Below are 144179 nucleotides of genomic sequence, written 5' to 3'. Positions count from 1 at the left end.
AAGGGCAGAAGGAGAGAGGGAAGCAGGCTCCCCGCTGAGCAGGGGGCCTGAAGGGGAGTAACATCCCAGCACCCTGAGATCATAACCTGAGCCGAAGGCAGATGCTTCACCAACTGAGCCACCAGGGCGCCCCTATTATACACATTTTAAAAGAAATAAAGAGTTCAAGTTAAAAGTTCACGAGTAAGGTTGAGGAGTTTTTCCAGAGAATAGAAAAATACATATATATTCAGGTATGTATGCAGATGGAAAAGATAAAGAAGATGTAAAGGTTAGGAGCTAATTCCAGGCAGTGACGCACCTGAACGATAGGCATTCCCAGAGAGAAACAGAGGACACCAGAAGGAACTCAGCCAAGAACTTAAAAACTGTTCAGAGTTTCCAGATTAAAAGGGCCTCGTGAGGACTAGCACAGGGGTCCAACCCCCCAGGAACGTTAGACATAAACTTATGCCCGAGCACTGGGGGAAAAGAAATATTCTCAGGATTTTCCAGACACAGAAGAAGCCTCCATGGAATGAATCAAGAATCAAATCGGATCCAGAGGCCAACTATGCACCGGAACCTGGAGCACTAGAAAGAAAGGGCTTCGAGATTCTCCAGGACTGTTACCTCCAAAAACGTGTTTTACTCAGTTAGCAATATTATCTGAGTCAAGACCCAATGGGCATTTTTCAGAGAAGCCATCCAAGACTGTAGTCTGTGTTTAATGTCTTTTCTCCATACAAATACGGGGGGGGGGGGGGGAGAGACAGAGGACAGGGAGAGAGAAGAGAGGGAGAGACCTCCCCCTGCCTCCCTCTGCAATTCACACCTTATTGTAAAAATACAGAAACTGTTCCATCCACGTTGAAGCAAATGGTGGGTATTTGTCATTTCTAATAGCTGAGTAATATTCCATTGTATACATAGACCACATCTTCTTTATCCATTCAACTTTCGTTGGACACCGACAAATACCCACCATTTGCTTCAACGTGGATGGAACTGGAGGGTATTATGCTGAGTGAAGTAAGTCAGTCGGAGAAGGACAAACATTATATGTTCTCATTCACTTGGGGAATATAAATAATAGTGAAAGGGAATATAAGGGAAGGGAGAAGAAGTGGGTGGGAAATATCAGAAAGGGAGACAGAACGTAAAGACTGCTAACTCTGGGAAACGAACTAGGGGTGGTGGAAGGGGAGGAGGGCGGGGGGTGGGAGTGAATGGGTGACGGGCACTGGGGGTTATTCTGTATGTTAGTAAATTGAACACCAATAAAAAATAAATTAAAAAAAATAAAAATAAAATAAAAATTGAAAATAAAAAAATTTGAAAATTAAAAAAAAAGAAAAAAAAAAAGAAACTGTTCTTTGTCAAGTGTGGGAAGTTCGCTGGTAATTCTGATGCAGACCGCGGATCCTTGACTTCTCATTCAATAGTCCCGAGGGATGCCGCGGATTCTTATAGACTGGCTCCCTCAGCCTCCTGCGCGGAGCGCGGCCCCAAGGTCATAGGGGTCAGGGGTACGTGTGCGCGGGAGTTGAGGCGCAGTGGGGAGGCAGCACAGCCCTAAACGCGGTACATTGGCTATGACCAAACGGGGGTGCGGGGGGCATCTGCGATTCACCAGCCAGGGTTTGGGAGGCTTCACTGGAGAGCACTTGCAGCTTTGGAGGAAGGAGCAGCAATCTGCCAGGACTTCCCGCCTGGAGGAGGCATCATGTGTAAAGGCCTGGAACGACTAGTTTCTTCAGTGGAATGCAAGGATTTCATGCAGTTCTTGAATGTGGTTTGAATAAGATTTGTGTTTTGAGTGGGGGTACACAGATGCGGTTGGAAGGGGGTGTGGGGATGTCTGTGTCACCCTGCAGCCTTGAAGATCCCATAATGGAGAATCCTTCAACCCAGCCTGCGACTCTTCAGTGTCGTTAGACTTTATCCCGACCGCCCTCCGTTAGTCCTGACTTACTCACATGTCACTCATGTTCCTGTGGAGGATCCTTAACTCCTGGTCCCCATCCCTCTCATTTTTAAACATGTTGTTAGTTAATGTAAAGCGCAGTGTTGGTTTCTGAGGTAGAATTCAGTGATTCACCACTGACATACAACACCTGGTGCTCATTGCAGCAGGTGCCTCCTTCATGCCCATTCCCCGCGCTCGTCCCCACCCACCTACCTCCATCCGCCCTCGGTTTGTTCTCAGTTAAGTCTTATGGGTCGCATCCCTCTCTCCATTTCCTTTTTCCCTTCCTTCACATATGTTCATCTGTTTTGTTTCTTAAATTCCACATATGAATGACGTTGCGGTATTTGTATTTCTCTGACTTATTTCACTTAGCATAATACACTCTAAGTCCATCCATGTTGTGGCAAATAGCAAGATTTCATTCTTTCTGATTGCTGAGTGATACTCTATTGTATGTGTACCACGTCCTTATCCATTCATCAGTCGATGGCCATGTGGGCTCTTTCCACAGTTTGGCTACTGTGGACATTGCTGCTACAGACATTGGGGTGCAGGTGCCCGTTTGAATCAGTATGTTTGTATCCTTTGGGCAAATACCTAGTAGTACAATTGCTGAGTCATAGGGTAGTTCTGTTTTTAACTTTCTGAGGAACCTCCATGCTGTTCTCCATAGTGGCAGCACCAGTTTGCATTCCCACTAACAGCATAGAAGGGTTCTCCTTTTTCTGAATCCTTGCCAACATCTGTCATTTCCTGACTTGTTAATTTTAGCCTTTCTGATATGTGAGGTGGTATCTCATCGTGGTTTTGATTTGCATTTCCCTGATGCCAAGTGAACATCTGTTCTCATTTTAACTCTGCTGTTTTTCAAAAGTTTTGTTTTGCACATCACTCTTGAATTCCAGAAGGTTCCTGGAATCCTGGATCTCTAGATCTCCCGGACAGGGTTTCTAGGGGGCTGCTTGATCATTGATGTTTATAGTAGGTGATGCAACAGTATTTTTTTTTTTTTTTTTGCAGTTGGCACTGATCTATATGGGAACTACACAGAAATCACAAATATTTAAAATTGCTACTGCGTTTTCATCTCATGGATACCAGTAGAATACTGCATCACTCTAACCTGAGTATACATTTACATTTTCAATTTTATCTATAGGACAGATGCTGATTTAGATAAGTGTTCTTCTTTTTCCGTACATTGCTATTTTGAAATTTAAAGAGAAATTTATGATTAACTTGCAGACTTTCCAAAATAAAACCTAAAGACTCAAAGTCCTCAAATAATATTAGACTCAAAGTCCTCAATTAATAATATCAACTTGGTTCTAGTGTCCAAGTTGACATCAAAAGAACTTTATATTGTGGTAATATCTCTGATTAAATAAAATAACTTTCTAGCATTTTGAACACTACATGTAATTAAGTATACATTATTTTCCTGTTATTTCTTTTTAAGATTTTGTTTTTTTTATTTGAGAGCGAGAGAGACAGAGAGAGGGTGCACACGAATGGGGGGTAGGGGCAGAGGGACCAGCACCCTCCTGTTGAGGGCTGAGCCTAATGCGGGACTCAATCCCAGGACCCCAAGATCATGACCTGAACCACAGGTAGATGGTTCACTGACTGTGCCATCCCGGCACCCCTATTTTCCTGTTAAAAGCTAAGATGTATCACTGACTAATCAATAGAATTTCTAGCTAATTAAGAAATACAAGAGTCAAGGAATATAAATTTTGACAATATGCTCTAATTCTGCACAAACACGTAAGTCTTAAAAATAATATGAAGTATTTCAAAAGGTGAAGATTTTTTTGCTGTTCATATAATAATCTGTGATAAAGTTGTTCCCTTCATTGGTATTCTGAGGAGGGCATTCTTGTTTCAGGATCTGAAGCCATGGGTGAAATTATTGCAGGAGAGAACTCTGCATTTAGTGAGAAATTAATAAATAGTAATTGATTGATGAAGTGTCAAAGCAGCTTTATTTTTCTCCCTTTATCAGGTTATAGCTACACTAAAATACCAAATGGAAAAATACAACCATTCAGTTGTTACATTATACCCATGTGAAAAGCTAAATTGAAGTGAATTTAAAAATCAATTACTTTATTTATTTTATGAGAATTGAGCATAAACAACAACTTGGTTGTGTATATACATACCTCCAGTATGTGGTTATTCTTGTCTTTAGTTAGGATACATCTGGTTATGAGATCACTTTATTTCTCAAACTGTATCTTAACTTTATATCAAGGAATTACCAGTTGACCAGAATTAAATTTTGCAAATCTTGAGAATTTGTATGTAACAGTTATTCACAAAGACTATGTCCAAAGAAACAATTGTCACCAGGTGTTGAAGATGACTGATTAGTACTATAATTTTTTTCATCAGAATTTTTAAATGCCAAGTCTCTCTATTGTAGATATTTATAGTAATTTTTAAAACTAAAAATGTAATTAATATGGTTAAGGAGCATCAGCATAGTAGAGTAGGTAAGAGTAAAGGCTTCAGAGGCAGGTGTCTGGGTTTGAGTCCTGGCTGTGCCTCTTTCCACATGTACAACCCCAAGCATGTATTTGACCTATGTGCCTCAGTTTCTTCTTTTGTAAAAAAAATAGATACAACAATATTTTATGGTATAGGTATGAAAATCAAGTTAACGTTTGTAAAGCTCTTAGGATAATCCCCTGTAATTTTTTTTTCTATAATAAAATAGGTAAATGAATAACTTCTCAGTGAGCAAAGTTCTTACAATCCTGAAAACTATAAAGAGGGAAGCAATGAATAACACACACTGAAAGAAAAAAAATCTCATCACCAAGATATAACCTTTTGTGAACAATTTCAGAATTGTTTTTGAATATGTGTAAAAAGAATAATAGATCAGAATCTAGAAAGAGAAATAACTTCATAAGAAATACTATTGTACATGCTTTTTAAAAATAAAAAAGCATTAAATATGATTCTTTTTGGATTTAATAGATTAAAGTGTAATTGATGGAATTGGCAAACTTCATATAAATGGTTATTCAACACAAGTTAATATTTAATAAAGGGCCTTTCTATTAAGAAAAGAGATTTAAAAATCATTAACATGTTAAATCCTTATTTTTGGAATGCTGTGTTTTACACTACTTGCAATGAGAGCTGAACTGGTTAATGTTCCCCTTCATTTTTTCATCCTTCTCCCCCTCACATCTCAATGATTTCATCAGAATTTATTTGAAGTTAATTAGCACAGATGCTCCTGATTGGTGCATTTGGTTGTATTTTGCATCTTCAATTCTCCATGTCGGTGGGCATCTCTGATAACTTTTCCTGTGACGTGTGTTGGCAACTCTTTATTTAAAGTATAGGAATAATCTACAGGTGGAGTCATGCTTGGTCCATCTGCCCAAGCAGCTATCATCTTTCCAGTTGTTTTCATTCATTTTCCTCTGTAGTTACTGAGATTCCTCTTACCTCTTCTCCTTATTAGTGATTTGATTTTTAGACTCAATCTTAGCCATAAGGCTGAAAAGCAATCATTGATTGAATTTTTAGGAGTGTCTGTTGTTTTTACTTGTTAGGTAATAGACAATGCTGTGTGTGTTCTCAACATTTTCCCTGGGTCCATTACTTACCTTGTGATCCCCATTTTATTATGTTTTTTTTTCTTTCTTGATATCTGTTTTTGTTTGTTACATTTATATTTTGGGGAAATTATCCAACATGAGGCAATTGCAAAGAACTTCTCTTGCTTGAGTTATCTTTTCTTCCAGGCTGCTTCTTCATTTTTCCTTTGTCTGCCATTCTATTTTGATTTATTATTTTTGCTGCACCGTGCGTGTAGTTGGCATGCTGTTCTGCAGAGTGAGGGTACGTGAGGGGCAAAGAAAGCGCCAGGCTGATCAATGACCTGGTGTTTGCTCTCCCTTCTGAGATGCCATGACTCCACACAGGGCTTCATCAGGGCACACCCTTGGAAACAGAGCCCTGGAAACTGACAAGTCCTGGTTATCATTCCTTTACTGCTAGGATGTTTCTGGAACATGTAGGGCCATCTAAAATATACTCAGGGGTTTGCTTTGTTGATTTAGTGTTTTAGAATTTCCCATTCTCTTCCTTGGCCTATATCTACAAATTGGAGGGTATTCATGAAAACTCTCAGAATTTTTCCAATTATAAACCTTCTGTAATAACATTTTTTCTCTTCTTTAATTGCTGCATGTATTTAAAAAAAATCTATCCATCCATCCTTCCCTCTGCTCTTCGATGTTTCAATGAAAGCAAATTCTGTAATATTCATTTATTTTGCCATCTTTAGTCCCATTTTCTTTTTAACTCTTTTTATTCCCTGATTCTTTCTTCTTAATTTGCTCCTGCTCTAATATGGCTTGGGACTTGGTCTATTTGCAGTAAACTTTAAGCCTCAAGCCTCTTGACTCTGAAGATTTATTTATTATTTTTAAAAGATTTTACTTATTTATGAGAGACACAGGCAGAGGAAGAAGCAGGCTCCCCGTGAGGAACCTGATGCGGAACTCAATCCCAGGACCCTGGGATCACGACCTGAGCCAAAGGCAGAGGCGCAACCACTGAGCCACCCATGTGTCCCAACTCTGAAGATTTCAACAGTGATTTTAAGACACTGCTTTTAGCCAAAATTCATCAACAAACTTGACCCTGGAGCCCTTGTGAATTATCTGTGATCTCTCTGACATCAGTGCAGTAATCCATGACTGCAGGTTATTCAGTCTATTATCCAGTCCATCACTAGGGTGAGCATGAAGGGCTGGGGGCTCATTTGTTCCCAACAGATTTTTCCCAGGGAGGGAGATGGCACCATCTCCTCATGCTTCAGTATATAGTCAGTGCCAACTTCAGTTCATAGTGATCTTAAACACAGATGATGATCACTTTGGGGAACACTTCTAGGCTTTTTTCTGATGCTTTCGATGTTTAGACATCTCATAAGTAGAAGCATGCTGTAATGGGGAAATCAAAGTTTTCTGAGTCATATAGACTTGGATTTGAATCCTGGATCTATTAGCTGTGATCCTTTGTAAATTGTTTGTTTTTAATACGTCATCTGTATAACATAATGATAGCTATTTGCAAGGATTAAATTAGATCAATTAAATGTGTACAGTACTTGAAACATTGTAGGTGCCCGATAAATACTGTCTTCCTCACTATCCATTTATGACTGTTTTTAGGATTCTTAGTGATCACCTGTTAGTTCTTCTATACTATGGTAGAGAAAAACTTTTTTTTCTCAGTACAGTTTTAGGCTGTTATAAAATAGATTTTGGCCATCAAGGAAAGCAAATTTTTAGATTTGATCTGTTCTCCTAATCCATGCTGTCTTGGGGATCCTTGGGACCAGAGTTGCCAATTACCATTTGACAAGTCTCCATATAGGCTCTTAGTCCCAAAACTGTAGTTGGGGATGCTGTCTTGGGGATCCTTGGGACTAGAGTTGCCAATTACCATTTGACAAGTCTCCATATAGGCTCTTAGTCCCAAAACTGTAGTTAAAAGGATAGCAGTTAAGAGCTCAGATTTTGGAATCAGACCACTTGGGTTCCATTCCAGACCACATTGCTTGTACTCTGGTCAAGTTACTCTTGCATTCTGTACCTCAAATTTTGCAGCTATACCCTGGGAAAATAGTTGTTAATTCATGTGGATCTTATGAGCATTAAATGAGCTAATTCATGTGAATTGCTTAGATGATGTGGGACATAGGAGCACATTTAATAAATGTTGTTGTATTTTACTACTAGACGATATTAATAGGAAGATTTAGTTCAGTGGTAAACTCAAGATGTTCTGGACTATCTCCATTAGTAGGTGGAATGAACTGCTCTCTCCTCTGTAGTCCCATCTAATGGAGCATATACTGCTGTGATTGCACATTTTACATTTTATCACGTCTTAAACATTACCTATTGTTTCCTGCTATTAGATTGCATATCTTAAAGGGAAACTATTACATTTATTCATCTATGGATCTTTGACACTTGACACAGCCTATTATATAGTCCATGCTTGACAAGTGCTATGTAGTGATTAAGAGTGCAAACTCTGGAGTCAGACTACTTTGGTTTAAATACTGCTTTGATTATAGACTAGCTGTGTGACCAAAGAGTAATTACTTAATATCCCTGTGCCTCAGTTCCCCTATGGTAAAATAAAGATAATTATATGCCTACATTATTAGATTGTTATAACAATTAGATTAATACAGGGTGGCTGGGGGGCTCAGTCATTTAAGCATCTACCTTCAGCTCAGGTCATGATCCTGGAGTCCTTGGATTGAGTCCTTCATTGGGCTCTCTGCTCTGCAGGGAGTCTGCTTCTCTCTCTCTCTCTCTCTCTCCCTCTGCTACTCCCCCTAAGTGTATTCTCTCTCTCTCTCTAATAAATAAAATGTTAAAAAATTAATACATACATGTGCTTTCATTAGAACAGGGCTTGACCTATTTTGACAGCTCAATAAATAATAGATTTGTAAACAATTTTCTATTGTTGTAAAATTGAATTGGTAAATAAAATAAAAATGATAAGCAATGTTATGGTCTTACATATGAAAGTTTCAAGTTCTGACTGTCATGGGAGGATTAGGAGATATTTTCTTATAACCAGAACAAGTACAGAGTCCACATTCAAAAGATTTCATCATTTCTTTTTTTCTTCCTCTAGGAAGATGTCATTTTTTATTATTCAATAATCCTGTGAACAGAAGCAGGTAAATCTCCTGGCATACATTCTTTTTTCTCTGCTCCCTGAGTACCTACTCAAAATCCCACAACTTTACTCTGAGTATGCTTGCTACCTCTCCCTAGCATTAGACTCTCCTGATATCAAGACCTAAATATTTTCCTAGAGACTTTAGTTTTTCCCATTGCATTCTTTACTGACTTCACAGATTGGGCCTTACCCAGTGAAGAGACCCACTGGCTGTTTCAGGTTGCTGAGCTTTAATTTCATGGTCTACTAGGAAGAAGATCCTTTGATGTTATTCCTAGTAGCCATTGGAATAGGGTGAAGCAGGGTGAACACAGCAATAGAGGAGATTTATGTTGACTTGTAATTTCTAATAGCTGGCAGTTTGTGGCAAACAATAATAGACAATTCCTTAGTGGAACAATTTTAATCAAAAGCAAGCAGTATTACCTTTTTATTTTTTTTTTTCATCTTGACTATTTTCAATTTATATTAGTTCTCAATATCAGTGGGTCAGAATTGAGAATATTGCGGTTCTAAAAATATTCTTATTACGGATCTCTCATCTGTAGAAATACATAAATATACAGACATATGTTCTTCTTTAACTGAATGAGCCAAAAGAGGTGAATTATTTTGAGGGTAGGCATCATACCATTTATTTCACCATCCCTAGTATCTAGCACAGTACCTGATATAGGATAGGGAAACTCAGTAAATGCTTATCGACTGAATGAATGCAGGTTTTCTGTAAGATAGTACATTCCTATTCATCTAACATTTGCTGAATATTTGCCATATTCCAAGGCCAGTAGTTAGCAATTTCTTGCTTATTTCCCAGTTAGTACTCATCACAGTCTTCCTGTGGATCAAATCTGTTAGTCTTCTTTTATAAAAAGAGAAAAAAGACCAACTCATTTAAAATAACATTCCCAGGACCCAAATTAGGGTATATTAATAAATGAAAATGGCACAAGAATCCAGGATTTCTAATGTTCTTTCCATAATATGACTTCATGTACATATAGAAAAGGCAAGCTCACTTAAAGCATTTATATTTGCATGAGTTAATCATATACATGGATATGTGAGAACTATAGAGTACGTAGTCTACCAAAGTGGTGGGGATGAGCTGTGTGTGTGTGTGTCTGTGTGTGTGTGTGCAGTGCACATGTGAGCATGCATGTTATATTTTGGGTGAGTGAGGTTTTGTAAGCAAATAATTAGACCAGAAGGAGAATCCAGTTGACATACAATGAATGATGATGAATATACAGAAAAGAGGTTAATAAAGATCTTAAACTCTAGGCTGAGAAGTTACTATTTTATGAGAATGGGTAAATGCAAGATGGGATCATGAGCAGTGCATGAACACCATGAATAATGCATCAGAGAAGTATTCTTATCCTTACACACCATAAAGGTCTTCAGGTGAAACTTAAAGCTACTGCTTGACCTTGGTTTGCTTCTGGTTCATTGTAGTTCATAGGATTGTGCTGACTTCGCATAGGAGGTTTTTTTTTTTCCTCTTGAATATCATTATTTCAAGAATTTTGTAAGCTTTTACACATGTTTGGCCTGACAGCTACTTGAGCTTGCATTTCCAGAGCGTAGTCATAAGCAATCAGCAGTCCCTAAATGGCAGTTTCAGGACCTTGTGAGGATGCTTACAGTCCAGTGAGCTGCAAGAATTCCCCAGAGGACCAGAAGCACATTGTAAGACCAGCTTTTAGGATCCTCGTGGTTTACCATGCGTTCCTGAGTAAAACAGATTGCTTAGAATATTCACTTAATACAAGTTTGCTCCCTGCCTTTGCGGAGGTTATAGCCCACTGTAACTATTATTAGCAGACCATACATCATACCTTTAGTTTAATCAACAGAAAGGTAATTACAGAAATACAGGATTTAAAATCATAGCCCAAGTTTAGTCTCACCATAACTAACAGCACAGAGGGGATTTTGAACCTGACTGTTGACCTAAGGAACTCTGCCAAGCGAGACACTGTGTTTTGTTTTCCGTTGCTATTGCTGTAGCTAAGTCCATTGAGATCATAGCTCTCAATGACTTAGTCCTTTTTCATCTCACTCCTTACTCTGTCTTACACTCTATGTTCCCAGGAACACTTTCCTAGGTTCTACGCTGTTTCTTGTTTTAATATCCATAATCATGTGTCCCTCTTAACATAAACATTCCCTCTGCCAGGAATGTTTTTTCTTCTACTCTTTCAGATTCAGTTTGACAAACACAATTTGTCATCTCTTGGAGCCTTCCATGACAGTAAAGATTGGACATGTCTTCTTTAGACCCAAGACTTGGCTCTTAACATTTTTTTTGTAATTGTCATATAACTACTTTTCATGTTTTTTTTTTCCTTTTCTAGGTCAGAGTCTGTATCTTATTCATGTTTTTAGCTCTCCGTGTCTGAAACAATTGTAGGTGCCATCTTGGGGCTCAATGATTATTCGTTGAGTCATCAACTTCAGGTAGTCCCCAATGCAGGGAGAATTCTAACTTGAGTTTTTGAGGAAATGTTTTTGGAAGACTTAATAAACAAATCTTTTTACTCTATCTTAACCAATTAGATCCCAAACTTCTACCAGGGAGACAATGGTGTGACGCTTACATGGCAGAGTAAAGTCTTTATACAATTTGTTAGTTCCTAGAAGGGAGTAATAAAGCCGCAGGCATAGGTGAGGGTCAGATACCAAGTGTTGGTCAAGACACCAGCATTTAGTCTGGGAAGGATGATCGGAGTCGTAGGGATGCTGGGACCTCCTTTGTGCATGACACCTGTGAAAGTTAGACCCTTTAAAAAATTTAAGATAAAAAATCTGGCAGAATTTCACTAGAAGATATGGATGGCAAGGCAGCAAAATGATGCAAGGTGGATTCTGTACATTTTTGTGCATAGATGTTTTTGAGCATTTTTTGGAAGGCCTAGTGTCCTGTTGCTGTTCCTGTTCCTGTCCTGTCACCCAGGTTTAAAATTGTGATGACCAACAGGATGATGGCAGGCTGGAACATGCCCATATAAGGAGCAGGGTTCTGGTTCAGGCCAGAGTCCTTTGTAGGGCTCCATGCTGAGGATTCTAGCCTGTGAATGAAGACTTGAATGACCAGTGCAGAAAGGCTGTGGAATTAAGATTCCAGATAAAATCCCCCAATGGTCATTTTCTTGGGACCTATTTAACGTCATTGCTGGAGACGTGGTAGTGGTTATGACTCTGGATAACACAAGTAACAAGTAGACCAGAGGCCACGCACCTGGAGAGGTTTATTCAGTGTGTGTTAAAGGCAATGGTGATTGGCCAGGACCACCTTCTCCTGCTGTGCTTTACAGTTACAGGAGATTTGTCTCTCCTTCTCCCAGAGTTTCTTAATGGAACAATGAAAAACTCCATCCAGACTCAGAACCAGGTTACAGAAGAAAGTCTTCAGCTATCAACTCTGTGATGTCACATGCAGATTATCTAAGAAGGCACTATGACATACATCATCCTTTATGGTAAAGATTGGGAGAGACAAATCTTTTCAGCTTGATGCTACCTATAATATAATTTTTTTTGTTTTACTATGTTTCTGTTGAAAAACAGGAACTTCTCATCCACGACTTCACCTTCTTCCTGCTCTAGTTTCCACATTATCCCCACATGCGCAGATCATCACTGACATTGTTTCTGCCATCAGTCCCTCTCCCTATTCTAATCATGCTCCACATTTTGTTCACATATTTTAGGACTCTGATTTTACTTTATTGTTTAAAGCTTTTGATGACTACAAGATGACTTTTAACTTGTTTAACAATTCTCTCAATAATTGATGAGTAAATATTGCTACGTTATCACCTGCATCACTCCCAATGATCTAATGCTTTGGTGTAAAGCTATCCTCCCAAGGAGAATAGAAAAGTCATCAACTGAAGAAAATCTGGGATATTACTGATTTGGTAAAATCTAGATTGATAACTGATAGTTCATCTTTACATAGGTTCTGAGAAATTCTCTCTACATATCTAAAATTCATGGGAAAATTAATATATACACAAAGCACAAGAAAGAAAAAAGAGTTTGTGTAGGTCTTCATTTTCTTAAAAAAGCTCTTCCTCCTCCATGGGAAGCACCAAGGCCCAGATTTGTTAATTGAGTTCTCTTGGACTGAGCAGTTAGTCAGAAGTAAAGGCACACTGAGACAGCAGGCCCCTGTGTCCACATCCTGGAACCAAAAAAAATTGCTTTATCTCTGCCTCCTATGTTTGAGCTGAGGGTGTGAAAGAATTTTGATTCTTCAAAATGAAAGAATTTGTTTCTTTTGTGTAATGTTACAATTCCTTTGTAGCTCTAACAATCTGTTGTAGAAAATGTATCATTCCCAACTGCAACAGCATGAAAGATAAAATACAGGGAAATGCTATAGTTTTTCTAGGTTACCTGAACAGCCAGTGTGCACAATTGGAATAGACTGGATCTTTAGGGCTAAAGCCTGGGTTTTGTGACATTGGGATTTCATGCATCCGTCTCAGCTTTGAAGTATGCAGTGTGTATGCTGAGAGGCAATTCTGTTTCTCTTTTTTTAAGTCCTTTTAGGAAATTGTGGAGATGTTAGCTAAGTAATTTAGAAAGCACATTAGTACATTTGAAGATAGGCTTGAGGATCATTAGAAATTTGTGTTTTGCCACTAATTCATTTATGTAGAAAAATCTGGAAAAACTACTGCCCACATAATCACACATTAAGCTATAGTAAAAAATTACTAGTTGCTAAATTGTTTTAATTTTAATTTTTATATTATTGTGACTTCAAAAGCAATCTGTCTTATGATCTTTATTACTATTTCTCTTCTTAAATGCCATTCACAGTCTTTATTCCTATTTTCAAAGGTTGAATAAAAGCCCCAAGTTGCCAGGCAGGCTGCCTTATTTGTTAAGCTTTATTAAGCTTTACAGTATGTAGTATATTTTATTTCATTTATTTCATGCCTTAGCCCAAGGCAAATATGTACAACTGCTATGTCTACAGGCTTCACATACAACCACAAATAATGCTGCATTATGCAAATAAATTAAGTAAAAATTTAAGTTTTACATTTCTGATACTGTGCGACACAAACATAATCACTTATTCTCCTTCGTATCTGTGCTTTTGGTTATAAAATAATGTGTGATAGGAATTAAAGTTAATTCAAGAATTGCTTTTTACAATTTGATTTCCCCATTTTTGATGAATTAAAATTAGTTTTGTACATGTACTATGTTGAATAAAAACCCTCAGGAGGTTAAGTGCAGAAGTGTGGCTTCTTCTGTCCTATACCATCCTTAAGATTTTCCACAAATGTTCACTCTTTCCCCCTTTATTCCTGTGAATGAGCTACAGTGACTGTGTTACCTCAGATATAGATCATTTGGAGATATGATCAAGAAAATGTTTTCCAGGGATGCCTGGGTGGCTCAGTGGTTGAGCTTCTGGGATCCAGTCCCGCACTGGGCTCCCTGCAGGGAACCTACTTCTCCCTCTGCCTATGTCTCTGCCTCTTTCAGTGTCTCTCATGAATAAATGAATAAAAACTGTTTTTTAATAAAATGTTTTCCAAATTCCTTATTTAACTAAAATGTTACTTCCCCACCATAGATTGCTTTAACTGTTTACATATTAAAACAATAAAATGAATTATTAGGAAATTAATATTACCCTGTGTTGATCATTTCTGGTAAGCATTTTAATACTGTGATACCTTGGATTATCATGGAAATTATTTTATCATATATCACTTATTCTGTTGAAGTGCATTTTTAGAAATTCAGTTTGACTTAGTCAGATATGACTAAGTTATTTCTTCATTATCTCCTAGTTTAGCTGCCTGTTTTTATATATAAAATCATTTCTTATTGTTTCTATTGATTATTTTACTATTGAGACCTAAAATAAAAATAATGGAGATTTTTACTGGGATGGAAAAAATGCTAATCTTCATAGGAATGAGAAAAGAAATAAAAGCTCTAGTGTTCATCCTAAAGTCAATTATAAAGTAGAACAACAAATTTGATAGCACATTTTCCCAGATTATTTTGAAGGCTTTAACAATTTAAATATTATTAGGATTTCCCTGCATCTATAAGCATGTCTGTGGTTCATAGATTTTACGCATCCACTCCTGCTGTTTCTGGAAATAACTCTCTACTTCAAAATGTATTGTAACCCCCCATCAAATTGCTTGAGTTCATGAAAAATCATGAAAATAATAAAAAACAGCAGCTGCATTCCAAAACTAATTTTTCTTCTTGAAGAGAAGGAGACATGTGAATAGGAAGTTATGTCAGTCATAATTATGGGGTAGAGACATAGTTGATTTATTGTAACTTCTGAACCTAAATTAATAATCTTGTTACTCTGCCTCCAGTACCCCCCTTTCAGGCTGGACCATTCCTCCACTCTGCATCTGGAAGCGACTCCAAACCCTGTGTCCAGCATCCCCTGATGTGATAACCAAAGATAGTTGCAATATTTTATTGCTAGATATTGGAATGGCTAATGATATATCAAATAATAGTAGTAATCGTCATTTAGCGATCATAATGTGGGCATTGTACCAATCAGTATATTATGTGTTATTTAATCACCACAAAAACTCTGTGACAGTTACATTACTCTCATTTCTCAGTGGGGACTCTTAGGTCCAGAAAGGTAAAACAACCAGACTAAGATTGCAGGACAGTGAGCTCCAGAGCTGGGATTCACATTTAGGGCCAATCATCCTGGAGTTTGTTGTCTCTCCACTAGGGATCAGTGAGACACGAGGTTAATCAAGCCATCTAAAGGCTATATCAAGTGTTTAATGAAGTACTAATAAAATGGCAATTTGCATCCCCTGGATGGTGATATGGAGACATATAGATGACCTGTTCATTGTGGCAGAGATTATGAGGATGAGTCTATTATTTGGTGCTGTTGGTGGTAGTGGAGGTAAAGAAGAATATGTGGAAGGGTGCTGGATGTCCTGCGATTCTTGAGACAATTTCATCCAACAGTGAGCTTCTGCGTGACCTGCTGAATTTTTAAATTCAGGTAGACATGACGGTGAAAATGTTTTCACTTTTATCTGAGCCTAAAGCCTAACTCCACTTTACATAAAAGTACACAGTGCTTTTTTTTTCAATGTTTTAGTAAACACTAACTTTTCAAGGATGCAATCACCATACAAATTGAAGAGAAAGCATACTTTTTTTTTTTTTTTGAGGGGCTAGAGTTTGCTAAGAATTGTTCATGGGTAGCAAACCATGCTGGTGGCATTTAGGTTGTCAATAAGGTTCATTTATATCTTTCTGTCTTTGGAGCTGTCACATCCTGATGATTCTACATATAGGCACAAGAATCTGCTTATCCCATCATTTTACCTAGGATAGTCCTGCCTCATAATTTATACAGGGTAATGCATATTTTTTAAATGGTTTTTATTTACCTCTATAAGTTGCAGTCAGAGCACAATATTTTCTTTAGAGAAATTAAGTGGGTAGTTAAAGTATGTCATATACTAATTTCATTTTTGCACAATTAGAAAAGTAAGTAAAACAAAATATTATGTGAAATATTCAATGTGGTAAAGTGTGTTGGTCTCACAGGCTGAGAAGCATTTCCCAGTCATTCCCTCCACAGGAGGAGCTGGAATCAGGTGGTAGTGGCCTGTGATTGTGAGAACGGTCTCTGTCTTGTCTGGGGTTTGCTCGAGGCTAAATTGTTGTCTTCTTTATCCCTCTAAGGATATTTCAGAGCCCTTCAGTGTTCCAGCTGCTTATTCATTGTTCAGTTGTATTCTAGGGATGATGATGGTTTGGAGCCTGAGAAATGATGTTTAAATACTAGTTTTCATACTTTTCGCTTTGGAGTTTGCAACATAAATAACATTTTTATGAGGCTCATTTTCTTTTTTTTTTTTAGATTTTATTTATTTATTCATGAGAGACACAGAGAGAGACAGAGACATGAGCAGAGGGAGATGCAGCCTCCCTACGGGGAGCCTGATGAGGCACTCAATCCCAGGACCCCAGGATCATGCCCTAAGCTGAAGGCAGATGCTCAACCACTGAGCCATCCAGGGGTCCCAAGTCTCATTCTCTTCATTTAAAAGCTAGATGCCAATTATCTGACTAGAGTGTGGTAAACAACAAACAATAACTATTTGTATATAAACAGTAACTGACAACTGACACAGGCTCTATGTGCACGCCACATAGAGCCTGACAATTCATTATTTTACTTAATAGTAAAAAAGTAAAAAAATCATTAGATATTTTTCTATCTTTGATAAAATCCTTGTAAACATACTTCCACCCTGAAAGCTCTAGTTGGCTCATTTTAAATTAATGACCCTTGAATCCAACCCAAGAAGTAGTTCTCCACCTCCGTAGCTTTCTCCGAGCAGACTTCTCATTGTGTTCCAGTTTTGTGCTGCAGGCTGTGATCTCCCCTCTCTTGTGAGCTCCCTGGCTGTAATTCTTTGCTGTGGACCTGTTTGCACTTCTGTTGAAACTGAAGTGCTTGCTGACATTAGCTCACTGGCCCAGCAGTTTTCCCTGACACTTTGACGTTTGGAGAGTGGGAATGTATTTTGTCCTTTTGACAAAGGAACAGGATCCTCTTTTCCTTAATTTCCATTCCCTGCCAACAACACCATTTCCACAGGTTTCAAAACAGGCTCATTTTCCCAAATGCAAACAATATTCAAGCCCCAAGAAAGCAGCCATATTTTGAGGTCATTGACTGGATGTGGAATGAAGGGATGGAAGTGGGGGGAGTGCACAACAATTTTACTTTTACCCCTTTATTTAGTGTCATTTCATGTGAAAAAATATACATGGAATATCAGTCCTTCCACAATAATAATGACAGTAATAATAACAAAGATGGTGACTGTTTATTGAGTCTAGGTGTGAGGTAGTTAGCTAATCATTTAAATGCATTAGCTCAGTTAATACATAATTAATCAGTAAGGCAATGAATGCTATTGCCCCCATGCTACAAATAAGGAAATGTGCCTTGGGCCACTTTGGTTTATAAACTACAAAACTGAGATTTGATCCTGGGTCTGTATGACTCTGACACTCATACTCCTTATAGCCAGGCTGGAAATGTTCCCTCCGTAGACAAGAACTTCAAGTCTGTAACTTTGGTCACTTATGAATAAATAGATTCTTCCAGCTACCAGGTTTAGGAAATAAATTGTTAATTGACCTTTCATTGGTGTCTCATATGGACTTTATAGACATTTCCCAGAATAGCTTTAAGTGAACCAAATTTCAAATGTCTCAGAAAAATACACTGGTAAAATAGGACTTTCAAAACTCAATGCATGGACATAACAAAATAAAAAATAAAATAATGATTTTGATTGTAAAGGCATAAAAAAATTGAATTCAGCTTCAAAGGGATCCTTTAAAGGACTTGAAGGGTACCACCAAGATTTTATTAGACCACCGTGATATGCTTTGGAAGTCTTTGAAGTTAAATACCCCTACAAAACTTGAAAGTATACAGCTTAGAACCCAGAATAAAAACTGCTTGGGGCCTCTAATCATCTACTTTTTTTAAAATTTTTTTATTTATTTATGATAGTCACACAGAGAGAGAGAGAGGCAAAGACACAGGCAGAGGGAGAAGCAGGCTCCATGAACCAGGAGCCCGACGTGGGATTCGATCCCGGGTCTCCAGGATCGCGCCCTGGGCCAAAGGCAGGCGCCAAACCACTGCGCCACCCAGGGATCCCTAATCATCTACTTAGATGAATTTTTGAATTGCAAAAGAAAATTATATTTGGACGCTGTACGTGCACATTGCTGAGAACAAACCACAAAGAACTGAGAAATTGTTGACTCTTAAGTTAGGTCTCTCTATAAACAAGCTCATCTTGATTAGATAAAACATTAATCTCTCCTTAAACAATTTGAGATTTCTGTCCAGGAGTATGGGCCTAACCCTTCACCATGTAGCTCATTGGCTGTGCGGCCTCAGGCAAGGGACTTACCCTCTTAGAATCTAAATGTTTCCATCCTTAAACCAGGTATGAGTCCCTACCTCCTGCAAAGGGGAAAGATGAAGTGAAATTAATGCCAAGTGCTGGCACACAGTGTATCTTCAATAGATCATCATTATGAAGTATGATTTTTCAGATTTAAAATTCAGCAATAAAATCAGAATTTTGGAGATGCAACAGAGTCTGAGGAAAATCCCCAAGGTCATTCTGCCTGATTTTGTTCTTAGCATTCTTTTTCACTTAATTATTTTTCATCCCAAAATAATGCATAAAACATAATAAAAATGACTTTTATTTTGTCAATTCTCATGCTCTCTCTCTCTCTCTCTCTTTTTTTTCATGTTCTCTCTTTATTTGGGAAATTAGCTCATTTATATTACAAACTCTTGCTATAGAAAGTCCGAAAATTTGGAAAATACAGGAAAAATAATCCCATTCCCATTACTCCAAAATCAGTCTTCTTTAAAAAGTTAGTATTGTTTTTAAAGAATTTATATATTAAAGAGACAGCACAAAAGGGGGGGGAGGGCAGCGGGAGAGGGAAGAGGAGACTCCTCACTGAGCAGGGAGCCCAACCCGACCCTAAGGTCCTGGATCATCACCTGAATGGACACTTAACCAACTGAGCCACCCAGGTGCCCCCCAAAATACTTTTAAACATTTTTATGTGCTTCTTTTCATTTCTTTTTGTGTATTTGCACATGGTTAATTCAATAAATATTTGATTAGCCATTTAATAGGCCTGAACCATTATTCGAGGAACGATGATTCAGTGCTTATTTTTACTCCTCATTTTCACAGAGTTTATCTTTTAATCAGCACAGTTCCTGACAGAGTAGGAGCACAGTTTTGGGACTTTCCTTGCAAGTTATTCATGTAGTTCCTTTGGTTTTCTTGTTTCTTTCATGTAAATGGGATTAACTTATTTTGACTCTCTTTGGAAAATTCATATAAAATGTCTTTTAGCTGTGATCTGTACTGTCTCCAGGTCTGTGTTGGCTTGGGGTTTCCTGAATATGCCTTTAATCTAGCCAGCCCACTCCTGTTAACTGGCTTTACTACTAGTAAAAACGAATGATGGGCTTAGCTAAGGCCTGATTCAACCTCCTTAAGACTACGGCAAAATCTCTGACATGCTGAACTATGTTTGGTAATTTTACAATCACTTTTCTTGTTTGTTTGTTTGTTTTTTTCCCTATGATATGCTCATGACTTACCTTCTTTTATGATATGTGCAAATAATTTTACTTCATTAACATTGATCTAACCAAATTACAAGAACACGTGTAGTGTCAGTAGCTGAAGTAGAAAAGTGAGGACATCTTTCACATGCCCCGATTCCAAGGTTGTTCCAAAGCATTCTGGTATACTCCCCACCCAATTCCCACCCTCCACCCCAAACCAGAGTTTTTACCTGACTGTTGAGCTGTGCCTTAAGGCAGCTTTTATTCTGATCAAGCTAGTAATTCTATTTGTAGCCAAATAAGATCTTCCTTCCAGAATTTTATTATAGACCCCTATCGTCCTGATATCAAAATCAAGTCACTTTATAGGAAATGAAAAGGAGTAGCTGTGAGATCATAAATGCCAAGTTTAATTTAAAAACTTTTCATTTTCTGGTACTCCATATACATGATTATGGATTCTGTGTAAATTGAGAGGTTTCCTAATTACTCTGCTCAGTAATGTCAGGGCAGGTTTGGTTTCTACCTGGAAACCAAATTCCAATTACTCCCAACCCAATTACTGCTGTTCCACCAGTGAGGATTATTAACCTACTGTATGATAGTTCTACAAGAGAGGTGTCTGGTTCACAAATATGATTTCCATATAGATTTCACAGTTGTAGCTTTGTTTACTGAAAACACAGCCTATTTGGGAAATATGTCACAACACGTAGACTTGGATTATAACTTGACAAGCAGAGCTCATTTATACAAGCCCCAGCTATTCAGAATTTGTGGAATTCTAGCCTTGTGAGACCCCTTAGAGATCATTTGTACCTTCTAGAGCCCCATAAGGGAAGTTACATATCCATAATAATAAATGGTAAGGCCTAGCAGCGTTGGATTCCAGGTCCAGCATATACCCCTCCAATTAGAGTTGCTTTAACTTACATACTTTTAGTGTACAGATTCTGGGAGCTGGCTCTTGTAGCTCATATTACAAGTAAGGCAGGAAAATATATCTGAGCCCATTCTATGTCAGAATTTTATAGAGAGCTAGAATAATGTTTTGCATGTGATTTGTATTAATGAGGAAAAAATTGCATAGTGAAAAATAGAAGCGTGGTAATTGGAAAAGATGTACTGTTGATGAAGCAAAGCATTCATATTTTCTTCACACTACCAAAAGGGAATCGTCTGTCCTTAGTTTGTGGTAAAACTGTACAATATGCTTTGGAACAACCTTGGAATGGAGGCATGTGAAAGGTGTGCTTACTCTGCTACCTTAGCTACTCAACACTACACGTGTTCTTGTAAATTCTACTCATTGTGAACAGCATTCAGATACACTCATTTTATTTGGCCTTAACACAGTTAAGGCATGTCTGTTTTAATGATTTTTCTTGGGGTTAAGAATTACACTTTTATTTACAGAACAAATGTAATGGAGATAAACATATGCTTTTTGTTTTCCTTCAAAATTGGTTCTTCATGCAGTAGAAGAGGCAATACTCATATAATGTTTTTTGTTTGAAATCTGTAGCCAACTGAATATACCATAACATTAAATCACTTTTACCTTATAGAGAGGCTTGACTGGTTTAGTTTGCAGGGACTTTGTTAGATTTATCAGCCTATAGCCATTTTTGTTGCCTTCCCTCTTTCCTCATCATGAAAGAAAGTCCTAATCAGCTTAGCACAGGAAAGAACATGAGTGATAAGTGGGCAAGGGAATTCTATGGCATTGTCTAATTGAGATTCCTGCCTTCCTGTGACCACCACTCAGGTTTAGCCTCCTGAGGGAAATTGCATAAGGGATAAATAAGTATTGTAGCATGTTCTAAAGCAAACTTTATTCAGTAAGTCTCTGATACTTTCTTAACATTATGACTTAGATTCCATGATCCAGAAAGGAGCTAGTATAACATTGGAATTAAGCAGTTGACATTGAAGCGAAGCTGGAGAGTTTGAATTCCAATTCTATTTTATATTATCCATCTGACTTGCATCTGTTGTTTAACCCTTTGGACCTAAAATATATACCAGCTTCCTAGGGTTGTTGTCAGAACTAAACGTGGTAATCCACGCAGAATGTGTAGCACATTTATGGGATGTGATAAGTCGGCAATAACAATAACATAGGATGAGGATGAGCATGATCCATAAGGAATTGCTTCTGACCTTAAGAAGAATCCCAGAGAGCTTGTTATGTAAAGCCACCTTCTGCTCTTGTGAAATGTCCTGCCATGTTTCCTAGACTCAGTGCCTGCACCAGAAATAAGAGCGGGCTGGACAGGGGGATGCGTTCCACTGCAGTGAGAGAGAGTTTTATCAGGATCTATAAAATAAGACTGTGTGCTTGAGTCTTGATATCTGTAAATAACTTTTCATCCTACTTGTGAGAGTTACATTTCTCCAGGGAATACTGTGATGGGTGAGGATCTTAAAAATTGTATTGAATGACCTTTCTACTTGTAAAGAAAACTAGGGGAAGAAGGGAAAAGAAAACCTCCAATTGTCAGTAAAGACCACAATGCTTAGTAACAGCTAACTCACTATATCTCTCAAGTTGAAATACATAGTTTATAGAGCTTCCAAAGACTTCTAGAGAATTAGAAAGCTAAATCCTAAAGTTTTAGTTTTAAGAGGGACAAACAATATCTAAATTTTGTTTTATTTTACAGAATGCACTGTTTTTGCTAACAGTCTCAGCAAGGACATAGAGTTAGATGCACTTTACAGGGTTTGGTTTATTTAGACATACAAACTGGATTCAGCCAAGTTAATATTTTGTTGTTATATCATAATTTTGTTGTTACATCACAATGCTTACTGGGAGAGATACAGATTTGTTAAGTGCTCAAACACTTATTGAGACACAAGTGTGTAGTAGGTACTATTAGAAGCCTGAATATAAAGCACTTTACCTTCTAGAGGAGGCAGCACAAACTGTGCCCCCATAGCACTGTGCACAAGCTTATTTTAGGGTGCACTGATCATAAATATTGTCAGAAACTATCTGTGTGTCTGTTGCACACAATAAACTCTACTTCTTAAGGCAAAGTGCTAAGCTTTTCTCATTGTTGTTTCCCAGAAATTGACATAAAAGAGCTAATTAGTAAATTTTTGGTGAGTATTGAGCCGTTGACTGATAGGAACAAAGAGGGTTAAAAAGTCTGCATACAGACTTTGGCTTCTATCTAAAATGAAGTAACAAGGATCAGACTTACCCTCCCATATGGAGCAACTAAAAGGAGAGACAAAATACATGAAGCAATAGTGCTCAAGACGTTGGGCATCAGACATTGAAGGATAGTGATCCCTGAGAGATAAGAAGCACAGTTTCTTATCTAATTAGATGAGTCTTAGGATGGCCCTGCGCTGCACAGGGAGATAGGACCTCAGTAGACTCTGTAGTCTGAGTTGAAGAGGGATCCCGGACAATAGGAGACCAAACCATCTCCTTGTAGCTGTGGACTTCCAGAGTCCAGGCCACAATGCAGAAGAGAGAGCTGCATGGGAAGCAGGCCCAGGCCGTCTGCAGAAGACCCACCTTGAGAATTTGGCAGAATTCTGATTAGTGTTCTGGATAAGGAAGTAACCTGGGAATACAGCAAGAATGACCCAGAAGGATTAGAGGAAAAAGTATCTTCTTTGCACACAGGTTCTGGAATAGTACCTCTTTCTACCACTCAGAGTGGAACACATAACTGATGGTGCGTCAGGTGGAGAACTCATAAAAGTCTTAACTCAGAGGATCCTAAATTAAATGATGCTCTGTTTCCTCCATACAAGGCTTGAATGCAAGACCCAAAAGAACCAAACTATTTCCAGCAATTAACCTCATCTCAGTTATAGCTTACGACAAAATTCACACTGTCTGGTGAGGTGGACAGACCCTATGGGACCTCCGCCTCCATGAATATCTGCCTTGTAGTGTTCACTCCTTTGTGAAATCCCCTCCCATCAATCATACAACTAACTATAAGAAAGGGAGTTCTTTCTACAACCTGGCATTCTGGGAATCCTTTCTGGCCCAGCCCCCGAAAGGAATGCAGTTCAGGTGAACCTTTAATATAGTGCTGGGAAATTCTGAGCAGAGTACCCAGCTGTGCCTAGGTTCCTAACCTACAGAAACAAAGAATAAATTTGTGCTACCTTATGTGGCTAAGTCTGTGGTTAATTTCTTATGCAGCAAAGCAAACTCATGTTTTTGACATCCAAATATCATGACCAGAGGAGGAAAACATATATAATTCCCCTAATGAGAAGAAAAATCACCCATCACTGACCAAGGAATGACAGAGATGACAGAATTAATAGACAAGGGTTAAAACAGAAATATGGACATAGTCTCTGTATTTAAGGAACTATAGGAAAGATTGAACATGGTAAATATAGATATAGGAGATATAAAAATGACCAATATTTAATTTCTAGAGATAGAAACCACAGTGTATTAGGTCAAGTACATGGGGTTCACAGATTAGATATTGTAGAAGACAAGATTAGTGGGTTTGAAGATACTCATAAGGATCAGAACAGAAACTTCATAATGAAACACACAAAGGAAAGGAAGGTGGAGAAATAAAATGACCATAGCATTAGGAGGCTGTGGGATGACTTCAAGTTGTCTAACATATGTATAATCTGAGTCCCTGATGGATATTTCTTTTCACCAGTGGTGGCAAGAGTAGCTAATTTGTAGGCTGCTCTCTGTACAGGTGTCAGAGAATCTTATATGAATTTGTATAGATCACTACTTCTGCATCCGGATCTCAGTCAGTTGGTTTTATTTAAAATAAAGCTGTAGCAGTTCTGAATGATTTACAACATCATGTTGATAGACTATGAGTATCCTTGACATAATTTCTGTCTCATTGTGATCAAAATTCTGTTACTTAGTTTCCATCATGCTCAGAACTGCTTCATATTTGTTGTTGTTGTTGTCGTCTACACCCATTCCTCCTGTCTGGCAGAGTGCCTTTGGGAAATTGCCTCTTTCCTACTTTCAGTCTATGTGGACTTGGTGGAGTGAATCCCACCCTTACTTCACAGGAAGTCTGTGAATGATTCTACTCCCTGGCTAGAGTGGTGGATTTGAAACAGGCATTTTCATCTTTAGGCTCATAAGGATCTTAGGCTAAGACTTTGACTTCACTATTTGGGAGAGAATGGCTTTCTCACTAGATATGGATCTGGGTTAGAGGTGAGCAGCTGCCACTGCTGTTCTGTGACCAGAACTTGGTGACATGACACCTCACATGAGGATGAGCCTCTGGAGTCAAGAGAGTGGAATAAGTTGGAGGAGAGGAAGGAGGAGGACCACCATCACCAATAAAATCCTTTTAATTTTAGCCAGTTATGTCAGGTTTTCTTTATCTCATAACTGAAGGAATGCTGAGAGGCATAGCTTTATTCACTATGCCATGGTTTTGTAATTTATAAGTCTTTTCAGAGAAAAGGATGACACTGGGTCCCACAATCTAGAGAAGCACTCACTGACTTATAGATATTTTTGCTAGTTTTCTTTAGATGTATGCACAGACATAAAAAATATTTAGAAAATTTTTGTATTTATTTAAAATCAGGCATTGATAGGATGATACATATTAGGGCATTTGGAAAGTGAGGGGGTGTCTTTACTAATTTTGTGGATACAAACAATTCCTTTTGGGTGTTGATTCCAAGGAAGAGAATATCCTGTTAAACTGGTTTAGTATGCATGTGAGCAGTACGTCTGGGTCTCCCATCCCAACTTTATCTAAGAAGACCTTATTTTAGTTGATGGGACATATGACTATTGATCTTAGGATCATAAATTCAAGCCCTACATTGGATGTGGATGTTAATTTTAAAAATCTTAAAAAATATTTTAAAAATTGAGATCATTCGTTTCAAAGACTATATAAATACAAAATGTTATATGTAGATTTTTCCTTTTATATTGCTAAATAACTTAACTTTTAAAACCTTTTTTTAACACCCTGAAGCATCAGTGGATACTGGATCTCAGACTCTTTTCCTAGAAAATGAAAAGGTAATCCTGTGGCTTAGAATACATAGTGAGTAGTGAGTGGAAGAACCCACAGCTGAGTTGAGGTGCATTTTCTGTAAATATTGGCAGTTCATCATTGCTCCCATATTAGTGTCTTATAAACTGCTTAACTCCATCCATTTACAGACCTCCATAGACCAATAGTTATTGGTTTAGAGTGCACTTTATAATCTTGGATATCCAGATTGTTGAATTGCATCTATATATTATCTCTTTTTTCTCTTGTCTCTCACCTATTTGTATCTGTGTACCAACAAGTATAGCACTACAATGTGCTAACAAGTTTATATCAATTGCTATTGTGCTTCTTTTTCTATTTAAACTCCACATTTTAAGTGTTTGTAATTATCATGGGAAAATACCTTCCCAATATAAACTATGAAATTCAGAGAAGAAAAAAAAATTGATGCCACAGGATGAGTGTTACTTAAGATTTACAAACTTTGGCTATTACTTTTAGGCTTATTTTTAGATACATTTATGGCTGGCAGTGCTTTTGTAAGTATATGGCTATATTTTTAAATCTACCAGTAGAGGCGCTGTCTTTTGCTGGTGTATGCATTGCTGATATTTTCAAACAGTGGAAAAAGCAAGTGAAACAAATAAGAGCAAGCAGTTGCAAACACTAGTTCTTTATTACGTGACACCAAATATACAGATTTTAATAAAACATGAAGCTCTCTAAGGTGTAGATTGTATTGAGTAAAAACATTTCCAGGTAAGGAGTTCTTCTATACATGAATGGACTGGACTGTGAAGTATTTAACACAGTGATTTGAATATAGCAGCCATGTTTCTTACTCTTAGCTTTAGAAGCAAAACCAATATTAGTTATTACTAACAATATTTTACATACTAACAAAAATGAATTATAGATTTGCAATTAAAAATTAATTTCTTAAAAAAGCAATTTCAAAACTGTTTTTATTTCCTGGGGTGCTTGGGTGGCTCAGTCTGTTGAGTGCCTGCCTTCAGTTCTGGTCATGATCTCAGGGTCCTGGAATCAAGCCCCGTATCAGGCCCCCTACTCACCAGAGAGCCTACTTTTCCCTCTCTCTGCTGCTCCCCCTCCTCATGCTCTCTCTCTCTCTCTCAAGGAAAAAAATAAATATTTTTAAAAACCCATTTTTATTTTCGACCAGAACAGTATCTCTTTCACTAAGTAAACAAAACATAAATAAGTAAATAAATGAAAGTAGATACCTGATTATGAATAAAATTTAACCATTTTTTCCAAAACATTTATCTCATTATTTTTCTTTTTTTCCAATTATTTTTCTTGAATAGATACTATCTAAGTTGTAGTATTTACACTGAATTTGGAATATTTAGAAAATTACCTTCATGATTCCCTTCTTCGCATAATCTGAGTTGACTTAATATGAAATTTGCATGTTTCCCATACATTGAACAATCCAATATCAATAGTAGCTGTGAAGAGGAATGAGTTGTAATCATATCCAAAGCTAACATCAATACTTTTAGAAACTTCTTATAGAGAAAAAAATGTATTTGGTTATTAAATTACCTACCTTAGTTCTGCTCTTCCAAATGTTTGCATTACACCTATGGGAATGAATGATCTGGTTAAGAAAATTTGTACATAGGAAATCTGCAGTCAGGAGTAAATGCAAAGGCAAACTTGGGATCAGACGGTCATTGGTTGTGGTCAGATGCAACGTGGTGGCAGCTGATCTGTGGTGAGAGTCATAGACTTATTCTCTGGAAGAGTCCTGAAACCTATCAGTCCCTGCTGTGAAGAAAATTGAGTGCCTCATGAAATGCAAATATGGGAGAAAAGGTGAATGGAAGGATTTTTAAATTTTGATTTTACTTTTGTTTCTAAGGATCTCATATTTTAATGATTAAGCCTCAACCATTGACTTTAGTTTTTAGAGTGGAAAGTCATTTCTTTTTTTTTTCTTTTTTTTAAAATTATTTATTTATTTATTCATAGAGACACACACAGAGAGAGGCAGAGACACAGGCAGAGGGAGAAGCAGGCTCCATGCAGAGAGCCCGACGCGGGACTCGATTTAGGGTCTCCAGGATCAGGCCCTGGGCTGCAGGCAGCGCTAAACCGCTGAGCCACCGGGGCTACCCTGGAAAGTCATTTCTAAGTCTTTTTCCGACCTGAATAAGTTCAGTGCAAATTTACTGAACACCTCCACTATGTTAGATACATTTTACACTGGTTACAGGAGGGATGCATTCAGTGGATCTAAGAAGATAACTGAGAAGTGTTTCTTGGGCACATTCGATAGAATTTAAAAATTATGCTAAGGTAATGGGGCTACAGTTTTATGCTAGGAAAATGCATATTCCCTCAAAACAGGATTCTGGTTGCACCTTAACACTCATTTTCATTTAGAGTTCTCAATAACTGCTATGTGTATGTGCAGGAGAGCTTTGGAACTGGATGATGTAAAATACCTAGGTTTACATATTTGTAGACAGGAAGTCCTTCTATATAGGCATCTGCAGCAGAGATAGTGACACCCCATAGTGTTCTTTCAGAAATTGAAGAATCCTGTGTGCAAATCCCTGAGCTTTTCATTGGTGTGCAAAATGTTTCCGTGGTTAAATGCACATGTCAGATAATAACTCATGATGGAGTTTCTGAAGGTACTTAGAACATATATGATACTAAAAGTAATACATTTCAAACATGTGAAAAAATAAATGCCGTATTTTATGGGAAATATATTGTACTAATGGCCCTATTAGAAAACATAAAAACTGGAAATGAATGAACTAATGACTTATTTTTGATTGGAGTGAAATTCGTATTACATGGACATAATCATTTTGAAGTGAGAAGTGCAGTAGTGCTAAGCACCTCCACGGTGTTGCCAGACCCCCTACTCTCAAGTTGCTCCTCGTTCTCATGTCTCCTGAGAAAACCCTGTTCCTGTGATTTAGTCACTGGTCATTGTCCCCTCCACCCAGGCCCTGGCAGCCACTCACGGACTTTCCCTCTATCCATGGAGTCACCCATTCTAGGTGTTTCATATAAATGTCATTATAAAATATAACCTCTTTTCTGCCTGTCAAATAAGTCATTTTAATAAGAATAACATAGTATAATAAACTCAGAGAAATTAGGACAGGATAATAAAGTTAAAGATTGAAATCTGTGAAATTGAAATCAATGTTACATTAAAAAAAAGTCAAAGTTTTTTAAATGAATCAAAGTATGTGGGGAGAGAGAAAAAGAGACAAGAAAAGAATATTAGCAATAATTACTGTTGTAATAGAAATTAAAGAGTTAAGACTATAAAGTTTTTATGGTAAGCCCATGAGACATAAATGACAAGACGCTGAACTTGATTGCTACACACAGAAATAAGATGAAGACCCCTGCAAGGAGCCACTCAGTTAGCAAAAATAAAGCACCTGACTTTGGTAGTCACTGTGGAAACTTGCTTGCCTAATTCACAAAACACTTGGGCATTATTTTTGTGAAATTGAACACACATGTGACTCTCTGGTCATTCCTTTACTAGAAATGCACTTTAAGTTTACTATCACATTTATGTCCTGGAAAATGTGCCAAAATGTTCATGGCATTACTGAATGTAAATGAATATAGAAAAATAAAGGAAATATCCCTTAGTACATACACACATTATAGCACACAGCAAGTAAATGAGACATATATGTGAGCTACTTGTGGGAACTTCATCTTAAGTGAAAGGCAGGTCACAGAAGATGGCACCCGGCATGCTAGCATACAAAATTAAATCCAGCGTTTAAGGATACACACGTGTGTTTCAAAGATTACATTGTGATGATCAACCCTGAATTTCATGGTAATGATCATCTGGGATTCAAGGTCAAGGGAGGAGCACAACAGTGTATTAAATGTTATTTGAAGGATTCTTTTTCTAAGGTTTTGAGTTCTAAGTAACAAATGTTACTTTCATTATTATAATTCATAACTTACTTAAAAGGTATATGTGTAATTATTATATATATATATTTTTTAAGTGATGATATTTATAGAAATTCCTGAGGACTAACATAATGGGGGAAATTATTTTATACTGTCATATAGTTTGTCCAGTAAATGTTAGCTGTTATTGTCACTATTCTCTCAGAGGTCTCAAAGTTTTTAACCATATCCGTAAAAGCCTCTTTTACACAGTCCTAACATATATAATCTTTAAATTATGTTAGTACCACTACTCTAAAAATTATATTGTACTAATAAATTACATGTATATTACATATTATATAAATATATGATATTTATATGTATTTACACAACATAATTATAAATTTATAAGAGTGTTTAGATATTTATAGTTTTCATTTCATAGTGTGGGTTGACAAAAAAAAAAACTCATTTTAGGACAAAAAGAAGCATCAGCTCTTACCTGCTTTCATATGCATTATCAGGAATTATTTTTAATGTACAATTTCTTTACAAAGTTATTGTAAATCTAATTGTCCATTTTTAGAGGGTTAATTTAATGAAATCTGACAAAAGAATCCATAAATCTGTATAATGGTTAACAATGTGTAGCAGTGTGCTGAAAACATGTGAAAGTGTGAGGTCACCCACACCTTTAGAAATGACCACTCCTCCTGAAATTGATGGCATGTGCTCACTTAGAATACAAAAAGAGAATTCATGTTTCAATCAGAATATTAAATGTCAGAAAACTTTTGTTCTTAAATTTCAGATGAAAAAATTTAAGTTCTAGTACTTTCTTCCTGCACCAAGTGATTGCTTTGTTTGTCTTCACTTTGAGTTCTTTAATTTAATAAGTGAAGAAGCCTGGCTGACCCAGTATCTGGGTCTCAGTAGTGGTAGCTTTTACTTTAGAGAATCACTTCATACTTCAAAATTTCAATAACCTGGTATATTATATAGAATCCATTTGGTTAAAGTATTTATTCACTCAAATATTTATCAAACCAACTGTGTTTCAGGCAATCTGTTGGGATGTAAAGCATCAGACATAATCCCTGGCCTCAAAATGCTTTCAGCCTGGTGGGAAGAGCAGGTAAGTAACGCAATATAATGTCATTTGCTAAGCACTATTTTGAAGATACTTCTATGGTGCTCTGAAGTCCATTTATCTTCACAACATTGGGAGGTCAGTAGGGTGCCTACTTTTACTTCTTTATTTAGGTAAAAACACTGAGAAGGTATGGGATTTACATAGGCCCCAGTACTGTCAAAGAACTACCTTAACCCTAAAGTCCCCATCTCCTGGTCTCCAGCATGGTGTTCCTTCCACAGCTTGGCATTTGCTATATTGATTTCCTAAACCTGAGCCCATCTGAGAGAAATGCTATGCCTTTTTTTTTTCAAAGTCCTGTTGATTCTTTTCTTTATGATGATTTAAATGTGGAATTTCATATTTTAAAAAATCTAAAAAACTTAAAAAATTAAAAATTATTGTTTTAAATCCTTAATATTTCTTTAAAAGGATTTTTCACCACAACCAAGTGGAATTTCCTCCTGGATGCAAGGGTAGCTCAATATTCACAAATCAGTCAGTGTGATAGATCACATTAATAAAAGAAAAGAAATGAACCATATGATCTCAATTGATGCAGAAAAGAGCATTTGATAAAATAACATCATCCTTTCTTGATTAGTACTCTTTACAGTGTAGAGATAGAGGGATCATACCTCAATATCATAAAAGCCATCTATGAAAAGCCCACAGCGAATATCATTCTCTCTCTCTCTCTTTTTAGGATTTTATTTATTCATTCATGAGACACAGAGAGAGAGGCAGAGAGAGAAGCAGGCTACTCACAGGGAGCCCAGTGCAGGACTTGATCCGGGGACTGGAATCACTCCACAAGCCGAAGGCATGTGCTCAACCGCTGAGCCACCCAAAATATCATTCTCAATGGGGAAAAACTAAAAGCTTTTCCCCTAAGGTCAGGAACACGACAGGGATGTCCACTCTCACCACTGTTATTGAACATAATACTAGAAGTCCTAGCCTCAGCAATCAGACAACAAAAAGAAATAAAAGGCATTTAAAATGGCAAAGAGGAAGTCAAACTCTCCCTCTTTGCAGATGACATGATACTGTACTTAGAAAACCCAAAAGACTCCATCCCAAGATTGCTAGAACTCATACAGCAATTCAGCAATGTGGCAGGATACAAAATCAATGTCCAGAAATCAGTGGCATTTCTATACACTAACAATGAGACTGCAGAAAGAGAAATTAAGGAGTCAATCCCATTTACAATTGTACCAAAAAGCATAAGATACCTAGGAATAAACCTAACCAAAGAGATAAGGTACCTATACCCTAAAAACTACAGAACACTTCTGAAAGAAATTGAGCAAGACACAAAGAGATGGAAAAATATTCCATGCTCATGGATTGGAAGAATTAATATTGTGAACATGTCTATGCTACCCAGGGCAATTTACACATTCAGTGCAATCCCTATCAAAGTATCATTGACATTTTCGCAGAGCTGGAACAAATAATCTTAAGATTTGTATGGAACCAGAAAAGACCCTGAATAGTTGAGGAATATTGAAAGAGAAAACCAAAGCTGGGGGACATCACATCCCTTGGCTTCAAGCTGTATTACAAATTTGTGATCATCAAGACAGTGTGGTACTGGCACAAAAACAGACACATAGATCAATAGAACAGAATAGAGAACCCAAAAATGGGGCCTCAGCCATATGGTCCACACTGGACCATTTTCTTACAGCATACATAAACTCAAAATGGGTGCAAGGCCTAAATGTGAGATAGGAATCCATCAAAATCCTAGAGGAGAACACAGGCAGCAACCTCTTTGACCTTGGCCATAGCAACTTCTTGCTAGACACATCTCTGAAGGGAAGGGAAACAAAAGTAAAAATGAATTATTGGGACTCCATCAAGATAAGAAGCTTCTGGTGATCCCTGGGTGACTCAGCAGTTTAGCAACTGCCTTCAGCCTGCGGGGTGATCCTGTAAGTCCTGGGATCGAGTCCCACATTGGGCTCCCTGCATGGAGCCTGCTTCTCCCTCTGCCTGTGTCTCTGCCTCTCTCTCTCTCTCTGTCTTTCATGAATAAATAAATAAAATCTTAAAAAAAAAGATAAGAAGCTTCTGCACAGCAAAGGAAACAGTCAACAAACTAAAAGGCAACCTACAGAATGGGAGAGGGTATTTGCGAATTACCTATCAGATAAAGGGCTAGCATCCAAGATCTATAAAGAACTTATCAAACTCAACACCCAAAAAACAAATGATCTGATTAAGAAGACATGAACAGACATTTCTCCAAAGAAGACATACAAATGGCCAATGGACATGTGGAAAAATCCTCCATGTCAACTGTCATCTGGGAAATACAAGTCAGAACCACAATGAGATACCACTTTATACCAGTGAGAATGGCTAAAATTAACAAGATAGGAAACAACAAATGTTGATGAGGATGAGGACAAGGGGGAACTCTCTTACAGTGTTGGTGGAAATGCAAACTGGTGCAGCCACTCTGGAAAACAATATGGAAGTACCTCAAGAAGCAAAAAAATAAAAAATAAATAAAAATAAAGAAACTAAAAAATAGAGCTACCCTACGACCCAGCAATTGCACTACTGGATATTTACCCCAAAGATACAGATGTAGTGAAACGCCGGGACACCTGCACCTCAGTGTTCACAGCAGCAATGTCCACAATAGCCAAAGTGAGGAAGGAGCCAAGATGTCCTTTGGCAGATAAATGGATAAAGAAGATGTGGTCTAAATATATAATGGAATATTACTCAGCCATCAGAAAGGATGAATGCCTACCATTTACATTGACGTGGATGGAACTGGAGGATACTATGCTGAGTTAAATAAGTCAGTCAGAGAAAGGCAGTTATCATATGATGTCACTCATATGAGAAATAAAAGAAATAGTGCAGAGGAGCATAGAGGAAGGGAGGGAAAACTGAATGGGAAGAAATCAGAGAAGACAAACCATGAGAGACTCCTAACTCTGGGAAACAAACTTGAGGGTTGCTGGAGGGAGGGAGTGGGGTGATGGGGAAACTGGGGGATGCTCATGAAAGAGGGCACATGATGTGATGAGAACTGGGTATTATAAGCAATTGATGAATTATTGAATTCCACATCTGAAACTAATAATGTACTGTATGTTGGCTAATTGAATTTAAATTTTAAAAAAAATCCTGATATTGTAAGGAAAGAACACATTGATAATCTACAAGATGGATATATGAGGGCTCATGAGGAAATCATTACTTGTTATATACAAGACATTTCTATAACAAAATGTTTTAGATTATCATCTTGAGCTAAGTAAGCTTCAGGACCTCTTTTCAAAATGTAGGCAGGTCATCATAAAGAACTAAGTTCAAATATTAAGATACCATTAGAAATTTGTCTTGCACCAGCCGGGAAAAAAAAGAAAAAAAAACAACAACGAGTTGTTTGGTCATTTTATTTTTTATTTTTTAAAAGATTTTATTTATTTATTCAGGAGAGACACAGAGAAGGAGGCGAGACACAGAAAGAGGAAGAAGCAGGCTCCTCACTGAGAGCCCAATGTGGGACTTGATCCCAGGACTCTGGGATCACGACCTGAGCCAAAGACAGACGCTCAACAACTGAGCAACCCAGGTGTCCCTTGTTAGGTCATTTTAACCGTGACTTTTGTGATGGTGCTATGGGTATTGTCCATATTTTCCACTATTGCACTGCATAGTAGTCAGGACAATATAACCATATTTTCAGAAGCACTCAAGGTAGCCAGAATTTTGAAAAAGAACTGTTAATCACCTGAAAGAAATTGCAATCATTAATTAGCAAAGAAAGATCATAGTAATGAAATTACCATAAAGTTTGAAGAGCATGAAAAGCATTTCAAAACATATTTTATATATTAATTTGAAGTGCAGTAATGATTTCCTATTAAAACCTAAAGCTCTCTCAATTTGAATATAATCCCTTTTCACGAGCTATAGCTTTTCAGTCTGTATAAGAGAGATTTTCAGGAGAGAATATTTCATCGAAAGTGTTTTAGCATCGAAATTTCCAAACCATCAATCTCTTCTTCATTTTCTCACATCATTTGGTTACATTCATAAATCATCTGAAATGTTAAGCTTAGGTTATTATGATCTAATGTGAAATAAATCACCAATGAAATATTTTTTTCCAAAATTTCATGAGTTTTTGCTGAAATAAAGGTTGTGTAATAAGGAAAAATCCAAATACCATCTTGCATTGGGTTGATTAGGATTTAAATAAAACATTAGGCCTCTGTTTCTTCCCCTACACTGACTAGAAAGGAAGTTAGGAACTAAAAGGTCATTGAAGTCAATGAGGTGAACATAAAAATGTAGCCAGATCTGTGATGCACATTGGTACTTAGCCTGTTGCAGCTAAATTTTTCTTATGTGGTTGTTACTTATCCTTTCCAGCCAGAGGATAAAACGTGTGTTTCATCAAAATTTCCTGCCTGCCAACTCTGATCCTCGGACCAAACACACAAAGAAGTATCTAGGTGCTTATAGTGTCACGAAGTCAGAGTAGAGAACCCTTAGAAACAACCTCTTTCAGATGCATTCTATATCAGATTAAAGAAGTTACCCCAACAAGTGACTTGCTGCAAAGTCCCACTGATACTTGAAGGAAGAATTGGAATTAGAATCCAGGACCCTCTTAACTCAGAGCAGTTTCTCTTCTGTTTTATTCCTTTCACTGGTCTTCCTTTTTCACTGTGGAGGAAATGTTAAGAGTGTGTGTTTGTGAAAAGGACCAACTCTACAAATATTTAATTTTGATTCTTTCAAGTCTTCTGCATCTTTGCTTTGATGTCATAAGTAGATGTGCTTTGACATGTTACTCTTGGCAAGCACTTTGAGAAATGGATGTTCATCCAGCTTAATGGTTAGTTTAACCGTTAAACTAACACAGTTAACACACTCCACAGTGAAGTTTTCTTCCACATCCTATTCCTAAACACACACACACACACACACACACACACACACACACACACACACACACGTGTTTCAGTTATGATTCCACCATAACTGAAACTCTACATTGTCAATAAACAATCTATTGCTTGAAGGAATGAGACTATGAAGTAGAGGCAGACACAAGAGAGGACCATGATCACATTAGAGAACTATGAACAGCTATGTTTATGTTAGATGCTCAGCGATCCAGTGTATGAATGAACAGGCCTGCCAAGAGCAGCAGAGCAGAAGTGTCTTCTGCTCGACCACTTACTGAACTCATACATCTTTAATCTCCCACTGAAGATCCACACCTCTTGGCAGCTTCATGTTCTTGTGAGGTCTTATCACTGATTTTCTGTGTCATTCTCATTAAACCTGTACTGAGTGGCTACTACCATCTGTGACTTACACTCTGCCCTTGACAGGTGCGTGGAACCCTGCCTAATGGGGGAGACACTGAACTGTGAACAACTGTGCATCAAAACCCATCTCACACTTCAACAGCTGTGACATACTTACAAAGTCATAATAAAACCATTATAAATGTAATTTTTACAGGACGTTTTGTTTTTTATTTAACTCTATTCATCTCTCAACTTTATATTCCATTATTGGCTTACTTTTCAAGAAAACTAAGTAGCACCCTTTGGTCCAGCAGTCATTTTTTAAAATAATAATTTAATTCTGATTCTTTCCATTACAAAGCTAATAACACACATTTCATGATGTGAAGTCCTTTTAAAATATCAGCATGCAGAAAATGTTCTTTACCACTTTAATTAATGCACCTGTCATATTCTGAATATCCTGAAATACTAGCAAGGATGTAAAGTATTAGATACATAAATAAATAAAATTATTCATTGTTGCATTTCATTAGCACTTAGGCAATGAATAAAAAAGGAAATTTCCATAAATTGATGTATTGAATTTTCAGGTCATTCATTTTACTGAAGCCTGCAATTTTCCATCTTGAGTATTCCTTTGATCAAATAATTTACCTATTTCTTAGTAAGGCCCTTGTAGAAACATTGAGAACTACAGGAACTGGTAAGGGACAAGTAGGGGTGTGTGTGTGTGTGTGTGTGTGTGTGTGTGTGTGTGTGGATTTGGAAATAACCTTCATCCAGGATGAGATGCTCTCTTTATGGATTTATGGTAGAGATGATGGCATGGCTGGTGCTCAGCCCATGATCAGTGGGATGAACATGCTGGTATGATGACAACAGAGGTGCCCTGTAGAGCAGCTGCTTCTACCAACAGATGGGAAGATGGAGAGATGCAGGATTCACCTCCAAGCGGGAAGCATGTTCCCTCTGCTCTCCTCTTCCCTCTCCCTTTCACATTTTTGCCACTTCCTTGTGTTGGCAGAAATTAAGGAGAAAGCCAGCTGGCATGGGCCTGGGAGTCCCAGTTCCAGAACTGCAAAGTGGAGTGAAGAAGTGTTATGTCAGGTCTGTGAAGGATTAGGAAGGTGGCTCGCTCAGAGATGCTGACCCAAGTACAGGAGGGGAAAATATACTTATTCACATCATTGTTGTTTCCAGTAATGAAACACTGGAAGCAACTTAAATGTTCAACAAAATGATGAAGAAATACAGAAAAACATGAGTAGGTTAGTGCTTCATGTGTCCAGTGGATAAACATAAAAATATAAAGTTGAAAAATTCAAATTGCTAAAGAATGCTGTAAGTGAGGTTCAGTTTTGTAATGTCATGGAACACAACAGATATTCATGAAACAGGCAAGAACAGATAGAGAAGGGGACCTGCTTTTAGGTAAGATGGTAATGAATATAATACAGGTAAAATTCAGAGAGGTTTTTACCTGTGTATATTATGTGTTTGTTTCTTAAAAAAATATAATGGAGTCAAACATAGCAAAACTTTGGGGTTTGTTATTGATGATTGACCAGTGCAGTTAGTGATTATATTATTGTCTGTTATTTTTAGATGTTTGAGTTATGTCATAGTTTAAAAAAATACACAAAAAAGTCAGGCATCGCTTAATCTCATTGCTTTCCAACAGTTACAGTTTGGGTACTCACCCGTTATCGCCGCCACGACTTCTCTTACCATTAAGCCCTCAGAGTCCTTATAAAAACTATAGATAATGGATATAAGTGCCTGTCACTGGAAGGCCATAGACAATGGTGATGCTCTGTTATTATTATTAATAATATTTTGCCCACATACACATTTGTTAAAGGAAAATCAGTATTATCATGCAGTTGGAAATATATTTTTCTGATTTTTCATATGAAGTTTGTATTTCACAAATGCTTCAAAACTTATTTCACTTTTTATGGATAAGAAAACTGAGGCTCAGATCAATGAGACTTGTTTGGGGCCACCCATTCTTGTCAGTACAAGACATAACTGACTAGGTCCTTCTGCCTCTAATACTGTGCCTCCCATGAATGGGGAAGCTCAGTGAACATGACAAGCAACAGATATACAGAATGCAGATTAATAGTGGAAGAGCACACATCTCTGTTTGAAAAGGACATACTAATTTTATTCCTGTCATCCCAGCATAATTATAAACCCATCTCTCAATCTTAAAAGTGTCACAGTTTGATATATAAATGATATGTTTGCCTTAGACTCAGGAGAGCAATAGGCTAGCTCTTAGTTTATGCTACTCAACATGCTAAGTATTGTCCTAATTTAGTGGCAATATTTTAAGAGGTATCTTAGGGCAGCCCCTGTGGCGCAGCGGTTTAGCGCCGCCTGCAGCCCAGGGTGTGGTCCTGGAGACCTGGGATCGAGTCCCGCCTCGGGCTCCTTGCATGGAGCCTGCTTCTCCCTCTGCCTGTGTCTCAGCCTCTCTCTCTCTCTCTCTCTCTGTGTTTCTCATAAATAAATAAATAAATAAATAAATAAATAAATAAATAAGAGGTATCTTAACCAAATACTCCGTCAAAAAGAAAAAAAATTAAAGAGAAGAAGACATAACCATTTAAGGACAATTTAAAAGATTCAGGCATCCTTAAAAGAGAACTGAGGAATGGTGAGTGTGTGTGTGTGTGTTTACTCTAGTTTTTAAAAAACCTGTTATGTAAAAGAAGACTCAGACTTATTCTGTGTGGCTTCACAGAGCAATGTGAATACTTCTGTTGGTTGTTAAGGAGACACATTTTTTTCTCGATTTAAAGAGTTTGCTAACAATTAGAATGGACATTCATTTCTCTGTCTGACAAATCTATTGGGTTTTCCAGGTATAGGATCTGTAACACCTGCAAGTAGACCTAGTTTTACAACTTCACTTCCTCTCTAGTGAAAGTGCTTTGTGTTCTCTTGACTGATGGGTTTGGCTAAAATCTTTAATAAAATATCTAAAAAATGGTAGTGTTACCAGACATTTTTCTCTTATTTCTCATTTTAGCAGAAGTTCTGTCTGTGTAAGCATTAAGTAAGGAGATCTGTTTATTTTTATTCAGGAATGGATGTTGAATTTGTTCAATGACCTTTGACTATGGTAATCATATTGTTTTTAACTTTAGAAGAGTATCTGACTTTGTTGATATTCCCCCATCCTTGTAATCCTAGTAATCCTTGTAAGCCCCATCAAATCAAGTTGTATTATTTTGTAATGTAATATTACACACTGGATTCTGTTTGCTCATATTTTATTTAAAACTTTACATGTTTTTATCATGACACAGGCTTTTACAGTTTGGACTGGCCTTTCAATTTTCTGGTATTTGTATTTAACAATATTTATCAGGTTTAAGTGTTGTTCCAATTAGTTACCAACAAGTCTTTTGCAAAATTTCTTTTTCTTTGGTTGGAAGAGTTTAAAGAACATTGGAATTATCTGGTCATTGATTTCATAGAATTCTGCTGTAGAATTCTGTGGACTAGTGTAGATTTTTAGAAAATTCTCTTTTTTTTCCCCTATATAAATTAGTCTCTTCATACTTTCCTTCTATACTTAGGTCAGATCTGGGAAACTATACTTTTCTATAATGTTATCTATTTCATCTAGGTTTTCAAGTACATTTGAATAGATTGAGTGCAATATAGACTTTTAAATCTTCTCTTTCAATGGTTATTTTCCTTGTCATTTTTGTTTATGACAGTTGAATCTTTTCCATTTATCTTTAATGAGGTGTTACCTGTTTTTCTCGTTCAGTGACTTCTTCAGTGAAACAGCTTTGTGGTTTAATTATTTTATTGATTTTTTTTGTTTCTAACTCATTTGTTTTTTATTTTATCTTTTTATTTTTCCTCTTATACTTTCTTCCTTTGTTCTTATTCAAAAAGATAGAACTTATTTTTATTTCTTCCTAATTTCTCTTGATTTGAGTATTTTAAATTATGAATTTAAAATTATGAATCTTGTATATCACTGCTTTAATTTTATTCCATAGATTATGATTTATGCATTACTTTATTATTATTTTCTAGAAAGGCTGCATGTAAGTTTTTATACTTCTATTAACTCAAGCTAATATACACACATGCATAACACATAGACACATATAAATTTCTAAGAAAGATGGTTTCTTGTTTTTTGTTTCTTATTATTTTGAATGAGATTTCTATAATTTTTAATTTATGGTAATTATTGAGGCTTTTAAATAACCCTAATAAATGTTAAAATTTTAAAATAATTAGTATGGATTTGAAAGTTACAATTTATCATAGGGATGCAAAGTGTGATATATGTTCATAATATCTGTTTTGCTTGTTATATGCTTCAAGACTTCTATATGTTTTTACTGTTTTTATCCTTGTGATGTGTCTTGGACTGAGTGGCAGGTTAGTATAGTTATTGGTGCAGCACAGTAGCTGGGTGTCTGTTTACACAGTTCTTGGTCAGGGTACCATTATGAGAAGGGATAAGTTAGCCATTGCGTTTCCATGAACTGTTTTCTGCCATACAAAATTTCAATTTTGAGAATCATGGAAAAACTGACAAATGCAAAATAGTCCCATTTTGGTCTTGTTTATTTAAATTATTTGTCTAAACCAGTCATGCGAAGTAGCTGATTATGTTTTGTACTGAGCAGATGTAACTTCAGAGAAAATAATAATTTTATCTTCCAAAATTTTAGTCAGAACGAGACTGCAACATAGGAAGAGCTGAAATCAGATTAGCCCTTGCCAGAATCAAATGTACATTAGAAATATAGGGACTGTTTTGCTGATAAGGGTTTAGAAGAGGAGTAAAAAATAAGTTTTAGCTTAGGCTAATACAAAATAGATCAAATGATCAGAGAGCACACTGTTTTCCCCTCACCTGGTTCCCTGTGGATTTTCTTTGTGAGCAAGCCAGGTGGGTAGGAAGTAGGTGCACAGAAGTGAAATGAGCTCTGGCAGCCCTGTCAGGCTGTGTTCTACAGCTTCCTTTCTGGTCTGCCATCTCAGTTGGCCTAGCCAAATATAGTTTTCTTAGGCTTTATCTGCAGAGAATTAAAGAAAGGTGACCTCTTTTGAAGAAAAATGCTGCCTAGAAAGTGAATTTTCCCTTTATACCAACCTATTTGCAAACTACATAAACCCTAGATAGAGCTTTACAAGGGCAACTCAGTATGAACACAGCATTCTAGTGTTTGAACACTTGGAAACTTTTGACCACAAAAGTTTGGAAAGTAAAAAAAAAAAAAAAAAAAAAGGATGCAATATTTTTTCTTAAGGATGGTTCATATAATGCTAAAATTGCCATTTTTATAAAGAAGTAGTCTTAGCAGAAAGTTTTATTTTTAATTCTTAAAAGTTCTCTTCATTTGTTTTAAGCACAAAAGCTGAGATACACTCATGTGGTATCTTTATTTACAAAATGTTTAAACCTACAATAGTATTAGAAATACTATACTTTGAAAACACCATAATAGAGTGTTTTTTAACCCTGAATTCAGTTTTGTAAACTAGAACAGAGCTCCCTGTGTAAACCAGGAATAATAGTACCTACATCACAGATGGTTATGAGCAGTAAGGGAGCTGGCTCATGTAGAATACTTACAGGACTGCCTTGTATGCAATAAGACAGTATTGACAATTATTAATTATATTTTAAGGGATGCCTGGGTGGCTCAGTGGTTGGACAGCTGCCTTCAGCTCAGGTTGTGATCCCGGATCCGGGATCAAGTCCTACATCAGGCTCCTGTGAAGAGCCTGCCTCTCCCTCTGCCTATGTCTCTGCCTCTGTGTGTGTGTGTGTCTCCATGAGTAAATAAATCTTTAAATAAATTGTATTTTAAAGAGTCATTTGAGAGCATAACCTGAACAGGTGAGAACAGGATAGAGAAAGGAATGTCTTAATTTTGGAATATGGGACGCGACTCTGAGAGGAATAATCTTTAGTATGGTAGTAATTGTCCCTAAACCACTAGCAATGCGGGAGCCACAAATAGAGCACTAGACCCACACTAGGATCATTATATTCCATTTCTCAATTTGCCTGGGCCCACTTTTGTCTTTTGCTGTCTGCAAGTTTGCTCAGCAAGGATGAAAGAAAATTATTAAAGTCAAATTAATATTCTATTGATTACATTTCAAATGAAGATGTCCTTTGTGTTGAAATAAGCATTTTTATAATTAGATAGCAAAATAAAAATGGATTTGAAGATAAGTGAAAAACAATTTTAAATGATGGGATCAAATAGGCAGTCATCTTCCTTTCAGAGAAGGCTGAAGGCAGGTACTCATTCAAGAATGATATTAAAAAACTATGATTGAAGACCCTGTGAATTCTACTAAGGAGATGATGATAGCAGCACTATTGAATACTTGAGTAGAATGTGTGCCTATGCACTTTTAAATAAAATATATCTTTATGTGAAAAATATATTATTTCAGATCCTTAAATTGAATAACAAAATATGATAAAAATTTGCATTCTTCTGGTTTGCAGAGGGTTTCTGGAGATATAGTTTGACATAACAAGTACAGAAATTTTTAGACCCTTTCAATTTTTTATGTGTAAGGGGAAATATGGTGGATGATAAAATTTAGGGCATCCATGTTGTCCTGGACGATAAAAGGCATGTGGCCTATGAATTACTGATACTTCCACATAATGGGAACAGTATTTTTGTTTAACTGTAGATCAATCCAGTTTTACGAAAATGTTATGATTCTTATTTATGTTTCAACTGTGGGTTTGAATCAGATATAGCTTCCCTACTTTTCTCAGTTTTAAACTACAAATGATTCAGTTTTCGGGAGTTCTCTGTGGAATATTATCTTATACAGTAATAGCTAATACTTCCACCAAGGGTGCCCTTTGTTATATGATCTCTGGGAGGGGTTTATATGATACAGCTCATCAGAGGGAAGTATGTTTCTTTCTTGACCTAGATACAATATTGTCTGGTAGACTTTCATTAAAATTTCATCCCATGCCTGACAATGACAGTTAAATTCATAAATGTGCCACCTGATGCTGTAATACCCATAGCTTTAGAGGCACTTATACACAGACTATGTTAGAAAATTATCTAAGCTGGAAAAAAATCCAGTTAATTGGATTAAGAAAAATTTGTTAAAAACCCACATAACTATGGTTTATTAATGTATGACAAAATTCCTCTTAGGGCCTAGATATTTGCCATGATTCTTTAGTAATTCCTACTAATGACTGCCAGTTTACATATGGTTAGTAGTTGCAAATAACAGAAACCAATTCTGGTTTACACAAAAAATAAAACAAGTATTGGGATGCTACAGAACCAGATTGGGGGAGTTCCTAAGAGAGGAAAGGCATACATGAAATCCTATCACAGAAATAGTCTGCTTAGGATGCCACCATTAAACTCTTACTTATGAGATTATTGAAGTCTGTAATATAAATCTACTAATTTGCTAAATCTACTATACTTATATACACAACTATAAACTTTTTCTTATTATTTTAATGGATGGGTTATCTGTTCTTTCAAATGAGCATTGGATCCCAGAGTCTTGCTTACTCAAGAACTTTGATCCTTAAGTTATTTTCTATCTTTTCTGCATTATTATTATTTATCTTGAATTGAACAATGCACATCACTGTATAGATATATTCTAATATCAAGGAGAGAAATTAAACAAAAACATGTTGGCCAAATATCCAATTGAACTACTTTGCCTTTTTTTAAAAATCTCCTTGCAAATCTGCCAGTACACTTATTGTATCCACTTTATCTTGTCATTTATCTTTTAAATCCAGTCCAATGAGCCTTTCCTCTACATCACTCTATAAAACTACCTTTTTTTTTGGGGGGGTGGTAATCCCTAATGACCTATGTAGTATCTAATCAATCACCAATATTCCATCTTTGTCTCACTAAAGTCATCCATAGCATTTGACATAGTTGATCAATTGTTGATTCATTTTCTTCTTTTAGCTTTGATTTTTTTCCCCTCCTCATTGGCCATTCTTTGTCTTCCCCATTCTTCTTATCTTTCTAGCCTCTAAATATTTTTTAAGGATTTTATTTATTTATTTGAGAGAGAGAGAGAGAGAGAGAGAGAGAGAGAGAGAATGAAAGAGCAGGAGGTGGAGGGCTGCAGAGGGAGGACAAGCAGACTCCCTGTTGAGCTGGGACCCTGATGCTGGGCTCCATCCCAGGACCTTGGGATCATGACCTGTATGTGTTTGTAATAGAGGCAGACGCTTCACTTACTGAGCTATCATGGTGCCCCACCAGTGTGTAAACATTGTAATAGTCCAACACCAGTCCTTGGATATCCTGTCTTCTCTATCTTCTCTCACCTCTTGAGAGATCTTATCTAGCCTCAAAGATTTCCCTATCAGAGCTGCGCTGATGACTTTCATCTACTCCTAATTCTAGTCCTATACTCTTCTTCTTATAACTCTTATTTTAGTAACATCTGCCCCATTCTCAAAACCGTTTTAGTTGTTATTGACTTCCATTTTTCATTCACAGTCTAAACTCAAACCATCAAGGAAAAAAATATTTGACTGTATTCAGCATCTTACCATTTCTAACCACCTCCATCATTGCCACCTCTGACCAAGCCATCTTCATCTCTCAACCTAGAGGTTCCAATAGTCTTCTAAAATGATCCCCATGCTTCTATCCTTGCCCCAATACAGAATATACTCCACACAGAAGTATGAGAGATCTTTGAAGCTCTAACCTAGCTCATGCTACTCCTTAGTTCAGAATCTTCCAGTGGCTGCTTATATCACTCAGAATGAATTAAAGATCCTCACCAGATCTGTACTACCCAAAGCAGTCTGGGTCCTATTAGCATTCTGGTCTTTTTATTTCTCCATTTTCCTCCCCATCTCCCATTGCATTCTAGCGACAGTGGCCTCCATTCTGTGTCACATTTATATCAATCCCACTTCCACAACAAAGTCATTGCATGGCTCTTATCTCTTACCTCTGGTTTCTCCTACCCTTGTTCTAACCTTATTCATAGTATCTACATGTTTTTCTCCCTCCTTCCCTCCCTCCTTCCTTCCTTCTTTCTTCCTTCCTTTATTCCAGTGCCATCTTACCATATGACCTTTCCCCTATGAATCTGTCCAAAGTGCACCCCCTCATGCCTCAACTCTGGCACTCTTTGTCCTCTGTTCTTGTAAGAGGCCCTTTCCCGACACATAAAAAGGGCCTCCATGAGCTCACTAGCTTTGTATCTTTTTTTTCTTTGCTGCTGCATTTTCTTTAGCAGCCAGCACCTAGAATAGTAGATAGAGAAATGTTTCTTAAATGAATGATACTGGCAGTCCAATCAATACATGTCATCTATATCTAATGTAGTGTGAAAAAAATTCTTTCCTTATGAATTGTTTTCAACTAAACAAATACTGTAAGTAGCTGGGAACTCAGAACTGTACTCATGTAATAAAGGAAGATTTTGAATTTCAATGTCACATTCAAGCTATGGAGCATTTTTAGGCCACACACTCTCAGGAATAAAGATTTTTTGCATATTACATTTAAAAACTGGTTATCTGTTTTAATCTTATGCTGTGAGCTTTTATCGAACCAGGACCACACCTGCATTCATGGTACAGAAGCAGATGTTTCATTGTAATGTCATATGATTCAATAACCAGTCCCCAAAATTAATACACTCTTTGGGCTTTCTACTTGTTTGTTTTTAGCAACACTGAAGCAAATTTAAAAAACTTGAAGTTATAGATTCTAAAATGAGACAACTTAGGCAGTAGGAAGAAAGCGAATCTTGAATGGCGTTGTTAATCACAAGCATGGGAGCCACACAGTACACCAGCTATTGGAGGATCACCTGCTTAAATAAACATTGTTGCACACCTAGTAGTTTATCCTACTGAATACTGAAAAAGGACTTTAAGTGACTATAATTTGCTGAGAATTCCTGGGAAGTTAGAAGGATGTGGGAACATGCTAAATGCTAAGATGATTAAACATGAAACAAAACACATTTCTCGACTTTTTGAAACCTATATAGACTAAGATTAAGATAATCTTTGTTTTTAAATGAGTTTACATATGAGTGAAAGACAGATACATACATATATATATACTTACATGTATATATGGTTCTATATGGTTATATACTTACATATATATACTTGCATCTAATATAGATTGTGATGAGAAGAATAACAGTTAAAGACCAAGGGATTCACAGGAGGGTGAGGTCAGCTCTGAGCGCGTGTTAAGAGAAGCCTTCATAGGGAAGTGTCACTTATGTCTACTTTCGAAAAGAACATGTTGGAATTTCATAGGTTAAGATAGAGATATTGGAATCAAGTAGGGAAAAAAATTCTAAGTATGCTTTTCAGGAACATTAAAGATTAGAGAGCTTGTGACAAAGACCATTCTACGGTGGAGGAAGCCATTATCAGTAATACCCAGTTTATTTAATTTTCATTAAAAGTATATATGCCTGTATGTGTTTGTAATAGAGTGTACATCCTCATATTATTACGTACCATTCTCAGTTTTTCAGGAAATACAATAGGGATTTGTATTAATCTTGTCAATGTGCTAGCATTGACTTGGTATTAATTACCAATTAATCAATAATTAACCACTATCTAATCAGTAATATAATTAACATTAGTAATTAGCTACTTACTAATACTGCCTTAATAGTCAGTGAGACACAATGCAATTCACCTAAGAATATTGTGTTGTTGTTAAATAAGAAAGTACACCGATCTTATTTATTTAAGTATGCTCCACATCCAGCATGGAGCCCAATGCAGGACTTGAACTCATGACACTGAGATCAAGATCTAAGCTGATATCAAGAGTCAGATGCTTAATTGACTGAGGCACCCAGGTACCCCACCCAGCTTAATTTGTAATACCATATGCTAACTGAAATTTTTATTTGGTTTTGTTTTGTTTTAAAGATTTTATTTATTTATTCATGAGAGAGAGAGAGAAAGAGAGAGAGAGAGAGGCACAGGCACAGGCAGAAGGAGAAGCAGGCCCCATGCAGGGAGCCCGATGTGGAACTGGATTCCCCGGGTCTCCAGGATCATGCCCCAGACCTAAGGCGGCGCTAAACCGCTGAGCCACCCGGGCTGCCTGAAATTTTTGTTTTAATTGTTGTTATTTTAACATGTAGAAAGTTGGATTTCTGTTCTCAGGGTTATCAAATATACATGAACTCCTTAGTTTTACAAGGGAAAACATATGTCTTGTATATCCTATTATTTTATTTATTTATTCAGTAATAACTTACTAAATGTCTGTCAGGATAGAACAAAATGTCCTTTAAAATGACTGTAATGCTTGAAAATTGATTCCCCAAAATGCTTCTTGAATAAATGAAGAAAGTAACTGATAAGCATGACTCTTGAGAAGTTAAGAAAGACATATCAAGTAACAGTGATGTGGCATATTTTACCCGTTATACTGGAGAAAAAAGTCATATCTAAATCTGGCAAAAGTATATGGAAATTAGCCTTATCACAAATAATATATGGGAGTATAAAGTCCCACTGAAATTTTGGAAAAGAATTTGTATATAATCAAACCTAAGATGTATGTAACCTTTGAAACATTTTATGAAATCTTGAGATAATGGATTTTTGGTATAAAGTATTAGTATTATGGGATATTATGTAGTTATAATAAAGAAGGTATTTAATTCTAGATTAAGAATTTACATTTAAAATTTTTTTTTCAACAAAATAATTCAAAATAAATTATTAGCACCATAAGTTGACTTCACATAGCACTATGAAAAAGCTCCTGTCCCTGGGATGCCTGGGTGGCTCAGCAATTAAGCCTCTGCCTTCCACTCAGAGTGTGAATTCCGAGTCCTGGGATCAAGTGCCTCATAGGGCTCCCCGCAGGGAGCCTGCTTCCTCCCTCTGCCTGTATCTCTGCCTCTCTCTCTCTCTCTCTCTGTCTCTCGTGTTTAAATAAATTAAATCTTAAAAAATAATAATAATTTTTAAAAAGTTCCTATCTCCCAAAACTTGATGCATTCTTTTCCCAACTAATTTTCTGCTCAATCTAGTGTTTTTCCTTGCCAACTGAATTCTTGATTCAGTGCCATCTCTTTGTAATGGACCGGTTTTGTTAGTAAGATTTATCAAGGAAACCTCATGACTCACCCAGGCTGAGTACTGATAGATAATAGGCTTTAACTTTGCAAAGCTAATTGACAGGAGTACTAATTATGATTGCAAAGTCTTTGTTAGAACAAATGACAAGACAATACGCTATTCTTGTTTAATTACTTCTTACTGAACAACCTCAGAGGTAAATATTTTAGGATTTAAGAGGGTGGAAGACCAAGCCATCTGTTGCTATTTGCTCTCTTGACCGTGAATTTTGGATGCTGCCAAGATAATAGGGAGCCAAAGAGCTTCAAAGTATGTCTGTGTTTTCCCTTATTGGTGTGATCTCTCTTGCTAGGAATCAAACACTTGATTTGCTTTTCAATGAAATTTTGAATTTCTAAGCTTTTTGCTAGTCATTTCCTCTTCAAAATTATTTTTCCTATCAAAATGCCATTCCTATCAATGATAGTAACATTACTGTATTTGTCTTTGTGTAATGCATGATAATATTTTAAAATCCTGTAACATTGGAAATATTTGTGGTACAGGATAAAACAATGAGGTTTACAGTGTAAACCAAAAAGTATAACTAAGTTAATTTTTTGAACACTTAAGTGGCTTATCTAAAGTAGGGAAGTAGACCAAGCTGCCTTTCCGAAACTTCTCCAGGGCTATAAAGTATTCCTCCTAGTGGGACTAGGATTCCTAGCATCTTCAAGCTTTTTCCCACTTTAGTATTGTTAAATTTCTTTATTGTCCCAGGTGCCACACAATTAATGATGCCCATAAGAAAGAACCATGACAAGTGAGGAAATAGTGATGGAGACTTTATTCATTTGGCTCGCATGGTATTTGTGAAAATGGTATTTGTGAAAATGAGAACATGTATACATTTCTGACTTACCTAGCTGATTGCTCATCTTATTGGAGAAATAGGAGCAATAGAAAATTTGGAGAAAAGAAACTCGCAAATGGAGAGACAAAAAAAAAAAAAAGATAAAGGAAAAGAAAAAAAAGCAAATGAATTTAATCTGATATTTATGTACTTCATTAAATTGAAGTTTCTTGTGCATTAGTGGGAAGTGACAGGAAAGCCTAGTTTACTTTAGGGCTGGACTGATGTGTTGAGAAACTGCTCAGGGGTTGTGGTACACGGTAAGATCTGGAAGGCCTGTGGGAGGGGCTAGGTGGCAAAGGGCAACATTTATTGAATGGAAGGTGTTTCTTCTATGTCTCTGAATCATCCCAATAGTGAGAGAGGAAGATGCTGATGTGTCTGTCGGGAATGGAGAAGCTAAGACTCAGAGAAGCTCTATGAATGTTCAGGTCACCCCAGTAGGAGCTGTTGATGCCACATCCTAAACATTAGGGCCTGACACTGGATCCTTCACTTCCAACTACAAATATCTGCCTGTATGTTTCACAGACTTTACTGCAACCATACATGTAAGTTAGAAGTGCCCAGGCAGCACCTTTCAACAGGTGGCTTGCATGACATGCTCCGACTTCCTCCTTTCTGTGGATGGTAATCTGAGGCATGCACGTGTTTTGCACCGTTACCCAGAGCTTTCTTTCTGGATTGGTGTATACCAACCACCCACTATGCAAGCTGATTTAGTAATTCACTCTTCTATCTGGTGTCCCCTATTCCTCTTACACTTCTTCCTCTTCATTGCATTACCAGGGTTCCCAGTACCTCACAGAGAAACTGCATCCATGTTCCTATTTTAGAGTCTGCTTCTGAAGGAGCTGTCACGCGTAGATATGGCCAGCATTAGAACTCATGCCTGTCTCTGAAACCAGTGGCTTCTTCACAATACCATGTCATTTTTGTCTAGATAAATGGCTCCTAATGCTCCTTTATTCTGTAATAAAATTGTATGATTCTGTGCCTGACATGATCATATTTATGATTTTCAGCTTCTCTAACCAATAAAGTAAGAGGCGCACTGTGATGTTTTGTTCTCACTCTTCTGAGAATAGTCTGATGTATATTATTATTAACATCACCAGTGTGCTTAACTAGCAGTCCTATGTGAGCTGGTTTTAAAACAAAGAACTTCTGAAAGGTTGGCAGAGCTATTTCTTGTCTTATTCAGTCTACCATATTTAATATTCAGGGGAAATTGTTTACTTGTAAATTGCCTTTATTACCCATCACTGCTGGAATATCATTTAGACACCATTAACATGTTTGTGCAATTATTTTCATTTTTGTCTCAAAGGCATTTATGATTTCATATGCTTGAAAACCCAATAATTCTCTCTCTCTCTCTCTCTCTCTCAATCTTGTCTGTATTTATCTAATATGCCTAAGCTTTCTAAACTGGGTTTCAAGTGGATCACTTAAGCTCTTTTTTAAGTAAATGCAGTAAAATTTGTCTTGATTGAATAAAACAGAAAACTGTGGGCATGATTTATTGTATCCTAGGTTATGTCAAGTAAAGCACAGCCAGAACTAAATGACATTTGTCAGTAGAGGATTTAACAAGACGTTTTCTATTGGAAAATTCTGAGACCATAGAAACAAAACTTCAGAGTGCTTCCCAGTTTGGCAAATTTCCAAAGAGTGGGAAAAAGGTGCTACTGTCATTTTCATCATAGTTTATTGTATGATCCTATTGCCTCTGAGAACTTGTAAATCCCTCCATGGGAACAGACCCCATGTCTCTTCTATAAATCTTAAAAAACTGGACCAACTATCAAGGAGGGAACGCACCATCTTAAGACAGTGACCTGTTCTTTTGGGGACATTTGTATTTCCTGGAATTTCTTTCTTATGATCATATGACTTACTTGTCACCAGTTGTGTCCTCTTTTTACCCCAGGAATCATACAGGAAAAAAAAAAAAAAGCATAATCCTGAGAATTGATGTCTTTGGTCTGTCATGAAGGATGGCTTTTATATGTAAGTCTGCCTGTCCTCCCGGTTAAATACTGTAATCATGACAGGCAAGGCAAGTACGCCAGGAACAGTGTGTTGAGGATTATGTCTTGCCATCCCTTCTCATCCGGGACTACAGGGTTACTGTGTTGGGGAAGGAGCAACGGAAAATAAGAATGGACTATGAAATAGAATGGAAATGAATGATTTACCTATTTCAAGGAATAGAAACAGAGACTATTGAACAGAGACTATTGGGTTATGCCACGTAAGAAAATATTTATAGGTAATAATACATACTGATGTTCTGTGGCCTGGCATTCAGTAACATGGAAGTCCTTTTTAATTTACACTATAAATCATACTGTAGTAATTTCTACTGCTTCAGTTGCATTTTCCAGGGGAATATGTTAGAATGACCCTGGGGAACTGCTTTCTCAGAATAATACAAATCAGAATGGCTTTCTAAGTCCGCGTTTTTAATAGACATCATATACCATTTTACTGTGACAAAAACTATGTACCTATGAATGGAATGTTCTGGTCAAAGGACTGGGAGTTTACTTGCATGCATGGTTTGAGGTCCCTACATAGAAAAGTAGATCATTGGGCTAATTCAAGCTTTACTCCAAAATACATTGGTTTTACTCCCTCTTGCTTCTCAGTCATAGGTGAGGTCCAGGCTTTCCACACATAATACCTTTAAGGAAATCAAAAGAGAAACATATGAGGAGAGGATGTGACAGATTCAGTGTTTTCATACAGTGTTTTCAGTTGTGATCATACATTCTATTACCTCCTAGTGTAGAGATCCTTCCCACCTATAGAACTGTTTTTAGGATCCCCTATTCTTCAGTATCTTCCTAGTTGAATACACTGAGTAGTTGGTAGAATGAGGGTTTTGATTCCATGTTCATCTCATCAGAATGATCTATTATCACCTTTTCCACATCCTTACTTTCTCTTCTCCATCTGCAATTATCAGGGTTTTGTCCTCACACTTACATTCACATTTTTGTTTTGTTTTGTTTTTTGTTTGTTTGTTTGTTTGTTTGTTTGTTTTGTTTTTTAATGCCATGTTTGGCTTCCAAATTGATAAAGTTGGTTGTATTTGGCTCCCTTCTTGCTCATTCCTTCTCTATAATGAAGTGAGTGCTTAAATGTCACCTTCTGGGGGGGGGTGGCTTTTATCTAAAAGGGATCCTAGTCCCATCACTCTGCCTTAGTATATAATATTTCATATATTTGAGATTATATTATTTCCATCCTTCCTTGCATTACTTGTCTGTTTATATATGATAGACACATATGTATATATGCATGCACATAATTTCATCTCTCTTCCTTTGGCAAGTAAATTTTAGAGAGGGGGAAAGATCTGTTTACTTTTTCATGGCTATGTGTTCATTGCTTGCATCACGATGTGAACATAGTAGGTCCTTAGGTCCTTAGTAGATATATGTGGATGAGTAAACATCGAATTGGATGTCATGGACACATTCATGCTATGAATTTCATGTCAGGTACTCCTTCCCTGATTCAGTTTTTAAAAGGTTTCTTAATTTGTTTATTCATGAGAGACACAGAGACAGAGAGGCAGAGACATAGGCAGGGGGAGAAGCAGGCTTCCTGCGAGGAGCCGGATGTGGCACTCAATCCCTTGACTCCAGGATCACGGCCTGAGCCGAAGGCAGGCGTTCAACCACTGAGCCACTCAGGCATCCTCCTGATTCATTTTACATAAAAGTGCAGGTTTAAAAGAAGAGTTCTTAATTGACATGATTAGAAATTTATATACAATAAGGAATTATAATAATGTCATATATATAATATCATATTAATATATAAACAATCAGTGAGAAGGTTTTGTTAGGTAATCCTATAGATTTTCTTTGAAGATGACTATATTTTGATATCACTTTCTTGGAATAAATCATACCCAGACTGTAACATCAATAATCCTCAGTTTAAATTTATATAAAAGAGAACAAACACAAAAAAAACCCTGAAAATCGGTATTTATGCAGATATATCTAGATTTATGTTCTTTTTCTACACCAATTCATTACTATTATTTGCTACTGGGTTGCATGGTCTTTCCCCTGGATTCAACATAATTCTCAAGGAAACAACAGCTTTTGTATTGTATATCACCTTTTAGGTACATTTAAAGTATATACTTAAACTGACAAATACATCAGGACTTGCAAGCAAACATCACATTCTTGGTGAGACTCAGCCATGGAACCAAAGTGTTGATTGTGCATAGGCAACAGAGTCTATGTTTCTGGGGTTCAGAGAAGCTTTGTGAGGAGCGGTTTAGTTCAGTAGAGATCTGGTAAGAAAGCATCTTATGTACTACTTTTAAAGATATTTTTTATTAATTTATATTTACTCAGATACAAAGAATATACTAGTTTGGACATATAAATCAATCTTTTAACAAATTAGGCTTAGGTAATTATATAAAATGTAAATGGAAAATATTTGCAGGTAGGAATGCTTTTGTAAACTTATTTTAACCAGTTGTCCACTGGTTCATATGATTTAATGTATTTATTCAGCAAATACTATATACCATTCTGGTCAGGAGGAATACAATGACAAACAAAACACAGATGTCTCATTCCTTGTAAAGGTGTGCTGAGTATCTCCTTTGCCTGTCTGTGTCTGCTCTCTACCCCTTTCCACTTGACTGTCCCTTGTAGGAGCTGACCCCTGTAGCCTTTATCCATGGGCTCCTGTGCTTTCTGGCTGCTAGTTCGCTTCTCTGAGGATCTGAAGCTGACTGCCTCTTAACACACAGGCTTCTCCAGGAGGCCTATTCCATGTGACTTTCTTTTTCCTAGTCCCTATAACTTTCCCTTCCCTCATCCTTTGAAACCTGGAGGTGGGAAATGATCCTTTGCTGCTAGTCCTGGAGATCCTTAACTATCCTATGAGGTTCCTCTACCCCCTACTCTGAACCCTCTAGGAAGTCCTTTATAAGTAAATGTTTTATAAATTATCCTAATTTAAGTGTGCCATCTGTTTTCCATTGGGAATCTTAAGGTAATAAAATTCTTGGAGAATTATCGTAAGGGTCTTTTGAGTCATTAAGAAAGGTTGAAATATTTTGGTAAGTTTTAATACTCATTTTATCCTAAGATAGTTTTGATTATGCTTTGAAAGCTTGACAACCAAATGGACTGTTAACTTGGTTAACTTAATTACCAAGAATGTCTGCAATAATTCTTAGAGTTAAAATCAAACTTGCAGAAATTTAAAGGGCTCATTGGAGCATTTAGAGTGTGTGGAGCCTAGAAATATTATTTAATGGCTTAGCCAAGGACAAAGAACTATAGACCAGACTCACACATGAGTATAGATCCATAGTATTAAGTAAAATATTAGCAAATTGTATGTAGATTGTATAGTGCTTTAAATATTAACAAATTATGGCTAATTATGTTTCATCAGATGAATGCAAAGATGATTCAACATTAAGGAATCTATTAATATGATTTATTGCATTAAATTACAAAGAAAATCCATATGAACACACACATGCTCAAAAAACAATTGAAAACTCAAACCCCAAACTATTTTTTAAAGATTTTGTTTATTTATTTATTCATGAGAGACACAGAAAGAAAGAGAGGCAGAGACACAGGCAGAGAGAGAAGCAGGCTCCATGCAGGGAGCCCAACATGAGACTCTATCCCGGGTCTCCAGAATCAGGCCCTGGGCTGAAGGCGGCGCTAAACCGCTGAGCCACCCGGGCTGCCCTCAAACCCCAAACTATTTTTAAGCTCTAAAGAGTAGAAATAGCCTATCTTTTGTAAATATATAAATCTGCCATTAGTTTTATATTTGGTAATTACATGTTAGAAGCATGCTTGATAATATTATCAACAAAACAACAGTGTCCAAACCAGCACTGCTGTTGTCTAACTCTATAATGGAGGTATAGCTATTGTAATAGATCAAGAAAAATAAACAAGAATTATAAATATTTGAAAAGGAAAGATAAATTTATTTCCAAATATTATAATCTCAGAAACCTATAAAACATAGAAAATACTTTTTTAGAATTAATTTAAAAATTGATTAACTTTGATTGAAATAATATCGCATAAAAATCAAGTTTTTTTTCATTCTATCGCTAGGAATAACTAGTTGAGATCTATATGACAAAACTACCATTTATAATAACAACTAAGAATATCATATAACAAAGAATAAACATAAACTATGCAGAAATAATAGAAGAAATTAAAAAATTTACTAAAGGTTATACATACAAATTAGTGAAGATATCTAATATTATGATCCATTTCTCCTAAATTATTCTATATATTGAATGCAAACCCAGCCACACTAAATCTCTAGATCATGTAGGAGAAAATGGGAGAGACTAGCCAAATAACAAACAAAAAACAACAAATAGCAAGAAAGCATATTGTAATATGCCAATACTTAGGTATATTACAAAATTAAAATAATGGAATATCATGGCAATAACAAAAGGGACTAAACAATGAGAACAGATTCAGGTCTCTTAAATCATGTCCAAGGCATGGAGTTCCTGACATGTCTTCAGAGACAATGCAATTTCAAACTAATGGAAAAAGAATGGATTGTGAGGGGGCAAGTCCTGATCTAATAGAATGAGACAAATTTCTTATTCATACAATATTTAAAAATGAATACCAATTTAAAAACTAACTGCAATAAAATAACTAGAAGGGTATTTTCCACAATATTGGGTATTAGAGGACTTTTGCAGTAAGTTACAAAACTGAGAGCCATAAGGATATACATTTACAAAATCATGGTTGTAAATATAATTTTAAACACTTTTTTAAGAAGAGAGATACCCTGAAGTAAAACAACCAACCAACCAACCAACCAACCAACCAACCAAGCCCTATCTTGTAGAAAAAGATGGTGATTTAAGATAACTCTTTAGAGAGTTTCCTTAAACCAAAAGGGAAATATAAACCACCCAACAACAGAAAAGACAGGCAATGACTGTAACTATTCATAGAAAAATAAAAGTTGAGAAAGCTGACTTATAGTTAAAGATACAATAATTGTAATAGCATCAAGATTTTATTTAATCAACATGTTTTCAAAAGCTAGAAAATACCTGGTAAGTTTCAACTGAGACAAAAAGAAAAGTTAATAGTAACTACGAATATTGATTGGATCTAATATTTAGAAAGGAATTAAGAAATTTTTTATTAAAATAAAAAATGAGAATTTTCTTTCTCTCTATCTATAAAATAATTACATTATTTTGGTCCCCAAATGTCTAATCACAGCAGTTCTTCTAATAGGAAAAATTGGAAATTACCTGAGTACCCATCTATAAAGAATGTTTAAATAGTGATTTTTTTAAAGACTTTAATAATATAATCAGAAGCCAGTGGGGGGAAAATGGGAAGGTAAATGTCTTTACCCATTTACTTATGACAACAAAATCCCCTCAATTCATGTACTTGTGTATGAATTGTAGGTAAATCAATAAACATGCTGAAAACATATGCAAAATAATTTTGGATATTTGGATCTTTTTCTATATATTTCCTTGCCTGTGGAGAACCTCTTCTTCTCATGCTTTTTAAATTCATGCCAAAAGTTTATGTCAATATTTTTTTAAATGAAGGAAAAGATCTTCTTTACTAATTCTAGCTACCAGTGTGTGGTAAGTAGAGTTGTTATAATCATACCACTTAGCGAACATATAGAATATGCCAACTGCTGTATTTTTCCCATTTTTCGTTTTGTATATGAGAAAACTGTAAGAGATATGAAAATTTTCTAAGGTAACAGAGCTGGTAATATGTGAGAAATACTAAGGTAGGCACTATTAATAGTTTATTTTCTTCAAAAATATTTAAAATTTATCTTATTTAAAGCACTTTAAATGTATTGCAAATAGAAAATATGATACCGTGATAGACAAACCAAAAAATATTGGAGAGATAAATAAGCTCTGTTCCTTCCCATGAAAATTTTAAAGCTTTTATCAACCCGAGTACTCAGAATCATCCACTATGAAAATGGGGACAGTTGCCTTAGTGAACATGGCATGACATCAACTGTACTGGCCTAGATGACACTTTATTCTAGGCTGCTCGAGTTCAGGGATGGTTTTATATATCCATAAAATATCTCAGGTTCCACCGTAATATGCTGACTACAACTGTATGCATTCAGGAAACACAGCCTAAAGATGGATTTTGAAGTACAAGAGATTCACTGGGGATAAGGTTTGTGAACGATGCAAGGCAGGGTCGGGGAGCAGGAGTAGGCTGGGAAAACACCGCGGACCACGATGCTGGTCTGGCGCCTGTGACTGGCGGAGGCCCGGGGGTGAAAAGCTGCAGACCATGGAGCAGTCTGGACAGTCAGCCCAGCACCGACTCAGGGCTGCGTTGGCCTGTAGATGAGAGGACTCCCAGGAACAAGGCCAGGGTCGCGGCGGTCCTCACAGGGGACCCAGACCCGCAGGGAGCTGCGGGGGAGTGTGGGCTGCGGTGGAAGTCTGGAGCGGTACTAGAGCAGGTGCTGGAGCAGGCGCCGGAGCAGGTGCCGGAGCAGGTGCCGGAGCAGGGGCTGGAGCAGGTGCCGGAGCAGGGGCCGGAGCAGGGGCTGGACCAGGGGCTGGAGCAGGGGCTGGACCAGGGGCTGGACCAGGTGCCGGAGCAGGTGCCGGAGCAGGGGCTGGAGCAGGGGCTGGAGCAGGTGCCGGAGCAGGTGCCGGAGCAGGTGCCGGAGCAGGGGCTGGACCAGGGGCTGGAGGGGCTCTCCTGTGGCAGGTTCACACAGGTGAGGAGCACAGCTGTCCGGCTGCAGCACCACGTCACAGCCCTGGGGAAGACCTTAGTCACTATGCCCCTGTGACTGTTCCGTCCTCTTGGGTCACTGGCTCCACAGTGTGCTGGGACTGGGACTGGCCTGTATTGTATCATAGCTGTTACCTAAGATACTGGTGGAAAATCATGAATTGGAGTGTGAACAATTAACGAGAGAGATTCATCTCAGCGAGCCCCCTTGTCTTCAGACCCTGAGAGGAGGAAGCCATGTCACTTGTCACTAACATGCTCACAGCGTCTGGATCAATAAGCCATGGAGCATGTGAGCGGGTTGAGAGAAATTTGCTATATGAATTTAATTGTTTTCCTAATTAAAAAAAATACGTGTTGGAGAAAAATGTGTTAGATTGCTGTTGTGCTATTCCATAGCGAATGGACCTATTTCTTCATATGTGTGAGAATGTTTTTTAATCGTCAAATTCTATGACTGATTGGTTTAGAGATGGTTAATATTTTAGCGCCACCAAATCTCTTTTTTAACAAATAATTTCGGTGCCTATATAAATAAAGCTGAAAACTGGGATCCCTGGGTGGCGCAGCGGTTTGGCACCTGCCTTTGGCCCAGGGCGCGATCCTGGAGACCCGGGATCGAATCCCACGTCGGGCTCCCGGTGCATGGAGCCTGCTTCTCCCTCTGCCTGTGTCTCTGCCTCTCTCTCTCTCTCTCTCTGTGACTATCATAAATAAATAAAAATTTAAAAAAAAAAAAATAAAAAAATAAAGCTGAAAACTGTAAATCACTTATTTTTAGCCAAAAATCATTCCAAAATCACAGTAAGTAATCTAAACATAAAAGCTGAGTTAATAATTTTTTTACTTAATTTTGCTGGTAGATTTCAGAATTACTTTATATTTATTCTTTAAATATCTATTTGTAGGTACTATTGCTACTATAGCCTACATCCCCAAATTCATATGTTGAAATTCCATCCCCCAAGGTGATGTTTTTAGGTATTTTGGAAGTGAGGCAGTCATGAAGGGCAGAGCCCTTATGGATGTGATTAGTGTATTTAAAAAAGAGGCCCCAGACTGTGCCCCTGCCCATTGTGCCATGTGAGGGAATACAGAAAAACAGCTGTATTTCCACTAGAATGCAGCCCTTCACTAGACACTGGACCTCTTGAATTTCCTGGACTCCAGAATTGTGGGAAATAAATTTCTGGCTCTTTTAAGCCACTCAGTCTAGGTATTTTGTTATAGCAGCCCAAAGGGACTAAGACAACTATTTAAATATATTTCAAAATATATTTGTCCCTGTTTCTACCTCAGTGTCTAGGACATTGCCTTGTACAGAGAATGATCAAAAAATATTTCTTAAATGAGTAGTTACCTACTTCAAATACATAATGTCCTCATAACAACTTTTCAATGCCTCAGATAGCAAAGGGATGTTAGAGGTGAATTTGCTTCCAAGGTTTCTTTGCCAGAATCCAATAACATAACTATATTATTAATTTCATGATAAAAATAAAAATATTTAGATATGTGATTTATATCTATTTCTTATATTTGTCATTGGGAATAATAGAACATTGGTGTTTCACATGCCTGTGTTTTGAAAATTGAATATCTTTTGGTGAGGAAACAATCAGCACTTAGCAATGGTCTTGAAGGTAAAATTATCTATAAGGATTTGTAAGGAATCCTGCAAATGACATTTCTTTCATCTTTTCTATAAATGTTGCTATTAGGGCCACTAGTTAAGATTTTGCACAGAGGTATTAGCACCTTTCTGAAAGTGAATTCTCATGTGCGGTTTGGCATTTAGATAATTGAATGGAATGAAATGGTGTGGTAAGAGGACCCCATATGTCAGTGTTGTCCTTGTTTTATATCTGCTTACCAAAAGATAATTACCTTTTTGTCTTATTCTTTCCATACCCTGTGTTGCTAATGTAAGAATCGCACACAATTTACCAAATGTTTAATTGGAATTTATCAGCTAACAATTGCATATCCATATTGATAAATTTTGACATAATGAAACATAGTTACTATGACATATGTTAAATCTTTATTCTATAATAATATATAAAATATAAATAAAATATATATTAGAAATATAATCAATGAAATGTATATATTTCCTCCTTCTCAACCACAGAACTTTCACCCAACAACAGAAAAAGAAAGTTATAGAAGCTGCTAGATAATCTCCTTGGGTTCTTCTCCTATTTCCTTCATTCTGCATTCCCTCTGCAGTCAGTATGTGGCTGTAAACTTTCGCTTGCCCTGGAACCTAGCTCTCATTCTTTTTGGCTCTCTGGAGTTTGGCTCATGGCCACAGACTTGGATTTGTCTTCTGGTTTGCTTTTAGTTCTAACCCTTGGAAGCCAGTTCAAATGCTGGTCTGTGGACAAAGTCTCCTAACAGGTCTTTTTAGCTCCATTCTCAGAGGAATACATATAGACAAACAAATTAGGTGGTTATTACCACCAGTTTTGTGAAAAGAGAAGTTTTCATGAGAATGAGACTAAGGTAGGTCTCCTTCACATGGATTATACTGAATTGGCATAAAGATCTCTCCCTGGACTCAATATCCTTAGCCCTTTCCAGTAAAATATGCTTTTTCAAGATGTGTCAGTTTCATATTATTCTTGGACTCTAGATTTCTTGTCTTTTAGCTTCACTGTGATTTTACTTCTTGTCATTTTGTTTTTGAATATTGGGTCCCTGGTTATAAACTCTGGTTATCTGCAGGAAGGTAAATATTTTTCACTTAAGAAGGTCAGTGACTGATTCAAATACTTGAAATCTATCAAGAGATGATTCAGGCCCCTCTGTTTGATACTGGTTAGAACTAAGTTCCACAGAGATGTTCTGCCAAAGATTTCTTCTGGCCCCTTTCCTGGAAGCCTGCGGAGAAAGGTCAGCTGGCTTGTGAGCTCTGGACTGGGACAGTAGATACTGAGTTCTGCTCTGCGTACTCTAAGAGTCTTACCTTAAGTGAGTCACAATGCTTTTCTGTGTCTAGGTTTCCTTATCTGTAATATTGGTAGATGGCGAGAGGATTTTAATGCTCTTGATCCTGGGATCTAGGCTTGGGAAGGTTGGGTTTGTTCTGGAATTTGGGAGTTGACTTGTACCTCTGAACTCAGGATCTTACCTTCACCCTTAAATGCATCCCTTCTCTATTTCTGGTGCCTGGGTCCATCTGTTAAGATCCTCCAGGCCACATGGAGACAGTGAAATCAAAGCAAATCTTATGTCCTAGAATATGTCTTGTGACCCCAGAGAACAACATGGTTCCAGGCTAAAGGAGAAAGGAATGTGGCTGTAAATGTAGTATAGGCACATAAGTGCCTTTGTAGATTGGAATCCTGTTTAGTGGCCTTGGTCACTGCCACTAAAGCTATTGCAGATCAGCTCTACCCATCTGAACTGTCTTCCCCCTGAGAAAATGGGAACGTTCATTTATGACCTGTGACTGTGGGTGTGCAGTTGGAGCATTAATGTTTCTCTTCTTGCTCTGTATTTGTTTTGATCCTTCCTCTCCTCCAGTCTCAGTCGAGGCATTCAGTGCTACTACAGGGCACTTTTCTCGTTGACCTTCCTATCATATTCCAGTAGTCTTCCCCCAATTTTCTTCTTTCCCTTCTTCCTCGACTACTTTCCCTCTCAGCTCCTTATTAGAGGGGAAGCTCACTTTAAGCTCATTTCTATTCTAAGTAAAGGGCTCAGACTTTCTTACAATAACTCAATTTTTGGAGTATCTGCATTAAAAAGGAACTGACACATCACAAGGAGAAACGAGGAATTTCTGACTTTGTAACACTCCAGATATTCAAAGTAGAAAAACATATTTTTAATAGAACAGTTTTTCCAGAGTATCATAAATCATACCATGGGAAGCCTAGTACATTTGCTTACCTTTATACTTATACACAGTATAGTAATAACATTTAAATTTTTTTTAAATCTCTCAATTTTACTATTTTTTTCTACTAAGGCCAATTGCCAATCCTTTTGTATACTTTCATATTTAATTCATTTTATTTAACCCATTACTTTTGTCTCCACAGTGCAAGCTTTGTCTTTAAATCCAGGAATTTTAATGATATTCTGCTGTTTTTGGAATGACTACATTTTCAAGGCTTTAGTATTTTGCAAAACTTGAAAACTATATTAAATCAAAATTTGAAATATCTACTAAGCACCTCTTTATGAAATTCCATTTTAAAAAATTCTTAATATCAGCTATTGGGATGATTTTCCACTGAGGCCAAGACAGTCTTTAAAAGCCTTCAGCGCAAGTGTTTTTTCTTATTACCAAGAATGCTAACGATGATGATACCTTGACTATCTAGAACTGTGTGGAGTTATGTTTTTAAAAACAGTTCCAAGTTAACTTATCCTGTCTTCTTCATTTTTTTCTACTTATCCTGGCAGAAGAAATTGCTGTTCCTACCAAAGGAATCATTTCAGTTGGAAATGAAAATTTCATTAGAGATGGGTCACTGTGGCCGTGACAAAATGTGTCTCTGAACTCCATGTAGAAAACACAGTGAGAACTCTGCTCTTTGTTGACAGCACAACCTTTCTCTCTGCCCGCAGAACTGCCACTGACTGCAGAAGCCAAGGAGATCAGCTGTGTCGGGGTGGGTTTAATAAGACCCTGTCGCTTTTCAACAAGACTCATCACTGTCCTTCCACACTCCAATCAGTTCATGCAATCCACCGTTCCATTCTGTAATATTTATTTTTAATTTTCTCTCTTCATCCTTTATCATTTTCCCATTTCCTTATGCCAAGCCTCTCTGAGCCAAGAGGTATGATCAACGCTTAAGTGGTCTGTTTATTTTGATCTTAAGTTTCTGGTTTATAGTATTCTTGAGCCCTTGGGGGTTTTTTAATATTTAATTTTTTTAAAAAAATAGTATTTATTTGATGCACAAACGGCAGGGCAGGGCAGCAGGAGAAGTAGATTCTCTGCTGAGCAGGGAGCCTGACAGGGGTGCTTGATCCCAGGACCCTGAGATCATGACCTAAGCAGAAATCAAGAGTGGGATGCTTAACTCACTGAGCCACCCAAGTGCCCCTGGAATCCGTTTGAGAATGAGTAAATAAATGAGAAATGATATGAATGAAGAAGTAGAATAAATAAAGTAGTGGATTTAAGTATTTTATTTTATTTTATTACTTTATTTTATTTTATTTTATTTTACTTTATTTTATATTATTTTAGAAAGAGAGTGCACGAGCAGGGACACATCACAGAGGGAGAAGCAGACTCCCTGCTGAGCAGGGAAACCAAGTGGGGCTTGACCCCAGGACCCTGAGACCATGACCTGAGCCCGAGGCAGAGGCTTAAAGGACAGAGCCACCCCAATGCCCCCCTTAGGTATCTTTTAAAATTTTTCTCAGATCCCTATGAAATAGGTGCTATTAAGAGAGAGAAGACTCAAATTAATAAAATCATGAATGAGAAAGGAGAGATCACTACCAACACCAAGGAAATACAAACGATTTTTAAAATATATTATGAACAGCTATACGCCAATAAATTAGGCAATCTAGAAGAAATGGACGTATTTCTGGAAAGCCACAAAACACCAAAACTGGAACAGGAAGAAATAGAAAGCCTGAACAGGCCAATAACCAGGGAGGAAATTGAAGCAGTCATCAAAAACCTCCCAAGACACAAAAGTCCAGGGCCAGATAGCTTCCCAGGGGAATTCTATCAAACGTTTAAAGAAGAAACCATACCTATTCTCCTAGAGCTGTTTGGAAAGATAGAAAGAGATGGAGTACTTCCAAATTCGTTCTATGAGGCCAGCATCACCTTAATTCCAAAACCAGACAAAGACCCCACCAAAAAGGAGAATTACAGACCAATATCCCTGATGAACATGGATGGAAAAATTCTCAACAAGATACTAGCCAATAGGATCCAACAGTACATTAAGAAAATTATTCACCATGACCAAGTAGGATTTATCCTCAGGACACGAGGCTGGTTCAACACTCACAAAACAATCAATGTGATTCATCATATCAGCAAGAGAAAAACCAAGAACCATATGATCCTCTCATTAGATGCAGAGAAAGCATTTGACAAAATACAGCGTCCATTCCTGATCAAAACTCTTCAGAGTGTAGGGATAGAGGGAACATTCCTCAACATCTTAAAAGCCATCTACGAAAAGCCCACAGCAAATATCATTCTCAATGGGGAAGCACTGGGAGCCTTTCCCCTAAGATCAGGAACAAGACAGGGATGTCCACTCTCACCACTGCTATTCAACATAGTACTGGAAGTCCTAGCCTCAGCAATAGACAACAAAAAGACATTAAAGACATTCAAATTGGAAAAGAAGAAGTCAAACTCTCCCTCTTCGCCGATGACATGATACTCTACATAGAAAACCCAAAGGCCTCCACCCCAAGATTGCTAGAGCTCATACAGCAATTTGGCAGCAGTGGCAAGATACAAAATCAATGCCCAGAAGTCAGTGGCATTTCTATACACTAACAATGAGACTGAAGAAAGAGAAATTAAGGAGTCAATCCCATTTACAATTGCACTCAAAAGCATAAGATACCTAGGAATAAACCTAACCAAAGACGTAAAGGATCTATACCCTAAAAACTACAGAACCTTTCTGAAAGAAATTGAGGATGACATAAAGAGATGGGAAAATATTCCATGCTCATGGATTGGCAGAATTAATATTGTGAAAATGTCAATGTTACCCAGGGTAATATACACGTTTAATGCAATCCCTATCAAAATACCATGGACTTTCTTCAGAGAGTTAGAACAAATTATTTTAAGATTTGTGTGGAATCAGAAAAGACCCCGAATAGCCAGGGGAATTTTAAAAAAGAAATCCATAGGTGGGGGCATCACAATGCCAGATTTCAGGTTGTACTACAAAGCTGTGGTCATCAAGACAGTGTGGTACTGGCACAAAAACAGACACATAGATCAATGGAACAGAATAGAGAACCTAGAAGTGGACCCTCAACTTTATGGTCAACTAATATTCGATAAAGGAGGAAAGAGGGATCCCTGGGTGGCGCAGCGATCCCATGTCGGGCTTCCTGTGCATGGAGCCTGCTTCTCCCTCTGCCTATGTCTCTGCCTCTCTCTCTCTCTCTGTGTGACTACCATAAATAAATAAATTAAAAAAAATAAAGGAGGAAAGACTATCCACTGGAAGAAAGACAGTCTCTTCAATAAATGGTGCTGGGAAAATTGGACATCCACATGCAGAAGAATGAAAGTAGACCACTCTCTTGCACCAGACACAAAGATAAACTCAAAATGGATGAAAGATCTAAATGTGAGACAAGATTCCATCAAAATCCTAGAGGAAAACACAGGCAACACCCTTTTTGAACTCGGCCACAGTAGCTTCTTGCAAGATACATCAACGAAGGCAAAAAAAAACAAAAGCAAAAATGAACTATTGGGACTTCATCAAGATAAGAAGCTTTTGCACAGCAAAGGATACAGTCAACAAAACTAAAAGACAACCTACAGAATGGGAGAAGATATTTGCAAATGACCTATCAGATAAAGGGCTAGTTTCCAAGATCTATAAAGAACTTACTAAACTCAACAGCCAAGAAACAAACAATCCAATCATGAAATGGGCAAAAGACATGAACAGAAATCTCACAGAGGAAGACATTGACATGGTCAACATGCACATGAGAAAATGCTCCGCATCACTTGCCATCAGGGAAATACAAATCAAAACCACAATGAGATACCACCTCACACCAGTGAGAATGGGGAAAATTAACAAGACAGGAAACAACAAATGTTGGAGAGGATATGGAGAAAAGGGAACCCTCCTGCACTGTTGGTGGGAATGTGAACTGGTGCAGCCACTCTGGAAAACTGTGTGGAGGTTCCTCAAAGAGTTAAAAATAGACCTGCCCTACGACCCAGCAATTGCACTGTTGGGGATTTGCCCCAAAGATACAGATGCAATGAAACGCCAGGACACCTGCACCCCAATGTTTCTAGCAGCAATGCCCACAATAGCCAAACTGTGAAAGGAGCCTCGGTGTCCATCGAAAGATGGATGGATAAAGAAGATGTGGTTTATGTATACAATGGAATATTACTCAGCCATTAGAAACGACAAATACCCACCATTTGCTTCAACGTGGATGGAACTGGAGGGTATTATGCTGAGTGAAGTAAGTCAATCGGAGAAGGACAAACAGTGTATGTTCTCATTCATTTGGGGAATATAAATAATAGCGAAAGGGAATAGAAGGGAAGGGAGAAGAATTGGGTAGGAAATATCAGAAAGGGAAACAGAACATAAAGACTCCTAACTCTGGGAAACGAACGAGGGGTGGTGGAAGGGGAGGACGGTGGGAGGTGGGGGTGAATGGGTGACGGGCACTGAGGGGGGCACTTGACGGGATGAGCACTGGGTGTTATTCTGTATGTTGGCAAATTGAACACCAATAAAAAATAAATTCAGTATTTAATAAAATAAAAAAATCATACATCAATTATAAAAAAATAGGTGCTATTATTGTTCCAGTTCCATAATAAAGATTGAGACTCAGAATGTTAAGTGTGTTTAAGCTCACAAGATTAAAGAGTTTCTGATCTGACATCTGTGGTCTTAACAATTAGAGTGTTCTTTGCGTGTGGTGACGTGACAGGTACCAGCAAGGGAGAGGGGTGACTTAATCTTCTTTATCTAGATAGAGATAATAGAATCTTTGAGGTTGGAATCTAAGCTTCAACCCTCCACATTTATAAAGCTGCTTTTATCTTTCAAAAAGACCATTCCCTTTCTGTCCTGTGAAGGATGGTGTCCTATCTTTAAGGTACTAAGAACAAGGATTTGAGGAGAGGGTGTTATGTTTGGGAGCCAGTTTTCAGTTGACAGTAAATGATAGCTCCAAAGGGTGGGCATGAGATCTCCTTGTCCTGTGCTGAGCCATGAGCACAGGGCACATTGTAGAATGGGAGAGGGGGCACAAGTTACGGGAAACAACAGTAAAAAGAAGGTCGGGCACCTGTGTGTTCTCAGCATCAGGATTCAGACAGCAACATGGCCAGACTTAGGAGTGCATTACTAAATTCTGAATATTTTTCTGAGCTTTACTTGGATGGAAATAAATACACATATACACCTTATAAAAACATAATCATTAAAAGAAAATACTAATTACTTGAGTGGTTGTTAGAATAGCCAGAAAATGGAAGTGATGGTCATGTGAACAGTGATGAGCCACTGTACGAATATCTAAGTTATACCCTAAGGTAAAGATAGTATGGCTCAGCCTTTAATAGTATTAAAAACTAATTAAGAATGATTATATCTTTAATATTCAGGTTTTACCAAATATAAAAGCAATCTAGGAAAATAGAAAAGGTTAATGTTAAATTTGTTTTTGTTTCTCCTCCTCCAGCTTTTACCACCTCTGCCATTCACCGATTTTTGGCCTCTTTGCTCTTCTAAAACCTTGCTTGACATTGTCCCTTGACTATAATTTTTTTCCCTAAGCAATTAGCCATTTGAGAATTACAGTTAGCAAATAATTATCCCCAGAACTCATGGAAATAAAGTCCCCAGTGTTTCTTTAGTTGTCAAACCATTAGTGGTGCCAAATTATTTTAGACTTGTGATCAGATAATAATTTATTTTTCAAATTAATCAGACAAATTCCAATTCTGGCTAAAAAAAAGTAAAAAAAATGTACTTTCATTTTTAACATAGTTTTTTTAAAGCAGTTTTAGATTCACAGCAACATTGAGGGGCAGGTACAGAGACTTATAACATACCCACTCTCCCACACATGCACGGACTGCTCTATTATCAACACCCCCCACTAGAACATTAATTTTATTACAGATGAATCTACACTAACATGTCATAGTCACCCAAAGTCCATAGTCTACTGTAAGGCTTCTTCTTGGTGTTGTATGTTCTGTGGGTTTGGACAAGTGTATAAATGACAAGTGTGCTTCATTATGGTATCATACGGAGTAATTCTACTAACCTCAGACTCCTCTGCTCCTCCTGTTCATCCCCTCAATCCCCCTGGCAACCACTCACCTTCTTACTGTCTCCATGGTTTTCCCTTTTGCATAAGGTCACACAGTTGGAAGCAGGCAGCGTGTAGCCTTTTCAGATGGGCTCCTTTCTCTTGGTAACATGCATTTAATCTTCTTCCATGTCTTTATGGCTTTGAGCTCCTCTCTTTTTAGTGCAGAATAATATTCCATCATCTGGATGCATCACACACTTACTGAAGGACATCTTGCCAGGGTTTGGCATTCGTGAATAAAGCTGCTCTAAACATCCATGTGTAGGTTTTTGTAGGAACATCAGTTTTCAGTTCCTCTGGGCGAATACCAAGAAGCAGGGTTGTTGAGCCAGTTTGTGAGGACATCTTTAGTTTTGTAAGAAACTGCTAACCTGTCTTCCAAAGTTTCTGCACCATGTTGCCTGTTGCTCCACACCCTCCCCAGCCTTGGTACTTTCAGTGTTCTAGATTGGGGTTGTTCTATTATGTATGTGGTGGGCTCTTATTGTTGTTTCAATTTTCATTTCCTTGGTGACAGATTATGTGGAACATCTTTTCTTATGCTTATTTCTCATCTGTATGTCCTTTTGGCCAGATGTCTGTTGCAATAGGTTTTTGGCCTATTATTTAACTGGATTATTTGCTTTCTTATTGTTGAACTTCAAGAGATCTTTGATTATTTCAGATGAGTCCTTTTTCCAATGTGTGTTATGATTTTTTCTCCCAGTCTCTGGCTCATCTTCTCATTCTCTTGACATTGCCTTTCTCAAAGCAGAAGTTTCTAATTTTAATGAAGTCTATCTTATCAGTAATTTATTCCATGGATCATACCTTTGCTGTTGTATCTAATAAAAGTCATTGCTATACCAAGGTCATCTAGGTTTTCTCTCCATTTTTATTTAAAGATAATTAAATATTAAAAAAAAAGATAATTAAATATTAAGAGAAATTATCTTTTATAAAATCTTCAAGGTCACATTTGAATCCTTTTTCTTAAAGCAAAAGATAAAAAGAAGACAACATATCTTTAATATTTCATACCATGATACAGTGATATAAGGAATATATGCAACACAATTTGTCACCTATGAAAGTGAGATGGTCTGTTTCATTCTCCAAGTGTTAGAAGAGAGAATAAAAAGGAATTAATATTACTTATTTTTTATCATATTAAAATTTTGATAAGCAAAATGCATAGTAGAGGTATTATTCATGTACTGATAATGATCACCGTGCTAAAATTAAAGAGACTTAAAGTTCCCCTTTATGCTTTTTAAACATTTGTTCACTTTATTTAGCTTGATCAACAGTGATGTGATGTAGGTATTTTTATGTCCATTTTAAAGATGAGAGTATTGGGTTTCACAGAGATTAACTGACACTCCAAGGAGAAAGGACTACAAAGTAGTGATTGGTGGTTATTGAAGTCAGTGGTGTGACTGTCAGCAGTAGAAGATATATTTGTGTTTAAATGGCCATAAGGGCTTCAGTTTTCTCAGAGAAGATACAGTTTAGATGTGGATCATTGCTGGCATTGTGACGGCAGTTTGAGAATAACAGGGCCGACCGACTTCCCTGCGACTCTGTTCCTTTCCCTCTTGGAGACAAAGCGGCAGTGCAGCTCCAGCCATTATGCTTGTCTTCCTGGCAGCATAAAAATGAAATGAAGGAGTAGAGGAAAAAGTAGTGCCAGTATCAGGAAAGTCAAGTCTTTCTCTGAACTCTCCAGCACACTTCTGTGGAGACCTAGCTGACCATGATTGACTTAGCCACATTGCAGTCTCTAGGCTCAGATGATCCTGAGAAAGTTAGTGCTTACCTGTCAGGGTCCACTAAAAAGGACAGCAATGAAAAGGTCATTGTTAATGGGGACACAAAAGCCAAACTAATATCGTCCATAGTGGTAAATTCAGGTCCTGAATTCTGGTGTGAAGGGTCTAGCTGTCTTTCTTTTAACATTTAATGGCCTTTCAAAAATACACATTGTGTCCTCAAATGCTAAAATTAAAATAATAAAGCAAAACATAATTTCATTATCCAAAAGAATTCTTGTTTTCCCCTTATACAAGTACTTATCTTCTGTACATTAGATATAAACATGATTTAATTACTGCATTTGAATGTCTTAAGATACTAGGCATAATTTTTTTTAATGAGGTATAATTGACATACAATATCCTATTAGTTTCGAGTATAGATCACAATGATTTGATATTTTTAGACATTATGAAATGATCCTTTGGTAAGTCTGGTTACGACTGTCACCATATAAAAGTTGTTAGTATATTATTGACTATATTTTTCATCCCCATGACTTATTTTATAACTGTAACTTGTACCTCAAAATGCCCTGGTTCCATCTTGGGATGGGACCTGGTTCACCCATCCCTGCCCACCTTCTCTGTCTCATAACCAACAGTCCTGTTGGTTTCCTGTATCTATGAGTCTGTGTCTGTTTTGTTTTGTGTATTTTGTTTCTTTTTCAGATCCCACATATATGTGAAATCACACAGTGTTTGTCTTTCTCTGTCTCATTTAGTGCACTTAGCATAATACCCTCTTGGTCTTGTTGCAAATGGCACAATCCAATTCTTTTTGATGGCTGAGTGACGATAAATTATTATCAGAGGGTTATTTTTAGAGAAGGGTGTGTGGTATGTTGTGTGGCTGAATCTGCTAATTGATCACAGCTACTAGTCCCGTAACCAGATTCCTTTATTCAGCTTCCCCCCACCCTTAGTTGCGGCCGTATGAACATGTTCCAGCTGGTGAAGTTGCCCAGTCGTGATGAGTGCCACGTTTCATGTTGAACCCTATGAGCATTTCATAGGCTGACCTAATGAATAATGAATAATACCTCTACCATGCATTTTGCTTATCAAAATTTTAATATGATAAAAAATAAGTAATATTAATTCCTTTTTATTCTCTCTTCTAAAACTTGGAGAATGAAACAGACCATCTCACCTTCATAGGTGACTATTAAATTGTGTTGCATATATTCCTGTATCATGGTATGAAATATTAAAGATATGTTGTCTTCTTTTTATCTTTTGCTTTAAGAAAAAGGATTCAAATGTGACCTTGAACATATTGCCGACCCCTCCACCCCAACATTTGGGGTGGACTCCGTGCTTCCAGGAAGTGATAGAGCCACAAGATAGGAGAACCTTTTGCAGATGAGAAACACTGACGCTGGTGTCTCAAGTGAGCAAGGCATTAGCATTGTTGTGTTAGACTGAAATGTGGAGGTTTTCCAGTGAGAACATTTTTTTAGCACCACAGAAATGGATGTTTTGGATAAGTACAGAAGGTAAGAAGAACTTGCTTACTGTTTGCATTTTAGCCATGAACCAGCCTTCTGGAGAATCACAGAGAGTAGCCATCTAAGTTGGGGCTGGTGGTGTCCACTCAAGACGGAATGGATCTTTGAATATCCCTGCTTAGCTGAGAACAGCAGCTCAGCTCAGGACAGAGCTTTCAAGTCTGTCCCACAGAAGCTTGCTTTAAACATCAGCTCATGCTCACAGCTATTTAAGTAAATTACCATGCAGTGGTAGTTCAGTTGGATTTCCCAGGCCAAGGAGCTAGACAATTAAAATCTGTGAATAGATAAAAGTATATACTTTTTTATCACTTTTATCAGATGATTTTATTGATCTCTTTTATCATATAGATGTTTGCAAGAATCTGTTGGAAAAATTATTTTGTATAGAGTATATGTTTCGTGAGCTTTCATGCCCCAGGTGTTATGAATCTGCATTTCCTCTAAGAATTACGTAAGGTCTGGACATTTAGGAACCACTAGATATCAAATTAAGTGCCATCATGACAACAATACTTGTGTCAATGTCCTTCTTAAGAAGGCTGCCTCAAATCTGTCTGGTGGATATGTTGTTCCTGCCTTTGGTACCTGTATCTCCCCAGTGGACCGCTAGCTTCCTGAGGACAGGAGCCTTGAGTTATTCATCCTTTTATTCTAAAGGATAAAAGGCAGCAGCAGTACCCACAGAAGATGTTCAGCAAATATCAGGTGATTCGATGAGTAAATGACACAGGAATGGATATAAACTATTGCAATCCGGTTTGTGATCTCTTGGTTCGTTTTAAAACATTCAGTTTCTTAAAAGAGACCGACTGAATTCATTAGTGAGATATTTGGTGATGACATCATGAATAATAGCACTGAACATTTAACTTAATGTGACCATAAAGAGAACGTGGTCTGAAAGGAAAAAAAAAAAAATGATGAGTTGGATAAGGATGCTCACCAGGACAGGCAGTGAAGGTACCGAGAATAATAGCATCACACCTGTCAGGTGTGATGGCCTGTGATGCCCGTGTGTGCTCCAGGATTCCACGTGGGTCTGCTTGCCTCCCTTGCTTCTGACTTGGCTTTCTTGATCTGGTCTTGCATGAGGAACATGAAGATGAACGTGGGAAAAGAGCGCCCAGGAGATCCAGAAGTCACCTGTCCTGACTCTGCCCTACTCTGCAGCCTGTGTCTTTCCAGGTTGTCTGCCATTGCCCACTCCTCCCAGAACAACAGTCCGGTTTTTCAGAGCTCTGTGTAGTTTCTTAGACTGGTCCAATACTCAGCATCTATGGGAACTTCCCTGCTTGAATGCCCATCAGAGGACTGAGCTGATGAACCCCTCCCGACTATGGAGAGGATGGTACCACATCCCGGCGCCCTTCCAGACTTGCCCCACTTCAGTGAGTCGCTGCTTACTGAGCCCCATGATCTTGATGACATCTCTTCCTCTCTGTTTACAATTATGTGCTTATAGATGAGTGTCTTGTATCTAACATTTGGTCCCTGACTGCTGGGGTGGTCTTGTGCTCAGTATGGCCCCATAGATAGAAAGGTAGCTCCATAAATGGCCAAGTGAGGGGATTCTAACACCGTTCTGGGGTAAGACAGACTAGAATGTGTCTACGATGTCCTCGAGGGCACCCCCTACGTAGAGACGGCAGTAACCAGGGACTAAATCAAGAAGTATATATTGTGAACTCCAGAAAGAGATTTACTATTAATAGTTCATGGAAATTCACAAATATTTTTAGGTTTTCTAAAAATCCATCGAACAAAACCGCTCGGCATCTCCCCAGAAGTCTGCTCATTTTGTGAATAAGAGCAATTCAGAAATAATACTATGCATCATAGGATTATTGTGATAAGCATTAGTTTTATTTTTTTAAAGTTCCCTCTTGCTTGTTCTTCCCTTGGAGTTCCTGAAAGCAGGCGTTGGCGGCGGGGGAGGGACGGGGCAGACCAGAGGGGTTGCTGCCCTTGCCCAGTGGCTGCTCTTCCCTCCAGCCTAGTTGTGCCGTGAACCAGACAGGAGCCGACTGCAGCCGTGGGAGCCGCCGCAGGTGCAGCTGCGATGTTGGCCACGGTTTGAGTGGAGCGTACCTTCAGGGAAGCAGCGACTCCCGACGATCAGGTGGTTGTCTGTACCTTTAGAGAAGGTGCTTTGAAATGTGGCTCTTCTGATATTTGACAGGGAAATGGGATGTACAGAGTGTTGAGGATTTATTTTTCAGTAAGTTGGTCTTATGAGCAGAATGGAACTAAAAGGACAAGACGCTTGTGTACAGACAAAGCGCTCTTTGAATTCAGTGTCTTTGTAGACATCTTCTTTTAAAGAGGTTTATTGCATATGTTTCATGTTCTTTAAAGTGCCCGTATGTGTGTGCAAACACACGATTTTATAAAGAACTGACTGTATCGTTCTTTATAAAAGAGAATGCAGATAGATAAAAATCATGAAGGCAAGGCAAATGGGAAGTGGAAAACAGATTTCTGGGTCAAAGTTAATTTTCCAGTGTTATACTGGGCATGCCTGTGCTCTTGTTTTCCTTCATAGTCAGCCCATGGCCACGACTGGTCTGCGTGGGGGAGGAGAAGCTTCTGCAGGAGCCTTTGGAGGAGAGGCAAACGAAGTGGCTGTAATGACTCATCTGGCCCAGCTGCTTCTCTTACTTGATATGGGAGCCTTGCCCCAGGATGGAAATAGGAGCATGGTTTCCCTGCCCATTTCGTCTTCATTCTCCTCTAGGGTGTATCTGTGTGGTGTGTGTGCAGGTCTGAGTGTCTGTCCTTCGTGCTCAGGGCCTCTGCAGTCAGGACACAGACGTTTTCTCAGTTGGGAGCCATAGAAGTGATTTACTCAGCATCTGATAAAGCCTCTGCTGAAAAAGAAAGTAATCCACCATGCCTCTCACATGTTTCCCAGGCTTCACGAAGGGGAGATTGCCACCCCCACCCTGTTCTTCTTTGCCATGAAGAACCTCGTTTATTTTTGTGCCTCACTTATTTTTGTAAAATAGTGCAAATTCCAGGTACCTCATGGGTGGGCATTTCTCCATTGCTTTGCTGTACAGAAAGCTTTAATACCCAGGGTTATGTGTACTAGCTGTCTCGTCTCTCCGTCTGATGGTTTCATTCTTTGTCTGATTTCATGTTTGAATTCTCACCATATCATAGACTCATGATCACATTTATAAAATAGAAAATCACAAGTCATCTCGATGTTAATTATTTTCTTTTGGTTTGTATGCATGTGTTTCGCTATGTACGCATATTACATGAATCCACATAAGTTTTATGCTTTTATTTTTGATATTTTCAGATGGTTGCGTTGATTTGGCATTAATAAACATTTACGGTTATCCTAGGTTAGCAAGCAAATTTTCTTTTTATAATAGGAAAACCCATCCATGATTTCACATCACCCACAGAGTCAAGTATGGGTTCTTTTTAGGACGGCACAGTTAATACCTCCCAGCTTTTCCTCAGATGGTGACGTCATCCCCACTGTGCTATAGCACTACTTCCTAACCTGTTTCATTGCCCTGTATGTATTTATATGCTGGTCCTCTCCTAAGCTCTACCTTCCGAGGGTGGCCTGTGTCTTGATGTTTCCATTCCCACTAGCATGATGGCTGGCACATGGAAAGCGCTCAAACAAGGCTCCTAAAACTCTTCTATACATTCCTCCTGTTGATTAAAACACAGATGAAAAAAAAAACAATGATATGAGAACTTTTCAAGTTTTCTTTTAGGTGCTAGTAATTAGAAAGGAAGCTTTCTGACAACTGGCAGGCAGCAAGATCACTGTGGAGCAGGACTTTCAGGATGGACGCCCTGGTCCCTGGGAAGAGAGGCGACGCAGAGCTGCCTGGCCCTGTGTGTGAAATGTCAGTTCTTGTTCTGGAGCAAGGATGTTGCTCTGACCATTTCAGGGCAATGTCTCAAGCAGAAAAAGCTGAATGGCCTCCTTCTGGAGCCAAATCAACAAATGTGGGTAGAAGGGAAGTGAGAGGATAGAGAAGCAGAAGGAAAAAAAAAAAAAAAAACATTGCAACTGTATTTTTTTGTGTGAAATATGAAGTTGTTCATTTCATTTTGAATTAAAATGTGGAATGGTCTTGAACAGCCTATGATACCAGGCAGGATGGTTCCAGACAGTGGTGCCATCCTGGTTTTGCCCCCACAGGAAGATGCCAGAGATGAGGCTCCTCTCACAGGCCTCTTACCCTCCCGGACCCAGGCCACAGCCCAGACTCCCTGCACTTTGACCTCCATTTCCTTTCATAGCCAATAGACAAAAAAGCACTGAAAGTACAGATTGTCTCCAGCAATGGCTTTTTTCATGTGCTCATTTGTTTTTATTATTCTCTCAATCCAGATGTCTCATTTTCGGCTACAACTGCTTCCAGCTGTATTTCTGCAAATGGAAGTAGGATGCTGGCAATAAACACTGTAAAATATGTAGGTTCCTACCTAATGTCCAGAGCCCTGCAGTTCTGCACACATCCTCTGAGGAAGGCAGTCCCTCCAAGACGTAATAATTATGGGCAATACCTGAGCACATTCTTTGTTCTGGGCAGAGCTTTGAATACTATGCACCAAGTACCCAGTTTCATCATCAGGAGGTTGCTGAGATGAGGGCGCCACAGCTGCCTCCATGCCACCCATAGGGAACGAGGGCACAGAACAGTCAGGGGAGATGTCTGATGTGAAAGAGGACGAAGGATCATGGATTCAAAACCAGACAAAGCTAATACCAGGAGGCAAACTCCTAACACTCTGCTGTGCTGTTTCCTGGGGAAGAATGCACAGTATGCAAGGATGGGACCTTTAGACAGTGCTCCCTCTCTCTCTTTCTCCTCCCTCATCCCCTCCTAACCCCTCCCTCACTCGCCCCTCCTGCCCCTCCCCTCTTCCTTCTGGCTCCCCTTCTTCTCCCTCCCTTTTTCTCTTCCCCCCTCTCTCTCTCCCTCCCTTGTCCTCCTTCCCCCCCACCTTCCCTCCTTTCCTTCTCCATTTTTTCTCCCTCCCCCTCTCCATCCTTCCATTTCTCTTCATCCCTCTCTTCCTGGCCCCCTTTCTTTATATCTTCCTTTTAAAAAATCTCTTACATTTTCTTCTTTTATATAAAGGAATACATTTAAAAACTGTGAATCATATAAAAGGAGAACAACATATTTTTGAGGGCCTCACAGTACGTCAGACACTTTGGCTCTTTTCCTGGTGGGTCCTCATCCACATTTTTACAGACTGCTTGGGTCTGGTTTATAGGCCACAACCTGAAACACAATGGGCCCTCTGTCCTGTGTTGGGTGATGCGTCCTATGGTGCGTTGTTACATAGTCACTTTAGGCAAGGGAGTGCCATCAGGCCATGCATGTGGCAAAAATACTGTGAACTTTAGATTCTATTCTTCTACAGAACAGTTGAGGCCGTAAGAATGGAGCACTGGAGACAGATCAGCAGAAGTATGAAGGAGAAGACAGAAATGATTCATAGTTTCTCCAACTTAAAACATTTTCTAGACATGCCTTTTGACATTTATCTTGTAGTTCTTAGAGGTCCTTAGGCACAAACAATGAACATTTCTTGACCCATTAAAATAGCTCTGTGGTTAGCTCATTATATGCTAAGAAAAAGCACATTCACTGGATCCATCTCTTTAATTTACAATTGATGCAAATTCTAGTCCTTATTTCACTGTGTTCATATAAAAAAATAAATTCTAGCCTGAAGGGAAGAGGGAATAATTATCAGTGGGATACTTGACCCCCGTCTACAGATGATGCATTAAAATAAGACATAACACAGAAGTCAGGAACAAGCAGAAGTCTAACAGTGAAAAGCTTTTATTGCAAGAATATATTGAGAGCCCACTTGCATGCTGCCAACAGATCAATAAAACCCTGTTGGGTACACTATTAAGTTGTATAGTCAAGTTTGTTTTAGAATTAATTAGAATTAATCCAGATATGAATCTAATACCACGATTTCCATTTCTTTATCATTCAGTAATTATGATTCTGTTCTGTCATTGTAAAGCTGGATGGTTCAGTTTGGTAGCTAATAGCCACTGGTGACTATTGAGCAATTGACAGGTGGCTTTTTGAATTGAGAAACTCTGTAAATGTGAAATATACCCTGGATTTTGAGGATTTGTTATGAAATAGAAATTTAAAACTTCTCATTAGTAATGTTTTGTATTTATAATACAAAATAATAATTTTATCATGAAAATTATACTATGAAATTATAATATTTTGGATATGTCAGATTCAATAAAATATATTATTAAAATAATTTTTGTTTCTTTCACTTTTTAGATGGCTACCAGAAAATTTAAAATCACATGTGTGATGCACATATGTGACTCATATTTCTGTTGGACAACACTGCTCTAGGTTTTCTTCTTGTTTCCATCCACCTAAATACAAATATTTTGAGTAATAGGTAGAGGAGTATGAGATGGTATGGATCAGAGGGCCACTACAACTTTATTTGGCTCATGGAAAAAAATAGCTCAAAAAATTGATCTATTAATAGATGGAGTGTTTGCTCTTTGTAAAAAACAAAATGCAGACATTTCAACAAATGTCTTTATATTTTGTTTTTAAATTTTTTAAATTGGAGTTTAGTTGACATACATACATATTAGTTTCAGGTGTACAACATGGTGAAATCAACATTTACATACATTATGAAACACAACAATAAGTGTATTTACCATCTGTCACCATACAAATTTATTGGTTATACATTCTATGCTGTACTTTTAACTCCATGATTTATTTTATTATTTTTATTTTTAAATATTTTATTTATTTATTCATGAGAGACACACACAGAGAGAGAGAGGCAGAGACACAGGCAGAGGGAGAAGCAGGCTCCATGCAGGGAGCCCGACGTGCGACTCGATCCGGGTCTCCAGGACCACACCCTGGGCTGCAGGCAGCGCTACACCACTGCGCCACCGGGGCTGCCCGATTTATTTATTTTAAAGCTAGAAGTTTGTACTGGTTAATCCCTTTCACCGATTTAACCCATACCCCTCCCATCCCCTCTGGTAACTACCAGTTTGTACCTTATATAATACTTTTCTATATTTATGAGTCTGTTTCTACTTTGTTTGTTCATTTGTTTCATTTTTTAGATTCCACATATAAGTGGAATTATATGGTATTTGTCATTCTCTGACTTATTTCACTTAGTATAATATCCTCTAGCTCCACCCACCATGTTATTACAAATGGCAATATTTTGTTTTTTTTATAGCCATTGTGTATAAATACCGTATCATCTATATCCATTCATTAGTCCATGGACATTTGAGCTCTTTCCATGATTTGTCTATTGTTGATAATGCTGCTGTACACATCAGGGTGCACGTATACCTTCCGATCTGCATTTTTGTATCCTTTGGGTAAATACCTAGTAGTGAAATTGCTGGGTCATAGGGTAGCTCTATTTTTAACTTTTTGAGGACTCTACAAACTGTTTTCTAGAGTGGCTCTAGAGTGTAAGATGTTTCCCCTTTTTCTGCATCCTCATCAACACCACTTGTTGCCTGACTTGTTAATTTTAGCCATTCTAAGGGATGTGAGGTAGTATCTCATAGTGGTTTTGATTTGTATTTCCCTAATGATGAGTGATATATCTGATATATCTGTTCTCTTCATATATCTGTTCGTCATTTGGATGTATTCTTTGACAAAATGTCTATTCATGTCTTCTGCCCATTTCTTAACTGGATTATTTGTTTTTTGGGCGTTGAGTTTAGTAAGTTCTTTATAGATTTTAGTTGTTAACCCTTTATCAGATATGCCATTTGCAAATACCTTCTCCCATTCCAAAGGCTGCCTTTTAGTTTTGTTGATTGTTTCCTTTGCTGTACAGAAGCTTTTTATATTGATGAAGTCCCAATAGTTCATTTTTGCTTTGTTTCCCTTACTAGACAGAGACATGTCTAGTAAGAGGTTGCTACTCCCAGGTCAAAGAGATCAAAGAGGTGCTGCCTGTGTTTTCCTCCAAGATTTTGATGTTACCCTGTCTCACATTTAGATCTTTCATCCATTTTAAATTTATTTTTGTGTATAGTGTAAGAAAATTGTCAAATTTCATTCTTCTACAAGTTGTCCAGTTTTCTCAATACCATTTGTTGAAGAGGCTGTCTTTTTTTCCATTGGATATTCTCCCCTGCTTTGCCAAAGATTAGTTGATTATAAGTTTTTTGGATACTAGTCCTTTATCAGATATGTCATTTGCAAATATCTTTTACCATTGATAGTTTGCCTTTCAGTTTTGTTGATTGTTACTTCACTGTGCAGAAGCTTTTAATTTTTATGTAGTCTCAATAATTCCTTTTTGCTTTTATTTCCCTTGCCTCAGGAGACATAACAAGAAAGATGTTGCTATGACCAATGCCAGAGAACTCACTACTTGTGTTATCTCCTAGGATTTTTTGGTTTCCCATCTCACATTTAGGTCCTTAATCCATTTGAGTTTATTTTTGTGTATGGTGTGAAAAAGTGGTCCAGTTTCATTCTTTTGCATGTAGCTGTCCAGTTTTCCTAACACCTTTTGTTGAAGAGATTTTTCCAATTGCATATTCTCCTGCTTTATCAAGATCAATTATCCATATAGTTGTGGATTTATTCCTGGGTTTTATATTCTGTTCCATTGACTTATATGTCTATTTTTATGCTAGTACCATACTGTTTTGATTACTATAGCTTTATAATATAACTTGAAATCTGGAATTCTGATAAATTCAGTTTTGTTTTTCTTTTTCTAGCTTGCTTTGACCCCATACAATTTTTAGAACTGCTTCTTCTAGTTCTATGAAAAATGCAGTTGGTATTTTGATAGAGATTCATTAAATTTGTAGATTACTTTTGGTAGTATGGACACTTTAACAATATTTTTTCTCCCAATCCATGAACATGGAATGTCTTTCTATTTCTTTGCGTTGTCTTGAATTTCTTTCAGCAATGCTTTATAGTTTCAGAGCACAAGTCTTTCACCTTTTTGGTCAGGTTTGCTTCCAGGTATTTGTTTATTTTTGCAATTGTAAATGAGATGCTTTTCTTAATTTCTCTTTATGTTGGTTCATTATTATTAGTGTTAGAAATTCAATGGATTTCTGTTCCGTGATTTTGTACTCTGTGAGTTTTATTAATTTTGTTGGTTTCTTCAAAGAACCAGCTCCTATTTCATTGTCTATTCAATTGGGTTTTTTGTTAGTTTTTTTTTTTTTTTTTTTTTTTTTTTTTTTTTAGTGTCTGTATAATTTATTTCTGCTCTAATCTTTCTTATTTTCTTCATTCTGTTGATTTTAGGTTTTGTTTGTTCTTTTTATAGCTCCCTTAGATGTAAGGCTAGGCTGTTTATTGAGATTGTTTTTGCTTTTTGAGGTAAGCCTATATTGCTATAAACCCCTCTTAGAACCACTTTTGCTGCATCCAAAAAGATTTTGGATTACTGTGTTTCATTTTCATTTCTCTTCATATAAGTTTCGATTTCTCCTTTGATTTCTCTGTTGATCAATTGACTGTTTAATAGCATGTTATTTAACTTTTATGTGTTTGTGCTTTTCTCAGGTTTTTTTCTTGTGGTTGATACCTAGTTTCTTAGTGTTGTGGTTAGAAAGGATAGTTGGTATGACTTTCATCTTTTTGAATATGTTGAGACTTGTTTTGTGGCCTAATATGTGATCTATTTTGAAGAATGTTCCATGCACACTTGAAAAGAATGTGTATTCTGCTGTTTTAGGATGAAATGTTCTGAACATATCTGTTAAATATATACGGCCCAGTATGTCATTCAAAGCTATTGTTCCTTGTTCATTTTCTGCTTAGATTATCTGTCCATTGATATAAATAGGGTGTTAAGGTCCCCTGCTATTAATGTATTAGTATCAATTAATTCCTTTAAGTTTGTCCTTAACTGTTTTATGTATTTAGATGCTCTTCTATTGGGACCATAAATATTACAATTGTTATATTTTTTATTAGATTGTCCTCTTTATTATTTTATAGCATTCTTCTTTATCTCTTGTAACATTCCTCTAAAAAATACTTATTTATTACTTTTTTTTAGAGAGAGAGAGAGCATGGGGGGAGGGGCAGAAGGAGAGGGAGAGAGAGAACTACAACAAACTCCCTGCTGAGTGCAGAGCCTGGTGAGGGGCTCCGTCACATGACCCCAAGGCCATGACTTGAAATCAAGAGTTGAATGCTTAACCCAGGTGTCCCTAAATCCTTGTTTTAAAGTCTATTTTGTCCAATATGAATGTTGCTACTCCAGCTTTCTTTTGACATCCATTGGTGTGATAGAAGTTTTTCTATACTCTCACTTTTCAACCTGAAGGTGTCTTTAAGTCTGAAATGAGTCTTTGTAGCCAACATACAGATGGGTCTTGCTCTTTTATCAATTCTATCTCCCTATGTCTTTTGACTGGAGAATTTAGTCCACTCATATTAAAAACAATTATTGGAGGATCTTTCTTTTAATTTTTGCTATTTTGTTACTTGTTTGTGATTGTTTTTGTAGTTTTTCTCTGATCCTTTCCTTGGTCCCTTTCATGGTTCGCTGGATTTCTTAGTTAATATACTTGGATTCCTTTTCTCCTTTTCATATCTATTACTGTGTTTTGATTTATGGTTACCATTAGGTTTGGATATAACATCTTGTGTATAGCAGTCTGTTTTAGGTTGGTGGTCACATAAGCTTGAACGCATTCTTATTCCTCTCTATACCACATTTTAGGTATATGGTGTCATATTTTACATCCTCTTATTTTGTGAATCCCTTCACTGATTTTTACAGATATATTCATTTTTAGGGCTTTTATGTTTCCTCTTTATGGTCTTTTCTTTCTATTTAGAGAGTCCTCTTTAACATTTCTTGTAGGGCTGGTACAGGCATCGTGAGCTCCTTTAGTTTTTGTCGGTCTGGGAAACTATTTCTCCTTCTGTTCTGAATGATAGCCTTACTGGATAGAGCATTCTTGGCTGCAGATTTTTACAAGCCAGCACTTTTTAAAAAGATTTTATTTATTTATTTGAGAGAGAGTGGGTGCACAGGTGGGGGGAGTGGCATAGGAAGAACAAAGAGCAGACTTCCCACTGAGCAGGGAGCCCAACTTGGGGCTCAGTCCCAAGACCTTGAGATCATGACCTGAGCCAAAGGCAGAGCTTCACCAGCTGAGCCATCCAGGCATCGTAAGTTAGCACTTTGAATATATTCTGCCTCTCCATTCTGGGGGCAAACTTTCTCTTGAAAAATCTGCCTTATGGGGTTTCTTTTGCATGTAACTGTCTCTGTTTCTCTTGCTATTGTTAAAATTATTTCTTTAAAAGTACTTTGTCATTATAATTACTGTGTGTGTTGGTGTGAACCTCCTTGGATTGATTTTATTGAGGGATCTTTCTTCCTCCTGGATTTCAATTTCTTTTTCCTTCCCCAGATTTGGGAAGTTTTCAGCTATTATTTTTTTCAAAAAATAATTTTTCCCCCCTCTTCTCTCTCTTCTTCTTCTGGGATCTATATTATATGCATGTTATTACACTTGATGGAGTTGCTGAGTTCCCTGTATTTATTTTCATCTTGCATGATTTTTTTGTCACTCCAGCTCAGCTTGAATAGTTTCCATTATTCCATCTTCCAGGTCATTAATTCATTCCTCTGCTTCTTCCAGCCTGTGACTTATTCCATTTACTGTATTTTTAAATTTTATTTATTGTGCTCTTCATCTCTGACTGGTTAGTATATTTATCTTTTTGTTAAGCATCTCACTTATGCCCTGCAGTCTCTTCTTAAGTCCAGTGTGTGTGGGGGGATCCCTGGATAGCTCAGTGGTTTAGTGCCTGCCTTCGGCCCAGGGCATGATCCTGGAGTCCTGGGATTGAGTCCCACATAGGGCTCCTTGCATGGAGCCTGCTTCTCTCTCTGCCTATGTCTCTGCCTCATTCTCTCTCTATCTCTCTCATGAATAAATAGAATCTTAAAAAACGTCCAGTGGGTTTCTTTATGATCATTTTAGATTCTCTATAAGACATATTATTTATCTCCATTTTGCTTCATTCTTTTGTTGTGGTTTCGTCCTGTTCTTTCATTAGGGGCATATTCCTCTGTCTCATTTTGTCTAACTCCCTGAGCCTGTTTGTGTATGTTAGGAGAGTCAGGTACTTCTTTTGTTCTTGAAAGCAATGGCCTTATAAAGAAGAGGTCCTGTAGTGCTTTGTTGTGCAGTGTCCACTCTTTCTAGACCCTGACATTTTAGGGAGTGTCTCTGTGTGTGTTTTGTTTGTCTTGCTGCTGTGTCCTGACTGCTTTCTCCTTTAGTGCAGTTGTCTATGGAGGCCATGTTTATCTGCTGGGGACAGTGTTAGGTCCCCAGCCATGGTAAGAGTGTCCAATTTTAAAAAGTTGTACACTGATCTGCTTGCAAACTGGTAGCCATAGCTGCCTGTCAGCGACTGGGGCTTTGTGGTCAAGGTGCACAGTTTTAACAAGGTGTACATACCTCAGGCTTCTGCAGGGTCCCCCACAGCTGCCTCTAGGACTGAGGCCCACAAAGTGCACTGGTCAGGATATGCAGGTTGGCAACCTTTGCACTGGTCTTCTGGGGGAGGGGACCCGTGGCTCTAGACTGAAGCAAGGCTGATTGAGAAGGGTAGATTGGCTGAAGTACCAGGGTTGTGTGGGCAGAGGGTTTGGTGTCAGCAAGTGAGGTTGTGAATGTCAGGGCTACCCTGGTTTCCACAGGTGGCCATGTGTGTTTATGCTGGAGGCAGGGGAGGGAGATGGTTCCTATCAGCTCTTTTTTTTTTTTTCCTGGAGGAGTCTTCCCATGATCTGCCTTTCCATATGTCTGTTAGTTATCTAGTTGTCTTTTTTGGAGAAATGTCTATTCAAGCCCTCTGCCTATTTTTTAGGGGGATTGTTTGCTGTTGAGTTGTATGTGTTCTTTAAATATTTTGGATATTAACCTTTTATTGGATGTATCATTTGCAAAGAAGTGGTTGGTTCTTTTGCATATTTTCTGTCTTTTTGTTGAAGTTACCACTGAATTTATCTACTCTTTTCAAATCAGGTAAGCATCTATCTTTATGACTATTACTTTGCATTCTCTGCAGGTAGATTGCTTTTCTGTATTTCATCTATTCCTTTTCCTAAGATTTTTCCTTTTGTTTGGAACATACTCCTCTGTCTCCTCATGTGTCTGACTCTCATTGTTTGTTTCTATGTGTTACATAGGTCAGCTATGTGTCCATCTTGAAAGTAGTGGCCTTGTGTAGGAGCCATCCTGTGGGCCCCAGTAATGTTGTCACCAGAGAACCAGGTGCTTTATCTCCTTCCTGTTGTGACTGGGAATGATTGCTGTTGGCACACTGGGTATGGGCATGCTGGGTAAAGGTATACTGGGTGTGGGCTCTCTGGGCGGGACACATTAGCCCCCGACATGCCTGAGCAGTGAGGCTACAGCTGCTGCAGTCATGCTGATGTCTGGCGTTAGTCTTCAACACAACATCTGTTGGCTCGGATACCTGGCTGTACACCTGTTGTGGGTATGCTGTGGGTGGGGCTACATGCTAAGTGTGGTAGGACCATATCTTTGAGGAGATGCTGATCCCCACCGAGGCTGCCTGCTGGGTGGGGCAGAATGGGAGCCACTTGGGAGGGGTGCCTGCAAGGACAGGTCTGCAGGGAAATGCCAGGGCAGGGACATATTCACTAGCTAAGTAGAAAAGAATCTCAGAGTTGGCCCTTGCCACCACTGGGCCACGTTGGGTGAAGAAGGGCAAACAAAATGGTGCCCACCAGCCCTTCCATTCTATAGATCTTTGTGCCTCTGAAACATGCTCTAGAACTAATTTATCTTCTTCACATATAATAACATGGTAGCTTTTCAAACTGCTGCCTCTCTCTTGGGTATCTGAGTGAATGATAGAGTTTCCTATCCCTTTGACAACAGTCTCTGTTTATAGCTGTCTGGATCTCTTAGAGTTCAACTCCTCTGATTTTCAAATCCCTTGGAGTTAATTTCTGCTGATTTTAAAAGCTGGGTATCATGAGACTCATCTTCCTGTTCTAGATCCCCAGGGCAGAGGATACTGCATCTTTCTCTCCTACCCTTTTCAGCATGGCTTTTTCTTTATATCTTTAGCCATGGGATAATTACTCTCATAGTCTTCAGGTTTTTTTTTTTTTTTTTTTTTTTTTTAACAATGATTTGCATTATATGTAGTTCCAGCCTTAATGTGTCTGTCTGTGGCAGGAGGTGAACTGATGATTGTCTTATGCATTTCCCAAGGTTTTAGACAAGGGTTTTTAATTTGACCTTTAATGTGACTGAATCTGTATTTAAACAGTGATTTTTAATAGCCATATTTAAGCATACTGCCATGTTTAAATAAGACATGACACAGTTGTTTTAAAAAAATTCTATAATATTTCAGATTGATAATGGACATTGAAATTATGCACAAAATGTTTACTGAAATGTATTATCAAGGGACTTCCCAAGGAGCCAGGCTTTTTGCACGTTTCACTCTGCCATCCCTGAAGTGTCAGCTTAATCCTTAATTTCCTGGCATTGTAGGGTGCCTGCAGTATTCAAGGAAATGTTTTTACCTAGGAAAGGAGAGAGGACATTGAAGGAAAAGGAGCTAGATCCTTGTATTATTATTATTATTATTACTATTACTATTACTATTATTACTATTATTTTTTTGTTGTTTTTAATAGCAATTAAATATTTAGCAAAAACCATGTGATAGACTTTCCTATTTAATTACTTGGAAGTATATCAAATGCTCACAAGTAAAGCAGTCACTCTTAAGTGGGTTGGGATAATTACGGAGGTTTAAAAATGTTGGGACCCACCATCAGAGGATCAGTCCACTTGGAAGCACATCCCCTTGTGGAGGAGGGAAGATAACTGGACAGCTCAGAGTTTTGAAAGGAAGGAGGAAGGAGAAAGAAGCAGGAGAAGGAATGTTGGGTAGATAACCACTAGTGACTGGGAAACAGCCACTGGAGCTTTTTTTTTTCCTGGTAAATATTTTGAATTTTAAATTCTGAATGCCATCCTTCATAGCAAATTAATTTCTGCCTAAAACATTCTTATTTTTTTAACTAATGAAACATAATTTTTAAGGAACTTGAAATCCTTGGTTTTTATCAAAATGAGATAGTTACATACTGATATATTTTAGTAATTTTAAAGTCAACCGTTAAATATTATTGACAAATTTTACAGGGTCATATCCTTAAATTTTAAACTGATGCAATTCAAACAAACAAGCAAAAAACTCTGAGCCCTTGATTCCCTGCTTTTATTTCTTATGGTTTGTGTAGTAGTGTACTTCTCAGGGATCATGCACCCCACCAAACAGTTCCAGTCTTGTTTTCTTGAAGATTTTCACTTTGCTTTACATCTCTGTTTTGCTCAGTGTTTTGCAAACTATATCATATAACTAAATAAATAGGTTCAGAAATTCAAGTAATTTAAGAAGTCTAGAATAGTTCATACATGATCAAGTCCAGATCCATCCACTGTACAGGGGACAAAACAGAGGTTCAGTGATCATGCACACATTCAATAGTATCCACTCATATTATTCAATCAGCTGATATCCAGGGGTCCCTACATTGTTTGCACTGGAGTGTCAGCATGAAGAAGATGACAAATATTGTGATTTGTGTTGGCAGGTGGGTGGTGAGGATAGACAGACAATATGCAGGAAGCAAACGTTAGATAATTTCCAAGTAAACAAGATAAAGAAAACAGAAATAAAGTAGATAGGGAGTGAGTCTCTTAAAACTCAAGGAAGAAAAATGCCAGACCGTGGGAAGGGAATGAAAGAGAACATTCTTGGCAGAGGGACCAAGATCAAAGTCCCAGAGGCCAGAAAAAGCTTGGTTGTATAAGGAGATCATGGAATTCAGTAAAACTGAAGAAGTAGAGTGGTCAAGGTGAAGAATCATCTAAATATGTAGGATATACATCTCAGAGCATGAGACGCCTTTTTAAAATTTTTATTTTAAGGATAACCTAGAGTAGAGAGTTCAGGCAGACACCTGACTGACATTTTGCAAAGATTACTCCAGCCTGGCTGTTATGCTGAAAAAAGTTTCAAAAGTAGCATCAGTGGAAATGCGATCATTTCGGAGCCTCTCACAGTCATCCAGGTGAACTATCATAGTGACTTGGAGCAAGTTGGTAGCTGTGTAACTTGTAAAAAGAAAATGAATTTGCATTCAGGATATTCTTAAAAGGGAGAACCTACAGGATTTACTGATGGAAATAAGAAGTAAAGGATAGATTCTAGTGTTCTGTAATTATGGAGATGGGCAAGATGATGTAGTATTGAGGTACATGGAAGCCTTCTGGATATGGAGAAGCCCATAGCAGAGCCAAGTGGAGATGGCAGGTGGGCAGTGGATGTTTGAGTCTTTGTACTGACAGAAGGGAGGGGCCTCAGGTCAAAACCCTGGGGCATGTGACATTAAAGATCCAGTGCAGAGGAGGCCAGGAAAGGAGACTAAGAAGAAGCCAAGGATGTAGAAGATTTTAGGAAAGTATGATACCCATGGAGCCTAGACAGAGTTATTTCAATAGGTGGGGATATTGATGGGATAATATCCAGATTCATTCTGACATCTCACAAATCGAATTCAGTAGATTAGGAAGACAGAAACTGGGTTACAGTGGGTAGGAGGGTGAGGCTACAGAGACATTATATGAAGACAGTATTTTTCAAGAAGTGGGGCATGGAAGGGGTGCCTGGACACCTCTATCAGTGGAGCATGCAACTCTTGATCTTGGAGTTGTGAGTTCAAGTCCCATGTTGGGTGTAGAGCTTACTTAGAAATAAAATCTTAAAAAAAAGAAAGAAAAAGAAAGAATGTGACATTGAACTGCAGTCCTAATTGGAATAATTCTGAATGAAGAATGAGAGAAACATACTTTATATATCCAGTTCAGTCCTGATTCTGTTACACCCCAAGGCTTCAGGAATAATCTTCACTTTATAGTTCTTGAATAATGCAAATAGTTTCTTATTCTCAGCTTCCCAATATATAAATGGAAGAATCATATATCTCCAGTATCTGAGAACCTGTTATATGCTGGATCACAGATCTGTACACAAGTACAACAATGAAGAGGATAGTGACCATCCTCAAAAAGCTAGAATAGTGAGAAAAAGAAGTAAGAGAAGAGATGGTATGAATATTGTGTTTACATGGTCAAGTACAGAAGAGTACTGTGATCTCTGAGAGGTGGCCACAATACTTGGTTGCTGAGAGTACCTTCCTAATCCTACCAAAGAAAAGCAGTCAAAAACAAGAAGAATTAGGAGACATTAACCAGGGAAAGATGACTGTAGGAGAGGACAAGTGAAAGGGAAGGTAACCATTCAGAGAACAGCAACAGCTTGGAACGTGGTTTGAAGGGAGCGGTGGGGTTGGATGAGTCCTGGCTTACCAGCAGGGCTGGAGCACAAACTGGAAGCAGAGAGATGGTGAGAACTGTGATGGCCTAGAGAAGCTGTGCTCCAGAGCATGGTTGTGTCTGTGCTGAGAATGCTGAGGGGGCTGTGACTGCGGCCATGCAGAGGATGGGAAGGAGACGAGGGCCAGTGGGGAACAGGACATACATGCTGCCATTATTAAAGGGTTTGGGCGTTACACAAAAATCCTTTAAAATACTGTTAAAATAACACCAGGCCTACCTTTCTTTGTAAGATGTTTTGAAGTAACTTTGTAAGGGTAAACCCCACTACATTAATGCTGATGATGACAAAAGACAAAGTGGGAAAAACGTGTGTCAAATGTTGACATCAGAGACTCCCTTAAACATTCTTTTCTATCTGGCTCAACATTTAAAAGTGGAGAAATATTGTTAAGAGATACTTATAAAAATGTAAGTTTTCATCATTGTTAATCATTTTACTATTCTGTTTAGAAATGTATATCACCAAAAATATATCCTACCCTACACCTATCAAATATCAGCTTAGAACATTATAGTTTTCTCTGTTTTCCTCTGGTGAAAGCAAAACTACAAAAAGCATTTATCTTATGGACATGATATGCTAATAAGATTTGAGCTAATATGTGACATGTTCTTTCTTGTGTAACTATTTCCTAAAAGTACAGCATTCCACTTAACCCAGGCCAAAGTCAATTAAACAAATTAGATAATAATGAATTAAAATATTTCCAACTAATAGGTATCCTTATTTCTAGCATATGGTTTTTACATTTATGTATTTCCATTAATGCCAGATCTTCAAAACAAAGCATAAAAAGAGTTTTAGTGGCAGATTTCTCTGCCTGGAAAAATCAGAGAAATAAAAATGAAACCATTAATCTATTCCTAATTTCAGTCCATGTAATATAAAAATTATCACCTGAGCTAACAAGTCAGTAATGGGTTTTCATCTCTTACAGTAAATGCATTCAAAGAACATAAACTCTGAAACCTGAAAATCTTGAGTTGTTTTTTTCCTATGAAAAATAGAACTTACCTTGTATTAGTTAGGCTATAGTAAGCTGATTTTAAAAGTCATTAGAATTCAAAAAATATTCCAGAAGAGTTTAGTAAAAGCTTTGGTTGGTTTGCATAATGAATACCAAGCTTTTGAAATAAACGTGGGAAAGTTTTTATATGTAGCAGTTATGAAGTCTCTGTTCTTATTTCTCTTGTTGAAAGAAACATTTATATGCTAATGAATCCTACTTCAATAGAATTCCATATTTTCCAGACATCTCTTTGTATTACTAACGTGTAAGTTGTTCAGGCATCAAACAATATTCTTTTCCAAACAATAAATTAGAGGCCTTGTCATGAATTGAAATGAAAACCAGTTACATTTTATAGATAATTAAAGATAATATCTTAGGTTGATATTTACTATTTAGAAGACAGTTCAGGGATGCTTGGGTGGCTCAGTGGTTGAGCACCTGCTTTAGGCCTAGGGCGTGATCCTGGAGTCCTAGGATCGAGTTCCGCATTGGGCTCTCTGGCAGGGAGCCTGTTTCTCCCTCCTATGTCTCTGCCCCTCTCTCTCTCTCTCTCTCTGTGCCTCTCATGAATAAATAAATAAAATCTTTAAAAAAATAGAAGACCATTCTATGTTTTGTGCATACACACACATACGCACATACACCTATAAGCATCATGTATACACACTTTGTCTTTATTCTTCAGGGTCACTCTATGCTGTAGAGACTGTTATTACTTACTTGTTACAGATGAAGAAACTGACCCAGAGAGCTTCAGTTACTTGTCAATCCTGCACAGCGGTGACTGCTGTAGTAACAGTTGCTTGATGAAGTATGCAACAATCAGGTAAATTTGAATTTCAGATAAGTAACAATTTTTATATAAATGTGTTCTAAATATTCCGTTGGATATAATTATATTTCAAAATATTAATTGGTTGTCTGAAACTCAACTTGAGCTGAGTACCCTGTATTTTTATTTGCTAAATCTAGAAACTCTAAGTGGAACGGAGATTTCTGTTTGGTCTGGCTTCAGATGTTGTGCTCCTGTCCATGACCCTGAGTCATGACCCTGGGTGTCAGATAAGAAACTTGAATCACAGAATTAGGGGCAAGGGTATGTGAAATCACATACTGGGCATGGATGGATAGCCTGGAAACCAGAAGTCCAGCACAAAAATTCCTCTTCATTCACATGTTCATTATCATAATCCTTGTCATGAGTGCAACCCTCACTCTATTTAGTAGCTTCCTATATGCCAGGCACTATGCTTCTCACTCTGTCTATATGAACTCACTAATTACAAATATTATTACGTGCAAGCTCTTACATTACATACATGTGTTCATCTCCAGTACATAACCCATCTGTGGGAGGGTGGTGGTCCTGCCTGCCTGTTCAGCTGGTCTCATGCAGTGCCTGCCACTTAGTAAGCACTGAGTATTTACTAAATGAATTAATGAGGAGGGCGGGGGGTGGGAGTGAATGGGTGACGGGCACTGGGGGTTATTCTGTATGTTAGTAAATTGAACACCAATAAAAAATAAATTAAAAAAAATGAATTAATGAATAAATCCCTTTCTAGATTTCTGTTTTACAAGTTTATATCTCTGTATTCTGTGTAGTTTTAGAGCTTTGCAGTGAAAAATGCCATGTATTGTCTGTGTTAGGTGACTCTGTGTAATTTCTGTTTCCTAGGAGCTGCATTATTAAGTTTTGGTTTTTCTTTGAATGACTCAATTATTTCTCAGCTTTAAAAAAAAATATTGCTTAATTAGTGGATAGGTTGAACTGGAGCTTTTATTTGCCAGTGAAATTTTCATCAACTTCACTAATCAAAGAGAATACAAAAAAAATTATCTTCCAGGCATAAATCTTTTGAAAAATTCAAATGGAAAGAGGAAATGAGCAATACGTTATATGCATTTTTGCCTTAGGCATATGAATAGTTGCAGAGACTAGGATTTTTTTAAAATTTTTTTTCAGAGACTAGGTTTTATTTCACCATATTTTTTATGTTAATTAATTGAAAAATTAAAAATAAACCCCGAATAGAGAAACAGATATGTTCTGGAAATAAACAAAAAACAGTGTTCATGTAAAAATACTTGAGAATAAATGAACTCAAGGTCTTTTTCAGTGAGACAATCAGATGCCCCCAGTAACAGTTACAAGCCTATTCAGTAAGTTTTGATATCTGGATATGTTGCTCTACACATATATTTACAATGACATGTTCTTCCCTTTGACATTCAGCTTCCTCTTTGTTGATATTACCCACGAAACTTTGAGGCTTATGTATCCTCTGTCGTGTTCATTCTGATGCCCTTGCTCATGGTAAATCCTTTTAAGTATTTTTATTTTATTTTTTATTTTTTTTCTTTTAAGTATTTTTAACACTAGCTTGAAGAATGGAAGAAAAATTTAGGGGATTGAGATTTATTTCTATGTTTGCAGTATCGAAATGCGAGCCTGTGATATGCGATTGTATTTTACTTAATTAGTTGTGTTGGTAAGGTTCAATCAGAGAGACAGAACTAGTAGGAGATATATATTGAAAGACTGGTTACAAGGAATTGGCTTAGCTGATCACTAGGGTCAGGTAGGGATGTCTGAATCCATAGGGCAGGCTATCAGGAAGAGCAGGCTGGAATTGGGCCACAAGCTTGAGCTGCCATTCCATGGGCTACATTTCTTCTTCTTCAGGGAAGCCTGAGATAACTCATTGAATCTGGCCCACTCCCATTATCCAGGATAATATTCTTTACTTAAAGTGAACTTTAATAACATCTACAAAATATCTCACAGGAACACCTTTTTTTTTTTTTTTGTATTTTTTTAAATTTTTATTGGTGTTCAATTTACTAACATACAGAATAACCCCCAGTGCCCGTCACCCATTCACTCCCACCCCCCACCCGCCTCCCCTTCTACCACCCCTAGTTCGTTTCCCAGAGTTAGCAGTCTTTACGTTCTGTCTCCCTTTCTGATATTTCACCTTGATTGAATTATTGGAGAGAACAGCATAGCCAAATTGAGAAATTAAACTGTCACACTAGTATTCTTGTCAGAATTAAGATAATTATACTGTCCATAAAATTAAATAGAAAAAAAATTTTCAACTATAGAAGTGAAGTACTTGGAAAAAATATTCTTCAAATTCCCTTTCAGTTCCACATGATGAAAAAAGAGAATTTCTCCAACAGAAATACCAAGATTTCTCTCCCAAAGTACAGGGTTGCTGGATAAAAGAAAGATGGTGATTCAGAATTGAGATGATAAGAGTTTCAAGGACTATGGGAACAAAACATTATTTTAGACATGTTCATAAATCTCCATAGTGAAATATCAAAACCTTGCTGAACAGAAAAACACAAAGAATATGTGTGAAGTGGATGTTTTTAACCATATCCTTATAAAAATGTTCGGTTTTGGTCTAAATATTTCAACACCAAACATTCAGTAGCCTGTGAATTTGTAAGTATTTTCATGAGTGTAAATCTAAACAATTGGGAAACCTGCAGAAGAAGAGGCAGGGAGGGAGAAAAGGATAGGGTGAGAAGAGGTAAAAAGCTTCTTGGAGAAAGATGGCAAGTTGCTTTATTCTTTCTGTGTAGACAGATTTATTCTTTTTGTGTGTGTTTTTCCTTTTCTTTTTGTGTGTTTTTGTTAAGATTTGGGAGGTATTCAGTGTGTTTAAAGTAGAATTCACTATATCACATTACACACAGGTGCTATTTACACAAAGGAGGAGTTAAAAGATGTTCCTGGATAATTCTGCAAAATAGATGGTTGATCTACTTGAGAGTTTCTGATTTTATTCTTCATCCCCTGTTCTGACCTAACTTGATACCTTGCCCAATAGGAAATGGATACATACATTAATGTATTGACTATTACCTTGTGACTTCTTTATTCTGCCTTTTTGTCAGTATTTTATGGATATGTTTGATGTTTTGATAGTTCAATTTTCTTGAGTCCAAATAATGAAAATATTTTTAAAAGACTATTTTATGTAGTTGAAAATGTGATGATGTGAATACTCAGGTATGGTATTTTGTTATGTGCTTCTAGTCATAGAAAATTAGAGAAAAAAAAAGGGTAGATTTCTATCAGCTTCAATGTTTATGACTTCATCTTCCCCTCAAATTTTTTATCATATACCACTGTCAGAAAAAATGGTATGTATGAAAGAAATAAGGGGATATGTTGGATGATGTAGATTTTTCCAGTGCCATACAGAGGTGAAGACTATCTAAGAATTTTCTAGGTGAATAGCTTTAGGTCCTCACTGTTCATTATAATTAAAGATGTCAGACATAGAGAAGTTACATGCTAATTTACAGATTTTTTTGGTAGTGATGCAAATAAAGCCTTTTTCAGTAAAGCGGATACCCCGGTGATTCTGTTTCATGGCCCTGGATATTTTCTTTTTCTAACCCAGCAATTTTATCTTAGCATTTATCTCTTTCTGCTTAATTCACTCCTTTCTCAATTAATTTTGGAAATGGAAAATAGTATGTGAAACCATATTTAGTAGGTGAGTACAATAGTGAATAACTGCTGGTGTCATTTTATATTTTGTGTGGATGTTTTTCAGTTACGAAAACCTTTACAATTAAATATCAGAATAAACTAAGCTTAAAGCTAGACCTTCAAAGTCATGTGTACAAAGTTTTATAAAATAATACTTTCAAAACCAGTGGAGTATTTTCATGTTTTTCCCATAGCAACAGTATTGCTTATAAATGAAATTAAAAGTACTTAAAGTGTAATTTAGTTCATCTGTTTCTAATCAGTTATCTTCCAGGAGACATTTAGGTAATCTCTACAGGACAGTAGCATCACTTAGAGCCTCTATATGCCTTTATACACTAAACACTATATCCAGGACTTTCAATTCCTGATTAAAACAGGATAAAATGAGCAAACATTAAAAGGGGGAAAAAGACAATAAAATAAGAACCATAAATGAGCCAGATATTGTAGCTACCAGAGAGAGATTTTAAAATAACTGTGATAAACATGTTTTTAAAGAGATGAAAATTTTTACCACTAAGATCCATAAAAATGGAACCAGATGGAAATTCTAGAACTGAAAATAACTGAAATTTAAGATTAAAATTTAGGCTAAATAGCAAGTAAGACATCACAGAATAGAAAATTACTGAAATGGGAGATAAATCAATAGAAAATATCAGATAGAAAAATGAAGAGAGAAAAGGATAGAAAAAAACACAAAAGATCATAAGACATATAATACACACTTAGATAATCTAAAAAAATATTCAGTGAGAGTTCCAGATGGAGAAGAAAAAGAAGATGCATCAGAGTAGTATTTGAAGAGTTGTGAAAGACTGACAATTTTTCACAATTAGGAAATACATTAAATCACAGATTCAAGAAATTATAAACACCAAGCAGGATGAATATAAAGAACCATACTATACACATTATAACCAAATGCTTAAAGGCAAGACAGAAAGAAAATAAATTTAAATAAGAAAATGAGAGATGGTGCATTACCTTTAAAAAGCATTAACAGGGCAGCCCGGGTGGCTCAGCGGTTTAGCGCCACCTTCAGCCCAGGGCGTGACCCTGGAGCCCAGAGATGGAGTCCCATGTCCTCTCTCTCTCTCTCTTTCTCTCTTTTTAAGATTTTATTTTTTTACTCATGATAGACATAGAGAGAGAGAGGCAGAGACACAGGCAGAGGGAGAAGCAGGCTCCATGCCGGAGCCCAACGCGGGACTTGATCCGAGGACCCCAGGATCCCACTCTGGGCCAAAGGCAGGTGCCAAACTGCTGAGCCACCCAGGGATCACCCCTCTCACTCTTTCTCTCTGTCTTTCATGAATAAATAAATAAAATCTTTTTAAAAAATTAAAAAGCAATAACATTCTCATACGTATGTCTATAGAAATTATGGAAACTATATTGGAATGATAGGTTTAGATCCCTGAAATAAGATAACCGCCAGCCTGAAGTCTATATCTTTTGAAAATAAATTAAAATATAAAAATGAAACAGGGACATTTAAGGAAAAACTGGGGTAACTCCTTGACAGCAAACAAGTATGAATATGAAAGGCAGTGTATGAAACAGCAGGAAATAAATTCCTGATGGAAATCAGAAAAGCAGAGAGACTAAAGAATTTACTAAAAATAAATACATGTATAAATTTAAAGGCTGGTTGGCCATAAAAACAAAAATATTTGCTGGTTTAAAATGTATGTATGTATGGGATCCCTGGGTGGCGCAGTGGTTTAGTGCCTGCCTTTGGCCCAGGGCACGATCCTGGAGATCCAGGATCGAATCCCACAGCGGGCTCCCGGTGCATGGAGCCTGCTTCTCCCTCTGCCTGTGTCTCTGCCTCTCTCTCTCACTGTGTGCCTATCATAAAAAAAAAAAAAAAACCTATGTATGTAGAATTAAATCATATGCAAATAATGGCACAAAAGTCAGGAGGTTAAAAAGTTGAGTTATTAAAGGTAAACAAGGAAATAAAGCAATGATCTTGATCGTCTGGGATGTGATGAGTTCTAATTTCGAATATCTCTGATAAGTTGTTAGAAAGTGAAAGTCTCTACAGTGAAAATCTGTAGAGAAACTACTTAAAAGTGGAAGATATTTATAGTAAACACGTTTAACTAAAAATCTAATAGAGGTGAAGAGTGGAAAATAAGAATAGTAATAATAATAATAGCAATTATTGTATTGTAATAGTAATCTTGATAATCCAAAAGAAATTAAGAAAGAATAAGAAAGGATTAGAGTAGCCAGAACAAATAGGAAATTAATAACAAAATGGAAGATTTAAATCTAAATGTGAATGAACTAAATATTCTTACTAAATCATGAATATTATCAGCCAAATTTTAAAAATTAAAATCCAACCCTATGTTGCTTATAAGAGGCACATCTTAGGTGTAATGACATAGAAAGTCGAAAGTAAAATAATCAAAATACATTTTTTATTTACAACCTGCTCCTTGCTTCCTCTCTACCCCTGAAGATAAGAAGCAAATAGAAATGGAAAATATTGTGTGTGTCAAGGATATTACACATTCTATGGATTTTAAATACATAATAAAAGTTATTTGAATACATTTCGTCAATAAATTTGAAAATATAGATCAAATAACCATCAGAAGAAATAGAAAATCTAAAATATTCTATAACCTGTTAACTTCTTCTACTGAATTCTACAGAGTACACTCCACACTGAGGTTCTTTCACTGGTGAATTTCAGAGTCTAATACAAAAACTCTTTCAGATAAAATATATATCTACTCATTTTATAAAGCAAGACTAACCAAAATTTTACACAAGCATGCCATTCTATCTCATGAAAACTGGCACAGAAATTCTAAGTGGGGGATTAGCAGAACAAATACCATTGTTCCAATTATCTGTTGCTTGAAAAACAGAACAACAACAAACAACCCCCCCAGTTGGTAGTTTAAAATAACAATCTATTATTATCTTCCAGAGGTCTGTGTGTTGAATAACTTCAGTTAGCAAGTGTTTTCTTGAGGTCTTTCATACAAGTATAGTCAGACGTGAGTTCTGACAGGAGCCCTCTGAAGGCTTCTCCCTTCTCATGGCTACTGTCTCTGGGGAGGGCTGACACAACTGGGTGTTGGTTGGACATGTCTACTCTCTATATGGCCTTTCCACGTTTTTAATCCAAACTTCCTCAGTGTATGGCCATACCAGTGCTACTTACATGTCAGCGGGCTTTCCCTAGAGAGAGTTATTCCTGGAGGGGTCTGAAAAGGTTCTTATGGTCTTGTCTCAGAATTCATGTACTGTCTCTACCGTCATATACTAGCAGTCAAAAGCAGGTCAAGTCTCAAAGCTAGCCTCAAATTAAGGAAATGGAACTACATAAGAGAATAAATAATAAGAGGTGTGGTTCATTTGTTGGGGCCATATCAGTAGTTTTTAAAAGGGACATTATACAACAAGCCATGATGTTTGTTCCAGGTATGCAATGTTTTGTTTTATTTTTTTAACATTTAAAATTCAATCAATGTAATTCATCATAATAACAGAAAAATAGAAGAGGAATATATGATCTTAATAGGAAAGTAAAAAAGTATTCATAAAAATCTATACTCATTTATAATTTTAAAAACTCAGAAAACGCATGCCTAGGTGGTTCATTTGGTTGAGGGTCTGACTTGTGGTTTCGGCTCAGGTCATGATCTCAAGGCCATGGAATTGAACCCTGAATCAGACTCTACACTGAGCATGGAGCATACCTACTTGGGATTTTCTTCCTCCTTCTCCCCCTTCCCCTCTTCCCATAACTCTCTCTTAAAAAACAACAACCTCCTCCCAAAAAACAAAACAAAAAAACTCCCAAAAAAACCAAAACCCCCAAAACTTCCAATGTGTTGAATTGGTAAGTACTGAAAACTTTCTTCCTGAGATTTGAGATTTGGATAGGATAAGGAAGCAAACCATCACCAGGGATACTTAAGACTATATCAGAGATCATAACCAGTTTAATAAACTAAGAAAAATAGAGATTAAAATAAAGTAAAAATAAAATAAATTATTATATATAAATAGAATGTTTGTGTATGGAAGAATTTCAAAAGCATCACAAATAAGCTATTAAATAATTTATGTTGAGCCAAGTATATGTCCATACAAAAAAAATTACTTTTGTTCCAACCTTACAATAAAAGCAAAAATCAATTCAGGTGAGATTATCGACCTAAATAATTAGATTAAATAATAAGTATTTTGGAAGATTATGCAAAAAAAAATCATCATAGGGTTATGATGGGTGAGGTCATGACTTCTTAACCAGGTCACCGAACAAGTAACAATAAAGAAAATGGTTTACAAACTGGAATCCATTAAAATTAAGACATTCTCTATTTTTAATGATGCCATTAAGAGAGGAAGAAATGCAATTCCTAGGAGGGAAGAATATGTTAGTTACCAACATATATACTTGGTAAAGTACTTGTTTCTCAGATATGTTTGTGCATATTTTTTAAAGATTTTTTTTATCTCTTCATCTGACAGTGAGAGAGAGAGAGAGAACATTAGCAGCAGGGAGAAGCAGAGGGAGAAGCAGACTCCCCACTAAGCAGAGAGCAGGGCTGGATCCCGGGACTCTGGGATCATGACCTGAGTGGAAGGCAGACATTTCACCATTTGAGCCACCCAGGCACTCTGTTTGTGCATATATACTGTCATATTTCAATATGAAGAAAGACAGTAAAATAATAGAAAATCTGGAAGCCAACAAATGTGAAAATACTGTATTATTATTACTGGGGAAATGCAAATTAAAATAATGATGTGATAACATTCACTCACCGTAATAAGAAGATATTTAAAAGGACAAAAGTCTACATTGGAGAGCTTGTGGAACAACTAATACTCTCATGCCTTGATTGTAAAATTATAAATTATTGCAGCTACATCAGAAAACTCTTTGGCAGTCTCATAAGTTCAATTTATATATATGCTGAACTAGCAATCCCATACTGAAGTCCTGACTCAACAGGAATACATGCACCAAAATGCGTGTGTCTGAGTGTTCATACCATCCAAATTGGCAGTAGCCAAAAATACAAGAGGAACTAGTTGTCTATCTAAAGTATAAATAAGATGAGTAATAAATTGAGTTATACTTACAGAATAGAAAAATACACAACAAAGGCATAATAGATTCATGGGACAGGAAGAATAAAACCTACCCATATACACATGCAATACACTATTTCACTTATGTGAAATGTGAGACAGAAGTCTGTTGACCCAGACTGTATAAGTCAGGCTAGTGGGTTCCTTGGGTGGGGGTTTATGACCATGAGAAGGCATGATGATTCCATGTCATTGAGTGTTTACTGTGGGATAGAAAGTTCACAAAGATTATTTGACTTTATTATTCTTTGAATAATGTTATGAGAGAGAGACGGATAGGAAGGAGGAGGAGGAAGAGGACGATTATTCTCATATTTCAAATAAGACAGAAAATAAAAAGAATATTAATGTGGGTCTTTCTAACTACTGAACACCCTCATTTCTCTACACCAGGTACTGAATTTCATTGTGTTTTTAGAGCATATGCCATTTTTATTCATTTCAGTCTCATAAAATCCTTAGGTTTTTTTTTATTATTATAATTGATTGACATGTGTTCATACAGTCTAGATAAATTGTAGACGTGAAGCTAATCATCCATGTTTATGTTTTAAGCTCTATAGAAACTATATTTTATGTAATGCTTATAATTCAAAATGACAAGAGAATTCAATATACATGTTGAATGTTATTCCAGACGGAATAATGCCAATTCTCCCCCATCCCTGATCCCAAACCAAAAGATGCTCCTGTCTTAAACCCTGAAACCTGGAAGTATATAACTTTACATTGTAAAAGGTTCTTTGTAGATGTGATTATGTACAGGATGCTGAGATGGGGAATTCTCTCGGATTATCTGTGTGGGCCCAGTACAATCATAGGGTCCTTATAAGAATGAGGCAAGAGCATCAGCTTCAGAGAAGGAAATATGGCAACAGAAGCAGAGACCAGGGTGACATGGGAAAGGGCCCAAGGGCCAGGCAATATGGTGGGCTCTAGCCGCTAGCAAAGGCCAGGGAGTGAGGAACACAACTCCACCATCCCATTTTAGGCTTCTCACATCCAGAAATGTAAGATAATAAATATCCATGTTGTTCTAAGCCACTTAGTTTGTGGGAATTTGTTATAACAGCAATGGGACACTAATGCATATCATACTATACTTCTTTGGATCTTTGGCCTTCCAGAAATTGCAAGATTTGTACTCCTGATGGTATAACAGTTTCAAAGTTAGGACTTGTCATTATTTATTTGATTATTTACTTTTAATATTGTAATGATAGACTCCAAAACCAGTTTATACTATGGTACTACAACTGAGAGATCTGCTTCCCTTTGAAAATCATAAGACAATGTAAGCATCTCAGTAGGCATGGTGATGGCAGGCACACACACACACACACACACACACACACACACACACAATGGAATGTTACTCAGCCATCAGAAAGGATGAAATCTTACCATTTACATCCATGTGGATGGAACTGGAGAGTATTATGCTGAGTGAAATAGGTCAATTAGATAAGATAATTAAATGGTGTCACTCATATGTGTAATATAAAATAACAGAGGATCATTGGGGGAGGGAGATAAATATAAAGAAAATCAGAAAGAGAGACAAACTATAAGAGACCCTTAACTCTGGGAAACAAACTGAGGGTCGCTGGAGGGGAGGTAGGTGGAGGGATGGGGTGATGGGCCTTAAGGAGGGCACATGATGTGATGAGTGCTGAGTGTTATATGAAACTGATGAATAACTGACTCTACATCTGAAACTAATGATACCCTGTATGTTAACTAATTGAATTTAAATAAAATAAGTTTTAAAAAATAACAAAATTATAAACATAGCCTCATGACTTCGCATGATCTGGTTGATACCTTTCTCACTGGCCCCATTTCAGACCCTTTATCGCTAACCTGTGTGGTTTTCTCTCCCTGGGGCTTTGTACATACTATCCATCTGCCTGCATTGAGGTGTTCTGCAACCTGCACATTGACCCCACCTCCAATCACCTAGTTAATTTTTACTCATCTGTCTAACTCAACTCAAAAGGCATTTCTTTGGGGAAGCATTTTTTTTTATTTTAACCCATATTAGGCTAGTCTTTCTTTTTATAATCTTCGAGAAGACCTTGAACTTTATTTCACAGGATTTAACAAATCATAATTATGTAACTAATTATAGAGTCTGTTGCTTTAATTTTGTCTTCCCTGCTAGAACATAAGCTCCATTAGTTCAGACTCTATCTTCTATACTGCTCTGTTTTCTTAGAACACAATATTCCACACATGTGCATATTCCATTCATACTTGTTTCAATTCAAATATATGAATGAAAAGGTTTTAAGCCAGATAACCTTAAATTCAGGCCCCAGTTCTAGCCACTTGTATGTTTTTACCCTTTTCACATTGTGTATTTTCTTTGTGGACTTTATTTTGTATTATCTGTAGAAGAGGGGAAATGGCATCTTCCTCAGGCAGTCTTTATGAGTGTTGAACATAATATGAGTAAAGTTCCTTGCACATAGCAGGTGCTCAGTAATAAGCATTAGTACTCAGAAAAACAAAATTCCATCATTGATTATCTTAGCCAACAGCTGTCTTAAGCCCCCAGACTCAGGGTAGTCTCACTGAACCAGAATCTGAGTTTGAACAGGATCCCCTAGATGATTGTCCCATGTGATGATGAGCACTGAGTGTTATATGGAACTATTGAATCGTAGTATTGTATACCTGCAACTAATATTACACTGTATGTTAACTAAGAGTTTAAGAACTTAAAAAATAAATTTGAGAACCCCTGTGTCTAGATTTCACTTGTTTCAGTTTTCTTGATTTTGAGAGATATCTCAGAATTGTTTTATTTATTTTATTTGTCATCTGATCTAATCTGATTAAATGGAAAAAAAAAACTGATGTGATCCTTTCATTATTAATGAGTCTTTTGTCTTTAACCTGCTATTCTTTATTAGAAATTGCCTGTGTTTGGAATCGATCTGTGTGTGACAGAGTAACTTGTGGTCCTGTTGTTAGCTCCCTGGTTGAGGAACATTAACTTTCTAAGAAATATTTGTATTTAGCCTTTCTTTGAAAGAAGTAAAAGACCTTCACCTTAGTGTCTATAAAGTTAATGCCAGGAAACGCAGCTCAAGCAAACTTCACTCGCCAAGCCCTTTGTGGGATGAATGCCCAAATCAATAGTGTAGGTAACACAATTACCGCTTAACAAATTGTATCCAAGTTTCCCTGAGATGAAATAACCCACATTTCATTGTTGTGATAGAAATAATATTGTAAAAGAATGAGACCCAAGTGTCGGAAGATTAAGGGAGATTGTCAGAGAAATTTGTAGAGTGTAGGGATGGAACACATTTTTCTTATTATTCAACTAAATGGCGTGTCGTAATTTGTTTCCAGTTTTCATCTCAGAGGCATTGGCCTGCATCTTGTCTTGTTTAATATCCCTGCAGAGCTGAATCAAGAACTAAAGGGTACCTTGGAAGCTAACAGGAGCCCTGTGCTCAGATTAGCCCTGCAGGATTTGTGCAGTAAAGCAAGAAGCAGGACTTTATTTATCTTGGTGTTTGTGTGATCCCAGGGGAAACAGCTGCTGCTCAGAATGGATGGTACAGCAGCAAAGATATCTGGAGTTTTAGGTCGGCTTCAGTTTTCTCTTTCTTAGCCATTTACTCTGTGCCAGCAACATATTCTTAGAGTTTGAGTGCCTGCCTGAATTGAAAGAGCATTGGACAAATGTCCAGGAGACTTGCAGGGCCGTCCCAGCCCTGGTGAGTCACTGGCAGAGTGTCACCTGTGCAGGGAAAATCACCGCCTATCTCCAGGCTCTAAGGAAACCAGACTGGATAACCTCTAAAGTCTTCTCCAGAGGAAATTTCTGGGGTTCAACATAGTAATTGAAAAGGAACTCCCGGGCAGCCTGGGTGGCTCAGCGGTTTGGTGCCGCCTTCCGCCCGGGGTGTGACCCTGGAGTCCTGGGATCGAGCCCCGCGTCGAGCTCCCTGCATGGGGCCTGCTTCTCCCTCTGCCTGTGTCTCTGCCTCTCTCTCTCTCTCTCTCTCTGTGTGTTTCTCATGAATAAATAAAAAATAATAATAATAAAAAGAAAAAAAGAAAAGAAAAGGAACTCCCTTAAAAGGAAAGGTGTCAAGAGAAATCTTCTTACTATGGTCCACAGATGGCACACACAGCGGCCATGAAATAATCTGTAGTTGCATATGAATAGTTTGTGTGTGTTTATATGCACTCACAGAGAGGGGCCAAGGCCACACTGGGTGCTTGGAAGGGTTTGCAACCCTACGGTGCAGGGAGATTGCGTCTAAGCTTGCAGAGGACTTGAGACCACCTGTTTGCAAGAAAGTTTAACATGATTGCCAAAGATGCAATATTTCTAAATAAAAATGTTGAACATATTTCTAAAATTTTAATAATGACTTCTTTAACTTCTGATGACAACACTAATGTACATGCTGCATCCACCTCCATACACACACAGACACACATTAACTGCATATACATACTCACTACATACACACACACTACACACACACTCACTACACACAGACTCATTACATACACACTCACTACATATGCACACACACCTGGGATAATTTATCCTGTGCTTGGCTAATCCAATGAATTGCTTTTTATTTATACCAACTATAGACTAAATTGAATAGTGTTAAAATACTACTTCAGGGGCAACTGAAAAGTCATGGAAAATAAGAAAAATATTTAAAATAGTTTAACCAGCTTCTACAAGAGAAACCTGTGTAAGTTTTAAAGAATAGTGCTGCTCTACCAGAAAACAATTTTTAAAGCTGTAATTTTGTATAACTGAAGGATCTTGGCAACTGTTTGAGATTTATTTCTTTCATATTCTTCCAAAATTAAATTCTATCAAACGCCATACATATTCTTGAAGAAATATGATTTGCTACAGTGAAGTCTTCTTTTGTTTATCCTGTCATTTGAGAGGGAATATTTGAGTGCAAACACGCCTATGCAAGTTAATTTGATTTTCATGTCCTCCTAGATACTACTATCTGAGATAAGATTGGGCTCTATGAACATATTTTAGGCCATTAATTATTTTGAAGGTGTTAGGCACATTTAAAATAAAATTTTTGCAAATAAAGTGACACTAGCATTGTGTAAAATCCTATCTTTCTAAGCTTGTTGTTTTAATCTGTATTTTATATACTCAGGTGATAAGCAGAGTGATTTTGTGCTTTCAATAAAAATTGCCCGATGGTTTTATTTTAAAAATTACATCTTTAAATCAAGATGGAACAGATGGAAACTTCATTGTTTACACAAACAACTACAGTTTACTTCAGGGTAGGGACTCAGAATCAGAGTCCTGATAAAGAACTGGAAAATAATCCAGAAAATCTTAATTTTTTTAAAGATTTATTTATTTTTTCATGAGAATCACAGAACGACAGGCAGAGACACAGGCAGAGGGAAAAGCAGGCTCCATGCAGGAAGCCTGATGCGGGACTCAATCCTGGGGCTTGGGATCACGACCTGAGCCAAAAGCAGACGTTCAACCATTGAGCCACCCAGGTGTCCTTGTAACATACTTTTTACATATGAAAGTATATCCTCTTTCAAAGATATTCCTCCTCTTAAGTACTTATTTGATTAGCTGGTTAAAGATTTTGATACCTATTTGATGAATTGATGGATTTGAAATAGTTTTCAGGAGACTTGACTCCTGTTTTCTGGCTGTGTGCTTATTGTCAGGAATGGAAGGAGGTAGGAAAGGCCCTAAAACCATTGGGTTAAAAAAAAAACACATTGAATTTGTTGTTCTAGGGCTTTTAGTTTGTTTTTGAATGAGCGGGGCAGGGTAAGAGCAGAAAAGAGGCGCCACACACCTGACGACAGGCACTGTCAGGTGTGCTCCTCCTGGGCTGCTTCTCCCTCGTGTCCCGTTTTCCTGCTCTGAAAGCCGGTTGCTCCCCCAGCTTCTGCTCCACGTTCCAGCCTCAGCAGCGTCTTTGCCTGCCCTCAATACCACTGTCCTATGCTTCATGCGGTCCACATTGTCTTTCTCAGCATTAACACAGGAGTATTTTCATCGTTATTTGTGTGGGCTTTCGTATCTATATTATTCCACATTATAAATTCTGTAAGTGTAGGAACTTAGCCCCTCTGTCCTTCCTCGCCCTGTACTGTGTCTGGAAAATAGTAATACGGGCATGTCTTGTTCTATTGTGCTTCACAGATGCTTCACTCCTATAAAGTGAAGGTTTGTGGCAATTCTCTGTTGAGAAAGTCAGTTGGTGCCATTTTTTTCCCAATGGCATTTGCTCACTTTATGTCTCTGTGTCACATTTTGGTGATTCTCTCGATATTTTGGACTTCTTCATTATTATTATATTTGTTACAGTGATCTGTGATCAGTGATTATAGCTTATTCAAAGCTCAGATGATGGTTAGAACTTATGCAAAGAATACAAAAATACTGATTTGAAGGGGCACCTCCCCAATGTTCATAGAAGCAATGTCCACAGTTGCCAAACTGTGGAAAGAGCCCAGATGTCTATTGACAGATGAGTGGATAAAGAAGATGTGGTCTCCATATATACAATGGAATAATAGCCATCAGAAAAGATGAAGTTTTGCCATTACAATGATATGGGTGGAGTAGAGAGCATTATGCTAAGTGAACTAAGTCAGAGAAAGACAAATACCATATGATAGCAATAAAGTATTTTAAAATTAAGGTACGGAAATTGGTTTTTAGGCATAATACTACTGCACATTTAAATGACTATAGTACTGTGCAAACACACATTTATGTGCACTGAGAAACCAGAAGAGGCCCCTGGACTCATCTTATCATGATATTCTCTTACTGCAGTGGTCTGGAGCCACACCTGCAGTCTCTCCAAGGTACGCCTATATTATTAAAAAGCTTACAATTCACATACCATGTGTAGGGCAGTATTTTATACTCAAACTCAATTTTTAACCCCTAAGCCCTCTTTGAAGTAAGTACCAGAGTATTTTTCACTTTATAGATGAAGACCCTGAGGTAGAGAGACCCTACCTCGCTTGTCCAAGCTTCTGCAGCTGCCATGGGCTAAGCCTGGGTGTGAACCCAGGCCTTCCAGCTTCAGAGTCTGTGCTTCTGATGGTATGTTAAGGTGTTGTTATAACAAGTCTTTATCAAGTGGGGAAAAAAAGGAACTAGCACCAGAATGCCTCCAGCACCCTAACAGTCATGTATGGCCTTTTGAAGAAGTGAGAGATGAACTGACCTGGCGGTGTGAGTAGAAGTGAAATGCACCCCAGGAGACACAGGGTAGGGTGTTGGGGTGCGGAGGGAGGTGTGGGATGGCATGCTCCAGGTAAGACAGGCCTGCTGGCTGTGAGAGATCGCTTACTTGGAAGTGAGGGTGTCCATCGAGGCAGGGCTGAAGTCACTGAAGACTTTGTAAGTATTTTAAAGGAGACTTTATGGGAGTCAACGGAAAGGAGAAAGAGCAGTGATTTGCAGTTTGAGAAAACGGTCTATAGGAGAATCTGTCAGGGGAACTGTCACAGTGATGTAGTTGATGGACTTGCTGGCCTGGGCTGGAGGATGGTTTGCATGTAACTTACCTTGAGGACTTAGAGACAGCAGGGTTAGGTGACTGGATACAGGAACAGAAGGAAGGGAGAGAGATGAGTTACATGTTTCCGCTTATTCAGATGGGAGGCAGGAAAGGGATCAGTGCAGACTTCAAAGTGCCAGGTGGTGTGCCAGTGGCCATGAGCACAACAGTTGTGGATGCTTCTCTTGAGCTTAACAGATGTGTGTGGGCCAGGGATATGAACGTGAGGTAATGGACATAGTACCTGAAGCCCCACAGCCCAAGGCAGGAGCACAGAACAGCTAAGCATGTGGCCCCCACTGGCCCAGGTGGACAGCACGGGCGGGAGTGTTTCTGAGTCCTGGCTCCCCTGCTGTGACAGGCCATGCACCGGGTGTACCCCACCTGTTATGGAGTGCCTGTGGAGGCCTCTGGCACAAGGGAAACATCCATTACAGTTAGGTTCTTCCCTTTGCTTCTCTATATTTAATATATTTTCTTAAAGATAACTCAAAAATTAAAGCTAACAATAGGAGACTTTAAAGTCTGAAATATGAATACCAGATTAGCTATGTCTAACCAACAGTTTATTACACCTACTGCATTTTTAATTTAGTTGTCTATATGTACTTTATTTCTAAAATTCTGCTGAGTGAAGTAAGTCAGTCGGAGAAGGACAAACATTATATGTTCTCATTCATTTGGGGAATATAAATAATAGTGAAAGGGAATATAAGGGAAGGGAGAAGAAATGTGTGGGAAATATCAGAAAGGGAGACAGAACGTAAAGACTGGGGAAACGAACTAGGGGTGGTAGAAGGGAGGAGGGCGGGGGGTGGGAGTGAATGGGTGATGGGCACTGGGGGTTATTCTGTATGTTAGTAAATTGAACACCAATAAAAAATAAATTTAAAAAAATAAAATAAAATAAAATTCTGTGTATTCAGTTTTCAAGTTGGCTCTTATTATTTGTTTTCTTTGGTTCTTTTATTTTCCTTTAATCAGTATAAACAATTTATAATTGAGTCTCCATCACAGAGTGGATGCTCAACTTCCAAGAATTATCATAGGAGTTGGTAGGAAAAAGACAGGATTCTATTTCCTAATTAAATATAGATTCTTATTTAAACTAAGAAAAAGAGAGAGAGAATAAAATTTAAAAACAAAAACCAAAAAAATACTAAAAACTCATTTAAGGCTGACTCTCAGATTTCCTTTTGATGGGTTTTGTTTAGACAGACCTACACTGTTTGCATTCTTCTTGTTTGGCAGTGATGTAGAGATAGAATCCATACATTATATGATTAAAGATCAAAATTTAGTGCAGTAATAGAAAGGAAAGCATCTTTTCTGAATATAAAGATTAAGATTCAGGGCAGCCCTGGTGGCGCAGCGGTTTGGCGCCGCCTGCAGCCTGGGGTGTGATCCTGGAGACCCAGGATCGAGTCCCACATCGGGCTCCCTGCGTGGAGCCTGCTTCTCCCTCTGCCTGTGTCTCTGCCTCTCTCTCTCTCTGTGTCTATGAATAAATAAATAAAATCTTAAAAAAAAATAAAGATTAAGATTCAGAGTTGATAAACTGGATGCTAGATTTTTTTAAAAAGGGGGTGGGGTGGGGATATTTTTTACTAAGTTCTTTAAGATAATATCTTCAAATAAGCTATTGAATATGGGGCTTAGAATGAGCTGTAGATAATTACAAAGATGCATTTATCCCAAATCCAGGGCTTGGGTATTTAATGTTGCCTATCCCTTTATAAGGATTCAGTGAGCTTTCTGATTAGATAAACACACTAAATTATCTCCCTGCAAGGTTCAAGGAGAAAAAGATAACACAGGGAGTGCATTAATGTTTTCTACACACATACACAGAGACCCCAGATTGTTCCTTCCTAATTTATCTGGGGACTTGCTTCATGCTAGCTCAAGCCCAAGAGTTGGATCAGTAGTTAAAATGAAATTATCACAGACACTGTGGTTGTAATTCATATGCTTCTGGTTTGGTAAAAGTTTTCATCATTCTAAAGTGCCTGACCATAATGGAAAATGACTGCATAACTTTTTTTTTTTTAATCTCTCCTCAGTTCATTGCACACATAGAGCTTTATCCTTCCAATGCCCATTTTGGAGTAGTTCTGAAAAAGTCACAGAAATTTCATATCAAATTGGAAAATGTCAAGTACATTTAATTTTACGTTTGACAGTTGATGGGTAGTTTCCTTCATTCGATTTCTCCATTTTACTTCTTAAAATGGGAAGACTTCTCAGATTAATATGCAGACGCCCATTAAACAGACCAGCTTTGAGACTTCTTTGAAATAAAGGTACATTTTGGGCTCTAAATTCTCTCTTCCCTTTGAGTCCCCTGACAATTATTTCCTGTCCTGTATTTGTCACAGCCCATAACAGCTTTCCTCTAGCAGCTTCTGCTTTAGAGGAGGTCAGGATCCTAAAGGCACATCTCAAAGGATTCTGATTCTGTCCATTCCCCACCTTCTACCTCTGTTTCTCTTGTCTACTAGATTGTTCTAGAAAGCACTTTACTGTCCTCAATAAGCTCACGGTCTGGCCAAGTAAGATATAAATAAATATATCTACACGGAGTATAGCTATCACACATTTATATTATGTATTTGTATGTAGATACAACTAACTGTCATAGAGATAGCTACGTTAGTGGCATAAAACCGCGCTTTCATATCAAGTAGCATGAATTGTTTGATTTTAACCAGGATTTCGGGATGTCTGTATGGATATCTGAGCTGGGCCTCAATGTTACATGTCCATTATACCTAAAAACAAAAGGGACAAACAAGTAAAAACCTCCAAAAATAATTAGAATTCAAAATGGATCACTAGTGTCCAAATCCCTGCATACTAAGGTCCTGGGAGCAGATGAGAGAGGTTTATATAGACGTGCCCTCGGTTTTCTTTGTGATAATAAGACGAGAATGACTTATTCCTACAGGTGTTCCTGCTTTGTCCTCTCCCGTTATGCCAAATCCCTCAATTTTAGCAGGTGTCTTCTCATATTTCACTGAAAAGATCAAGTCGTACCTGAATTTTTTGTGCACTTCCTCAGCTTTTGCATTCTATTACAATATCTCTGGATTTTATGGATTCCCTCCACCCTTGTTTTTATCATGATAGGACTTATCTCTCTTCTCAACTAAGGCCAGTCCTTGGCCGTGGCCTTCATGCCCTCCCTGTGCATCTGCGCTGAGACCTCTTGCTCCATCTGTTTCTCCTACTTTCTTATCCCATTATCTGTTTCGCCTCCTCTCACATGTGCTTATCTATGGACACATTTTTTTTAATTTTTTTTAAATTTTTATTTATTTATGATAGTCACAGAGAGAGAGAGAGAGAGGCAGAGTCACAGGCAGAGGGAGAAGCAGGCTCCATGCACCGGGAGCCCGACGTGGGATTCGATCCCAGGTCTCCAGGATCACGCCCTGGGCCAAAGGCAGGCGCCAAAAGGCTGCACCACCCAGGGATCCCCTATGGACACATTTTTAACTCAAAAACAATATCTTTTTCTCAGCAACCACAAGTTTCTATATTCTTCTTTCGTTGACCACAAGTACCTTGACAGTAACTACTGTACAAGGTATACAGTAATTACTGATGGTAATCAATGATTTCTCAGTCATTTAATCCACATACTGGTGTCGAATCTTCTCCCTTCCTGATCTTTCCACATAATTTGATGTTCTTGGCCCACTGGTCTTGTTGGATCCCTCTCATCCTTTGACTTCTGTGTTCTTGTATCTATTGCTTTGCTTTGGTTTCTTTCTTGTCATAGTTTATTTAGGATGGAACATAACCATTTCCTAAAGTGTTTCCTGTTGCTATCTTACTACTTTTCTGTAATCTCACTTGTGTGTGTGTGCGCACGTGTCTGTGTGTGTGTGTGTGTATGACTATAAGTATTGTCTTCACTTGGGTGACTTTTAAATCTCAAATTTTTGTTGGGTATCATCATTGGTATGTTATGCAGGCATCTCAGACTCACTCCATATAAATCCTAGCATCATCCCAAACTTCATTTTCCACTCCCTAATCCTGACTGAGCTCTTTCTGACTTCTGTTTCTATGAGGAGTTTTGCTAATAACTTGTTCTCCAAGTTACTTGGGTTTAAAATCTGGGTATGACTTAGCCTCTTCTCACTACTTCAGTAACTATTTCTAAATGTTTCCATGCCTCTAGATCTACTCTCAGTAGAATCTTTCACATCTTTTCTCTCCTTTAAATATCATGGCTACCACTCTATTTCACACCCCATGCGCTGTCTCATATAATTGAGAAAGGTGTTTATTGACCAATGTTAACGGTGCCACCACATAGAGTATAACAGGAAGAGTCTCCCTAGGGCTCTGGACTAGACAGTCTGTAGATATGCATCACCTTCCCAGCATCCCCAGACCATGAACCACACTGTCAACAGACTCTAGGCCAGTCTTCTAACCCCTTCTCTTTAAACTCAAGCACTCCACAAATCATCTTCCATAAAGTTTGGTGCCAATCATAACATCATCCTATTAGAGAGCTTCAGTGGCTCTGTTATATCTTACTGAAGGAAGTGTTATCCCCTTAATATTGTAACAAAGGTCTTTGTCAAAATGCGCCTAGTTTCCAAATGTGTTCTGTGCTCTTATGAAACATAACAATTTTTTAAAAAATATTGCCATGAATGAAGACCTGTTTTCTATTTCAGATACAAACTGGTTGCTATTTCAAATATAAATTGGAACTAATTTAGCACAAACAGATTCTCTCGGGTATCTGAGTAAGTGTAACAATAACACAATACCAAAAAAAAAAAATCTTATCAAGTTTGGGAAGCAGTTCAGTTTTCAGACTCTCACTATCAGGAATTCACAATGCTTGTTTATATATATATTCAAGAAAAAATATATATACTCACATACATATGTATTCATGTTAAAAAAAAATTATCCAAAAAAAAAAAAAGAATTATCCACGGCCCTTGCTAAAGATGTGAAGGCAGATTCTACTCTAGGGGACTCCTATGATGGGGTTTTGCAGTACTGGAGATGGACCAGGCTCAACTCTGAACACAACAGAAATTAGTGGAGGTTTGTAGCCAAGGTGGTCAAGGGGTCAGTGGATGGAAGTTACCTATAGGAAACACGAAGGCCAGGGCATTTTGGCTAGACCATCGGGTTCTTGCTGAGGCCAGAGTGGTAATATACTCACGTTGTGGATGAGGGACTCAAGCCAATATCAAGGTTGGGGGATTTTCGCTAGTGATCCAACAGAGTTCTTGTTAAAACTGAACTGATCTGGCCCAGGGCAGAGTCTTAGGTCATGGCCATTATGGTGGAGAGGACTCTGAGGGAGTCAGGCCAAGGAGAGAGTCTTTGTAGCCCTCTGGACTGCTGACTCTGAACTCAGCTCCCAGCAGCTCCCAGTGTCTCTGTGTCCCAGGTAAAAACACAACAGTCTGAGAGGACAGGGTCTCTCTGCTCCACGTAACAATGGCTCTTATGCTCTCCAGTATTTAGGCCACTTCACAGTCATTTCCTTCACTAAAATTTTCCTTGATTCCTTAAGAGACTGTGTGCTCTTTCCTCTGAATCCCCTGGAATATGAACATATTTTGTCAGAACCAGTATTTATTTTTACATAGCATACTGGATCAACAGAACGCATCCCCATAGACTCATTCACTCTTTCAGGGAACCTTCTGTTGCCTTACTTGACTTTGTCTTATTCCTGTTACACAGCAGGCACAGTAATACCTGCTTTAGAATCAGTCCTCTGTAAATAACTGTTAGAGCAAAATGCATTGAGATCGTTAGATCTTGAGTTACTGTATCCCCAGTCCCTTCAAATTACAGAAGAAGAAAGCCATCCTGGTCTTCAAGATCATTCTCTGCTACTCCACGTGGCCATTCTTCCTCCTATCCCTGGCTGCCTCCCACTTGGAACACTTGATGCAGTCCCATGATGCTGCGTTGGGAGCTGCTCTGCAGACACAGGGTCATTTAATCAGGCACCCTTTAATTTGTCAGTCTGGATTTCCTCCTTAAGTATGTGCTTCCACATTTTCAATCCAGTGTGATTCTGAGAGTACACTCTGTACATTATTGATGTCTAGAGTCTGGAGTGTAGCATTTTGAGTTAAAACCAGCTACTTAATTACACTGCTTGATGACTGATTATCCTAGATAGTGATTTGTATTTCTATGGGATTGATCATTTTTGGAAGCCTAAGGTGCAATATTCCCACCTGCTGTCTCTGTCTCATGGGCAGATTTACATATTTGACTAAATGCCGTTCACACTTTGATGAAATTTAAATTAATTATACCTACTTAAGGTTTATGTAAAAATGCCCAATTGCTGGGGACTCTGGAAGAATCTCCACTAAATCTCTAAGTTCAATCCAGATGACAAAAAAAGAATGAACCTTAAGTATCCTTCCAAAACAGATTTAGTGATGTAACCCAACCAAATTTGCCAGAGTTATCCAGACAGTCAATGACATGCATCACTGAGATTGGGCTACATGATAATTTGGTAAAAAGAGTAAGCATTTAAGGTTGGTTATGATAAATAATATGGTTTGGGGGCACCTGAGTGGCTCAGTGTGTTAAGCATCTGCCTTGGGCTCAAGGCATGATCCTGGGGTCCTGGGATGGAGTCCCACATCAGGCTCCCTGCTCGTGGGGAGTCTGCTTCTCCCTCTGCCTCTGTGCTTGCTCTTTCTCTCTCTCTCTCTCCCCCTCCCTCTCTCTAGCTCCCCCTCTGCCCCTCCCAGCCCCCATGCTCGCTCGCTCTCTCTCAAATAAATAAATAAAATCTTTACAATAAATACATGACATGGTTTTCCTACCCCAAATTAAATTATCTGAGACTAGCTTAGGGAAAATTAAGAAAAAAGTCACCCTAAGACTGGTTGTGCTTACCACTGCATTGCTGGCCTCCCAACTGAAACCTAAGGAGAAAATCCAAAGGAAAAGAGGGGCTGATATGTCATAGGGATCCAGATCGTAGTGTGGCAGGAGTCTGTCCTCGTGTTAAAGAGCTTTGGAAAGTGATCGGCAGCAGCCCTGAGCTGCGGAGGGGTGACTTCCACCCGCATCACTCTGTGGGAGAACGCCCGCCAACGATCGCTCTGCGGTCCTGCTCTCATGCTGTTGGAACGCACAAATAAATGCTGAATTAGGATAAAATACCCTGGGAAGTAGTTCACTCTCTGTGTATAAAGTAAATTTTTTTATTAAGCGTTTTGACATTAGCTTAATATCATCTGTAAAGTTCATGGAGACCTGGAGTTGCTATGGAAACGGATGCTGGGGGAGCCCTGGGGGTGGGGGGAGAGCCCCATAATACACACCCTGAGATTCCCTTCTTCACCTTCTTGCTTTCTTGGGTTTAGTCTGTCAGTGTTTTTGTGAGTGAAATTTCGAAAGTGCTTTGCAGGGCTTATTTTTCTATCACTACTCCGGCAATTGAAAATTGAGTAAACACCATCAGGCCCCATTCACTTATGCGGGGCCTCGTGATGCTAATTGCCGCTCCCTAAGTAGTACATATTGTTGGCACAGAATTGCGTTGCTGTGCCTTCAGAGCATCAGTTCGGTGACAGCTGCAGTCAGTCCTCCTCTCGCTATTGAGGCTCAGGTGCGTTCTCCCTGCTTTCCTGTCTCCCTTTGTGAGGCTGATTGATGATCTCCGTTTTCTGTGCCTCCCATTGATGCTGCAGTGCTGGCCTTCCGAGAGGCTGGGGTGCCGGGGGTCACCTGGATTCCCGCTGCCGAGCTCGTACCCTGGGTTCTCTCCTGTATTATCGCCTTTCCTCTCCACTGTCACCACTTCATGCCCCCAAATAAGAGGAAGCCAGGCTCTGTTGACTAAGTGAAAGTTGCATGAATACATTTAGTTGAATAACAGAATATTTTAGTAAATTCATCTCTTGGTTCGCTTAGAGCAGCTTTTATTGTGGTTAGTTAGTGATTCCAAAAAACTTCAAGGTGTCTTGCACCTCCAGATCACACTAGAGTTGAGAGGCTAAATAAAGCATGCACCCTACAACAATGTCCAGGGATGGCAAACGGAAGACTCCAGAGAATAGGGCAGTGATGGGAACGCCATGGACAGCGCCGTCTTATGGAGACCAGGTCACAGAGATAACATCCGTCCTGGGTCTTCTGGTCACAAGTGTAGGATCCTGGATTAGCTAGCACAAGGCAGAGTGAAATATATTAAAATGCTAGAAGGATTCTTGCTCTGGACCCTCTTTATTCTTACTCTCTGCACCTGAGCTAGCTTTCCTTTTGATTATACGTGCTACCAAATAGTTGTGCCAGGTGTGAAACTAAAATCATGACCTTGCTGCAGGATATCCAAGTTAATGAGTAAGATTGCAATCTTTCCATGGATTGACCAACATTAGCTGAATAAGCATCTTGGTCCAGTCAGCTGTGGTCAGGAGATCAGAATGAGTTATTCATTCATTCAATACAATTGCATTAACATTAGTTACTATTAATTTATTTTATTCCATACTATGAGCTGGGCACTATAGCATAAACATGATGGTTGTAGGAGCACCTGTGCATATCCTATATCTCAACCAAAGGAGAGCATTGGTTGAGCAAACACCCCAAAGGATCAGAGGATAAAACTCACAGGTGCATTTTACAGAATGTTTTGTGTATGTATATGTGTGCATGTGTTTAATTTAGCTGTATGACGTTGAGGAATCTGCAGAAGTAGCTTCCATATTTAAAAAAAATCATTTTAGAAGAATGAGAATTTAGATCTAAAATGGACAAGCAGAAACAGATTCAAAAGCTTGTTAAACAAATTTGGCAAAAATAATGTCATGTTTCTTTTAAGTTAATTGCTTTGGGTATTTCTTTTATGACTTTGTATTATTAAAATGGGGCTTGACTATATGCTATCAAGCTTGTCCCAAAGACTCTGAATTATGAAGTGGGAAAAATACGTGTGTGTGTGTGTGTGTGTGTGTGTGTGTGTGTGTGTGTGATTATGGGATCATGAGAAAAGAGTTACTGCATTTTCAGAAATGTTTTCAAACTGGTCTTACAAAGAATTTCTCGAAACACAGATTTCATTTAAAACAATAACAAAAACAGTTTTTTTCAAGAGCTACAACAGGTTATTTTTAACTAAGATTAAATAGCTTTCTCAGAGTCAGAAACTGTTTAGACATTTTAAGTATCTTCATCATCTAACTCTGACCTCAAAGCAGAATAGAAATCAGAAAGGGAGACAGAACGTAAAGACTGCTAACTCTGGGAAACGAACTAGGGGTGGTAGAAGGGGAGGAGGGCGGGGGGTGGGAGTGAATGGGTGACGGGCACTGGGGGTTATTCTGTATGTTAGTAAATTGAACACCAATAAAAAATTAAAAAAAAAAAGAAATGAGAATAGCCTTTAGCATTAACAAAATTAGTATTTCTGGATGAAGCATGTATCACTTTCTCAAGCATATGGATTTACAGATTTTACAATAAATAACCATAAAAGGTGGAACAGGATACACCTTTCTGAGTTAGCAGAGGAAAGGAAGAGACAAGAGGGACCAGTCAGGCAAGGACACACACAAACAAGCTGGAAGTGCCTGAGAACAGCAGCAAACACACTTCTTGGGGATTTGCAATAAATAAACCACTCAGCCTGAGATCACATCCCAACAATTACCCTACTTCTTTCTTTTCAAAGCATTTCCTGCATTTCCTTTATACTTTTTTTCCCAGGGCTAGACTGAACCATTAACTACAACAAACAGAGCAGTGAAAACACCAGGATAAAGTAATCTTAACCATGGTGGGGGTGCTCACTATGGCCATGGAGTCACTGCTAAGGATCCAGGATTTCATTTTTTTAAAATTTTTATTTCTTTATGATAGTCACACAGAGAGAGAGAGAGAGAGAGAGACAGGCAGAGGGAGAAGCAGGCTCCATGCACCGGGAGCCCAACGTGGGATTTGATCCTGGGTCTCCAGGATCACACCCTGGGCCAAAGGCAGGCGCTAAACCGCTGCGCCACCCAGGGATCCCGGATCCAGGATTTCAGAAAACAGTCCTAACACTTAGGAAACAAGAGCAACAGCGAGAGTGTCGTTATGAGTGTCCACCACGTGTCACACAGTGTAATGACCATTTAAAATCTTTATCTTAATTCCTGTTAGTACTAAAAGAAAAAAAGCATTTTCATCTCACTTTTGCATTTGGTAAAATTAAATATCAGAGAATTTTTAAAATGTCTAAACTCCATTATGTAAATCTGAACTTGCTAATGGAGTTGCCATTAGCCATGAGTGACTATTTAAATTTAAAAACAAATTAGATAAAGTTATAAATTTAGATCCTTAGTCATATTCACATTTCATGAATTCAGTAATTGCATGTGCTTGGTAGCTAAGGTATCAGATAGTCCAGACTGAACATCTCCAGCATTTCAGGAAATCTACTCTGTGGTAGAAAAGCCTAGATTCTAAACGCGCATTGCCACAGAGTCTGTGCTCTGTCCTCTTCCGTAATGCATGGATCATCCTTATACTGATTCAGTTAAAGTTCATACCCCAAGGTATTGCTCTATTTAATTATCCTATTTCTATTCTTTTAGAAACTAATGAACATAAAAATAAATCCATTTTGAATATTTCTCTGACTACTGGTTATATATGATTACAAAAGTATTAGTTTTTCTTTTTTGCATTAAAGAGCTTAGAATGAATTTTTAAAACCCACTTAAGGGAAAAATATTCACAAATAGGGTCCTCATCAAAATCATTGCTGCCTTCTGCACGTGTTTATGTGCAGACAAGCTCCTGTCCCCTGAAGTTACGGCGGTTACCAGAACACACGGTGATTCCCTGTCCTGAATAGGTTTCATTTTGGGAGACAAGTTTACAATTATTTGTAGTAGGTTAGAAAGTAATTGATTCAGAAATATAAGAAGGAGGTATAGTGGAGATTGCAATTTGAAATTGGGTTTCAGATACTACAGAGCAGTACAGATGACGTCTGAGTACAGACGTGAGGTCACTGATACCCAGCCAGTTCAGTAAATGGTACCCATCATGGCAGGGAGAAGAACAAGGACGGAGGCTCCAAGGCAATCCAGAGGCATGTCTGATGAGTCCAGAGCATCAGGAGAGGCCAGAGCATGGTGCTTGATGGGCAAGGGGGAAGAGAAGGGACCCCTGCCAGTTACTTTGGGCCGTAGTGTTAGTTTACTTTGTCAACAGGGCTGGGCCAGAGTGTATCCGGATAGATGGATGTGTGCATACAGGTGTTTCCAGATGATGTTGGCATGTGAATGCAGACTGGGTGAAGCAGATCACCCTTGCTAGTACTGGTGTGCCCCACTTGTTCCGTCCAGGGCCTGTGTGTGACAGATGGCAGAGGAAGCATAGACTCACTCTCTGCTTGAACTGGAGCATTCATTCTCTCCACCCTTGGAACTGGGTGCTCCTGGGTCTGGGGCTGTCAGGCTCATGTCAGGACTTGCATCATCATCCCCCAGCTCTCAGGCCTCAGTGCTTGAACTGGAACCAGAGCACCGGTTCCCCTGGGCCTTTAGCTTGCAAACAGCAGGTCAGGACTTCTCAGCCCCTGTGATCACACAGGCCAGCCCCTGATAATGCATCTCTGTCTGTTTATCTGTGTCCTGCTAGTTCTGTTTCTCGGGAGACCTGTGGCTGATACAGCCACGTAGGTCACTTAAAAAATACTTGGTGTTTGCTGAGAGAGATGAGGAGGCCCCAGAAGTAAACCCTTTCACATACAGAATGTGCTAAGAAGAGTTCTATCAGAACCACGTATTTTGACAAGTACGTGAAGTCCTCATTAGTGAGTCTGACAATCTCTGTGTAAGCATATATCTGCATTTAGATTAAGTTACTATTCTTTAGTTATCCATTATATTTAAAACAAACTGTACGACCATACTTCAATCAGTAAGTGCCTGCTAAGAACACTAAGGATCCTCATTTGGCAGATGGTGTTCTAAGTACTTTAAATCAGATTTTATCGAATGCTTCCCAAGAGCTTGAGTGACTTGCAAGATGATTTGGCCCCTTTGCCCTGGACGGGGAGTGGAATCAGTTGTGCTCTGTGATCCCAAAAGTTTATAGTCTGGTGGGAAGAAGCATGCATGCAGACAAGTAGTACTTCCCGCTCCTCACAAACCTAGTGGAGACATCTATGATATGCCATGCATTAATATGTATCTTAATAGTTCCATACATTATCTAAGGAAATTCAGCTAGAGACAAGGACTTTATACACATTCTCTCTCTTTCAGAAACAGAAGCAGATATGGTAATTATGAGTTCTCAGTGTTTTTTCCCTTGATTTCCCACTTGGAAGGCACAGTAGTTGTTCAGTGCAGCTAAAAGACATACAAACGCGCCTACCACTAATACCACTAATGTATGGGAGTACTTAGAAGCCCTTTCTCTAAAATCAGATTTATGCCATCACCAGGGCTTGCAGGTGTGCTCTTGAAGGAATGGTACTGAAGATCACTGCATATCAGTGCAGTGTGCCCGGTCCTGCAAATTAACTTCCTGTGACCTGAGGATACATATGAGCATTGTGGCTTTTGAAACCTTTACAGTTTATAGGATACTCATCCAACCTCCAGATATTGGATTGCATCCTTGAGAGCTTTGTCTTATCCTGTCATGCATTTCATTCAACACATATAGTCTCTTACCGCTCCTTCTGATTCTCTGTAAGAAGGAATCATGTAGTAAAGGAAAGCTTAAATCCATAGGCATTTTGTTTAAATCAGTGGCAGCTCAATATTCTAGAGATGAATATATGTTTAACTACTTATTACATGGACTTTGTATTGCTTGGAATAATCAGTACATTTTATAATGAATCGGGATTACCAGCTCCAAACCATTTCCAAATAGATACAACACTGGATTTATTCACCAGATTTCCATAGATGAATTACTGAGGCTAAGTGATGTAGCTATTTATAAAGTGGGATATTTGTTTCTTACACAGAGTATGAGGATAGTAACAAGAAATGGGAATAGTAAATCCTTTCATCCAAGTTCAGCTGACTTAAAAACAAACTTACTTACCTTCAATTAGTTACCTGAAAACATTTTACCAAAATGTCCACATGATAATTAATGTTCCTCATGATTAAGTCACTTAAAATTTAACCAAAATTGAGAGGGTGTTAATATTTTGTAACAATTTTTATGTATTAGTGATTATATAAATTTGACAATTTTTTCTCAAACACTTGCTAACGTATGTATGTCAAACTATTTCACGTAATCACAGTGCTAGTGCCTAGTATGACTGCTAGGGCTTATAGGAATGTTTTTCAGCATCCTCATGGAAATGGACTTTATATCCTAACATCTTGAGAACTTCTGATAAGAATATGACTTTGATAAAGAGTTTGTATCAATCAGGGTAACCTAGGTTATACTGTGGTGATGATTCAATATCTTATTGTCTTCAGATAACAAAGGTATATTTTTAATCATGCTGCAGGCATGCCACAGGTCTCTGGGGATTCTGTCCCATGTTGTCCTCATCTGGGGACCCTAAGTGCAGGGAGCCCCCTCACCTGGGTTTGCTAGTGGTCACTGCTGCACGAGAAGATGGGGGATTGTGCACCAGCTCTTAAAGGCGTCTGCCTAAAAGAGGCGCTCACTTTTTGCACACATTTCAATGGACAACACAAATCACATGATAATGTTGAACTTCCAGGAAGAGGGAATTAATTGTATGCACTTGTATTGTGTGTCCAGAATGAAGAGAACCAGAAATGTTAGCTGTATGTAACAATGTCTGTTTCAAGGTTCATATAGAAGGGACCAAAAGGAGAAAGGGAAGGAGAGAGAGAAAAGAAAAACAGAAAAGGAAAGAAAAGCTACTTAAGATACTAAACTCATACATCTGTGTGTGTGTGTGTGTGTGTGTGTGTGTGTGTGTGTGTCTTTTCACAGCAAAGCATAGAAACATTAGTTTATACCTACAGTTTGTAAGGTGGGTCAGGAAAGGCTTCTGAGATGAGGTGATATGAGCATGAGAGCAGAAGAGAAATAGGAATTTACCCAGCAGAAAGAGAGGTGAAAGGGACTCTAAGTCTGAGATGAGCATATTTGAAAATATAGAATCAACAAAGACCATGATTCAGCAACTAGAGCCACTTTTTGTTTATTTAGTTTTTAAATGTCTGGGCGTGATGGCTTGGATTCTTGGTCATCAGCTATTTATTCCCCTTCCTATCATGTGTAGGACGAACATATATTTCTGCCCCACTGATTTATTTTAGGCATGACCATGTGACTTCTCTGGCCATCAGAATGTAGGTTTAATTGAAAGGGTGCAAATTCTGAGCTTTGACATTAAAAGGTGCCATGTATTTCTGTTTGCCTCCTGGCAGCATGAACATGCCCAGGTAGTTTTCTGTCCAGTCTGGGCTGGTGAGTGAGGCGTGGGAAGTATCATTCAAATAGCAAACCTCCCAGTCTATACACGGGGTAATAGATGCTTTTTATTATATTACTGAATCTTGTGGTGGTCATTTTGTTACACAGCATTATTGTATTTGTAGCTGACATAACCATAGAAAACTTACCAGTATTTTAAGTTTTTTAAGACAAAGATGAGTGCTATTGGTTTTTAAGTTTGAATATTCCAAAGAATTTTAAAGTCAAATATTTTGAAGAAGAAAACTAGTATGTAGTATCTGTTTTACTTATATGGGAAGGGCAGGGGCGCATGTCTTTGACTTCTTGAAGAAAAAAGTTCTAGACAGAGTAGATTTCTGTTTGGAGTTGGAGTTCTGTCCAGCTTCCACCGGATGGAGTAACCAAGACAAGGAAGACTTTGACTGTGCTAGCACTCTGCTTCCCATGGCCATCAGCCTGTATAGCCTATGCAGAGGTTATTAACAGGTTAGTGAAAGTTGGCAGTTCTTTATGCTTTAAATCAAACCTGACCTGAATTACTTCTAGAAGAAATTTCTCATATGTAGATACCACATTCCTTGTTTTCAGTACAGACTTGGACCTGGAATGTGATGGTTAAAAACGTGGATCCTAGGGCACCTGAGTGGCTCAGTCAGTGAAGCGTCTGCCTTTGGTTCAGGTCATGATCTCAGGATCCTGGGATCAAGCCCCATGTCTGACTCCTTGCTCAGTGGGAAGTCTGCTTCCCCCCCTTCCTCTGCATCCGTTCTCCTTCTCTCTCTCTCTCTCTCTCTCTCAAATAAATAAATAAAATCTTTAAAAAAAAAAAAAAAGAAACTTGGATCTGGAGGAAAACAGAGCTGGGAACTTGACCCTGATACTTATTAGCTGTGTTGCCTGAGATAAATTATTGAACATATATAAACCGGAGGTTAGTCGTATAAATAATGAGGGGAATAGTATCACCTATTGCGCCTATTACCTATTGTGCCATATAAATAATGAGGATAATAATATTACCTATTGCACTTGGTTATTCTAAGCTAATATATGTAAGTATATTTGGCATAGTGCTTGGCACAAAGGAAGAGCTCACCCAGTATGTGCCAATGACCGAAACACTGAGGATGATGATGATGATGACTTTCTGCTGGTCACCTTCTGTGATTATTTGAAGACAGAAGAGCAAATAACTGTTCATGTTGTCACCTAACAGATTCTATTGACTTTTTAGTGTTTGGTATTTGGTTAGCCTAAAGGAAAAACTGTTATATGGAAAGTTTGTTCAGGTGCTTGTTATTCTAATACAGCACACACAAAAAAAGAGCATTTAACCTGTTTTAATCTATAATATTTCCAGTGTATAATCACCTTTTTGGCAAACAGAATTAAAAGTATTTTTAATGAAAATGTGAGGTTAGAATAACTGAAAATTTCCTTGTACAGTGATGTTTTATTTATTTTTTTAAGGTTTTTTTAAAGATTTATTTATTCATTCAATCATTCAGAGAGAGCGAGAGAGAGGCAGAGACACAGGCAGAGGGAGAAGCAGGCTCCATGCAGGAGGCCCGACGTGGGACTCGATCCCGGGTCTCCAGGATCACACCCCAGGCTGCAAGCGGCGCTAAACCGCTGCGCCACCAGGGCTACCCCATATTTTTTTAAGTTTTTAATTATGCTTTATTTTAAAAATTAATTCCACTGTAGTTAACATACAGTGTTATATCCGTTTCAGGTGCCATGTTTAAAAATATGAATACAGAGACACCTGGGTGGCTCAGCAGTTAAGAGTCTACCTTCAGCCCAGGGTATGGTCCTGGAGTCCTGGGATCGAGTTCCACATCTGGCTCCTGCATGGAGCCAGCTTCTCTCTCTGCCTACATCTCTCTCTCTTTCTCTCTTTCTCTCTCTCTTTTTCTCTGTCTCTCATGAATAAATAAATAAAATAAAATAAAAATAAAAATATGAATACATTGTATTATCTAGTATGCCCCAGTTTAAATCAAATGGATAGAAATTTTCATTCTTTCAGAACTTAATCCTCAGTTGTTCTCTGCTCTTCACCCACATGAAGACCTCATCACCTATGTTACTAGACAAATAAACAGACTGTTAAAACTATTTTCATATTTTGTGTGAGCTCATATAACAGTAAACTTTCATGATGCAAGATACATCATCATTTGAAACATTACCTTAGTGATAACATCAGAGAATATCTAAAATCATGTAATTAGTTTTAGAAATGAAGACTGAGTGTCAGTGACCACATTTTGACAGGTTAAAAACAATGATGGAAAAAAGGCTTGTTCAGGAGCCAGGCTCCATTCATCATGTACATGGATGATATGGTCATAGTCCTTCTCTGTTCCCATTTTCCTTTGTGTCCTTTGACACAAGACACAAGGTGCTGTGTGCAGGGTGCTATTCTGGGTGGCAGAAAGGTGTATGAAGGCTACACTTAAGAATAAGACATGGATTTCTCAAAGTGCTTTAAACAAAAGCAAGAGAAAAAATAACTTTTATTGGACAGGGTTCTCTTGGTTGCCAGTACAACCTGCCTCTCACTACCTTCATCAAAAAAAGGAAATGTGTAGACCATGGGAATGAAGGCTCTCATAAATAGTGAATGCTAGATTCAGACACAGCTGGTTACAACCATGGACGACGTTTCAAGATTGATCTTCCTCTGTCATTCAGGTCTGCTCTTCTTCATGAGGGCTTCATTTTCCTGAATACTCGGTGGGCACTGCAGCTCCTGGCAGCTCCAAGCCATCATTTGCCTTTTCATTAGCAAGCTTTAATATATTTACATCTGAATAGACTATTCATATTTTTCACATTCCTTTATGTGCTATTCTTTTTTTTTAATGTTTTATGTTTTTTTATTCATGAGAGACAGAGAGAAAGAGGCAGAGACATAGGCAGAGGGAAAAGCAGGCTCCCTGCAGGGAGTCTGATGCAGGACTGGATCCCTGGCCCTCTGGATCATGCCCTGAGCTGAAGGCAGATGCTAAACCATTGAGCCACCCAGGTGCCCCTTAATGTGCTATCCCTGATCCCTAACATGCCCTCTCCTCTTTGTTTAACTGGTCAATTATTAATATTTATTCAAATATTAGTTTAGATTTTGCCTCCTTCAGGGAGCCTTCCCTGGTTATGTGAGATTGTATCTCTTAATTGTGTGCTAATTATACCATCTGTTCAGCCCTTCCTGGCATTTATTACATGATTGAAAATGCCTGGTTTTATTTCTCTATCTTCAATCTGAAACATGATGCCTGTCAGAAAGTAGATGCTCAGTAGCAATATGCTTTCCAAAACATCTCAATTCCTGTTTTCATGGAAAAATATCTTCCTGTTAAAAGTAACTATCTAAAAAAAGAAAAACAAAACAAAACAGTAATCTGTCTTTGATCTTTGTAGGCATTTCTCTTCTGATGAAAAATGGGATGAAAGTATTTATCTTTTAATAATTTGCAAGATGCCTCTCCTACCCTCCTCCTCTTTCTGAACTCCCTACCCCATACCTCTTGATATTAGCATGCAGACAGTTTGCTCCCATCAAAAGAGTCAGTCTGATGTGGGGACAATGATTCATTTTAGCAGATTGCATCTGTCTGGAAAGAGATAGTGGCTTTCCTCTAAAATTGTATATCAGGTGAGATTTCTCAGAGAAAACCAATTGAATAAAAAAGAAGCAAAGACTATTCTGTAATAGGTACTACATATTTATATTATTATAAGCAATAACTTATTTTCTTCCCTTCCCTTCCCTTCTCCCTCCTCTTTTTATATTCTTCCTTTGTCTCCTTCCTCACTTCCATTTCTTCTTCCTTCACATACCATTGGTTGTCTTCTACCACTATCACTAACACCACCATCACCATCACCATCACCACCACCTCATGATCAGGATCATCATCACTATCAACTACAGTTGGATCTGGGGTTTCAAATTCAAGCACTTGAACAGGACCGGCTGGGAATGTATGTGCATAATATCAGTTTATACGTGATGTAAGGTTATAGGTGCCACACTTCTTGGTGAGATTCTAAACATTAACACCTGTTTTCTCAAACCCCTGAGCAGATTAAAACAAACAAATGCTTAAAAATAGAAAAAAAGAATAGTCGATCAGATGAATATGTCAAGATGTGTTCTGCCCCGATTGTCAGTTTGCTATCTCTACTTTATGGTGTATATGCCAGGTATAGGTTAAATGAACTACATGGCAGAAAGTTCAAGACCTAACCACTAACTTCTCATGGACTGCTGTGTCACAGGATATGATCTAATACAATGGTTGAAAGCACAGGCATTGGGACTAGAGAGCATCAATATTGTCCCATGCCCCTGACTATGTGACTGTGGTCAGATCACGTGACTTCTCTTCGTCTGTTTTGTCATAAGACATAGTAAGAATTACATAGTAATAAATATAAAATACTAGGATTGTGTCAGGTGTGAAGTAATATATGTCTCTATATTATGTTTTACTTCTTTAGCTAAAATAAATGGACCTATGGGCAAGTGATGCGGAGCATTTTCTCATGTGCTTGTTGGCCATATCTATGTCTTCCTCTGTGAGATTTCTCTTCATGTCTTTTGCCCATTTCGTGATTGGATTGTTTGTTTCTTTGGTGTTGAGTTTAATAAGTTCTTTATAGATCTTGGATACTAGTCCTTTATCTGATACGTCATTTGCAAATATCTTCTCCCATTCTGTAGGTTGTCTTTGAGTTTTGTTGACTGTATCCTTTACTGTGCAAAAGCTTCTTATCTTGATGAAGTCCCAATAGTTCATTTTTGCTTTTGTTTCTTTTGCCTTCATGGATGAATCTTGCAAGAAGTTACTGTGGCCAAGTTCAAAAAGGGTGTTGCCTGTGTTTTCCTCTAGGATTTTGATGGAATCTTGTCTCACATTTAGATCTTTCATCCATTTTGAGTTTATCTTTGTGTCTGGTGCAAGAGAGTGGTCTAGTTTCATTCTTCTGCATGTGGATGTCCAATTTTCCCAGCACCATTTATTGAAGAGACTGTCTTTTTTTCCAGTCGATAGTCTTTCCTCCTTTGTCGAATATTAGTTGACCATAAAGTTAAGGGTCCACTTCTGGGTTCTCTATTCTGTTCCATCAATCTATGTGTCTGTTTGGGTGCCAGTACCACACTGTCTTGATGACCACAGCTTTGTAGTACAACCTGAAATCTGGCATTGTGATGCCCTCAGCTATGGTTTTCTTTTTTAAAATTCCCCTGGCTATTCGGGGTCTTTTCTGATTCCACACAAATCTTAAGATAATTCTTAATATCTTAAGAATTAAGATAATTCTTAATAATTCTTAATTAAGATAATCTTAATCCAATTCTCTGAAGAAAGTCCATGGTATTTTTATAGGGGTTGCATTAAATGTGTAAATTGCCCTGGGTAGCACTGACATTTTCAAAATATTAATTCTTCCAATCCATGAGCATGGAATATTTGTCCATCTCTTTGTGTCTTCCTCAATTTCTTTCAGAAGTGTTCTATAGTTTTTAGGGTATAGATCCTTTACCTCTTTGGTTAGGTTTATTCCTAGGTATCTTATGCTTTGGCACTCAAAAGTGCCACTGTAAATGGGATTGACTCCTTAATTTCTCTTTCTTCAGTCTCATTGTTAGTGTATAGAAATGCCACTGACTTCAGGGCATTGATTTTGTATCCTGCCACGCTGCCAAATTGCTGTATGAGTTCTAGCAATCTTGGGGTGGAGTCTTTTGGTTCTATGACCTAGCAATTGCACTGCTAGGGATTTACTCCAAAGATACAGATGCAGTGAAATGCCCGGACACCTGCACCCTGATGTTTATAGCAGCAATGTCCACAATAGCCAAACTGGGGAAGGAGCCTCAGGTTCCATCGAAAGATGAATGGATAAAGAAGATGTGGTCTATGTATACAATGGAATATTACTCAGTCATTAGAAACGACAAATACCCACCATTTGCTTCGACATGGATGGAACTGGAGGGTATTATGCTGAGTGAAGTAAGTCAATCGGAGAAGGACAAACATCATATGGTCTCATTCATTTGGGGAACTTAAAAAATAGTGAAAGGGAATAAAGGGGAAAGGAGAGAAAATGAGTGGGAAATATCAGGAAGGGAGACAGAACATGAGAGGCTCCTAACTCTGGGAAACGAACAAGGGGTGGTGGAAAGGGAGGTGGGTGGGGTGTGGGGTGACTGGGTGATGGGCACTGATGGGGGCACTTAATTGGATGAGCACTGGGTGTTATGCCATATGTTGGCAAATTGAATTCCAATAAAAAATAACAATAAAAAGTAAAATAAAATAAAATAATAAAATTAAAATAAAATAAAATAAAATAAAATAAAATAAAATAAAATAAATGGACCTAGATAGTTTCTAAGATATATTTTGGCTCTGATTCTTTATGCCCCATCAAGTTTTCATTCATATTGGCTTTAAAAAATTATTTTGAGAAAGCTTGAAATGCTAATAGTTAATAATAGTTAATAGTTTCAGTTACAAAGAAGGTGATTGAGTCTTATCAATGTTAAAATTATTGACCTGTATACACTTGGCCAATATGTATGAAGTTGAATTCTCATCTTTTTATAGTGGGTGCTGTGTTTTGTAAGCATGATGCCTCATTAGCTTCAAGCTTAGGCATTCATTCTCCCAGTTTCTGGAAATACTCGCAGAGAATAGGCCTCAGCTAAGTCTTTCTCCAGGATTGCCATCCCTGAAAGAGTCCCCGCACCCAGAATCCTGCCCTGTTCTGTAGTAGCCTACACCCAATATCTTGGACCATGTGGAGGTGGAAGGCCCAGCTCTCCTTCCTGGCTCCAGAGATTTCCATGGACTCAAAGAAGGCCACTGTTGTGAGTACATATCCATTCAACTCCTGTTTCTGTACTGCTCCAAAGCTTCAATCAACCTCCTGCACGGAAATCTCCATCTCAAAGATTTTTTTCTTCAGAAATCTGACCTATAACATTTTGGAATCCTTGTAAATTTCTTTTTGTAAAGAATAAACATGAGAAACCAGATACACAAATAGAGCAAAGCAGGGATAACTTTACATTTAATATTGTTGTATTCTCATCAAAGTAAAGTCTCATTTTAGGACCATACTTTTAAATTTATATTTATAATAATAAAATTCACTAAATTTTCAATCTTAAAAAATAGTAACTCATTTTTATAGAGATAAGATGAATTGAAGTCCACTGGATTTTAAAATTTTATATATTTTTTAAAGATTTTATTTATTTATTCATGATAGAGAGAGAGAGAGAGGCAGAGACACAGGCAGAGGGAGAAGCAGGCTCTATGCAGGGAGCACGACATGGGACTTGATCCCGGGACTCCAGGATCAGGCCCTGGGCTGAAGGAAGCGCTAAACCGCTGAGCCACTCGGGCTGCCCAAGACTTTATATTTTCAGTTACTACTAATTCAGGTGTTGCTTATACCAAGAATGGACCAATCTGGGTGTCAACCCCAATAGTGGTTATATTTTGCTTCTGCTTAAATTAGAGCTGACATTTTGAGTATTTATACAAATCCTCAGAGCATCAGTTGGAGCCTTGAGAAGAGAAAAAAAAATCTCTGTACATTCCTAATCTATACAATGACTAGAAAAATCACTCTTTATTTCAGGAAGAAAGTGGACCATCAGTCAGACAATTTCTGCTCTGTGTAGTCTAGGTTTTGAATAATCCCAAGAAAGAAGTATCAGATTCTTGCTAAGCATTTGTGGCAGTTTAGGGACATTTATATTCAAAGAAGTGTAAAGGACTGAAGTGATTTCATTATTGCTTTTAACAGAAAAGGAATTAAATATAATACCAAGCAAAATTTCATGATGTGGAATCAAAGTGGTAAATACATTTCTATTTAACTTTAGATGCTGAGTTTCAGGGTCATGTTTGGATGTAAGTTTTAGTTGTTTATATTATTTAGTTATTCTTTGAAAAGCATGATGTATGCCCACCAAATTAAAGGTTACTTTTCTTCAGTGTTGACAACCGTATGTTGTCATATTGATATTTATATATAGGTATGTGAACATTTGAGTAAAAGAAACTGGGAAAGTTTTTTTATAGGACCTCTGAAAAAATATTTGAAGGAGAGAAAGTTCAGTGAAGTCTGACTTGACTAGGAAGCCTGCTGCAGGGAAGGGATCTCATTGAGGACGAGGTAAGTGCAGAAAGATGAGAGCTGGAAGGGACAGTTCAGGAGCAGAGATGGTGTCACCAACGACGCAGACTTGCGCGTGATGAAGAGAGAGGAGCGCATCCATCCAGCGTGAGAAGGTCACTGACAGTTTCCTGCGCTAGGACAGTATAATCAGATGATGCAAGTGGCAGCAGAGTGCCAAGGAGTTTGCAGAGGGTGAGACCAGAGGTCCACCGGGAATGTTAATGAACTAAGTCAGACACTGTGCTGTTGAAGTCAGCCGCTGGGGCTGCAGCCGAGCCAACAGTACTGATGCTGAGGTTACCAGAAGGACGTGCTGAACCAGCACTTGCTTTTCAGTGTGAAGGACTCGTAGGATAGTCTAAGATGACTGTAGAAGAGCTCAAACATTTACATAGGGATTTTTTTTTAATAAAGCTTGTTTTGGAGGGTGGTTGAGTTAACTTTTAAATATCTAAAAGGGCCACAGCTTACCCCGGTGAAAATACCTGGTACATGGTTAGCAAATGGAGATCCGACACAGCCGGGCACGGACACCGGAGATGCACAGGGGAAGTGAGGAGAGGTGAGGAGGTCAGAGGTCCCAGGGCAGCTGGGTGTGGAGGGCACTGTGTGATAGGAAACATGCCAAACTGGAGTCCTCAGAAGGAGCATGATGCAACTGGATGATGAGGCCCTAGAAGCAGTCCTATTGGTGCAGGGAATAAGGCACATGGATGGTTAGTGGATGAAGGACGTCAACATTGGCAAAGGGTCATTGATATAAATATTGAAATTATCAACAGGTAATTTGATAAAAGTAAAGGTTAGAGCCAAACCCTGAATTCTGTGTAGAAAGGGCAGGTGGATCTTGCTCACAACAGGGGTAACAGCAGCAATGTTTGAAAACAGAAATCCCAAATAACATAGATTTCTCCTGGCAAGACAACAGATGTCATGGACCAGTGGCCACGTTCATTTTGTGGGTGCACACAGCTCCAATAGTAGTAACACTAGCATGCTTGCAACAACATATGTACATTGTGCCTGTGAATTATGAAAGCACGTATGTTTCCCCTTCTATCAAGATTATGATTCTTTGGGAAAGCTCCTCATTGCATTTCTTCCAAGAAATTAGTAAAGTTTCTTGCACATAGTAGTTGTAAGCATGAGCTTTCTTAAATATTAAGTGTTTGAAAACTGTAACTAAACCAGTATTTAATTAGATCTGCTGTGAAAGCATGAATACACACACATATAAGCATGTATGTGCATAAGTGAATACAAATGTATTTAGAATAGAATATTAGATCTAGGAGGTGATAAAGAGGTTATCTGAGCAGCTCTCTTATTTTGCTATGATTCAACAAATTCATAGTTTAAATATCATGTATAATGTAGTATTTAAATAGATTAATATAGTAAAGCCATTAGAATAGTTCATGGTGGGATGCCTGGGTGGCTCAGTGGTTTAGCGACTGCCTTCCGCCTGGGGCATGATCCTAGAGCCCTGGGAACGAGTCCCATGTCAGACTCCCTACACGGAGCCTGCTTCTCCCTCTGCCTGTGTCTTTGCCTCTCTCTCTGTGTCTCTCATGAATAAATAAATACAATCTTAAAAAAAAAAGAATAGTTCATGGCACAAAGGAAGTGCTCAATCAATATTGGCTAGCATTAATATTTTAATTACTATCACATCCATATTCCTTTATATTCAAAGATCTGTAGGGAAATGAGTAGGAAAGCCCAAAATAACCAAGTACCCATACAAATATTTCTATATAATTGTGTATCTCCAGGAATATTTTGAATAGTAATAAGAAATTGAAACACTTTCAAAAACTCAGATTTATGAAAATAAGTCTTTTCAAAGGTAGCATTTGCTTTATTTCATACTTAAAGAATGTGTATATCATACACTATAAAGTTGAGTAAATACCAAGAAATATCACCATTATTATGTATTTTACCATTATAGTTTTTGTGAGTACTATTATTTACGTGGAAGTTTGAGATTAATGCACCTATGAACAACTCTAATTTTATTTATGATAACACATTATTAATATTTTGCCCACCCTCAAAATCAATGACTTCCTTAATATCCTACAATGTATAAGAACCCACATGTGGTTCCCAGAAAAAATCTGGATGTATGAGGAAGTTTGCATGCACCTGAGAGATTCTCCTTTTTTTAAAGATCTTATTTATTTTTTCGAGAGCAAGAGAGAGCAGGAGGTGGAGGAAAGGCAGAAGGAGAAGCAGACTTCCTGCTGAGCAGGAAGCCAGATCTGGGGCTCCATCCCAGGACCCTGGGATCCCGACCTGAGCTTAACCAACTGAGCCACTCAGGCACCCTAAGATTCTTCTTAAATAGCTAATTGATAATATATTAGGGGCTGAGGCCTGGAATATTCTCTTCGGCCCAGACAAGCCACCTGAACCCATTGAGGCTGCTATTACTCATCTTTCTTCAGGTGCTCAGAATCTTCCAATTTTTATGGGAAGGTATTAGAATGAGTTTTATACACACTAGAGGAATTATATATGTAATGTGCTGAAGAACTATATGTGTGATGCACTAGAACTGAGGCAGCTATTTTATCCCACAACTGGGCACACCACTCCATATAGACCGTAGATTTTACCGTCTCTGATCAGCAAGTTACATCAGGAACATATGGCAAGTTGCTAAGTGTGTGAATGAGCCAAGTATTCAATTTTATCATTAATGTTCATATTATTAAAACATTCAAAGATTTCAATAGGTCAAGTGTTTGGGATTTTTTTTTTTTTTTTTTTTTTTTGCTATATTTAGGTAATTTCCTAAAGAAAGCTAGTTTAGGAGTTGGTATCACTAGATAATATCACACAAATCTGGCTATCAGTGAACAAGTCAGGCTGCTTGGGGACTTGCCAGGTGTCCTTCTGACTTGTTGCCAACCTCCAACAGAATGAGGCAGGTTATATAAGAGATTAGTTCTGTTCAACCTATTTTATGCCACAGTGCTTACAGAAAGAACATACAATGAAGAAAAGTTTGGCTGTTCTTTCCAAAATCAGTCAATAAACATTAGCACATTTTAGAAGTCACTTATTCCATGCAGCTGACCTTGACCCAGTGCATATATATAAGATGACACATTTGGCAGAGCACCAGGTTGGACCAGCTGGCATCAGGGAGGCCTTGCACTGTCATACACAACTGCGTTTGGCTGTGGCATTTGGCTTTCCTGTTTAATGAATCATCAAACAGAAACAGGAAATAAAGGACACGAACAGTTTATTTACAGCACCTCACTACACATTGTGAACGTCTACTTGGAAGTGATGTATGTGTGGAAATGGAACAGATGCCACTAGTATCCTGCAGCTTGGCATGCACTGGTGGACCCTTCACCCAAAAGAAGAAATCTGTCTATGAACATTAGCAAGGTACTTCTTTGGCTCACAGGGAAATGTACTGCGTGTGTGTGTGTAGATATAACTGTTCCTGAACAGGAAGGTACTTTGGTTCCTTTTAGGAAAGAGCTTCTGGAAGGGGAAAAAAAAGAAAATTGGCAGCTTTAGCTCCTGTTTGTTCAGGGTAAGAAGTAAGCAATAGTGATTCCTCAACCATCCTTAACACGAGATGCACCCCTGCATTGTATGAGGTTGTGTTAATTGATTTTCAATATTAAGATAAGATCGCCCCAAAATGAAGTCTCAGACATGCCATTTACCTGGAATTGACATGGAAGGCCTCAGAGTACCTCACCGTTCTCTTCCATGGAATTTTCACAAGCCACTTTCCAGAGCACGGTGTCGTCCAGCTCTCACAGCCCCTCTGTGAACGCCCAGCTGCACAAAAAGCAGCACAGACCCTCCCGTAGTCAGATGCAGGCAGCAGTGGGGCCAGCCACAGCCAGGAATCTGCATCCGGCAGGTGGTTGGGGCTCCCTCTCTCCTCCCACATGTCTCTTCTGAACAGGATGCAAACAAAGAAAGTACGATCGATCGCTAAAACTAAAATGAGTTATTGAATGCTCTAATGGGACGTGAAGTAGGGAAGAGAATGAGTTGTATCTGAACTACAGGAAGAATGAAAATCACTAATACTAAGAGAACTGAAGACCTGGACCTATTTGAATGGAAGCACCAGGGTAACACTTACGGTAGGGTCTGCGTTAATGAGGAAATAGCAATCATTTTAAGGATGTTAATTTCTAGACTGAATACATGTATTTATTAATATTTAAAAGATTGAACTTTGGAGGAATCCATCAGGTCAGATCCAAATTGGTGAACTATTTCCGTCACCACGGGTCTGGTGTGATCACTGTATGTTCTAGATGGAAAATGTTTTCAGAAGCAAATAAATACCTCTGTGAGTGAATCATCTAGTGCTAAAATCACTTGCTCTGAATCTTGGAGTTCTTCAGTGTTTGTAAATGCATCCTAAATGAAAGAGGCGAATTGCTTACTGGCATTTCCAGTAAGCAATACTGTGTGCTTTCTCGTCACATCTTCTAGAAAATGCCCCCTGGTGGAATCATACTTTGCCGCCTCGACTCTGCCAGGACATTCCAGCTTCCATCTGTCTTGGGGCAGCCAATCTTGAAGCCTGTGGTAGAGGAAACACACAGTTAAGCCACGTTATCAGCCTCAGAGTGATTCTGTTTAACACAGATTCATTTTTAGTTAACAAACTGCTACGCTTGTCATTTGTGCTGAGAACATGGGTTCCTTAGTCATACAGTCCACTTAAAAATATTATCCTCCTCTATTTTATAATTAGAACTACAGCCCTTCTTTCTGTGACCTTGAGGGGACCACTGGGACCTATGTGAATTTGACACCTGTTATGGGCTGAACTGTGCCCCCACTACCCTCCAGATTCCTACGTTGAAGCCCTGACCTTAGTACCTCAGAAGGTTAACTGTACAGGAGAAGGCGGTGATGAAGGCAAAACCAGCTAGCAGCGTGAGCTCTAATGCAGTCTGACTGGTGTCTCTATAAGAAAAGAAATTTGGACGAGAGAGACTGCAAGGGTGTCACACAGAGGGCCAGTTGTGAAGCGGCAGCAAGAGGGGGGCAATCTGTGAGCAACAGAGAGAGTTGGGAACTGGTCTTTGCATTATGGCCCCTGAGAGAAGCAGCCCTGTCAGCATCTTCATCTTGGACATCTGGGATCCAGAACTGTGAGAAGGTAAATCTCTGTTGCTTAGGCCTCTCAGCTGGTGATGCTTTGTTGTAGCAGCTCTAGTGCATCACATATATGATTCCTTAGTACATCGCATATATGATACTTCTAGTGCGTTATTATAATTCCTCAGCGCCCAGCACCATGCCTGCCACATGGTTGATGATCGTGGCTTAAGATAGATGAAAATCTTCCAGAGGAAACAGCCTCTTCTTTGTCCTCTCCAAAGCAAGTGAACACATTCCTGCACAGCCTCCCTGTCTCCTTCCCACAGAAAAACCTGGTGGAGTTTAAGGAACAGTCGGAGTAGCACATGGACTGCTAGATACTGGAATTAATGTACAGAATTCCTATTCCCTTCTTTGCCATTTACATTAAAGAACTTTCAGGAAAGTTCTGTCTTCAGATATTATTTTTTCCTCAAAATGTTTTTAGTATGATGTCCACACCAGGAAAAGAACTGCAGAGATTGTTCAAAGTAATGGGAATGTGACAAGCATAATAATTTTTTCCCCTTTGGTTTTATTTTTCTATTTTGTGTCTCAGAATTTGGAAAGGATTTGGGAAAAAGAAAAAGAGTTTTGGCTCTCAAACATGTTCCTCAGGAAAAAATAGTTTCAGCCTTCACTGTTAAGCTTGTGGTACATTCCCAAGAGAGAACATTCTTGTGTCCTACAAAGTGAGCTCTTGAGGTGGTTTCTGGAGAGTAAAAACCTCTATCTGGCATCTAATATCACAAATCATTCAACTCACTTGAGAAAACCGGCAGCTTGACATTTAAAATGGTGGCTTGAAATTTATATTTTACAGACCACATTGATCTTTAAGACAAACTGGTGAGGGTTTTTATAAATCTGAAAAAAACATAATTATCTTAGTATGTTTCTTTATGATTGTGTTTCTAGCAATTGTAACAGGAAGAGCAAAGGCCACACATGAAAAAACAATTGTCCTACTTTTTTAGAAATTTGGCTACCAATGCTACTTAGAGTTGACTAAGATCTTAAAATATTTCTGCAGTGTTTACCCTCAGAGGCAAAAGGTTACCCTATTTTTTGTTCAAAAAAGTCAGAGCACAAGTTCAGATGAAAATAAACTTAGTGCTAAATCTTCCTCAGGAAAGACAGGTAGATAATACTATTTATAATTCACATATCCTACCCATGATAGCATAGGTCCTCAACACATCCAACATAGTTAAAATGCATGCAATTGGGGGCACCTGGGTGGCTCAGTGGTTGAGTGTCTGCCTTTGGCTCAGGTCATGATCCCGGGGTCGTGGGATCAACTCCTACATCAGGCTCCCCACAGGGAGTCTGCTTCTCCCTCTGCCTATGTCTATGCCTCTCTCTATCTGTATCTCAGGAATAAATAAATTAAATTTTTTACAAAAAAAAATGCATGCAATTGTTGTTTTCTATTACAGTGGAGGAAAATACCATGTCTGATATGGTCTAGCATAATATAGGATTATTGCAAAGGTATAAAACAATCTGGAGTTTGGGAGGTACATAATTCCAACATACCTATATTATTCTAATATATATTGCTCCTTGTATAGGATCCAGGAGTTAGCCTGTTAATCTAGAAAGTTGTTAAAGAAAATATCATAAAATATCATACATAGAGTTAAAAGCTATTTATCTTAAACTATTTATATGTATGAAAAGTTGCTAATCTTTTAGTGTGGAGATATGGCTTATGCATAAAGTACATACTCTTTGGTAAAATCAGCATTATTGGCTTTGGATTAATTCCAAATAAAATGTGTGTTCTACAGTTTCCCTACCTGTGTAATCTTAGGAATACCACAGAATTTTTAGTTATCTCCTCTCCAATTTTAACACTTGTTTCACCCAGATACAATTTAGCAGCAATTTTTTTTAGCATCATGTTTTTATTGAACCATTCGATGGCAGGCTCCTTGATATTCATAGAAATAATAACTGTCTTCCATTTTGCCTTTGTGTTTTATTGTTTACTCACAAGTACAAATCACCTGATGTTAGCCAGTAAAAAAAAAAGAGCTAATCAGAAGAGACACAAGTAGGTAGAAGTCTGCTAGAGGTTCAGCTAATAGCTGTGAGCTCTCAGGACATTTGGGCCTCTGTGTTTGTATTTTATGAAAGAAATGGAGAGCTTTGGGTAATTCAGATGTGAGTAAATGGAGGTCAGTTAAAGGTTATCTGTGAAGAGTTCGAACTGCCGAAGACGTCCTGATGCAGCCCACGTTCACGGTGCTCGGGATGCAGATGGGGTCAGAGTCAGCAGTTGCCAAAATTACAACCATATATCTATTGAAGTTGCTCAAACACAAATGAAAATAAGTCTTAGAAATAGCTAACTGTTAATGGTACTCTAGATTAAAAACTTCCTTGCTTTTGTATGTGCTATTTAAAAATTAATAGCCTGTATTAAACTGAATATGCTCAATTTGAAATATTTTTCTACACTTAAAATCCCTACTTACGAAAGTCAAGCAAAACGCTCTTCCCCTCATTTTCTCAATCTCAGAAGTCATAAATATGTGCAGTTCAGTTTGGTTGCTGTAGGCTCCTTGCTGCTTTAAACATTCTTTTCTTTCCATCTTGGGCTTAGGGCAAAGGAAACACAAAGGAGTCACCGGGTGCAGACTACCTGCTGGCTTCTGGCTAACAGTTATGTCATACCTTTCTCTGATCTCTAATTACTTCTCAACTCCATCTTTATTAATTATTAAACATAAGCTACAAAATAAGAAATGAGCATAAGTGAGAATTCAATAGCACATTCATTCACATTAAGCTGTTCTGTTGGTGGATAAAGAAAATCTCCTTTTGTCAATCAAACTGTAATGAAAACAGTTTTTTTAAAAAACTGGTGTAGAAATGGGAGGTAATTGAAGATAACATAATTCACAAGATTCTTTATAAGTGTTCTGGTAGTGATTGTGGTTGTCAGAATAATGGCCCCCAAAGATGTTCACGTCCTCATTCCTGAAACCTGTGAATCTGTTCCAGTCCCTGGCAAAGGGGAGTGAGATTGCATTAAGAATTGAGGTTGCTAAAAAGCTGACCTTAGCATAAGCAAGCCTCCTTGATTGCCTCAGTGGGCCCCACATATTTACAACAGATCTGTGTGAACCATGATGTTTCCTGGTAGTTTTTTTTTTTTTTTTTCATTCAAGAGAACATCTTCCTTTTTTATTTTTGGTATTTTCCTCAACAACTTCATATAATATACTTCTCTAAGTTATTCAGCAGCTCTTTATGGGACTCCTACTAAGGGTTAGTACTATGTTCTTATATAGAGGCACAAACTGTGAATTCATTTCTGTGTTAGGTGCTAAAATAGCAACAAGCACAAGGCATCGAATGATAGAGGCATGTGGGACATATGTATGTTTGGGATGTGTGCCTGTGTGTCCAAAATGTAGTCCTTGAGGAGTCATTAGAGGATGAGACATGAGTCCTGAAAGACCAAAAGGTAAAATGAGACAGAATGACAAATGAGAGTGATTACTCTTGGGGGGAAATGAACATATATTCACAGGGAAAGAAGGGAAATGCCATGTATAAAGAATCTGGAAGAAGCATTCTGATCATTGCAAATAGTTCAGTTTGACTGGAATGATAGGGGTAATAGGAAGAAGCAGTGGAAGTCGAGTGTGAAGAGACTTCTAGACCAACTGAGAGACCTTTGGTCTATATCGTAAGCCCACACCTGCTCAGAGGTCCAGAAAGTTGGGATTCTCACCAGTCTGAGGAAGAGTGTCAACCTATTAGGAGTCCCTCATTTGAGATGTTGCTAAGCAAAAGTCCTTAGACCCAGGAAACTCCTACTTTAATTTTAATTTGGATAAATACTCTGATTTCCAAATGTAATATGGTTAATGTTTTTATTTATTCTTAAATTTTCTAGTTATTGTTTAAAAATATATTAAATTTGCTCTGGTTAATCTAAAAAGCACCTTTGATTCACATGTGGATGGGATAATGGAGTGTGGTGGTGGAAACAGGTACATAGCTAGCAAACTGGGGAAAGGCAAGTAGATACAGGCTAGTTGGTAGTAACTTAGGGGAGCTTCTGAATGCAGTTTGGTGGTCACTGGGAGTGTCTCCCTCTTACCACTGAGTTACAGTAAAAGCAATTAGTTCCTTTTACTTAAACATTTTTATAGTTTGTAGCCATGAAAAGTAATTATGACAGTAATTTCCATGAAAAAGATTAGTGAGTGGACCATGAGGAAGAAGATAAGATGGCATTTTGCCATGTAGTTTAGTTGTTAAACTTTGACCACTGAGGAATGCATTCTTATGTTGTAATGATGGTCATAGTTTTGTAAATTCCACCTGGCAGCTCTAGGAAGGGCATATCACTCTGAAAGACCAGTGTTAGAAGGTGAAGTTTTTTGTAACCATATGGGAAGAAGATAGATATGTGAACCGTATGGGAAGAAATTGATAGGGTTGTAGTCAACCTTTTCCTGTAGTCAACAGGAAAGATGAGCAGATGTAGAAAAGCCTGCAAAAAACAGCATTCATGATAGTGATTTAGGCTAATAGTTCACGGTCACAGCTGAATCTGCAAATTGCAATGCACAGTTATTGAAAGCGATCTTCAAGGACTTCAACAATAGTTTCTACTAAAGTAGAAGAGTTTTTAAGACCAAAATGTTTCCTAGCATTGGCTCCTGAGTTCCTTTTTCTGTTCTGCCAAAATCTATATTGGGTGAATTTATAAAAACGTAATCTCTTAGCTATGTTTGACTTTTTCTATTAATAAAAATGTAAATAATTTTAATTAATTAATTTAATCACCATATATTAGAATTACATAGCTCCTTAGAACTCTAGACTATTTCATACATTGCCAATAATCTTATCTTGTGCTAGACTATACCAGATATGACCTTTTTTTCCCCATATAGTACAGAAGTTTGCATCTTATCACTGTGCAATATGTGTTGAGGACTTGTGTTTCTAAGAAAAAGCTTTACTGCTCCTTAGTGCATATCCTGAAGATTGTTCTTGTTCTTTAGTTTGGGTTTGTGCGAGTCATTGAAACTCCTTTGCAAGTGAATCAAGCAGTAGATTGTTTATTGTTTACAGTCAGTATTCTAAAATTGGGTACATTCTAGAGCTGAAATAGACCTTCTGGATCTTCATTAGAAGTTAAAATGCTAAGTGCAATGAGGGTGCATATTGTAGTGAGTAAGGGCATGAATTTAAGGCCTGACTTCCTCCCGTTGAGTTCTGACATAGCCTGGCTATATGAACATGAGCAAGTTCTTAACTTACATTGACCTCAGTTTCCATATTGAGATAAAGAAAAAAAAACTAGGACCTATCTTGATTGTTGTGAGGTTGGAACAAACCAGTGCGTACAGGCTGACGGTGTGTGGTGTGCACTCTGACTTACAGTGAAATGACTTTCCTGAGGTCCTTCATATTGTTAGTGGTTGAGTAAAAATAGAGCATAGCTCTCAGTTATGAAAATTAATAAACTAAGCTACTATTTGTAGTATCAGCTCATAACCGATCTTGAGTAAATATAGCTATTACCATGAGCTGTCTTACATTTCTAACTTTGTTATAGAATATTATGTTATTTTAAGAAACACAGGTTAGGAAGTAGAGCTAGAAATGGGGAGTGGTGAGAAACATATGAAATTAGTTCACCTTTCCCTGGAAAGAGAGAACCAAAACTATAGGTTTTCTAGTTTTGAGCAATAGTTCAGGAAGCCCTTCTCTTCAAATGCATGGGGCCAGGCTCAGAACCCTTAAAATTAAAGACCATTCCTGTCTTCAAGGAGCTTGCAGGTAGTAAAAATAAAAGTAAACAAAAATATACATGCACTGCACATATATTCACACACATACACAAATGGGAGGTATAGATGAATTCCAAAGGGAAGATTATCTCTTTTTAGACCTAAAAGAGATCTAAAAGATCTATTTCTAAAAGGTCATTCCATTTATGGTGTGTGTGTATGTGTTTGCTGAATAAGTAGCTTTGAAACTTGGACACAAAATCCAGAAGTTCAACATGCTCTGTAACCAGTCAAGTGCAGTAGTGATTCTTGCTGTATATAAAGGGACACAGAAATATTTTCTCACTCAGTGATCCATATTTGACAGAAAATAGGTTATGACCATGTCATCAAGTAATTGACTGTGTCAAGGATTGTTATGTAACTCATTTATAATTAAAAACTCATAGGGGATCCCTGGGTGGCTCAGCGGTTTAGCGCCTGCCTTTGACCCAGGGCATGATCCTGGAGTTCTGGGATCGAGTCCCACATCAGGCTCCCTGCATGGAGCCTGCTTCACTCTCTGCCTGTGTCTCTGCCTCTCTCTCTCTCTCATGAATAAATAAATAAAATCTTTAAAAAAAACTCATAGTATTTTATTTTTCCCCAACTAGTTCAAACATATTTTATTCTTCTATAGCTGTAAAGTAGTTGCAACAGGAGGTTCCTCCCTCTTTAATGAACAATCTGTGGCCATTTCAGTATAAATGTCATAGAATGTCTTTCAGAGAGTCAGGAAAATGTGACCTGCCAGGGAGCTGTAGTGAGTGCCTAAGCATCTGCTAACTAAGTGAAAGGTAGAATTTTGTTCAGTTAGAGTTTGTCAGAAAATTCTGCTGTGAAGAGTACTTAGTGTTGTTTTCAGGGTCTTGGGTCACTATGAGCCAGGCATTCTTACTCTGCTTACCGCAAGTGGTCGGGACATCTAGCAAAACTTTCCATTTAGTGATGAAAACAAGTGATGGCAAACACAGGCGCCTTAGTGTGAATTCCTGGATGTTCTGGGCCACATTTCTTGGAGCTTGTGCAATAACTCTTCCTTAGTTGGCTTTGAGGGGACTGTAGAATGTGGCTTTCCTGGATTGCCTCCCACTGACTTAGGCCTTTGTGAGAACGCTGTTCTATAAGCCAAGAGTAACCAAATGAACCATTGGGAATGTTCACACTAGGTTCCCTTAATATCAGCCTACATTTTGCAATTACCTTTCATAACTCTCCCATCAGGGAATGCATTATTTTTCAATAAATAAAATGAATTAATCAGTGAATACATAAACTTCTTCTCTAAAGGCTTCATTCTGAGGGACAGATGTTGGGGCAAATTTTTTTAGTGTCTAATTGTCAAAAATGTGCATTTTCATTGGATTTGTTCCTCAATGCACAACAGTGCTGTCTGCCCACCACAAAGACTGTTATGCTGCCTCTGTGTGAGTTTTCATAACAAAGTTCTGTCAGATAACATGTGATTATTATAGATAAATAAGGGAGTGATAATAAAACATTACTATAGTCTGTGAGCCTTAGTTCCTAGTCCAGGCAATTACTACTCATCATATTTAATCTTCACAACAATCCTCAATATTGATACTTTTAGGGTTTTTTTTTCCAAAAATGACACACTGAATTTTAGAAAAAAAAAAAAAAAGCTCTTAAATTACATGCTACTAGATAGCTGTGGTATATTTTATGACTGTGCAGATTCAATGTTTCTCCTAGAAGTGCTGCTCAGTGGTGGAGAGCCTTGCATGGCCCTGTAGAGCTCAGGCATGACTGTGTGACATGCTTTGGCCAGTGAAATATGAGCAGAATTAATGTATGTCATTTCTAAGCAGAAGCTTTAAAAGCCAGCATGCAGTTCACCATTTTGCTCTGTCATGAGAATTAGCAATGTTCAAAATAGAACCTGCTCCATCAGCCAGGGCTCAGTGGTGAAGTGATATGGAACAGAGTTGCAGGCAACTCAATATAGACATGTGATGTATACTAGAAATAAACCTTCATTGTCAGCCACTGACATATCCGGGTCATTTGTTACTGTAGCATAACCTTTCCTGACTGACACAGAACCAAAGACAAGATATTCACTCTACTTAATGTCAAGGTTCCAGTTTGTACTGTTGCCTTTTTCTTAAAAGGAATAACCCTCCTAGCATAGAGGAGTTCATCATCAACATTTTCTTTGTGACCATATATTCTATACTTGTGCATTTAGATTTCTCTTAACTTACACACTTAGATTTCTGTTAGTTTCTTATGTTTTGCTTTATTTATTACCATAAACAAATGAACAACAAATAGAGAATCCTGTTCATTTCTCTTTCTTTTTTATCCAAAATTTTTTACAGTGCTTAACGCTTGGCTTGGCTTATACTTTCCTTGTTCTACAGCATACTTCTTGACTAACTGCATAGCTTGCAGTGAGTGAATACAGGGAGAACGGTTACACCTATTCTTGTATTCAGACTTAGTTACCATGGTCTCACAATTCATGGGGCTCTTATGTCACTAATGTGCTTTAAATGCATTTTGACTCTTTATCCATGAATGCAAAAAGCTCATATTCAGTGGGACCAGAGTGTTTTTCTTACCACATGCAGGATATAATATAAGCCCTTACAGATCTCCCAAAGGAAGTCATGTTCCATGAAATATTGTTCAACAACACCTACTGTTTTCTAAAAAGTCCAGAATTGCCAACTTCATCATGTGATGATGGTCTTGTAATTTTGATGTTTGGCAATGGCTGGGTGAAATCTTTGTCAAAAAGCAGCGGAGGGACTTTGAATACAAACTGGTCTTCATCAGTGGTCTAAGTGTGCAGGCATTTCCCTTGTAGGAAATATTTTCACTCAAAAATAAATAATTAGAACATCCTTCGGGATGAAAACAGCAGCAGAAAAAATGCTGGCTCAGTTCTTGGTCAAGATTGTTATATAGTCCCAAAAGTCAAATAAAAGTCATAATAGTTTTAAAAATTCTTTTTAGTTTAATATCCAGTTTCAGTGATGTTTTTATTTTGTTTTCTGTATTACCTGTGTGGGGGAAATTTTTTAAAGATTTTATTTTTATTTATTTGGGCAAGAGTAGGAGAGATCACAGAGAGAGAGAGAGATAAAGAGAGAGAGACAGATTCCCCATTGAGCAGAGAGCCCAATGTGGGGCTGGACTCCAGGATCCTGAGATCATGATCTGAGCTGAAGGCAGACGTTTCTCTGACTGAGCCACCCAGGGGCCCTGTATGTGTGATTTTTTATTTTATTTTATTTTTTAAAAGATTTTATTTTTTCATTCATGAGAGACACACACACACAGAGAGGTAGAGACACAGGCAGAGGGAGAAGCAGGCTCCACTCAGGTAGCCCGACATGGGACTCGATTCCGGGTTTCCAGGATCATGCCCTG

General features: G+C 37.9%; 1 long non-coding RNA gene across 1 annotated transcript; it reads right to left on the bottom strand.

The window, feature by feature from the left end:
• Nucleotides 1–85902: 85902 nt before the first annotated feature.
• On the bottom strand, nucleotides 85903–114279 carry LOC112671542 (uncharacterized). The gene is made up of 3 exons (XR_003143681.3): nucleotides 114097–114279; nucleotides 112382–112766; nucleotides 85903–86058 (listed from the first exon to the last, which is right to left on the bottom strand). It is a non-coding gene; the product is annotated as an uncharacterized LOC112671542 (long non-coding RNA).
• Nucleotides 114280–144179: the final 29900 nt, after the last annotated feature.

This window comes from Canis lupus, chromosome 5, assembly GCF_003254725.2.
Source record: "Canis lupus dingo isolate Sandy chromosome 5, ASM325472v2, whole genome shotgun sequence".
In the NCBI taxonomy this organism is placed as follows: Eukaryota; Metazoa; Chordata; class Mammalia; order Carnivora; family Canidae; genus Canis; species Canis lupus.
Note: the sequence above shows the minus strand (reverse complement) of the source record. Positions and strands in the feature narration are given on the sequence as shown.